We start from the raw sequence: 132,410 nt of genomic DNA, 5'->3' as shown, positions 1-132,410 counted from the left end.
CTACATTATCTACCTAGTTGTAGTAGGTGAGGCATACGTATAGCTGCGACAACTTTTAAAATATAGGCATTTGCAGGTCTCTGACAGTGTAATTGTAGTTAACAATGAGGCTTGTTCTGCTAGTTTTTTTTCTATGCTCAGATTGAGGCAGCTATCGACTAACTTGCTTTATACCTTACTATATAGTTATTGTGATTCATTTAGGAAAATAATTATATAGGTTATGATTAAAATATCGGTCAGTATAAGGATATTTTTCTTACACTCCGAGTAGGTACCCCGATCGGTCAGAATGTACCTAGGGACACCAAAATTACAAGAAATAATGAAAATATGTATTGGTAAATGTAAAAATCATTAGATAGGTACCTAGTTTTTAATAAGGGTAAACCAATATATTAAGTAAGTACCTACATTGAGACATCACTTCATGTATCCTTCCTTTCTAATTCTACTAAACGCGAAAAGCGGATACTTACATACATTGTAAGTACGACACATACTTACATGGTGCAATCGTGCAATTATCATACCTAAGTACTAATTAATTCAAATGATATCATTAAACCTAATAGCGGATTATATAGCTAGTGTATTATTACCACTATACGTTTGTTATGCTTGTGGCGCAGTTTTTGCACATAGGAATAAGTACTTCTTATACTTATCATAATTATTATTATCATGCATAACGTAAGAAGGTAACTATAACTACTTACCTCATAGAATTGGTAAATGTTTACGTCTAGTAGGTAACATACTTACTTGCATTTCTACGCAAAATTTGCGATGATCTGATGAATGATAAACGATGGACAGCAGATATAGTTGGTAGGTATGTATGTTCAGTACGTTGGTATACTCATAGGTACTTATTCTACCGTTGGTAGCTCTCTATTAAGTTTACCTACATAGGTTAGGTTACCTACCTTATACCTAGTTAGCTACAATTGCGTTTTATATTCAAGTCATTTCATTCGATCAAGTTATGTGATACAAAATCAATCATCAAGAATCGTGATATTTTAAATCAACATGAATCTAAAGTCTAGGTAGTTAGCTAGGTATTTCATTTATTTACCTTACTGGGAATATAATTTCAAATCTAGAGTAGGTACGAGTACCTACGCAACTAAGAAGGAGGTACCCTACCTACTAACTACCTACATATTATAGTTAAGTAATTAATCAAAATACCCAGTCTCTCTGAAATTCTCACTTCGCAGATAGCCATCCTTCCAAGATATTTAGTTATAACTAACTATGTATACATCTTTACTAGTAGGTATAGTACTAAGTAAGTGTTAGTTCTTTGGCATCGTGCCAGACTGCAGCAAAACGTTAGTGAGGTAGGTAGATTAGGTACTAACTGCAGAGACATTCCTGAAACCGAGTCGAGCCCCTAAAAGAGACTACTTTAGATTCAACATTCCCATAATCTTTACGACCTAGCTAAAAGCAGACATAAAACTGTTTGGCTATAGCCGGTTGTAAAACATCACTCTATAGCTATACATACGTGTAGATCCATTGTGTTAGTGGCACAAAAACGAGGAGCGAATGCGAGGGTCATGGTCGCAGCCGCGTCCCTAACCACGGTCAATGGCTTCAGTTTTGAAGGTGACTTTCAAATTTTAGTCCTGCCTGCCTGCTCTGGCTGGGGGCGTTCGGAAACCAATACATGTTTCCCATTGTTATAAAACTAAGATACAGTGCAACTAAAAAGTCCTGACAATAAAGAGTGCGATTTTGCGAAGACTTTTTAGCATTGTCAGTTATTTACTTACATTTACAGTTACTTATTTTTTTATTTACTTTACCTGCATAAAAAAAAAAAAATACCGATTGATAAAGGCTTTTTAACGAATTTGTCCTTAAATAAATAGGTAGGTATAAGTAATAGATGGATTAACTACGGTATTTAACAATAGGTATTAGGTAGTAAGGTAGGATCCACTTCCGTTTTCGGGACTTTATAGTTGAACTGTAGTTCGGTTTGTGTTTATTCTGGTTTACTTTACACCCGGCTTTTAACTACTTATTGTAGGTAGGTACTATCTTTAAACGTTTCATAACAAGGGGGAAGTTTAGGAATCTGTGCATAGGTATTTGTATGAGGCGGTTAAGCACTCGTTTAGAGTAAATTACCTTACCCACACTATTTCGTAGTACACCCTGCCAATCCTGCCATACCATGTAGTGCCTCGTTATAAATGCTAATGTAGACAAACAGTAGTTATGCACTCTGCACTAAGGAAGGAAAATTCCTACTTTAGATCACAAGTACCTACCTACCTAGATCTTTAGCTGGCTGGACTGTGCCATATTATATTTATTTGATAGCAGACTATCTTATTACATAATACCTAACTACACATAGCATTAGGTACTAACTCATTAGTTATCTCTTATAGCCTAGAGTGCCTACGTGCCTAGCCTAGCTCGTGGTGAATGCGATATCAAACTGGAATTTAGGACGCACCCAATTCTATTGCACTTACGAGTACTAATCGCCAATGTCCTAATTTGAGAGCAGTCAGTACAGTAGTAGTAGAGTAGTCCTAGTCAAAGGCCGTAAGTAGGTATACAGAAAGCTGGAAACTTGTAACCGAAAATTAGCAATTAACAATCCATAAGCAGTGTTGCTCACTAGTCAAACATATGACAATGACAATCCCACAATTTCCACAGGGCGGGCAAAATATCCATAGCAATTAAAATAAGAGCTTATTAAATACGATTCCAGCTTTCTTTTTGTATTTCTATTTTGTCGAATTTCGAGTACCTACCTAGGTAACTTACTTAGTACTTAGTTGACTTACCCATCACGCTGAAGCCTGCCCTGCTGCACTGCAAGCCTCTAGTAAACTTACAGTACGTTCTATGAAATTCCTGGGTTATTATGTATTTTGCTGCAGTAAATAAACCGCTTTCTATGCCTATAGTATGTAAGTAATTATGTATAAATAAGTAATGTACTGTTAAGTAAAAAATAGGGATTTCATACACTTTCATACTTTTCATAAGTACCAAGATTAACACTATGAAAATCAGACGTAGTGTTAGATTCAGAACGCTATCGAAGGGGGCCCGGAATCGCTATCTCGCTCCTGCAAAATTGGCAGGATTTCATAAAATACACACACACATGTATATAAGTACTTTATTATATGCGTTGTGTATTATTTTATTGCCTAGGGTTAGGGTTACCTACCCTTTACATATTTTTTTCAGTCATCAGACGTAACTTATATTTATTATGTACCAAGTACCAACACTACCAACGCAGCGATGCTCGCTGATGTGCCGGTGGTGGCGATACGGTAGCTGGACAGTCGGACACCGGACACACGATACGATACAGTCTTTATATCTACATATTGGGTAAGTGAGTAAGTACATAATATAACTAAACTACCTACATCTACACTACCACTAACCGTTTGCTAAGTAGGTAGGTAGTCAATACCTAGTATTTAGCACATAAATGTTTCATTATGCTATCTTGCCGTGTCATCGAGGTAGGTAGGTTATGTAACAAGCGTTGTTTGTACCTAACAACCACTACCTAGTTACCTTGGCAGTGGACAGTCAGCCACTGATGATAAATCAGCCGGCGAAAGGTGAAAATTGGCGGCAAATGATATGAGTGAGGACAAAGATTGGATACCTACTTATAGTTGTTAAAATGTTCAAGCTGAAGTGGCAGTGGGCTTGCCATATCTGCCGAAGAACTGATAACCGTTGGGGTAGACGAGTTCTAGAGTGGAGACCACGAACAGGCAAACGCAGCGTGAGACGCTAGCCGGTAGTGGCTGAATGAAGAAGGCCGAGGACCGAGTGTTGTGGCGCTCCTTGGGAGAGGCCTTTGTCCAACAGTGGACGATTATTGGCGCGTGTTTTGAAACTATACAAGGCCAGAACGCACCCATAGTGTACTAGCACTGTATAGTTTCAAGTGAAAAAAAATATAATTTTACTTGAAAATATACACGATTTGTGCGTACTAATCGCGTATACTTTCAAGTTGGGATTTACTGAATCGTTCTTGAAAATATACATTGCTATTACGCACATTGCTTGATTGGCGTACTTGTCGCATATAATTTATACCTACAGGCTGATTCTGATTAACTTAACTATTTCGATAAATGTACATGACTACAATATACATGTTCTGCCTGTCATACCTATAGAATTTTAATAAATAAAGATGACTAAACTCTAATTTGATTGATAAATTGATATTACTGGCAATCATCCAAACTTGCAAGTAAGAATACTAATATCTTATTATTTAAGTAAGCATATGATTTAAGAGTAATACCTACTACACTCACGAGCAATGAAAAAGTTCCAGTGACGATAGCTCTTGAACGGAAAAAACTAGCTTAATGACGCCGTCGGCAATATTAAAGTAGGTACCTACATTTAACAGCGCATCAAAATATTATTATAACCAACTAAAAACGTAAATTTTAATTCTAAATTAAATGGTTTAAAAAATTGGGGTCATTTGGTGTTGACTTTTTGCTACTTAGACTTATTCATGTAGCTATTACCCTATAGACCTATTACTGACATATTTTTCATCAAGTTTTGAATTCACCGTAATTGTCTTTTATGAATTGTGGTACACCCTCTTCTGAGATATTTTTTACTATTTACAACAGTTCTACAGTTTAATTTAAATGAATTTACATTTTAACTGTACGATGTAAACAAAAACAATGCCAAGTGCGGAATGATGATGCAATGTTTAGAAAGCAATAGACTTATTACTATTTCACATAAAAGAAAGAGAGAGCAAAAATTCAAAAGGGCTACCTGGTAACTAATCACGTATAGTTTCAAGTGCTCGCATTGCCGCTTGGCACTTGAAAATATACACGATTAGTACGCAGTGGTAACTGCTGCAGTATATTTTCAAGCCATAATTTTGGCCAAACTTACTTGAAAATATACGCGATTAGTGCGTAATGGCCTTGTATACTTTCAAGTAAATCATGGCACCATTTTAATTTGAAAATATACGCGAGCAGTTCCAACCTCTGCGTTCTGGCCTTGTATAGTTTCAAAACACGCATTATTGGCTGATGATGATATGAGTGACGCAACTTCACACACAACACAACAATACACATTCATGGATTCGTTCATAGAATTCAGTAAATAGTAGTAAATACTTATAAAGTAGTGAATGTGAGTTTTGTTGCGACATGTCGTCTACAGACAGACTCTACAGCAACCTCATGTGGTTGGCGGCGGCGGTCAATTGGCAGTTGGCACCCTGTTGGCACCCTGATTCTTTCACCACACGGTGACAATCCCTGTGTCGTAGGTCGTACGTAACGTAACTCTAGAATCTAGATTACTTATACCTATGTCAGGCATGTCAGCGTTACTTATAGTGCCACAATCTTATCTGTTCCGGTGGTCAAAATGTGCAACTAACGAGACGTCATTGTCAAACGTCATTTCATACTCTGTGCGTTATTTGCGTTGTCAATTTCTGCGAAGAGGCTGACGCTACGTTATTTAATTTGTTTTGTGATTTTCTGGGTGAAATAATGCCAAAAGCGCTGTAATGTGATGCAAGAAAAGTAGTACTAAGTATATATATTGGCTTTTATGCAGGAAGAATAACATATTCAGGCGCCTTTAATTCCGTTTGAAAAATTGGAAGAACGAGTTGAAGCGGCTAGTTAGTGTTGCCAAATATGACGAATAATTTTACCCATATACTCCATGTAATTTTATTAAATATTTTCCCGAGAGCGGAGAGGCCCGTGCCCCAGCAGTGGGGACGGAATGGGTCGTGAATAGTCGTGATACTCGTGATGAAAAGTATATAATCTTTATTTTTCTTTGATTACAGGTGTGAGGACATGACATGATACTTTAAATCTTATGCAGTATACCAAGAAGAATTTCAGGCACCTGCAGCGATTTTAGACGAAATAATGATGATTTATGACATGTCATTGTTTTCCCAACCTATCAAGAGTTGGCTGAAAGAAATTGCTTTTTGGCAATTAGCCTTTGGAAGGAGACCCGTGCCCCAGCAGTGGGGACGTGATGGGTCGTGATGATGATGATGATGAATTAACCTTTGCACACTGTCTGAATTTCTTTTAATTGTATGCTCTAGTTTCTATTTACTTTAAAAATGTTAAATAAAGTGTTCAAATAATTAATAGTTTTTTTTTAATTCGTATCTCGTTATTCCCACGACCCACATATATTACCTATACCATTGTAATCTAGATTTAATCTCCTATATCAGAACATAATCAGAACTAATTTTATTTCTGTTCGCCGTGGACAAATTTTCCATACAACAAATGTCGTTTGATATATTATATCCTCTTTCATTTACTATCGACCCTATATTATGATTTATCTATACTTATGAATGTACCTAATTATAACAATAGGTAATAGCAGAAATGCATTGTCGTTTAAACCAGAAATAGGCAAAAATTAATCGATGGCATCACTGGATTCGATCACAGCGAAGTCGCCACCGGAACAGATAAGATTGTGGCACTATACCTACGGCAAAGTAGCATAATATTAGACCACAGCTTAGGTTTGTAAGTAGCATAGATTAACAAATACAGTAGGTAAGTAGGCACATAGGCACATATGGGACGGTGTAATTTTATAGAGTAGACTAACTCTTAATTATGAATTAAAAGAAAGTAGGTAAGTACTTACATTATAAAACCAATCTGAAAAAAAATCTTATAAGTACTTACTTACAGCATTTTAGATAAGTATAAATAAGCACATACTTAAGTATTATTATTTATTTGTTATTTAATATAATATTTCACTTCAATAATAATTTTAATACCTACCTACCTACTTAGTTACCTATTGCATAGTCGTCGCATCGTATATTCTAGCTATCCACTTACTAGGAATTCGCTGAGTGCGCTGACTGCTGAGTGACTACCTATTTTCGTTGTTGTTTTGTTGCACAACTGCAATAACAATTTAAGATAATAAGTAGGTAGGTATAAGTTGGTATGGTACCTAGGTAGCGTCCTCTTAAAAACACAATAAATACTTACTAACCAACCTTCAACCAACTGTGGAGGCCCTATGCTCCTCGTGGAGTTAGAGGAATTAATCATCAACCAAACTTCGAGTACGCTACCTAATCTACAAATACTTACCTACCTACGATAGACGTGCACCGGGGCAAACATACCTACATGTATGCCACAGTAGCTTGATTATCTCCTTACTCTCTAACTCTCTACAGCTAAAGATACGGAAAGTTAGCACGGATAGATAATATTATTTACAACACTTCATACTAAAGGTGACATTGGCAGTTCATCGACCCATTGTCGTGACCTTGCTTCTTTATCGCTGGCCGTCTGTGTGTTAGTAGGATACCCCTCCCCGCGCCGCCGCCTCGCCCCCTGTGACGCCCAAACTGCAGTCGGTACAGTCTGAGTCAGAAATATCTGACCACTGCCGCGTAATTCTGAGAAGCGCCTACGTTCACGTCCACGGATTTAGGTAGAGGACAGACAAAATGGTAGAGGTGGCCTTAAAGAGATTATTTTAACCCTTATGGAAAAATAGGGGTGTTATAAGATCTGACTGAATACAATCTGCGTGAGTGTATCGGCCTGTGGCGGCGTAGCGCCCAAACGGCTGAATTGATTTTCGTACTTATTGTTTTTTGGGTCGTTGTGGGTGTTGGGGGTAGCGTTTGTTGTTAAGTTAGGTTATTCAGAGATAATTATGGCCGCTTATTGTACTATTTTAACTTCTTGTCAGTTACATATTGTAAAATTCGTCAACAAGCTCAGATGTTCCTTTGTCAGGTAGTACCTAACTACTTTGTAATGTTTTATGTGCTAACAACGACTTAGGACTATCATGTTACATAGATAGTTTAATGCACACAAAGTTACTAAATAGACGCGACAATGTAGGGGTGTTTAAGTTTATTGTTTTAGTAGGTAGGTACCTAATAGTATCTATGTGGTATTACAACTACATAGCTACTATATAACTACTAACTCATATGCATAACTATATCAGTAGTTGTCAGGTCTCTCCCTCCAGGTAAGATCATCAGGTTTATAAAAGACCTGGGCCTGGATAGTGAGATTTGACTCGGCAAGGGGAGTCACAATAGATCTTTTAGGTCGCAGTGGCGAATGGGCACTGGTTGCCCTCCCCTTTTCTATAATTATAACTATAACTATATATCAGTAGTTCAGATTTCCTCCTTTCTCTAGGTCTATCCACGCTCACGATGAAGTGGCAATGGGCTGGCCACGTAGCCCGCAGAGCCGACGACCGCTTGAGTAGAAAGGTTCTGGAGTGGAGACCCCGTGTCGGAAAACGGCATGTCGGTCGCCTCCCAACCCGTTGGTCTGATGATCTGCGGAAGGTAGCGGGAAGCCGCTGGATGCAGATGGCGGGTGACCGTTAGGAGAGGCCTATGTCCAACAGTGGACTATAGAAGGCTGAGAGATAGATCTATTCTATTATTTGCGGGGGTTGATGGATGGATAGCAAATAAAAATAAAGGGTTTTAGTTTAGGCACCAGTACCTACCACAAAAACTAGTAAGGTGCAGGTGGGTTATTCCGAAAGGTTTTTGGGTGAGTTGGATACATGTTCATATTATGTCAACTTATGAGGTTTGGTTGGGTCATTTTGATTCATGTAAGTACGCTTTTTATACTTGAATATACTACCTAAAACTCTGTTTAACAGACTTCTCTAAATATATAAATATAACATTTTAGTTTCAAAAGCTGATATTTTTTTCTTTTCACGAGGGTAATTCCGAATTATTGCGGGTTATTCCGAATATCATTAAAAATTAGTTTTAGGTAATTTAAGCTAAAGGAACATAATATGTATTTTTCGATCAGCTATAACCTCGCAAAAACTCATTTCAAAATATTGCCTAGAACTGCCCGTAAGTACTTGTACACATTTATATTATATTTATATTTCGGAATTAACCACAATATTTCGGAAATACTCCACAGAATTTCATAGTAAAATGTTCTAACATTCGGAATTACCCTAGTCGGCTAATTCCGGAAAATACAAAAAAAATAGAGCTAGGGTTTTTAAAGTCTGAACGTAGTGAACAAAAACATTACCCTCCTCCTTCGGTAGTCGAGTAAAAACGACAATGTTTCGGATGAAAAAACAATCAGTTAAATAACTTAACTGATTTCTTAATTACCGATGTGCGGGTAATTCCGAAAATTCAAAAATGTGGAAATTTGCACTTTTTTACCAATTTTACGTTTTAACAGGCGTACTCGGTCCTAGCGCCCTGAGTCAACCCAAGCGAGGTAGAAGATTAAGTTGCCGTCAAGGTGAATGGTTCCACGGTTCAAAATATGGCTGCGTTTGGAAGAAATCGGCAAAAATCGGAATTACCCGAAATTCGGAATAACCCACCTGCACTACTTAGTCGAAATCCCATTTTAGACGCGCAATTTATATTTTATTTAGGTATTTGGGGTGGAAAGATTACAATTCCTTCTTAGATAAGTTTCGCGAAAATAAAATAAAACTATTTATCAAATCATCCTACGACATACTTATTATTATTATACAGCAGAACATGGAATACTTATCAGCAGTTTTAGCAGTAGGTAAGTAGGTATATTTTTATTTCCCGGTCCTATAATTTTTTAATTATATCACTGAATAAAATCATGTAGGTAGGTACTTAACCGATACTGTTGTGTTAAATAGGTATTCTACCGTTAGTGGTTAGAAGGGAGGTTTAGGATTGTGCTACGTCCTAACGTCCTACCAAAAAAAAACAATTACTTACCTACCTAATAAAAATAAAGTTACACTGTCTTTTATGTCATACCTAACACCTGCATTGTAGGTATTAGGATTTGAATTAGGCTAGGATATTTTTTATAAACTTAATTATTATTAACCAATCACTATTGAGAAATTGGGACGTCTAGTTTCTATACTGACTATTACTGACACAGTGAGGTAGGTCAGTGCGATCAAGTTTGAATATTGTTAGGAAATAATTGTCTCATAATTTGTATCGTAGACTGATCACAAGACAAGATAATAATTTCGCAAGAATCATCGGAATCTGCACATTAAATTTATTACAAATTGCATTATAAACCTACATCATATATTTAATTATAAATGATACCAGCTTGATTTCGTTTTTATTGTGCCTGTTAAATTTTATCGTAGCTCTTAAAAAGCCTACATTAACGGTATGCTCTTCCTCACCTCTCATAGAAGTAGAGGTATAAATCGAATAACTCAATTTATTTTTTATTTTTTTACTCCTCGATGCACTTTTTATAGTTAATCGTAGCAAAGCACATTGTAAAAAAAAATACAATTATCATAGAATTAAGAGCTACTGGACCATATTGGGTTATAATAAAATGCTACAATACCCAGATATCCCAGACTACACTAACGAAACCGAACAAGATCTGTGCAAACATATCATAATCGTCTAACTAGTTCTCACTGACCTGCCTCACTATCGAAATTCGAGACCCCATTGCACAACGAACGAGCGGCCGAAATGAATACATGATAGGTAGGTACAGCCGGCAAAAGAGACAAGTTCACCCCTAGTTTACCCTTCATCTTATTCTTCTAGTGCCGTCTCCTAGCGAAGGTTGGCAATCATCCAGCTGATTTCCGTCTTGGAGGCCGCCGCACGGAACAATTCTCCAGTGCTCAGCTGGAACCACTAGTTTGACCACTTAAGAAAATTTTTACTTTAGATTTTTCCAATTATTAGTTATTAAAACTTATTGACACGAAATTTATTTTTTCAAATAGATCTTCTGTGTGTGTAACTATGTCATAATTCTTCAATACCTTACAGATTGACAGGATCTCTTTTGCTGACAGTACTTACCACTTATCGTCACGAAAGTAGTTATAATTGCACGAAAAGTAATGATTTATTATGCGTTAAAATGGAAGCAACTATTAATGTTTAGGAATAAGTACTTGCAATAAAATTGTACTTGTACTCATGGCAATTTTTTATCTAAATTCGTTGAGCACTAATTTTTTTAGATCTGTTCGATAAGATGCATGCATTTCTTTCTTTCTTTCTTTCATTTAATTTAACTTCAGATAGATTATTGGCTCTTTCAATAATATTGCCAATCATCATCATCATCGTAATCAGCCAATAATCATCCACTGCTGGACATATGGCTCTCCCAAGAAATGCGACAACACTCGGTCTTCGGTCTTCCTCATCCAACCACTACCGGCTACCCGCCTAAAGTCGTCAGTCCAGCGGGCAGGAGGGCGTCCCACGATGCGTTTGCCTGTTTGTGGTCTCCACTCGAGAACTCGTCTACTCCAACGGTTAACATTTCTCGGCAGATATGACAGCCCACTGCCACTTTAGCTTGCATATTTTGTCAGCTATGTTGGGTACCTTAGTCCTCTGACGGATAACCTCATTTCTGATACCATCCATCAGAGAAACCCCAAGCATAGCTCTCTTCATAGCACGCTGAGCGACTTTAAATCGGTGGACCAGTCCTACCGTCAGTGTCCACTGTGCACCATACATCATCACTGGCAAGACGCACTGGTTGAAGACTTTTGTCTTCAGGATCTGAGGAAGGGCCGAGGGGAATATGTGACGAAGTTTCCCGAATGTAGCCCAACTCGGGAATGACTTTCGTCTTTTAGACTTACAAAAAATGGCTGAAACTTACAAAAAACCTTAGAGACGAATTAAAAATAAAATAATTTAGTTTTTGACAGCACTAAATTAGAATTTCACTATGGACATGATTTCATTTGCACTTTTTTTTTGTTTGCATTTTTTCAATGTTCTAATTTCCAGCCACTTACATCAGTAAGCAGCTAATTTATGTAAGAGCTGACAGTGCACAAACAACAACAATAGCAAAAATCGATAAGTTGTCATTTTTATTTGTCCTCTGAACTAATGTCAAGTACAAATCATGTACAATACAATGTGCATTAATACATAAGTACCTAATAATAATAAAATATAATAATTGTATCATTTGGCCCAGTTTCAGAATTTATACTTTGAAAAGGTACAAAAGAGTTGATTTTAGTGGATGTTGTGTTTAAAAAACATATCTTGTAACTAGGTACTTACGTTGATCATGATATTCATGATCATAACAAATTATTATAATATGGAAAATGAAATGAAATTGAAATATTTGAAATAAAATACCTAATAAGCAATGCAATAAGCCATAGATTTTATGAATACCTTTGATTTTAAAATGACGCACGACATTATTGAATAGAAAACTAAATTGAATTAGTTTACTTATGAAAAACTATAATTTTCCAATTTATTCAAGTTTTCTAAGCAAGACACTTTTCATTAGAGCGCTTGTTTTCAATAGATTTCTATTCCTTTGAGTATTGAGCTATCAAGTTGTTATAAGCATTTAAGGTAAAGTAACGAGTAGGTGGGGTAACGTAACGTACCTAGGGACATTTTCGACTACCCCAACTTTGAATGAAGCTATCGCAGCGTACAACTAAGATATTAATGTGAAATTTTCTTTATTCGGTAGGATATATAATCTATTATCACTAGTATTTGTGCTAAAGCTTTCGTGTGGCCAGATTTTATTAAATTAAGATAAAAGTAAAAATGCTTGTTTTGACCCAAGGTACGTTACACGTTTGTACCTTGGGACACTGTTTCCTATAGCTTTGTACTATGGAAAATGCAATCAATGTCCCGAGGTACAAGCGTCCCAAGGTACGTTACGTTACCCTAATTCCTATAGCACAGATAAATAATTCTGCCAGAGTTATACAAGGTGTTGCAAAATGGGTATAGGTACCTACTAGACGAAAGGGGTGACTCAGAGGATCATTCTGAACAACTCTGCCCTACGAGTTTGAGAAATTAGCGAGATATTTCATTGGTACTATGTTTAATTTTAAAACCGAGTTTTTAAGTAGGCAAATCAAAAACAAAGACACACTAAGATTGTCAATTGTTTTCACCTTTTATTCCAAGATAAATGCAGTTCACCTATTATTCCCTGAAAACAAGAGCATAAAATTGAAACATTGTGAAACGAACAACAGGTAACACGATACTTGAGAGAGTGCTCCTCTAACCTCATTGTTCATTAGACAGATAGACAGCTCCGCCACATCATATTGAATTTAACATCGAACAACAAAGTAATCTGCCCTGATATGTGTGGTGAAACACGAGTCTCTTGTTTACAATATGCAACCGGCCCCGCTGCCCGGGAAAACGAACCTTACCTCTGCGTAACAACATTGATTTTCCCTGGCGGGCTAAGAATATCCCGAGCTAGCTGTAATGCCAAACCACCGCTGTGATAGTTTCAGTCTTACAGTTAAGATATAAGGTGGGTTTTGGAGTGGAGTTTGGCAGTGCAGCGGGGCGGGCGGTCGGCGCCCGGGTGGTTGCTAGGCAACGCCCCGCGCCCCGCGCCCCGCCCGCCCCGCCACGCGCGCCCTACGCCCTTCCCTGACATAGCCTGACCTCTAGGCAAAGTTCCAAATGACCAAGAAATATGTAGGTATGTATATTGCTCTGTGTACAGGGTAAATTTGCTTAAATATGTTTTTTATAAATCAGGGTAAATATAAGTAGGTACTTAATATACTTATTCAAATACCTATTTCATAGAGGGAAATTATAAAAACTGCTTCGCATGACGTTTTCCGTATATTCATCATGGTTTTACTTGTTGCGAGTTTTGACCGTTGCATGTTTTGGTGTGTTCTCGTGTTTTGTATACCTTACCTACTTTTGTTCGCTAACTAAGCAATCAAACCATTATAATGATCAGGGAAATGAAATGAAATTATTATTCTTTTCAGGCTTGATGTGGTAAGTAGTAAGTAAATACATTTACTGAAGTACAGTCTTAGAACAGTACTTGATATACAAAGTAGGTAAAAGGCTAATCTTGGAAACAGCTCACGACTTATAATTAATTATGTGTCATTTTAATTGGCGACCTAACTAAACAACTTCAGCAATACAACATTCCGTAGCTCTGAACTTTAGAATTGAAGATAAGAGTTGAATTTGAAATGCGCAGTATGTGTTGTTTGGGCCGTGAGGGGTTTTTATTATTTATTTGTATAAGCAACAACAACAAACAAAGCTTAGGAAGGCAGTTTAGATCTTGGGGATATGCACAACGGTTCTATTCGAGAGAGCCAGGTGCAGGTACTTACCCCACAGAGAATAGAATATGATTGTATAAGCAACTTCATTTATTTTTCTTATGTAAAGACAACGTAAAGATAACAAGAAAAGTACTTTACTAAACCACTGGATCTATAATTTTCTACTACTAGTGTGGGACGCCGTCCGGCTAGATGGGATGAAAACTTGCGGAAGGTGGCTGGTAGGTAATGATTAAGTAGATTCGGAAAATTATAGATCACATCCAGTGCCGTGTTTTGGGAGAGGCCTACGTCTAGCAGTGGACTGCTATAGGCTGATGCTGATGATGATGAAAGCTCTACTAATTATGAAGTCAAGTCCAGCCATTAACTAGGACTACTTATTAAGTTATAAGTATACTTATAACTATTAAGTTACATTAACTAGGAATCTTTGTGTAATATTGACTTCTCTTTTAACGTTTGGTGCCGTTGTTGGTCCCGGATTCGTATCCAGCACCTTAGGAAAGGCAAATACACTCAGTCACGACCAATGAAAAAGTTCCAGTGACTTGTGAAACGTCTATGGCTGTTGGAACGTTTTCATTGCCTGTGAGTGTGTTTTGTTTTCGTTGGTGAAACAGGTGGCAGTGAGTGTGCAGCCAGCCTTATCTAATGTTATGATTGAGCTCTATGACGGGTCAAAGTGTTCGAGATAACCACAGACTTAATAAGTACCCACTGCAGTATAATAAAGTTGTGTCATAAATGCAACACTGTATTTGCAATGTTGAGCAATATGAAGGTGTCTCAGTACAAAGTTCAAAGCCAGTTCTATTTCCACATCGAGAAATACAAACAGAACCTGTTGGCTATGTATTAAGTGGTATTATTATTATTATTTTTTTTTTTTTTTTTCAAATACATACATACATTACACAATATAAATCCGCCAAACTATAGACACATAGTTTGTTGGCGGAGAGAGCTCTCTTAAACATAAACATTAAATATCTACATTACCTGCTATATCTACCCATGTTAGTGACTCGACTTTATGGTGATAAATTCGCGACACTACATATAATATATAGTTACTTTAATTTAGTTAAGCTATGCAACATATTAATGACTACATTATATCTAAACAGTTTGAATTCATAATATACCTACATCATTCAGTTCTTTCTTAAACAAATCCAACATAATAGTTTTTAATTTTTGCTTTATGACAAATTTACTTAACTTTTTGGTTTCTTTTAACAATGGTATACTGTTAAATATTTTAGGCACTAAGTATTTTCGAATTCTTTGACCATAGTAGTTCTTATGTTTTGGTTGATAAAGTTTACCTTTTTGTCGGGAAAAATAATTTTGTACAACAAGTGTTTTATAATCATTACAATAATATTGTTCAATAGCTATACAGTAATTTACTTTGCTATGTACTGGTAATATTTTACAAAGAAGAAAGAGTTTTTCATATTCATTATTACAATTATTTTTAGTTCTTTTGTCTACTAAGTATTTTAACAGTCTAATTTGTAGTTCTTTAATTTGATCGAGATAGGTTTTAAATGTTCGGCCGTATGTACTTAATCCATAGTTCATTGGAGATGAAATTTTGTAGATTAGATATATTTTGGATACTTACTACCTAACTACATACTTTTAAAAATCCACGTAAGTATGCAAATTCAGAAGGTTGTTCTACTCAACGTTTGTTCTACCAGTTTGTATGCGTTACGTGACTTTACTATAGGGAGATGGCATATTTTCATGAATTTCCGAAACTTGTAGAACAAAAGTTGTTTAGAATCATTCTCTGAACATTGATGAACGTTTCACCCACAATTTCCTGCATCGTGTGTGGGCCAAATGTTCGTTGGACCATACAGCTAACAGTTCATGGGGCGAACTTGTTTCGAAGGCGTTTTCGACCTTGAACTAATCACTGAATATCAATAAGTGATATAATAAGACCTTTGGACCTCATCCGACGACATATTTCGCTCTCATCTTCGATCCTATTTTTGCCCGACGCAAAACTAGCTATCTCTGGCTAGTCTGACTCTGTGGAGGTGTGAAGAGTAGGAGGTATCCAGCTACATCCTAACTTAATATTATAAATGCGAAAGTAACTGTGTCTGTCTGTCTGTCTGTTATTCTTTCACGCCAAAACTACTGAACGGATTTGAATGAAATTTGATATACATACGGTCTAGACCCTGGGAAAGAACATAGGCTACTTTTTATCCCGGAATTTCCACGTGAAAACTTTTTAAGGCGAAGCGAAGCGCGCGGGAAGAGCTAGTTATATTATATGACGTGGCATTAGACAATGCGACTGCACCACAGTACCTACATGTTACGATTGCGAATGTCCGTCGCAATCGCACTGCAGACAGGAAACTAGCTTCAATGTCAAGTTGGGTTAGGTCGAGAATCGGGGGCCGCCGCGTCAACTCACTCGAGGGTCACTCTGTCTTACGAAAAACTAAGTTTCTGAGTTACTTTGCGAGCCCCGACTATATATTGTCTTATTAAACATTCTTACACTGTACGCGCTATCACTTTGTGGAATGATCTTCCTTCAAAAATCCGACAAGCACCAACTCTGTAAACCTTTAAGAGAATGGTGAAGGAACACTACCTTAAATCAACTGTTTAGCTGTTATCAGATCATTAAATATGTATTATAAAATCATGTATGTAGGTATAATATGTATGATATGTATGTGTATGTATATGATGTATGTATGTATATGTATATATGTGTTTGTATATATTTATATATGTATTATATTGTATATAATTGTGTATTATAATACATGTAGTAGGCGTATGTACTTGTGTGTATTTTTTATTTATTTTTTGCTTATATTTAGTGTGTAGTTAGATAATAATAACTTAAATTATACTATATTCCTTGAGTAAGTACACTGTACCCCTTTTATATCTCTAGTCCATCCATCCAAAGGTTGTCTGGAAGAGATCGCTATAAGCGATAAGACCGCCTTTTGTACCCTAGTTAAGTGTCTATGTAAAATTGTTAATCATTTCTTGGTGTACAAATAAAGAGTACTCTCTCTATTAAACGTGTCGATTCACGACAGCTCGTTCTTTCGTTTTCATCAGTATAGAGTGGCCCTACTGATTTATCTGATACAGAAACAGTCGTGTGATGTAACTAGCGTCAACTACAATAGATAATAGCCACCTGAAGTGCTATATGTAGTGCGGTTGTTGTGTAGTTGTCTATCCAAGGGCACGGCCGTTTGCTTTGAGAGTTTATAAAGTAGTAGATGTTTGATAAAAAACAATTGTACGAAAATACCGCAGTGAATCAGCGTGGTGGAAATGGTCCAAGCTTATGAATAAAGTTAATTTATGTACAACAAAGATCTTAAGATGATCAAAGGCTGAATACATAATGCATCCATTACTTTATCTGCTATCGCCATCACTTAAAATGTAATCCGCTATTAGAAAACTCCATGCCACCTTTCAAGTTAAATATCAATTATATCAAAGTTGTTCCATAAACAATATTATGTGGATATGACCTGCACGTGGCTTTCTCGTAAACCTATGTGCATATCTCTAGCAGTTGTTGAATACGGGCTGATGATCATAATGATGATGATGACTAATATAAATTACCTTTACCTACCCAATTTAGTAACTAAACGTGTCTTTAGTCGATAGAAAGTTTAGTGATTTAGGTAGTCACTAAATTACTTTAATTACTATACTTATAGCCTAGTGCGAACAAGGTTTAAGGCATTGCAATCAAATCTTTTCGTAAAGATACCAGAGCCGCGAGCACAGGATTCGAAACCTCCGTTTACGTTGCGTATCGTCCAATGTCACTGTCAAAATGTAAGGCAAATTTATTAGTTCCAAAAGTGGCATTTGTTATTTCCATATGTTTGTGTAGATTCGAAAATAGTGACAGTTGACGATACCGTTATTTTTCCATATGTTTGTGTAGATTCGAAAATAGTATCGAATCCTGTGCTCGCGGCTCAGAACAAACGGCCCGAGTGGTAGGTAATGTTTTTTCTCTTGTGTTCCAAACTGCATCCCAGCACAGCCAAGTCATTCCCGCCCGCCATCACTGCCAAATGGCCAGCTATGCCTACAATGCATTATTGACTTGGCTGCAATAGCATAGTCAAATACATAAGAAGTACACACGGCAACGTTAAATGGTTGGCAGGGCACACTAACGTAGGTAGTGTATGTGTGTGTCAGCGACGTCGACGTAATTATTTAGTTCTGGGCAACCCACACACGGATATTGTAAGCATGTAGTTGTGCCAGTGACAATGATTCATTGTTTTTATGATATGAAGCAAAATTTTGCAAGGCATTGTAATAGATTGAATGGCTCAGTTGGTATGATATAAGACTTACAATAATCGATATGGTGGTTCAAATCCCACTGAACTTTACAATATTCCTTTTTTGATTTTTTTTTATAGATTTAATTTATTTTTAAGATGGTTAATAATAGTATTGTAGTATATACGAATAAAAGCAACACAGAAAGTAAATGAAACAAGTTATTAAGTGTTAAAATTACCAAATTTATTCTTGCCGTAACATAAACATTAAGGATGTTACGTTTTAGTTGTTTTTCGTTTTAAAACATAGTTGTAGTTTATATTAATAAGGAACATTTTTTAATTAGCAGTTTTAAATCATAATAAACATCAGAAAAGGATGGACTGGCTGTTTTATTAAAGTAAATAGGCAAGTCATTAGTTATATGAATCAACATGTTAATTAGCTAGAAATAAGATAACTTATTCCAACCTCAGTAACAATAACATCATTAACACATTGGCTTACCCATAATTGTAAATAATAATAAGTCTTTAACAAAATAACTAAAATCTTATACAAATGGAAAAATAAAAATTACTGAGCTAACCCCAATAATTATAATTTTCACCACTTTTTCACCATAATGTCTTACGTCCATCCTTGTCTGACTTAAAGGACTTTTCATCACTAAATATCACCACATTGTTGCACCAATCAAAGTTTAAAATAGTCAGTCGCAAAACGCACTCTGTTTCGACATCGTCGGATCTGATCGGTTAGAGCAATTTTCTTCGTCGGCTTCCGACACCGCAACCCAGCAGCACGCAAGTGAACCCGTACGGTTTGTAGGGATAGATTATGTGTTGTGGCCGTAGAACGGGTGCTGCAGAACGGATCAGCGCTATGTGCAGCTACGATATCTCGATGGCGTGGTGATGCATCCGTATAGACGACTACTGTCTACATGTCCCGAATCTGCGTATCGGTGAACCCATAATTGAACAGTTCTCCTCTGCAAACAAAAAAAAACAAATACTTAGCTTATACAAATACAAATATTCTAACAGTCAAATAAAATATTTACAATTCTATGTTACTTACCGTTAAACGTCTTGCGATTTCACTAATTGTAATGTTTTGTTCATATAAATACGATTATCTCCGCCTTTTTGAACATGGTTAAGTGACTACTGTCCATACTGACTGCGAAGAGTAATTAATTAAATTGACAAATCACAAAGTGAATCACTTTGCAGACGCAGAGGTGAATTGTCACTAAAACTAAAAACAAATTTCGTTTATTCATATTGTATGAGGGTAGAATGGTTTTAATTCTCAAATGAAGAACGAATCATATATTTTTGGCGAAGAGAAATAGTCGACAGCTATGCAGCTTGTAGTCATTTGTCAGTTTCAAATATATTAATTTTATACTCAACAGCGTTTAAATGAACGCAAAATTTGAATTAAGTTAAATAAAAATAACCATCCGTGGACTCGAACTCACGACCTATGTTTCATTAGACTAACATTCTACCAATGAGCTACGAAGTGTATAGACACAGGTAGTGAAATTTTGCTTCACATCAATTTTATAACTATTTCACTAACACTACCGGTTGATATTTTTATGTCACAGCTGGTATGCGGGCGTTTGCCTACGCGCAAACTCGTTTGTGCTGTTGTGTGTGTGTGTGTGTGTGGTTTGTTACTGGTGTGTAAACCGATTTCTGCGTTTATGCACACATAGACAACGTTAGTGTGCACACATACACTACGTTAGTGTGCCCTGCCGACCATTTGATGTTGCCGTGTGTACATAACGAGATAAAAATCTGAGTACCGATGTAGGGAGACGTTGCTTCATAAAATCCTAATCCTAACTAATATTATAAATGCGAAAGTAACTGTGTCTGTCTGTCTGTCTGTTACTCTTTCACGCCAAAACTACTGAACGAATTTGAAAGACCAAGTCGCTGTTGTCGGATACGACGACGAAGAAGACATCATCATCATCATCAAACTGTGTTTAAAGTTTTTTGTGGTAGCACAGATTGCTTCCAGTCCTATGACAGATGTCAAATCTGGATACATTTTATATTTGTCACTAGCTGTTCCCGCGAGCTTCGCTTCGCCTTAAAAAGTTTTCCCGTGGGAATTCCGCGATAAAAAGTAGCGTAGATGTTCTTTCTCAAGGTCTAGACTAGACCATTGGTATACCAAATTTCAAATCCGTTCAGTAGTTTTGGCGTGAAAGAGTAACAGACAGACAGACAGACACAGTTACTTTCGCATTTATAATATTAGTTAAAATTAGGATTAGGATAGGTTAGGATTAGGATTTCTTAGTTTTCCCGAAAACGAACTTTATTTACCAGGCACGTGTAAGATTATTCTCTATATATTAAGCTATATACTGTAAAATTTATAAGGGTACCTAATAATCTATAGGGACAGGTAGTTTTGGTCAACAAAAAGAAATCATAGTTCATAAAAACAATAACTGATTTTATTTCACATTTATTCAACACTGCAACAGTATGAGGAAGGTTACATAAGCTAACTTAATAAATAAAGGCACAAGTACTTATCTTTTATTGTTTCACAATTATTTTCACCAACACCATCACTAATTTATGTATCACTGCAGTGGAGATCTGATCCGTTCAAAGTTCATTTGAAAAATCAACCCGCTTCGCTTTGCAGCGAAGCTATTTAAAGGCAGATTCCCCACCGCAATGACACTACTACACAACAACAAGTTATTCAAAAGGGAAGTATCGAGACACTACAGTTACTGTTTATAGTTAAAATTAGGATATGGATTAACATCCCTGATAATAATTCTTATAATTAATTATTATATTCTAAACTTTATTTTAAAACAATTATTTGTAATTAATAAATTAAATTTAAACACATTGTCATGGTAATGTCATGATACCGTCATGATACCTTATTATTACGGATGTCACGACACCAGTTGTCGATGTAATTATACTGTCATGGTACCTTGTTGCTGCGGATGTCATGATACTACACAATCTTTATAAATAAATTTAGTATTCATCTGATTATTGCTATTGTTCACATGTATATTATTAATACATAATTAAATGATTTTTAGAAAACATAAAGGTATTTTTCAATTGCACTTTAAAATCTAACACGGCCATACTGATAGTTACTTCGCTCTCGAAGTATTAACAATAGATCTACATTCATCATAATAGTCGAATATTATTACTTGTTTAATTCTAACTGTTACAATAATTCGTTATCATCTTTTTCTTTGTCGTGAGGAGTAACAATTTATACATGATATTCTTAGATTCATCTTTGTGAGTCTAGGACTTAAAAAGAAAGTAAGTAAAATAAAGTGTGAACAAAAAATAATATTCTCAGTTTCATCTTTGTGAAATCAAAATCAGCGTATAAGAAAAATAATAAATATATATAGTAGGTATAGGATAGATATGATATACACATCATAAATATTACTTAAATAAATACCATTCTCAGTTTCATCTTGCGAAACTAGAATGAAATATTCTCAATTTCATCTTTGTGAAATCAGAATCAGCGTATAAGATAAATTTTATGTACCATTCTCAGTTTCATCTTGCGAAACTAGAAATCAAGATTCCCAATTTCATCTTTGTGAAATCAGAATCATTTGTGACCAATACAGTGTGTGTATATATAAATGTATAATATAAAAATAAGTCATAATAATATCTTAAATCATCACTAAAACAATGTAAATTTTACATATTTTAAAATATTATACAATCAAGATCGATCAATTATACCATATACAATATATCTAACACGGTTATCACAAGCTTAATCACAAAATATCAAATTAATCACTATTATCTAATTCACTCTCAATTAAAACGTTTTGATCCACCCACTCGCCTGACCATTTTCTTAGCTTTTCTTTAGCAATTATTATATCACGTAAATTTCCTTTACCTTTCAAGGAATATCGATCATTGTCCAATATGTTTATTATTTCATATGGGCCTTTAAATTTTGGACTTAATTTATCATGTCTTCTATGATCTTGGTTAACATACACCAAATCACCAATATTGTATTCAATATTATCGCGCCTTGTTGAATCAAAACGTTATAACATAAACATAAGCAATAAGCATCTTTAAATCAAACGTCACAGGACTCATGCCATATTTTACCAAGTATACGTAGCTAAGTACTTTTAATTAGTTTCTTCACGAGTCTTCCTTGGGATTTTACTTACAACTCTTACATAAATAATGATATAAAGTTGGAAGTGCTTCCTCTACTATAAATTTATTATTATTTATTATTATGAGGCAAGTAAAATATTTATTATCATTTCATTACACAAATACTTGTGTTCCGTGCCAAGATTCTTGAAACTTTGTACCTACCAAAATAGTATTTAGTAGACATCATATTTTACAAATAATATGTACTTATGTAGCTTATGTACTTATAAACTCTTCCTTCTATCGCCATCTTTCGGCGTCATCCATATCAAAGACCGGGAACCCTATCGCGAAGTCAAAACGAAATAACATTTACCAAATGCTGCGATTGTTGACTGCTAATGTGTCGGTGGTGATACGGTAGCAGCTCTATGAATATGGCCCATGTTGAATATGACACGAGCTTTGGTGTTCAGTCTAGCGGGAAATCAAGCCGATGTTTTCCTCTCTTTTTCCTGAAAAAATTGCGTCGTTGCAAAAGCTAGAGTTTGCATAATAACATAAACATGAACAAGCTTTGTACAGTCAGCTGCATAGACTTGTATACAGGATGTTGCAAAAAGGATGGGTGACATTCTCGAAAAAAATATGAGCCTTTGTATAGAAACTATCCTACAACTCTCTCTATTCTATCTCTACTCTTGGTCACGTAACTTTTACAGTACAAACCATAGAACTGTGAGACTCCTGAGTTACCCCCTTATGGCCCGAAACCTACATGTGCAGCATGGTATATCTAAGCCCGAAACTGAAATCAAAACATTAAATTTCGCGACAAAAAAGCATTCTGATTTCAGTTTCGGGCTTAGATATACCATGCTGCACATGTAGGTTTCGGCTTAGTATACCCGTTTTGCAACACCTGTATAAGACCACTTTTGCAAAACCTGTGTATATGTTACTGTAAAAGTCCGAACAACGGTAAATCCTAGGATTTACCAGTAAATCTTAGGATTTACCAACATGAGTTGGTAAATGTAAGGATTTGTGAAAATGGGTCATTTTTTTCGGGCTTTTACCATTAGAATTTGCTAAATGCTAGGTTTTACCACTGACACCTAGTAAAAGTTGGTTTTGGGAATAAAACAAAGATTAATTATTACCTACCTATTCATTTATTTCAATCAAAAACTTAAATTATTTTCTTTCAGAATTTATATTATTTTTTATGAACAGTCATTTTAAAACCTTTAAATCAACATAATTATTTTAACAATGTGTAATAATCATATATTTTTTTCATTTTGTAATTATTATCCACCTCTAAATTATTTCCTAAATAGTTAAAATTAAAACTATTAAAATGTTTTCTCAAAAATATAACAGAATCGATATTATAACTATAGCTGAACACAAAAGAGTAGAGATTAATGTTTTTGGAACTAAACAGATTTAAACCTGGCAATAAAAAAAAACTTGTGATTTGTGGTCTGTTTCTATGGTTTGAATGTCAAACTCGCCCTGTTCCTGTATAAACAAATCGAATTTTGCTTAATTTTGGAGTTTTGTGGATTGTTGAGTTTGTTCACGAAGTGAAAATGAATAAAACCATTCGCAGCGAAGCTAGACAGATGATTTACAGCGTTTACCTACGATGTTTGGCGGAGAATGAGGCTGGAGAAGTATTAGTCAATATATACGATGTTTATGAAAGAGCAGCGTTTTATACTGGTGAGTAGGTACTTAATTTCTAACCATTAACATACATTGCTTATATTTCTTGTAAAAAAGTATCATTTTGATGTAATAGAATGCCTTTCAATGTGTATTTGTTATTCTTATAGAGGTTAGAAAATACTAGTGTCAAACATTACATGACATCAGGGTCTGGATGCTAATGTTGTTAAAACATCAGGTCTAGATACAAAATACAAAAAATACAAAATACAAAAATTGTTTATTGTCTTAACAAAGATTTCTTAATAACTAGTAATTTGAAGCCTCCTTTTAGGCGTTGGAAAAGATACTTTTTTAGTAACCCCCGACTCAAAAAGGGTAAGGCGATAAGTTTTACAGCTGTAGGTGTCTATGTGTGTCGGTCTCTCCGTGTTAGAGTACCTATTGTAAAAATATGTGTAAGAATCCTTTGTTCCCAGCCAGTCACACCTCAACCAGTCACACTGTTACTCGTTGGGAATTTTATGTTCAAAATTCCCATCAGTCCACACTCTGTTACTCGTTGAAACACCCTTTTCCTTCATTCCCAACGTGTCACATACAACTGTAACACTGTAACTAGTTGGGACTATGAAAATAAAAATTCCCAACAAGTCACAGTAACTTGTTGGGATTTTCAATGAAGAATTTTCCACCATAGACAAAAACCGATTATAGAATAGAATACACTTTATTTGTACACCCCAAAAGAATAATAAAATATACAAGTTGTAACTTAATTTGGATGCGGAAAGCTAAAGATCACATCCAGTGGCGTGCTTTGGGAGAGGCCTACGTCCAGCAGTGGATTGCTATAGGCTAAAGATGACGAACCTAATAAGGGTACAAAAGGCGGTCTTATCACTAAAAGCGATCTCTGCCAGACAACCTTTGGATGGAGGGAATAAGAAAGGTAGATGGCGCTAGTGAAACCTCATCAAGTCTTTTGAGCCAATACAAGAGTCCAATGGATCTGAATTCCACCATATGCGATAACTATAACTAGGTACTACATGGCTGTTATGCAAATTAGTAATTTATTAAGTTTTAACTAGTTTAAGTTTTCCGAATAAAATAAATAAATAAGTACGTAAGTACTAGATCGGTGTTGGTCCCCATAATTTTCGCCATTATTTTGAGATCATCTGCATCTTCCGTCTATGTCCGAGGCGCGCCCGCGGTGTAAGCGCCAAATCATCATTAATCTGAGGTAGGAACTTCGGAAGTACCTAATTATTTCTTCATGGTGAAGCAGAGCAGATATGAGTCGATAAGTAAATATCAAACTGCCATAAAGTCACCTCCACGCAAAATTTGGGAAATAAAAGTTTTCATTTTCTCTATTATTTTGTGGCTACTGCTGTACTACCCACCCAGTATCTATCTATCATTCATAGGAAAAAAATGATTGGATTTTACAATTCGGTTTTGATTTTATAATTTTATTGTTAACTAGTTTAATAAAACTTATTTGATTGTTCGGAATAATTATTTCTATTTTCATACTTTTTCAAGAAACGAAAATAAAAAAAAACGTAATAATAAATACTTATACAGTGTGTTGTTTTTCGGACCCGACAAACTTAAAGGGTTTCTACGAGTAATATCATCGAGAAAAAACCCCCATCGGGTCGAAAAACAACACACTGTATAAGTCACAGTACCTATCACTGGTTAGGCATCATCATCATTCATCATCACTGAACAAATCTTAACGAGTAACGGGAGAACAGTTGGGAATTTTCTAGTTTATGTTCCCATCCAGTTACAGCGGCTGGTTTGGAATTCAGAAATAAATCATTCCCAACGAGTAACACTCCCATCGAGTAACACTGTGACTAGATGGCACACTTTTCATGAAGAATTCCCAACTGTATACAGTGTGACAGGTTTGATGTGTGACTCGATGGGAACAAAGGGTAAGAACCTTTATGAGTCGGTATAAATTCCCCAGACATAATAATTTGCAAGTCACTGCTTTTCTGACCAATTAAATAATTTGTTGCAGGAAAATCGGTAAACACAGTTTTAGAAGAATTGCCGGGGCACATTTGAACTTTTTCCTGAGCAAGAAAAAACTGTAATAAAATATCGATGTGTGATACTATCACTTTTCTCCTATAGTAATTACATAATGGGATAACCAACACGTGTTTCAGTGCAAAAAAACATTATGAAATACACAATGAAATAAAAGTTACAGTTGATTTGATTTAATGAAATTCATTCAAGACTGCCCCCCTCTCCCCTACTAATTTCTTCTCTTAACATAAACCTCCCCAAAAAGTGGCATTTTATAATTAGTAAATATTTGAAACATTTCTCGTTTTGATTTTTTCTGCTAAAGTATCATGATACTTTTGTCCGTTTTCTATACTATAATAGTGTGGCCACTTTCTTAGATTGCCACGCCCTCAATTATTCTCTACTCTTTTATGTTCAGCTATAATAAACGAATAGACTAATAAACACGGAAACCGGAAGTAAAATAATTTTCACGTATTATTATTGTTGACGTCGAGTAAAGTAGATTGCAATAATAAATATTTCTTAAGTTCGGTTAGTTATAAGTTATCATCATCATCACGACTCATTACGTCCCAACTGCTGGGGCACGGGTCTCCTTCCAATGAAGGAAGGGTTTCGATCTAGTCCACCACGCTGGCCTAGTGCGGGTTGGTGGACCCCAACACAAGCAAGCTTGTGCTGAGCGAGTTGTCGGGTAAGTGGGCAACCCGAATGTCAGACGTTTTCAAGCCGCCCGAAGGCCTCTGACTAGGCTTAACGACTGCTGCCGAAGCAGCAACCGGGACCCACGGCTTAACGTGCCGTCCGAAGCACGAAAGCATCCAGAAAAGAACCACTTGAAATCGGTCACCCATCCAATGGCTGACCATGCTGGTTGTTGCTAAACCTCAGTGATCAGTTACGATCACTGAAGCCCGCTCGACTACGGACGCTTTGTTCGACTACGGAGGTTATAAGTTACAACCTGGCTTTTTCAACATTTACCGTGCCTTAATGTAAATTCTAAGATTTACCAAGTGAATAGTGGTAAAAGTGCGAATCGCAAAATCTTTCGGGCTTTTACCATTAAGAGTTGGTAAATCTTAGGTTTTACGCGTAAATCTTAGGATTTACCGTTGTTCGGGCTTTTACAGTAACATATATAATGGTCAAAAATATAATACTAATAAAATTAAACCTTCAAAATCAAGGTTTTAAATTCAATTCAACTGAAACATAATTGTGATATTTTCATAAGCCTCAGTGGCCTTCAGTTTCTGTGAACGTACGCACAGTGTGGTTGCCTTATCACTAACGTGGGTTGTACAATTAAACCTCGTAGATTGTACTTAGTTTGTAGTAATAGTACGGTCAACTTCGTTACTAGCTAGGTATACACTTTTTTACCTTACCAAATAATTACTATACATAATTATATGTATATCTAGTAAGTACAGATTTAATCGAACAAATAAAATCAACTCCTACGTCCGGCTTTGAAGTCATGAAAATAAAGAGTGCGATTTTTTAAAGTATTTTTATCATTGTCAATAATAAAAAATACCGATTGATAATCTCTTTTCACAGATTTATCTTCATTAAAGGTGAACATCGAATAAATACCGAGGATCCATTAATTTCCGTTTTTATAACTTTACTAGCTGCTCCCGCAAGCTTCGCTTTGCCTTAAAAAGTTTACCCGTGGGAATTACGGGATAAAAAGTAGCCCATGTTCTTTCTCAGGGTCTAGACCATATGTATATACCAAATTTCATTCAAATCCGTTGAGTAGTTTTGGCGTGAAAGAGTAACAGACAGACAGACAGACAGACAGACACAGTTACTTTCGCATTTATAATATTAATATATATATAATATATATATATATATATATGTTAGGATTCGGATTAGGATTAGGATACATGTACTGTACTCATGCAAACATTGCCGGATTCTGATCAAGATACACAAAAGTGTATACTTAGCAACCTAAAAATGAAGCTGACCTTACCTACACGACAATATACGTACTCATATGTTTTACTAGTACTATGCTGGCTACACGTAGTACTGAGTTAGTACCAGAAAGAATCGATCTTATCGTAAAATTTTACTTACGTCAAACCGTCAAACTTTTTGATTCGTTTCGGAGTAAGTAGGTACCTATATCGTTGTAGTTGAGAGACTTTACGATAATAACAACAATAATGTGAAAAATATCATGCCAATAATAGTGTGTAATCTGTATCTAAAGGTTAACTGGTAGAAAATGTTGCTAGCATTAAGTTCGCCATTTTAGGTACCAATTTACTTTGTGCAATAAAGAATTTAATAATAATAATAATAAGTAGCAATCTACATCAATTCATCATTCATAGGCTGTTTTTAAAGTCGGACGGTACAAGAGTGGTGTTATAAGTTGGTTAATATGATATAGTATATCTGCTTAATTAATATTATTATTTCCTATTCATCATCTTCTATTCTACCTACGTCATTCCTCCAGCCAAAGGTTGCCTGGAAGTGATCGCTTTTTGACATAAGGCCGCCTATTGTGTTAAATCCACTGAGTAAATTAGAATTATATTTTCTGCGTTTTTGGTATATTAATAAAGTAATATTATGTATATTCTACGACGACCGAATGGCGTAGCGGTTAGTGACACTGACTACTGAGCCGATGGTCCCGGGTTCGATTCCCGGCTGGGGCAGATATTTGTTTTCGGGTCTTGGATGTGCCCGTAAAATGGCAAAAGGCCCGCCCCCTATGTAGGGACTAACATAACACTCTGGCGAAAAGTGGGTGCAGAAATGCACCTCTGCCTACCCCGCAAGGGAGTACATTAGTACAAGGCGTGAGTGCGTGTTTTTATTTTTGATTTTTAAGTATATTCTAATTTTCTAATACAATGTGCACGTCATGAGATTTCTTAATAGGTAAATGCTCCCTTACACTTATATGAATTGGTTTTTTTTCAGTACCATGTAATTTACTATCTAAGTATCTAAGTAGGTATGTATTATAAATACCTACATACACTATTATTACACTTTACTAAATACCCTACAGTATTATACTTTGCGTGTCAACTTAATCCTTTTCTATTCTATTGCTGAAGAAAAGAAATAATTACAATAGTTAACTGCATTATGTAAACAGTTAAGTAAGTACAATGCTGATTTATAATAGCCTTTTCAAATGGTTGACAACTTATAATTATGACCAAGCACATAGAAATATCGCATAAAAACTATTTTTGAAACAAACCATATTTCTTGAAAAACAGTTAATACTTTCCTACTGGACACCCTGTACAACGCCTTAAATTATTTTTGATCGTAGGTAATTAGGTATATACCGACTTTTTCTTTTGATTAAATCTATTACATGAAACGGCCCGAGTCCTTAATAAAGAATATCATAAGCATACCTAACTAATTATATCTATGAATAAAAACTAAATGTAAATAATGAGACATACATATTTAATTTTATCGCCAGTCATATACCTAATTATCAAAGGTCAAGGAAGTAGGTAAGTTATAATATTCACTTCCTTATTCTGAGACAGACCTTACCCTAGGTCGAAGTATTTCATATAATACCCTAGGTCGAAGTACTTATTTCATAACAGAGGCAATAAAGTTTATAGCTAGATTTAATTGTTCATTGTGAGATTCGTCAGCGGCTTGACTTCTATGTATACAAACGTGGTGAATGTTACTACTTATATGAAAATATTATTGTTTTATCAATATTTCCCCAAATATCGGACGTATCACACCAAACGGATTGTCATAAATATATGGAGAAACAGCGTTGGCAATGCCGATGAAGTGGACGCACTTGTGTAAATTTCTATACAAATAATCCTGAATGCGATGCGTCCGTTGCGTCCGATGACTACGATGCCGACAGGTGGGCGCTTACCTTTACCATAGACTAATTTAGTCTATACCTTTACTATACTCACGTTTTATTAACATTTGAGGGTAGTCGCTTCTGTTTAGTACCTACTACTACCTACCGTCCATTTGAACCTCGTGTTTAGTGCGTTCAGTAAAGCTACAGTTTCCGACATAAAATAGTGTTAAATAATATTCAACTATGGATACTCTGGTTGCTAAGAAATACTCATCTGTGGATAACCTAACAACACTGTTCAAGGACACACTGTCAACGCCACTAAAGGTAAATTAATCTTACTTTATACCAAAACAAAAAGCCATCTATCCACCTGAGATATTTGACATTAGTTTAACCTTTAGGACATTTTTCCTGCCAACTTGGCACTTTAAAATACATTGTGTTGTGATGTGATAAAGACATCTAGGGCCTGTTTCACAATGTCTGGATAAGGGCTACCTGTGGGATAAAAGACATGCCGTCAAAACATAATTACAGACTTAGCCCCCACAGGCAGTCACTATATCCAGATATTGTGAAACAGGGCCTAAGATTATGTTTCTTAATGTTCAGTTTGACATCATAACAGTACTATATTCACTATTAACAAACACATCCAATGCACACATTTATATCCCTACCATATACTTAGTTCAGTGCTTCTAGTTTAATGAATTTGAATCCCTACAGCCGCTGGGCATTTATTTATAAACCAATCAATGCTATTGAGATGTGCAGAGTGCAAATACTGACATACCTATACCTAAGTACAGTCAACAAAAGAGACAACTGTTCACCCACAGCGCAAACTCTTGTCCGTGACACGCAGCAGTGAAATAAGTTTTTTTTGTAAGTTGATAATGAAAATGTGACCTGTTCCTTTCAGAAAACGCTGAACTGCAGTGTGAGTGTGACGGATGTTTTGCGTCTCAAAACCAACATTGAAGCAGGTAGGTACGGCAGCGAGTTGTTCTAGGCTGAAGCTGCGTTCCCAGTTGGCAAACTGTTCGCCCGTTACGAGACGCGCGTAAAGTCCTCTCAACTTAATCTGAGAATTGTATTGACACAGTTTTAATTTATTTATCAATATGGTATACAAAACAGCAGTTAATAAAAACATGGTTCATAGTTTTAAAGTTTCTAAATACAATCTAGATCGACTACCAAGGTACACATCATGCAAAGCGTTAGTAAACAAAAGTAATTTAATATCCTGGGTAAACTTAATACCACAGAATCAGCCTTTGAATCGCTCATAGATAATAAAGTATATTTTAGATGTTTTTGATTCAGAATTGATTGAATACTTATTTCACAATTTACCGCATTGCTGAAAACCTACAGTACTTAAGTGTACTTATATTATTTTATGTACACTGTGCCTTCTCAAGGAAAGATAATAAATGTGTACATAGCTGTTGTGCGTGCCCTTACCTATATACCAATTCATTACAGCAGTTGTCCATACAACTGTTCAAGGGCCCTAAAGCCCTAACGCGAAGTCAAAACGAAATAAATATCACTTACAAAGTACTTAATTAGTGTAAAATTCAATACATTTTGAATCCGAAAATCTTTGTCACATTTATTTATTTCAATTGTCAGTGCTGTGCATTCAAAGTATTCAAACCCTAAAATTGCGCGTAATGAGCTTGCCATTTTTAGGTTAGCGAGTCATGCTTAGCAACATATTCAACACAATCAACACAAGCTGTTGTTTAAAAGTTGTCCCGTGGGAATTCCGGAATAAAAAGTAGCTTATGTTCTTTCTCAGGGTCTAGACCATATGTATACCAAATTTCATTCAAATCTGTTCAGTATTTTTGGCGTGAAAGAGTAACAAGACAGACAGACAGACACAGTTACTTTCGCATTTATAATATCAGTTAGGATTTCAAACCAAAATCTATAATTTATATTAGTCAAACTTCTTTAGATACACTAAGTGACAAATTACAAAATAGAAAATATCCTTTATTATCATATTACCTACATTAGTATTTTAAAGTGGCTGATTAGTTTTTGTAATTAAAAACTAATTTTAATTTACTATCTATAAGCTCTCAGAATAGGATTCGGTAGATATCCGATAAAAACGCTTCTAGATGTTGATTTATATTCTAGATATACCTAATTCGCCCTGAAGATAATATTTTGAAATAAGGGCAGTCGCCTAAAATATGTGATTGAAAATGTATTAAATTAAAATAAATTACATTATGCAACAACTATAGTTGAAATAATCATGTTAGTATAGAGTATGTTCTTATCTTATGCAAAATTCAAAAATCTGGTTACATGCAAATTGCATGGATAAATTTAATGCAATTATTATTTTTCATGTTTTTCGAATGATATAAGAATAAGTAGGTACAGTGAGAAACAATATAATAAACTAGGTTTTGTCATCGATCGTCACAAATATTTTAGGGGATTAAAATGCAACAGTCATAACATTCAGAAAGAAGAATTTAGGTTCATTATTATCATACTATAAAATTCTATAAATAAAACCGATTATGAATGCGAATCTTTAAAATAATCGATACTAATATTATACTTAGGTATATTATTATAATAGAAAGTGGAAGATAAATGTTTTCATTTTCGGTTTTCCGCTCAGAGGCCTTTTAGTTTACGATGTTTTATTTAAATTTCAGTAAAAGTTTCTTGTCCATAGACCATTTTAATTGAAATTTATCGTGCTTATTTATTCTGAACACGGAAAGACATGCTTAAGTATTATAATTTTGAACGTAAAAAATAGAAAGGACTGTTATTTTAGTTGTTAGGTTCCATTTATTTTAGTATTGATAGCGCACACTAACATGTCTAGAATTAATTTCGCATCAGTTTAGCTCAGCCCACATACCGCCAGGGGGGCGATTCTGAGTTCATTAGAAAATTCCTACATATTTAAAATTAAATAATAATAAGTACTCGTCAATGGGCGTAGAAAAAAAGAAAAGCGTAAAATGAAACATTGTAAAGCAGTGGAAAAAATTATCTTCATAAAAAAACCTCTTCGAAGGAGTAGCTATTTGTTTTCAGGTATGTTTTTCAACGTCCAACATGCCTACCAAGCGTCAAGATTATGTAGAATAGCACTGTAGTATTGAAAAAGGCAGCTTGGAAAACATCTGACAGTAGGGTTGCCCACTTATCCGACAACTCTCTTAGCACAAGCTTGCTTGTGTTGGGGTCCACCAACCCGCACTTGGCCAGCGTGGTGGACTAGGCCTAAAACCCTTCCTTCATTGTAGGGAGACGTGCCCCAGCAGTGGGGACGTGAAAAAAAAAATCCCCCCGCAAAAATTGGCAGACATTTTTGTATCAAGAAAGATCGCTATGGCGCTTCCCGAGGGTACTCCCGAGTCCGCGTTGTTCTATGGCAATTATACATAGAATATATCAACATAGGTACTTGATACGTTTGATAATAATTATTAGAATTATGATTTTGATCAACATAATATTATTATTCTAATTGTAAATGAACTGTAGGTATGTACCTACATACCATACAAAGGGCTTGGAATAGGGATCCAGTTACATTCTTAATGGCGTCCGTGACCTTTGCATTTTACATGATGGCAACACCACAGCGACTATCTGTCCAATATCGATCGAATATTGAAAATGTATGGAATTCTTATCGTATGTCCGGCCGTGTGTTCATTTTCTCACATTATGTATGTGTACCTTATGTCTATTATTCTAATAGGTCAGCTATAATAATACCGAAGTATAGTAGTTCACTGCACCGTTCATAGCAATCAGTAGGTACCTATGTACCTACCTATGTTCATTGCAATCAGTAGGATATACTTTACCTACCTACACTGAATGAAGTTGTTATGGAAGTTGTTGTGGATAGACCCAGGTTTGATTCCTGGCGGGCAGGTGTTGAAATTTCACCCTGAGCTATTAGTGACTGAACACTTATCTGGCTTGTCAGCCATTTCACCGCGGTGTTGCTACACCCAAACCTAATAAGTACCATGCTGCACAAAACACACATAAGTTTCCTACCTTCTTTTTTGCAACTCCCTGTATCTACGAGTTAAGAACCAAATACTTATCGGTCATCCAATTAATTTAAGTGGAAAACTATTGCCTTTCATTTGTGTATGTGTCACTATGTGTGCCTGTATAGGTATTTACCACCAGCGAGCCCCAGTGGTCTCCGGCTACCGACTACGTCACGCGCCGCGCGTGATCATTCCGGGGCAGCGCCAACGAGGCGGAGGAGTGGGTTTTTACATCCGCGAGGGTGTAAATGTCCGGGTTCGTTCTCATCCCGTGGCCGCTGGTATTGAACAGATGTGGCTCACATGCACCGTGAACTCTTTTAAGCTACTCGTGGGTACTGCGTACCGTCCACAGTGGCAAGACCTGAACTCATTTCTTGACGCCATCACTGACACAGTAACTTGTTTAGCCGGTTACGATAAAATTATACTTGTAGGAGATTTTAATGTTGATCTACTGAAACATGATAGCTACACACAAACCGTAAATGACTTTGTATCAAGCCTCACTCTGAATCAGTTGGTCTCTGAGCCAACTCATTTTGCTAACGACGACAGTGAGACCCTGATTGATATCGTCTGCACGGATATTGAGACCCGCCGAACCACTGTTGATTACATTCCTTCTCTTGGTAGACATGCTTTTATATGTGTAGAACTTAATCTTAAAAAAATCAAGCCTAAACCGCGTTGGATTGTTTATCGCCCACTTCAGGATATAAATATAACACAATTTAACTCGGATCTGAATAGCATTCACTGGGAGAATATCAAAACACTTGGCAATCTGAATTCTATGATTGACACATTTAATGATTATGTTATTAGACTCTTTGACTTACATGCACCGGAGAAACGCATTCTTATAAAACATAACAGCCACCCATGGATAACAGAGACTGTAAAACTTATGATGGAGCTAAGAGACACTGCACACAAGAAGTACCGTATTTCTAAATCAGATACTCATAGACAATGCTACTTGGATCTGAAAAAACTGGTGAATTGTGCAATTTTTAACGAGAAGCGAGCCTATTTTGAGCAAAATATTAATAAAAACATTAAAAACGCTGCCACCCTCTGGAAAAACTTAAAGAATACCGCGCTCCGCAGTCACACAGAACCATGCCTTCCTAACCATCTACAGAATCCGGATAAAATCAACCAGCATTTTTTGGATCTTCCTGGAAATAGCTCTGTCAGTAAAACCGATATCGAATACTATGAGTCGCATAAATTTGACACATCATGTTCTTTTAACCTTTTTACCATCCATGAGGAAACAGTGGTCAAAATCATAAATGGCCTTAAGTCAAACGCTCGAGGTGTCGATAATATCGCTTTAAATATGATAGTGTTGACTTTACCGCGCACGTTAGAAATAATCACTTTCATGGTCAATTATTCCATCAAAACTAGTTGTTTCCCAGATCTATGGAAGATTGCTCTAATTAGGCCTATTCCAAAAAGTGTAAATCCAGTATCCGAAAAAGAACTAAGACCGATCAGTTTACTAACATGTTTTTCTAAAATACTTGAAAAAGCTGTTAGCAACCAACTAACACAGTACTTAGAAATAAATAAAATCCTTCCTACAGTTCAGTCCGGATTTAGAAAGGGAAGAAGCACGGCAACGGCATTACTTAACGTAGTGGATGACATAATTTCCTCCCAGGATAAGGGCAAGGGCACACTGCTGACGCTGCTTGATTTCTCCCGCGCTTTCGACACCATAAATATTCCCCTATTATTAGCGAAATTATCCTACTATGGATTTGAAAAATCTACAGTTAGCTGGTTCAGGAGTTACCTCTCAGATCGGACGCAAAGGGTAATGTTTACAGGCACTGACGGGAAAACTCTTTCCTCGTCATTACTACCTGTGACTAGAGGAGTCCCTCAAGGCTCAATCCTTGGACCTATCTTGTTTATTTTATATTCTTCGGATATTACCAATTGTATCAAGCACTGTAACTTCCACATTTATGCTGATGACCTTCAATTATATCTTGCCTGTTTGCCAGGGGATTCTGGGCCAACGGTGAACAAAATTAATGAGGACTTGGAGCGGATAGTAGATTGGTCCAATAAAAACTGCTTGCTTCTTAATCCGACTAAATCTAAATTTATGATATTAGGCTCAAAAAAACAAATACTGGGAATAAAAAATTACGATCCTAACATAAAAGTTAACGGCACAAGTGTTGAAGAAGTTACTGAGGCCCGTAATCTTGGCGTACTCTTTGATCAAAACCTTCGCTTTGAGAAACACATTCTCAACGTTGTTAGAAGCTGTTTTTACAAACTCAAAGTGCTATACAAAATAAGACCGTACATTAGTGAAAAACTGCGTATTCAGCTGTGTGAAGCACTAGTTTTATCAAAGTTAAACTACGCAGACACTGTCTACGGACCCTGTCTGTATGTTAAAACGCAGAACCTCATTCAAAGAGTCCAAAATGCTTGTGCACGTTTTTGTTTTAATATACCTCCTCGTGCTCATGTGACCCCATTTTTGAACAGTTCAAATTTATTAAAATTATCAAGTAGAAGAAAGCTTCATTTCGCTACCCTATTATTTGGGGTTGTTAGAGGTGAAACCCCTGAGTACCTTTACAAGAAACTTACATGGTCACATCAGTTTAATAAGCATAACACTAGGGCCTCCTCCTATCTACTCATTACCCCTGACTTCAGAAGCGCAGCATTTAGATGTAGTTTCCGATACGCAGCCTGTAAATGTTGGAATAATCTCCCCCCTCCCATTCGCGACCTAAAAGGACAAAGCACCTTTAAGCACAGACTCAAAACACACCTGATCTTGTTACAAAAGTTGCAGTCATGAAGTATTCCATGAGTACCTACATCTTTTTGAGTTTGGTTAATGCCTATATAATATGTATGTGCCTACACAAAATGTTAGACCTACCCTTAAATCTAAATGTATAATTGTTGTTTCACTGTCTATAAGTTAGTGGTGCGGTACGTGTTTTACTGTCTGACTCTTCTTTGGCGGATGATAGCGATGCTACGATAGAGGCACTTCGGCTTAAGCACCCGATACCGAGTAGGGACTTACAGTTTCCACCTGAACCGAACCTTTCTAGTGTATTTCTGACTGTGGAGGTGAAAGACGTTGCGCAGGCGATTGAATCGTTCAATAGTGGTTCGGCAGGCGGCTTGGACGGTATTCGCCCCGGTCATCTCAAGGAATTGACTTCATCTGCGGCTGGTGATGCTGGTGCGATTCTTTTACGCTCGTTATGCTCATTGGCGAATTTTATGCTGAAGGGAATGGTCAATAGAGAGGTATGCCCTTTTTTATATGGAGCCTCGCTATGCGCCTTAAATAAAAAGGATGGTGGTATCCGACCCATCGCCGTAGGTAGTGTGTTTCGCCGTCTCGTGGCCAAGCTCGGCTGCAGCGCTGTCAGAGAAGAAATGTCTGAATACCTGCAGCCTTTGCAGTTGGGGTTTGGAGTGCCTTTAGGGTGCGAGGCGGCCATTCACGCCGCTCGGTCTTTTGCCTATTTAAGGGATGGATCGGATAGCATCATTTTCAAGGTTGATTTAGAAAATGCGTTTAACATGGTGGAGCGGGACGTATTTTTAAAAAGGGTTTTAGAGCGCGTTCCGTCTCTCTTCCCGTTTCTCCACCAATGTTACGCAAGGCCCTCAAACTTATTCCTTGGAACTATCCCTGTCGAGTCTCAAGTAGGGGCGCAGCAGGGTGACCCTTTAGGCCCCCTAATTTTTAGCCTGGCCATACATGACGTGGTGTCTTCCCTCCGGTCGCCGTTGAACCTATGGTACTTAGACGATGGCACCGTGGGGGGTGACGCAGATGAGGTTTTGAGCGACATTGAATCTCTGGTTCAGGGCTTGGCTGCATTGGGCTTGCGAATTAATCCACGGAAGTCAGAGGTGTTTGCGTGTGCTGGTCAGTTGTCGCCGGCTACCCAGGAACGGCTGGACGTGTTGGTGCCAGGTGCTAAGCTCTTGGACAGGACAACATTCATGCTTTTGGGTGCGCCAATTTTTCCCGAAGGAGTGCCAGCTCTGGTTCTGTCCAAGATGCGTACGTTGGCTGAAACCAAGTCGCACCTCTGCCAGCTTTCAGCACACGTGGCGCTTTCCATCTTGCGGGGCTGTTTGTCCATACCGAGGCTGACATATTCGCTGCGTACAGCCCCAGTTTGGCTGCATAGAGAGGAGTCCAAGCAGTACGATGAGGTGTTGAAGGACCTCCTGGAGGCTATTGTCAACATCAGCATGTCCAATGAGCAGTGGTCTCAAGCGGCGCTTCCTGTGAGGTATGGTGGGCTGGGTTTAAGGCGCTTGGAGGACACTCAACTGCCGGCTTTTCTGGCGTCGTCTTGTGGGGTGCTGCGGCTTGTCACTCGCATTTTACATGTTAATGGTGATGAGTTCAGTATTCCCCACGCGGCAGAGGCCCTGGAGTTATGGCAGTCTGTGTGTCCTGAGAGTGCTGTGCCGGTGCAGCCTGAGCGTCAGCGTGCTTGGGACGAGGAGCAGTGTCGCTTGCAGTTGAACATGCTGATGCTGCGCAATGCCGGGGCTGAGTTGGCGCGTTTGCGGGCGGTCTCTCAGCCAGAGTCAGGGTTGTGGCTGCATGCTTTGCCATCGCCACAGTTGGGAACGTTGTTAGACAACGATTCCTTGCGGGTGGCAGTGGCTCTGCGTCTCGGCTGCACTGTGGTGGAACCCCATGTTTGTGTCTGCGGCGCGCGGGTGGATCAATCGGGACGTCACGGGTTACACTGTGTGCGTAGTGCGGGCAGGTTCTCACGGCACCATGCTATCAATGACATCGTCCGGAGAGCTCTTGTTTCTGCGGATGTCCCGGCGGTACTGGAGCCACCAGGGTTGTCCCGGGCTGATGGCAAGCGTCCGGATGGACTCACCATGGTGCCGTGGGAGAAGGGCCGCAGTTTACTCTGGGACGCGACGTGCGTCTGCACCCTCGCGCCGTCTCACGTGCAGTCTACAGCGGCCAATGCGGGTGCCGCTGCTGAAGCCGCGGCTCGGCTTAAAAAACTTAAATATAGCCAGCTAATGCAGCGGTATCTGTTTGTGCCCTTGGCTGTGGAGACGATGGGGGTGTGGGGAGAAGAGGGCAGGGCCTTCTTAAGGGAAATCACCAGACGCTTGAGGAGTCGTGGTCTGGGATCTTCTTCCGGGGCACACCTGATGCAGAGGCTATCCCTGGCTGTGCAGCGTGGTAACGCTGCCAGTGTCATGGGTACCTTTGGGTCGGGTGTGGCTCGGAGGGGTATTTTTGATTAGTTAGTTATATAAGTAAGTAGTAAGTATATTTGTAGGTATATTATAATTATTATTAATTTTTTTGACGAAACTTCTAGTGGATATAATGCATGTTTGTGACTTATATGTTTTTATGAATAAATTATCACTAACTACGTAAAAAAAAAAAAAAAAAAAAAAAAAAAAAAATATCTTTTATTGTAGTACCTAACTAACACTTGTTTGTTCACTTACTTGTTTGTTTATGTTTTGTTGTATGCTTTGAAATTGGTTAATTCAAACGATCGCACTCCTAATCTACGGCGTTCCGTTCGCAAAGGATCCAGCTGAAAACCAGCGCTATAGTCCCCGGGATTATAGCACATGCTGAGTCTGGAGTCCTTTTCGACACTGAGCAGCAACTAGCACCTAGTGTACCCTACCTACTAATTTATTAATATTTATTTTTCTAGTAATTAAGTTTTTTTGTTACCTGTTTTACTGTCCATGTTGTTGTTTTTGTGTCGAATAAAGTTTTTCTATTCTATTCTATTCTATTCTATTTTGGCAAATAGGTACGGAAGCCAAAAGAACGCGCTAATATCAGCAAAAACCTTGACTTTAACAATACCGTCCTATTCACGTAAGTTGACTTAAATGGTGTTCGTCTTGTCTACGCATTTAACAAACAATTATCATCGAATTATAAAGTGAATATCGACAGAACGATAACGCAAAGTATTATATTTCCCCTAACCCTGCATTTCGAAGGTAAATAATGTAAAAGACTTTCTTCAAGAGGTCATCCTGCGTGAATTGAACTGTATTAATCCAAGTACGCAATAATTGTAGTACGGCTGAAATAATCTGAGCATGCCTAAGCTGCGAATGTTTACCGCCATAAAAATTCTGTCTAAAATCTGCCAATAATTATAGTGTATTCATCTTTGAAGGTTAATTGTGAACTTTAAGTTTTGCTAATCGACAGTTCAATATTGTTTTGAAATCTAGCAATCAGGGATTTGCCTTGGTATTTGGTTTGGAACCGACATCTGCCTATGGGGTTCCACCAGAGATGTTCTATGTTTACTTCGTAAAATCCTAACTAATATTATAAATGCGAAAGTAACTGTGTCTGTCTGTCTGTCTGTTACTCTTTCACGCCAAAACTACTGAACGGATTTGAATGAAATTTGGTATACATACGGTCTAGACCCTGGGAAAGAACATATGCTACTTTTTATCCCGGAATTCCCACGGGAAAACTTTTTAAGGCGAAGCGAAGCGCGCGGGAACAGCTAGTATGCTATATTTTTGTAAAATATACAATGAGTTCTATGACAGCAGTCAAATTAATACATTTTATTTGTCATTTGTGAGTAGGTATTTAAGGCAAAACCAACCTAACACCTGTAAAACTTATGGATGCAATAAATAATTGAGTATTGAGCATACTATACTTACATATCCACAATGCGTTCCCTAAAGTCTAGAGAGCCGAGCAAACCAATACCTATACGTAGTTTAATTAAAACCGTACAATTACCTAAATGAAAAATGGCAATGAAAAGGTTCCACTGAGAAAAGCACCAAATTATGTACTCCTAAACGGAAAAGGCAAGCTTAATGTCGACTTCTGCAACATTGAAGGCGTGTTTTGAAACTATACAAGGCCAGAACGCACCCATAGTGTACTAGCACTGTATACTTTCAAGTGAAATTTTTTTTTATCTTACTTGAAAATATACACGATTTGTGCGTACTAATCGCGTATACTTTCAAGTTGGGATTTACTGAATCGTTCTTGAAAATATACATTGCTATTACGCACATTGCTTGATTGGCGTACTTGTCGCATAAAATTTATACCTACATGCTGATTTTGATTTACTTAACTATTTCGGTAAATGTACATGACTACAATTTACTTGTTATGCCTGTCATAGACCTATAGAATGTTAATAAATAAAGATGAACAAGCTCTAATTTGATTGATAAATTGATAATTATAGCAATAATACTTGCAAGTAAGAATACTAATATATTATTATTTATATGAATTAAGAGTAATACCTACTACACTCACGAGCAATGAAAAAGTTCCAGTGACGATAGCTCCTGAACGTAAAAGACTAGCTTCTAATGACGCCGTCGCCATCGGCAATATATTAAAGTAAATTTAACAGCGCATCGAAATATTATAGGTAACCAACTAAAGACGAAAATTTTGATCAAATCCTAAATTAAATGTTTAAAAAAAAATGTGGTCATTTGGTGTTGAGTATTTACTACTTGGACTTATTCATTGCTCGTAAGTGTAGAAGGAGTAGGTATTACCCTATAGACCTATTACATTCATATGTTTCATCAAGTTTTGAATTGACCGTAATTGTATTTTATGAATTGTTCTACACCCTCTATTCTATTCTATTCTATTCTACACCCTCTTCTGAGATAATTTTTACTATTAAGAAACGTTCTACAGTTTAATTTAAATCAATTTACTTTTTAACTGTACGATGTAAACAAAAAACACGTTACGAAAACAATGCCAAGTGCGGAATGATCATACAATGTTTAGAAAGCAATAGACTTATTACTACTTCGCATGAAAGAAAGAGAGAGCAACAATTCAAAAGGGCTACCTGGTAACTAATCACGTATAGTTTCAAGTGATCGCATTGCCGCTTGGCACTTGAAAATATACACGATTAGTACGCAGTGGTAACTGCTGCAGTATATTTTCAAGCCATAATTTTGGCCCAACTTACTTGAAAATATACGCGATTAGTGCGTAATGGCCTTGTATACTTTCAAGTAAATCATGGCGCTATTTTAATTTGAAAATATACGCGAGCAGTCCCAACCTCTGCGTTCTGGCCTTGTATAGTTTCAAAACACGCAACATTGAAGTACATTTAACAGAGCATCAGGATATTACCAACTACAAACGGTAAAATTCTGTTTAAATTTTAAATTAAATCTTTGAAAAATTGGGGTTGTTTGGTGTCGGCGTTTTGTGAGTGGAAGTTTTTCATTGCACGTGAGTGTATAACGTAGCACTTTGTTGAGGCACCTTAATCTTGCCACCGCGATAAAAACCCTAGTCGTTGTTACGGTAAGAAAAGCAATTAAGTATTGTTGTTTTCTATGCATGGCGAGATATTGTTAATATTACCGTGTCTAAAAATGAGTTAAGTAATATACCGTGACTAAATAGATAATTAACTATTAAATTAAATAGTTACTAACTGCCGACGAACTAGCGTTATCGTGTTAGCTTCCTGCTGTCTACATTTTAGACTTAGGCCCTGTTCCACAATGTCTGGTTAGTGGCTACTTGTCAGATAAAACACATGCTGTCACCCTCTGTTATTATTTTTTTGACAGTGACAGCATGTATTTTATCTGACAAGTAGGCACTAACCAGACATTGTGGAACAGGGCCTTAATCAAATTATTTTAAAGTTACAGTTATTTTAGGATCAGTTCCGTTTCAAAACGACCCAAAATGCCAAATTCAATGGATTATGGCCTCTTTTATTAACCGACTTCAAAAAAAGGAGGAGGTTCTCAATTCGTCGGGATCTTTTTTTTTTTTTATGTATGTTCTAGTGCATGCAATACCGTAATACCGGTATTCGTAATACCGGTATCAGGGACAAAATTCACGCTTTTTTCAATACCGGTATTGAAAGTTAATACCAGTATTGAAGTAATACCGGAATCGGACTTTTTTAGGCTATAATAAAGCGATTAAAATATAGTATTCCTATTTCCTATGTACTGTGAAAGCGCACTTGTTTCCAACCGTTTGATGCAGTTTTCGGCCGTTTGATATCTACTGTTGTCCATGCGTAAACGGACACTGGATGTAAAAATAATAATTTATTGTAAAATTTAAACTCTAATACTCAATTCTCGTAAAAATCTATTACAAAATACTGAATTTGATTGCTTTTTCTCGTTTTATTTTGACCTATACGACTTTAATCACAATATATGCCATTAATTACAAGGAAATCTAATACCGGTATTAATACCGGGATCCCGGTATTGAGTTGCAATACCGGAACTCAATACCGGTATTAAAAATAGTTCCGGTATTGCATGCCCTAGTATGTTCACCGATTACTCCGCCGTTTATGGACCGATTTTGAAAATTATTTTTACAGAGGGTGTTGCAAAAGAAGTATAGTAAGCCGAAAGGGGGAGACAGAAGTCATTCTGAGCGACTTTTGTTTGTGAAACGATGGCAAGACTAGATTAGATGATTACTAGATATTGTAGACTGTGCTAGGACGACCGAATGGCGTAGTGGTTAGTGACCCTGACTACTGAGCCGATGGTCCCGGGTTCGAGTCCCGGCTGGGGCAGATATTTGTTTAAACACAGATATTTGTTCTCGGGTCTTAGATGTGCCCGTAAAATGGCAATAGGCCCGCCCCCTATTACATTGGGACTTACATTTACTTATTACAATAAAGATATGTTTATGTTTTTATGTTTATGTTTATAACACTCTGGTGAAAAGTGGGTGCAGCAATGCACCTCTGCCTACTCCGCAAGGGAGTACATTAGTACAAGGCGTGAGTGCGTGTTTGTTTGTTTGTTTTTTGTAGACTGTGCCACTATGGGACTCATCGGACTCAAAGTCGATTTCAAATGAGTTAATAAATATACAGGTGGATATTTTACTTATTAGGTACCTACTACAAACCAATGCTGTACAGTGATGCCGATTCTGAAAGCGCAAAATTAAATTTTAGTAAGTACCTAAAACATTTTAAAATATGGAATATTATAAAGTTACAAAGCCTCGTATAGTGAATAATTGTACGTCTTGATGTTGCTTTTAAAGATGCCTTCAGAATCGGCTTCAATAATATTTGCCAAACAAAAAGAGGCATTATGGAACACATAAAGTAATTAATTGTTCATTCACTTTATCAAAAAAACACAAGGTCGTTGAGGTAGGTAACTAGGTAGTATGTTTATTTTATGCTGATTTTAAATAGTGAGTATAGTTGTAATATTAGTCCAATGGTATTACCTTATTTAAATAGCAAATTTATCTTTTTAGCGGATTTTGCTCAGTACATTCACTAATAGAAAAAAAATACCACCTTGTTTTGTAGTAATGTATAGGAGTTGAAAAATTATAGTAAGCCAAAAGCGTCTCACTGGATTACTGTACTGGAAGTCAATCTGGACAACTATTGTGCTAAGTCTTTTAAAAATTGAAAGAAAGAAAGAAAGAAAACATTTATTTGACACACTGAACAATAAAAAACAGAAACAAAAAGAAAAAGAATACTACAAAAAATTTATATGAAAAAAAAAATTGCGGAAAACATAGACACTTTGTTGGCTACGCGAAATATTAGGTACTATGGGGACTTGATTTTTTAACACTGTATGTTTAACTTTGCATGTCGCGGCAAATAAATAATATAGCCATAAACTTTTAACCTTGATCGTTTGTTTTCATTAATAGACTAGTAAGTAAACTAGTTATGCAGCAGGTAGTATAGAAAAAACCATAAATATTTCTTTTTATTAGAGCTATTAGAATAAGCTGAATGGACTGGCATAAAATGCGAAACTTAGGTTTTGGAATGTGAAGGCCAAATATACATTTATGGCTATAAATTTGAATTTTAGTATTCAGGAGGTAATGCACAACAACAAAAAACAGGTGTTATAAAGCTCAGAAAAAAAAGAGTTGAGCTGAAGATGAGCTATAACGATTTATTTAGTTGACAGGTCATTTACACTCACGTCCAAAGAAACAGTTCCACTTACAATATGCAAGACTCCAAATTTCCTAATTTTTTTACACTTAATATGAAATACCTATGAACAAAATATGTAAGTACATTTTTATTGGTAATATTCTGAGGCTCCGATAAATGTTCTTAAGTATTACAGACCATTTAGGAGTAATTTTATGATTTTCTTAATGGAACTTTTTCATTGCCCATGAGTGTATTTTCAACGATCGTGAATTATGAAGAAAGTTATGAAGTGTTATAACAAAAGTTAATAGTACCAAGAATTTGTTAAAAAGTGATTTCACTTCCACAACTTCCAGATGCCCTGCAAGCGGTGAAGCTGGACCCGGCCGTGCTGGAGGCTCAGGTTACGGTGGACGGCGCCCCGCGGCCGGCGGCGGCGGTGCCTGTGCTGAGCCGCGCCACCAGCGTAACTGGAGCCTCCAGCTGCAGTGGCAAAGGTAAGGTTGTTTGGGATAGTAAAATAAGGGAAAGCTAAGACTGCATGTAACCAAGGCATGTTCTTTGAGGTTGATTTGCAGTTGGTTATCTTACCCCCTTATTCATAGAAAAGTTATGAAACGATTTAGCTATTGAACTGTTGTCCCTCTCGAACTATATGTTCTGAGTTTGAGAGGGACAAAACAGTTCAATAGCAAAAACTTCCTATAACTTTTTTATGAATAAGGGGGTAAGATTCAATGTAATCTACTTATTTCCGAATTGCTAAGAGGCCCACAACCACGATCACGACCAGAAAATATTACGATAACATAAAGCTACAAATAATTTCAGATTTCACAGCATTGCTTAATTAAATGCTACTTATGGATTGTTGATTGCCAATGAGTGGAGGAGGCAGAGCACGCGACCAAACTTCTGAATTACCACTTAGCGTTGCTTATTAATGCTTATTAAAGCATTGTCTCTTCCAGGATCCTCCTCCTCATCAGCGTCCATGAGCTCCTCGTCCTCCACCGACATGTTCCGCCGCATGCAGTCGCTGCAGCACGAGGCGCTCCGGTCCATCTCACCGGAGCAGCTGGCCCTGCTGCTGAGATATGTGGCCACGCTGCGCCGGCAACGGAAGGCGGCTCAGAGGAATCTTGTACGTATTGTCTAGTAGCTGAGGGGTTATAACTGCATAACAGCTCATGCTGCATGTGAGAGCGCGTCGGTCCCGCATTAGACGAATAGCGACCAAGCTGCATAGCGCTGACCAATGGCGTCGCGCGGTTTTGACAAATTCCGCCCCGCACCTCACGCCGCACCTCCAAGGTTCCTTCTGCTGCTGAGATACGTCACCACGCTGCGCCGGCAGCGGAAGGCGGCGCAGAGGAATCTCGTAAGTATTGTGCGGTAGCTGTGGGTTTATAACTGATTGGGATTGGGATCATGTGAAAGGGTATGCTGCATTTATGAACGAATGATAAGAGAGGATTCGCAGCACGTTATTTACGCAGACGAATAGTGACCAAGCGGCAAAACGCGGACCAACAGCGTTGCGCGGTTTTGTCAAATTCCGCCCCTCAGCTCATGCCGCTACTCCAAGGGACCTTCTGCTACTGAGACACGTGGCTAGAGAAATCTTCCATCAGCTTCCTCCGGCAGAGGAAAGCTGTCAATTTTGCCAATTCTACATACAGTCAGGGCCAGTGACGACACTGTTCACTACAGAAAAGCTTTTTTCTTGCACCTCTTTCTTATACCTATAGATATTATATTAAACTTTTATTACTTTCTCTCTTCCCAGGAGTGCGCATTCTGCAAGAACAACGGCGAGTCCCCGCCGTGGTACTCGTCGCACGGGCTGAAGGACTGGCGCGGGCGAGTCTTGTGCCCCGTGCTGCGCGCCTTCCACTGCCCTCGATGTGGAGCTACCGGCGACAGGGCTCATACTATCAAGTACTGCCCGGAGATGAAGGTAAAGCTTATGAATCACATGGGCCTTGTCGAATCATGAATCTTGGCATCGTCGACTTAAGTTCATAGTAATTCGATAGGGTCACTGGAGTTTGTTTTGTTAGTTTCTAACGTTACCGACACCCCTGTCGCTGATGAAGGTGTCATTCAAATTCCTATCGAATTACTCTACCGACTTGAGTCGACAATAGTTATTCGTGATTCACACACGGAGATCTTCACGTAATATACAGCTCATACTTTAGTCTCTTAGTGATCTGCTGTGCTTATGAGGATATGAATGTATTATACTTCGATCATGTATTATACATTGTATTATACAAAATAAACTACTCTGTTGCCATGCCAGTCAGGCGCACTAATATTGTAGGTAAAATATTTATGCTCGTAATTAACACACATATGTTTATGATTTTAATCGTTAAAAAAACCACAGTTAATAGTTAGACTTCAACAGAGAATAACTATGTTATAAACCGTAGAGTTTTTATGATAAGAAGGGCTAGTACGGGGCGCATTTAAGACGTGACAAAAGTTTCCGTTGCGCTTGATCATGACTATCATGATGCTGCCCGATGTGAGAGATGCAAATCTTAAATGCCACCGAGTGGGTGCCCAGTGATGGACGTCGGCGTCGCAGAAGACCCAGACGGAGATGGCGGGACGACCTCGTCAGGTTTTTGCCTCAATGGCCGAAAGAAGCACATGATCGGGAACGGTGGTCAGTTCATAAGGAGGCCTTTGGCCAGTGGGACACTATACAAGCTGCATTAAAAAAAAAATGCGCCTTGTGCTACTAGCCACGGTCTGACATTGTGGTCTAGGTCTAGTACTTAGGTACTAATATAAATTTTACATTATTTATAGTTACTGACGATCCGAATGACATTATATCCTATTCAAAATGGACTTGAGAGGTAAATAGGATAGATAAAAAATAAGTTTGTACTTACCTACAATTACCTTCATTTGCTTCAATAGAAGGAGAAGTGCATTCAATCAAACTAGCAGAAACCTGAATAATACAGCCTGATTGTAAATTACTCTAGATTATAATTTTCCTAAGAAAATATTATGTACTAGGTACCTAACCAATATCTAATACAATTATCTTCAATTCCTTCAATAGCAGTAGAAGTGCATTCAATCAAACTAGCAGGAACCTGAATAATACAGCCTGATTGTAAATTACTCTAGATTTGCAATAATTTGCTTAAGAAAATATGTACCTAGTCCAATATCTAATACTAACTCCCCACGACTTTCTAAAAACAAACCCGCAACCGTATTCAGAGATCTTATGTGGTTCCAACGCGGTAGTGACTTGAATAGAATTAATTATTGCTGAAAGGGTAGGTAGGTAGTAGAGTAGGGGTAGGGAAATATACTTGCTAGAGAACTGTCATGCAATCGGTACTTTAAATACAAGGAGATACCTAGATTTGTGGTTAACGCAGCTTACCTCCAAAACTATGGTATAATTTTCACCGAGGTACTTTTTCTGTATCCTGAAACTTTTAACCATTTACTGCACGACCACAAGTCATTCGTCAATTTAGAGCTAGAAATAGACCTACAAATCGGGCGTCAATATTCCTATTCACTATCGCTTTAGAATCGCTGCAATTCCGTGAATAGAGCCTCAGTTACAAATTACAAACGCATGTCGTATGCATCCCCACAGCCCATACTCTTGCCTTCCCCCCGGGAGCCACGAGCAAACTAGCTGACTTATTCTGTAGAATAATACGATTATAAAGCGATCAGGCGAATATACTTAAATAATATCGTCACCTTAAATCGTAAACCGCCCAACTCCACGCGAGCAAATTTTACAGGAGACAAAAAAAACTGTTTATTTTGTACTTCTACTTAGGATACCCCCTAATATTTTTTTGATACTAGACTAAAAAAGTGGTTGCGCATTCAATGGCGTTATTAAAAATTAGTAATTTTTATCGCTTTATACATAAAATGGACTTACGATCTTTTCCCGATCTCTATGTGAATACTATTATTGGAGATAAGTGTTTTTCCTGGAAATACGAGTTTTTCGGACTTTGATTATGAAAAATATTGATCTCTTTGATGGACTTACGCTGTTCAAATATAGATAAATCTACTTACCTTTTCCTTTTACTTGAAATTTATAGTATTATTGATGTACTTAATAAAATGATTATATAATCAGCAGTCATCGTTATAAGCAGTAGAAAACATAAATCAGTACTAGGAGGCCATGGTCCCGCCGTTGCCGTTGAATCCCTGGTAAGCACGCTGTTTCCCAGGGACTAGGAACATCATCACGTTTTCTTTAATGGTGAAAAATAAAGAGTATTCTATTCTATTCTATCATCTGACGAGCAAGGAGTGACGGATCTAGAGTTGGAACAGAGCGCAAAAGACTGTTCCTAGCCCCGATGGAATACCAGACCGCGTGTGAGTGCTGGCACTCAAAGCTGGTTTGTACAGAAAGTTTATCTGTCTGTTGAACAGCAGCCAGAGTGCCATTGAGGTGTCCACTGACTGAAACAAGGCCACGTTAAAGATCCTGAAGAAAGAAAGCAGTCCTGCAGATTCTTTTTCTATGTACAGACCCATCTGTCGGCTGTAAGAGGCTGACAAGCTTTTTAAATTGGTGACACCCCTGGATGAACGGTCATTACCTTTCAGATTGTCAAATTGGCTTACGAAATGTACAATCAATAGTGGATACATTACGTATTAGTAGAAGTACTTCTATGTTCGTTCACTGTCGGAGCAGGATGTGAACCGCGGGGATAGTTGCGCTGGGTGTTAGATTAGACCAAGGATTAGACATGGTGTACCCGTTCAACTCTATCCCTTGAGGAACCTTCAGGGCCTCTCTTGAATACCATCGGCCGATCCTACCTCCAGCAAATAGTCAGAGGTCCAACTGGTACAATAATTACCCGATAAGAGAGGGTTAATTTTCGCAGAAGGGGGTCAGTTGTGGAGTTCCACAGGGGTCGGTCTTGAACACCTCTGCAATATAACTTGGCATACAATACTGTCCTGCAAATGAAGCTCGCAAAAGGCGTTAGCACAATTCATTCTGCTGATCTCCATCTTCAATGTGTGTCACATTGAAGATGGCTGAGAGAGCGTTCATCGAGGATGATTTATCAAAGACGATAGTGGCATGATCCACCGCCTAGGCCTTAAAACAGCGCCCCTCCTGATATCCTACAAACTCCTAATGAGCAGGGAGCCAACAGATCTGTCAGTGCGGGTCAGTGAGGTTCATATTGCTATAGAACGGCACATGTGCTACCTCAGCCTAGTCGTAGATAGTTGCTGGTCATTCAAGGAGCATTGCAAGATGTTAGTTCCCCAGAATCAAAGAGTAGCTGGTGCTCTACACGCCATGCAGTGCACGGGCTACTTTCAAATCTGAGGGCCCTCGCAAATGAGTCCATCGCATCTATACGGGTGCCGTGCAATCTACTGCCCTTCAAGGAGCACCTATCTTGTCAAGTCGAAGAGAATGACTGTGATGAGATCGGTTAGAGGATGGATGGATTCGTCAGCAACGGGTTGCAGCATCCGTCCTGCCTTGTTTGCAAAAAACCTATATTAGTATGTAGTAAAGTGCTGATTCCAACCAAAATATACAAAATATTTTGTTTGTGATATACGCGTAACTTTTAATTTAAGAGCATAATATTGCTAAAAAATAGCAAAATTTAACTATAAATTGATCAATAAGAGTGTTAAGTTCAATAATTTATTTATGTAGTAATAAAAACAAAGCCAAACACATAGTTTTATTGCAAAAATGTACGTTCACTCCCGCCTACATCGCTCGTTGTATGGGAGTAGGAGGAGTTACGAGGTTTTATTGTTTAAAAATCACGACTTAGAGTTAGGAGGATAACGAAAACTAAATTTTCTCAGAATTCAGATTTTTTATCGATTTACGAGTAATACGAGTAGATGCGCCTTGAAAAAACGCTTCTATTGATACCAAAAAGTCATTTTCGCCAAAAAGTGGAGTTAGGCGGTTTACGATTTAAGGTGACGATATCTAGTTGTAGTAACAGTAGTCTACAAGTAGATCATAGAAAAATGGCGTATATTGGTAGATTTGAGGTACTTTTGTTTCCTTACTGCTAGTTGGGTCGTCACAATCAGTCCAAAACTTATGGGCTCGTTAGTGATCATTGTTGGAGCTCTAAGTAGCTTGGTTTGATGTTTTTAACAACTATGTATGAGGTTTGTAAAGGAGAAAGAAGGTTTTCCCTCAATACCTATTTACATTACAATCTTATCATAGATTTTGTAACCCCATGTTCACTATCGAGTTAAAAATGTTTAATTTAACAGAATATTCCTGTAACTAGAAATACTTTAATGAAGTCTTTTCATCATGTTTCAGATCGTTACAGTCGGCTCTTCAGCGTTTGATATTAGACACTTGAAGTAATGTTTATTAGTTGGTAAATATGTTTTATTTTTATATTAAATGTTACCGAAAACATCAAAAACCTTTTATTTAGCTCGACCTTTTTTTAACTAAGTAATTGGGTAGACTTGAGTAAATTGCGAAATGGAAAGAAGTTGTATTTTATATAATAATAAGTATTAATTAACAAAACTCCTGAATGTTACGACTGTTTAATTATAATCATTAATTGCTTAGTAACCCAGTCACCCTTTTGTTAGCCAAATATTGCTGCTAGATACGGATAAATTACCGTTGAAAATATCGGGTTATTTTACGTAGATTTCCGAGAATTGGGGAGGTTATGGGAGGAAAGGGAGGGAGGTAGGGAGGGATCTTTCCACGTGGAGACGGCCGGGCAAGTTGTATAGGAGGTGCCTACCTACGCATCTTTGAAAATAAAACAAATTGAAAGCAAAAATGATGCTGGAAAAACTAGCCCATATTTTCTTTATAGGTTGCTAGCTTCGTTGATAGGAACCGTGATATTGAAAGGATTTGTGAGCGTCACTTTATTTACTGAAACCGTGATTTTAAGATGATGTTGACGATAGTTTCATAAAACGACCTTTACCTCTTACTTTTAGCATTTACCTACCTGCCAACCAATTTATTATGAATATAATAAATAGATTTAAATTACTTACTTATAATTGATTTATGAAAATCCTTCTTCTTGGTGTCATATGACCCCCTAGTGAGGCAGAAGGCAGACGCACCAGCTTTACACGGGACCAAACCTATTCCAGAGCCTGTCTCACAAATTACAAACACACTAATAATTCCATCTTCCTTTTTGAAAGCAAGGATCCGACACGGGCTATATCTAGCTAAAAGCCCTTGGGGCAATGCCCTATTTAAATGTTGCCCTAATTCGTTCATTACTGATTGATAAATAGAACAGCCACGAGGAGTGAAAAAGGTCCAGTGACATGGAATGAGGTAGAGCTTCATTGTATATTATACACTCACGAGCAATGAAAACGTTCCACTCACAAAATTCCATCACCAAACAAACATTTTTTTTAAATAGGTATTATCGTTTTTTGTTGGTAATATCCTGAAGCTCCATTAAATTTACTTCAATGTTGCAGAAGGCGTCATTAAGCTAGCATTTTCCGTTTAGGAGTAATTTTGTACTTTTCTCAGTGGAACCTTTTCATTGCCCGTGAGTGTAGTAGTTACTTACTTAGCTCGGATTAAGGTACCCGTACTAAGCACCATAGATTTTTTGCGAATTTGAAATTTTGTTTTAGCTGATGTTGTTGATCGAAAATATCAGGTTTATTAGCTTTTGAAAAAAAAACTAGTCCTACGGAATTTTATCTACTCGTATCAAGAAAAAGCCTCTTGGCAACACAGCCGTCATTGTATTTTAATCCTTAGGCAGTTTAAATATAATACAATATCAAGATAAAGCGTTATCATTGAATTTTATAACAAAAGTTGCGATAAAAAAGATTCGGCTTCAACAAGGTCAATGCTTTGCTGAACGTAGTGGAATTTGTATAAAATTAAGTAGGCATAGGCAGGTAGGTAGGTAGGTATATGTATAAGGAAATTAGAAAAATAAAATAAAAAATCTAGATTGCTTCCGTTATTTTTGGAATGTCTAGGACAGGTGTGATCAAGGTAGGTGGACCCGTTTTGTGACCTAAGCTTATTTTGACGAATATTTCAATATTCGTACGGCAGGCTGTGAGTCCGAAACGGAAAGACCGATTTTTATGCGGGATTTCAAAGGAAAGTCGAGTTTTTACTTATATTTTATTCATTCAGCGACTGGTTAGGGCTCCAAATGAACCCGAGATCAATGGGGAGATTTCTCACGGCTCATAAAATCAAGTTTCTTTGAATGAACCAATCTACCGTGTGTTGTGTGCGTCACACAATATTCTACTGATATTTTTATGTTCCTTGATTCTATTATATCGCCACCAGACCATGCATTACCATTACCATCACCACTACCACGCCATCTATGATTTACTTATAAGTAGTTCTTAAGAAAAAATCTCATTCTACCTTGCCTGGCATCCGAAATACTGGATCATGTATGGTGGACTGGTGGTGGAGCCCTTAATCTGACTCCTTTCACCGCGGTTACAAACCTCTACCTAACTCTTGAGTTTGTTGACACTAACTCACTCACGAAGTCACGATTTGATGAATATCATGTCGGGTACACCTGAGTTCATGGTATTCTATGTTCTCGAGGAGTTTTGTAATAAGGTAGCAGAAAGTACCTACGCTATATTCTTCTAATATGGTTAAAAACGATGTTGGAATGGAGAACGTATGGCGAGACACGCCCTCGTGGACGACCGACGATATAAGGAGAACACTTGGTTAGAAGTGCATAGAGATGGCCTATCCAGATCGTAATGAGTGGCATAGACTAAGGAGGCCTACACCTTTGAGGTAGCTAATGGCTTATAAGAAGAAGAAGATTCTTCTAAAAGACATCAACAGCCGTTCTCTAGTGACGAGGTAATCCGCAATCTACAAGTTCTGTAATTAGACCGAGAGCAATAACGCGAGCATTGAACCTCTCATGTGAACACGGTAACAGTGGAGGTATAAATAATACACTCCCGAGCAATGAAAAAGTTCCAGTGACATAACACCAAAATAAGACCTCCTAAATGGAAAGGACTGCCTTAAATTCTGTGCCAAGTACTTTTAACAGGGCATCAGAATATTGTCAACTAATTAAGTAAATAATATTGTTCAAATATAAATTAAAATTTGCATTTTGTGGGTGGAACTTTTTCATTGCTCGCGAGTGTATTAAGTACATACATACAGACAGATACCTAGATAGTTATTTGTAGTACGCAAGGTACGTGTGGTTCGGACTTATAATTTTAAATTAGAGTAGGTAGTTACAGGAAAACGGATAAAAAATATTTATTACTCGAATAATTTGGACACATAATAATAAATTTATCACTTAATGTTTAACTGATTATTATAATCTACAAAAAAACTACGCTAGGTATACTATCTGAGTATCTAATCTAGTCAATTTAGTAGTTTTTTTATCATTATGTAAGTACCTAAACTACACTACATGTAGATTACTAATCAAATCAATCATAAATTGATTGATATAACTACTTACTTACATTATATCTGAAATATCCAATTATGTACTTATTTACCTAATTATCTAATTAGGTAAATTAGTTACATAACATACAATCCTTATGAGATTTAATCATCATTTAATAATAAATTGTAAAGGGAAAAGTATTTGAGCTACTCTCTGTAGTACTCTGGACCTACGGCATCAAACTCTGGGGATCTGCAAACAACATCAATTTAGAAATCATAATTATTATCATAAAAATTACAAATTCTAAATTATGAATCAGGAAGTAATTTCAGGAATCTAATCTATTAATGCGATCTGTGCACAAAATTATAGATAATTTTATTTTTATAAAACAAGTTTTGAATGTACGAGTGAACCTATCCACGGTGGATGTGCCACATTTCTGTGTGATGAAGGAAAAAATAGTGAAAAAACCGGCATATTATTTAAATTCAGATCTATCATATCTACATATGTATAGGTAAATGTGTGAACCCACCAACCCACAGTGGACCAACGTGGTGCATGGGAAATGATCCAAACTTAGGACGAAAGTTAGACCAGGGGATATGCACGAAGGTTTAATTTGAGAGAGGCAGGTGCTATGCTATCCTCAGGCACCCCCGCAGAGAATAGAATAAAATAGCTATAAGTGTATAATCGCATATTAGTGTTGAATCATAGAGTGGCATGACATGCAATGCAAGTACTTAAGACCAAAGACCTTGAATACTAAGCTTCAGCCTTGGCCGTGCAAGGCTAACACTAAGACCTTCTATCTCTAAAGGGCACATACATGTAGGTACTTTCATGCCATAATTATTATGTAGTAGGTAGGTAAGTACTACTCAACTTACTCTTGAACCAAAAATACCACAATGTATGTTGTACTAATGTACTGTAAGGAGGCGAGCAATCAAGAACACGGTTGATGTGCGAATGGTCTTTATTATTAATATGAAGTACGTATTAGGTACCTATGTATGGAGGGAAGGTGTTGCCACACTACACCTTCCCCCTTTTCGAATAAAAAAATGTTACATAATTACATTTTTTCAATTTTTAATATGAGTCGGTAATTGTTAAAATAGATTTTTACAAGTAATTACAGATACAGAATAATCAGACATTTAAATTTCGTTCTTCTCCAAGGTTACTAATATGTTACTACTTAAGTTCACAAAATTACTTAAAATTGGTTGCTTTTAAACAAACAAAAAAAAATACATTTTGAATCTTTTTATATACAGGAAAATCCTAATTTAAAAAAATATGAAAACTCGGGTATGTTATTAGTTACGTACAAACTCTATATAAATGTATAAACATTAAAATTTAAATTGATTTTATAGAAATAAGTTATTGCAAGTGTTTTTGTACTGAACACAAAAATTAAACCACATAGTTGACATCAAAGCTTTTTTTTTTTTTCATTGATTACATGGTTAAACACGTAAAGTTAACATTAAGAATTTAAGTGTGCACTTTATATCCAACAAAGAATAATATAATTTACGGACTATTAATATTTTAGTTTTATTTATTTTTTTATACAATTTTAGTTATGGATATCTTAATGTATACCAAGTACACATAATATACATAATATATTACGTATTAATTTACATTACATAATATATTACGTATTAATTTCCTATTGCAAATTCTGATTCTGAAAAGATTTATTATTATGATAGTGCACACATTAATACAATATAAAATGAAACAATAAGTACAATTATAAGTTTCCTCAAAACTTAACATATATTTTATCTTAACATAAAGTAATGTTGACCAATAAATGAAAAAATATTTAACATTATGTATGTTATTCCTGTTATTATTATTTGATATTCATCATGTTGAATGAAGGGAGTAATAATCAGAAGCAAGCACAGGTTGAAATATCATATTCTTAAAAATACACGAATGATTATACTTTTGTTTAACTTAAAACTACTTAAAACGTACTGTTGACGCATTGTTGACGACTATAAATACTCGCTTGTTCATAATTTTACTACCCAAAATTAAATGTATATAGGTATTATTTAAAATTATTTATTTTTATTACACCTGTATAGCTGTATAGGTACCCTTAAAATGTATACTCCAAACATATTTTTAGATTTAATATAAAAATTTCAATAAGTATTTATATTAATTATTTCAAGTTATTTACTTTCAATATTATTAAAACTCCGTATATAATTGTTCTACAAGAAACTCATTTAACACAAGTTGTGTCCAACTAAAATTCAAAATTATCTAATGATTATAGAAGGATTTGTCCTTGATTGTACTTGTAAATATATTTAAATGTAAATTATAAGTTTATTTCATTTATTTACTACATTATGATTAAAACTTTCTCTTGCCTTCTTTTGTTTTATACCAAACTGACGTTAGTTATTAATTAAACCATTATAATTTTTCTTTCTATACATATTTCCTTTTTTAAATATTAATTTAGACATTTACTATATTTTATTTATTTTGCGTATATTTATCATCATTCATATTCTTTTATATTCAAAATTACCTTTATTCATTTATTTATACCTACTTTATTTCATTTATTTTGCGTATATATTTCATCATTCATATTCTTTTATTTTCAAAGTCATCTTTTATTATTATTTTATTTATACTTATTCATTTCATACTTCATTACACATTTACGAAAGGTACATATAATTATTTCCACTCTTTGGTGGGCCAGCGCTGGTCTTCATTATTTATTTATATATTTATCTGTAGGGTACGCAAAACAACGAGAGTCGACTCTATAATAATTATAATATAAAACACATATTCCATAAATATTACAAGGGCACATTTAAACTAGCTCTACTCTTAGGCAATTCCAAAATTCTTCACGGAGGGTTCTCGACCGCACTATGATCAGAAATAAGGACGTGACACCTTGTTGTACCCTACCATATGTACCTTCGATGACTTTGCTATTTACTTTTTATTTATATAAGTCCTCTGACCATACGTAATCGCTAATTATCTAAGTAATTGCGCTCTGTATGTCCCTTACTCGTATTACCTTCTTTATATTACTCATATCCTTTAGAATCCTTCGGCCAATAAAATATTGTTAACGCTTGGGTGATCAGTCCAATTGTTTATCAACGTCTTAGAGACCAAAGTATCCTCAACCATAAATTTCTCACGTGCACATGAGCTACTGAACCTTCATACATTACCTAATATTCTTTATCATTGCTTACTCATAATCATTTTCACTATAATACATACATCTTCATTCCATTAACAAAACTAATCAATCCCTAGACTCAAAAGAGTACTAAACAATCTTTATACTTGTACATCGATACCTAAACCCTTTGCTTATCTACATACGACGACGACAAGACGATTCGTACCTAATCATCATTTCTTGGAACGACAAAAAGATCTTTAATACTACATCCAGCCGTGTCTTTGCTCGCAAAATAAACTTTATACTTTATAATATAATAGTATTTCCTTTATTTTCTTTCTTCTATTATGATTTAAACCAATTATAACAATTTTTAAACCTGTATGTTAACGTTAGCATATCAAATATTTATTTTCTATAATTTTTATTCTTTACACTCCAACTTTATAATTTTTATTTATGGGTACCTATGTTTAAAATCAGTAACCATTTTTCGAAATCATATTTCCTAATATAATTCTGGTACGTAGTTATAATGTTTTTATTAGTTTACTCAATTTATTTATTATTTATTTGTCTATATTCTGTAGTGACGTACGTGTTTTTCCGAGATACTGTACATTTCGAATAATTTGTATTGAAAGTTATGTTAATACTGGAACTTCGTTATACTATCGGGATATTTAATAGAAAAAATACCAATGCCAAATCCTTAAGTTATTTTAATATGGTGAAATTTGTACTGGTGGTCAGGTTTCTCTGAATCTAACTGTACGTAAGTATTTATTTTTATAATGTATTTAATTATCTAACGCGTTGAATTTTTGACTACTGCTTATTTCCGTTTTGTGATTCTATTTCATATTGCCAATGAATGATATTCTAAACGTAGTTACATCTAAAAATAATAACTTTATTTTAGACCTGTTATAACTTTAGCTTAAATGTAGCATCGAGACATGACATGATTTCCCAATATGCATGATCATCAGATTCCTCACTGCATGCGCGGCGGATCGAAATACGATATCTGTTGAGCGTGTGACCTTTTTTGTGAGAAGTATGTTTTTGTTATATGGATTCAAAGAATAATGCTATGCATCGCTCCAAATATGTAATTGAACTTTGATACGTGTTTATAAGAATAGGTATAATAGACTTATTGCTAGGTTTAATATGGGATTTTAGTATAAGATAATGGGATAAATGGGAAAAATATTATCGGTTTTAGCGTTACAAAACTATGACATATTACAAGATAAATACCATATTACGGTTATTTTTTTTTTCTCTAATTACCTACTGATAAAATACTGCAGTTTTTTATTATGGTTAAACATACTCGTAGGTATGAAATAAGTATAAACGCGGTATTAACTTTATTACTAAAATTAAAATATTAGGATTTGTATTTATTGAATTGCATATTTACGTACTATTAATTTCATTTGACCAATATCTCATAGTGGATTATTTAATTAATTTAATTTTGATTTTACTTCTTTCTTTGATTATTTTATAATTGTAAATGAATTTCAATAAAATATTTTATTTACTATTTCTAATATGTATTTTTAGCTATTTATGGATTAAAATTTAAATTTTTGATATTAATTTGAAAGAATTCAGACAGTTTAGAATGAAAAAATTCAAACAAATTTAAAATATTAAGGTTATATTTTCTATGATTAATATTTTAATTATCTATTAATTTTATGACGTTCATTATTTATCGGTATAAATATGTTTATCTTTTAGAAATCAAAATATTTTTTATGAGATTTAAACGAAAGTATTTTTTTTGTTTTGAAAAAATGAAATTTTGCATATAGGTACTTTAAACCTGTAAAATAAAATATCCTGAAATGAAATATAATATTATGTGATATAACAATTGACAATAAGTATCGACACGTACGATAAGTATTTGATTTTCTTATAATTTTTACTAGATTTACTTGATGAAATTACCTAGTCGTCAACAAGCGTCAATAACTAATTACATATATCTTTTCCCAAAGAAAATAAACATGCAACAATTTATAACTGAATTACTAATATTAATACTTTGGAACTGAATTACTATTTAAGCATTCGAATACTATTTATTCTTACTGAAATATTTATGTATTCATCTTCTACATAAAATTACAAAAATACTTTACTTATATTTTGACAACAATAACTTTACGAATTTAACGAATTTAACTGAAAAAATGTAAATCAACTCAAAAAAAAGAATTTAAATAATTTGCAAACCTGAATTTCTAAGTAATGTTCCGAAAGAATATAAATTTCTCATCTGGGTGGCGCGGCGGTAGAACATGCGGGGGTCCAACTGTGGGCGCGTCCAGCTCCTCGCGTCCCTCTGGGCAGCATCAGGCAGCAGCATCCTCCTCCAGCCTCGCAGCTGTAGCTCGGAGGACATCCTCTGCTACCCGACTCGCACACTCCCAGCGCCTTCTCCTCAACAGCCAATTTGTCTCCCGGCGCCATCCATGTTTTTGTAGAATTTTATTGTATTTTGTCCACTTGATTGTCATGTTTATTTTCTTCAAGTTTCTTATATTTAATTAATTATTATTATTTATTGGAATTTTAATCCTATAGATTATATGAATCGTCCATTTTCATTTTATTTTTACTAACATTATCACTCACTTTTATTTTTATGTAAAAGTCCTTTGTTTTTTTATTTAATTTATTATTCGGTCCGCCGGCACTGCCACGGAGGCAGGCCGGCTGGCACGGTCGCCATGTAAGGAGGCGAGCAATCAAGAACACGGTTGATGTGCGAATGGTCTTTATTATTAATATGAAGTACGTATTAGGTACCTATGTATGGAGGGAAGGTGTTGCCACACTACAGTACAATTGTAGAGCAGCCGCCCACGGGTTTTTTATCGGCATCGATAAACTATTGCGCTTTCCACGAATCGCGATATATAGGTAGTGCCGTTTATCTACATAGATAACCAACCCGTGTAGCGGCAGCTCGTACTGATGGTTACCACAAAGCTTGTCGTAAAGCTTTCAGTCTAATTTGGTGTTAATACCAATACCCATTAACACCATCCGATAGCCGTATCGTGGTCACGGCCGGTACGTGTATAATGTAGTCATTAGTTCAATGAACCAGCAGTGTACTGCGTGTGAGGCGTCAGTGCCGAACCTACATCATGAGCCGCGCTTGAGGTAGGTCGGCGGAGGGGAAACGCTCAGGCTTGGGGATGCCAGTGTAGGGAGAAACACCCTGTTTACAGGTGGTTTTATTAAAACTTGAGAGGAAATTTCGTGACAAAAAAGTTTTGGAGATACTAAGCGTCTAATAAAAGATAAGCCTTAACCCCTTATTTATAAAAAGTTATTGAAGGCTTTGACAGAGAGGGACAAAATGGTTCAATAGCTAAAGCGTCTACAAACTTTTTTATGAATAAGGGGGTTAAACTTTGAAGGGTTCACTATGAAAAAAGTTCAACGGCGAAACGAAATGTTAGAAATGTGGTATAAAAATTGTTTTTGTAGGCATAGAACACATGGACCGATGCCGTGGTGCAGTTAAATTATCTTGAACTTTACTTATGGTGAGAACGAGAAAAGTGGCGTTTTCGGCATCCTGCTGCCTGAAACCTGCTGACTGTAGGTACCACGCGCCAAAATCAAGGTCTGCAAATATTTTCTAAAATATACTTAAAGTTCAGTAGAACTTTTACTGTACATTCCTGCTTGGAGTACCTACTGTGATTGGCCGAATAAGCATTGAGCAGGATTTAGGCCAAGCACGGATTTAATCCTACCTAAAAGTACCCTTCGTTGAGCCCAAAAAGTGTCCAAAACCAATCCCCCAAATCTGGCAACACAGCAACCGAGGAATCTGTCTGGTGTTGAGCAAGCGGCGCGGCGCATTGGGTTACGTAAGTATAAGTATAGCCCCGAATCTGTACCGGTGACATTGACCCGAGACGAGAGCTGGGAGGGGAGAGTGAGATATGCTATACATGCAACACCCACAGTTGTGTAGGTGAGGTACTCTGCGTCTGTTGAACAGTTTACGACTTTGTAGATGTTTGTAGACTTTAGAGACATCTCCAACGAAAGAGGTTTATTGCGCTCAGTGGTGAAACGTAGTTTATTGATAAGGGTTTCAAGTTTCAAGCTCAACAGAAAAAGGGGTGGCCTACATTACTTACAGTACAATGTATGAATAAGGTATCTATGTCTGTGACATCAAAAAGACATGGGTCTTTGATAAGAACGAGTCTGATATGAATTAGACAGACCGGACGAATTACATTCTTCTAGCTAGGTTTTAATGAATAGGAATACCAAGATTTCGTAGAAGTTCTGCGATTTTACAGAACAGCTCATTTTGATCAGAGACAATAGTCTCTTATTCGCATGCTTGCCTAGCTTAGGCCAACCTTACCCAACCTAGGTAACCAAGAAAAGACTCCAATATCCAAGAGTACCTAATGATTGGTTTGCTTGAGTTGGCAAGCTGAGATCAGTCTTAGCTTGTCGGTCACAAACACTAGAACAATAAATGACTAGGACAATACATAGAAAAAAAATAAAAAAATCGCGAATTTCCAAATTCTGATTTCAGTTTCGGGCTTAGATATACCATGCTGCACATGTAGGTTTCGGCTTAGTATACCAATTTTGCAACAGCCTGTATAGCATAATAATATATCGCTGACTGCCCAGGGTGCGCCGGTCGTACTTATTCATACACTCGATTTGCAAGTACTTAAGTACTGAAAAAGTTCCAGTGACATATGGAACGACAATGGAAAGTGGAACTACTTATATCATTGCTCGCGAATATTTAAAAAATCTGGTCATAAAGTCACTCGAGAAGGTTTTTTTATTACACACCAGTAAGTATACAATTAATACAGTCTACTTGTTATGGATAAAGTATCTAGTTACGTAATCAAGTGGCTCCATCACCATCTTACCTGACGACTAGAACAAACGTTATCAGGAGCTAGTCAGTTAGAGTGCTAGCCGGAACCTCCTATTAATTTTCTATTTATCTTATCTTGCTAATCCCCTAGTTTTCAATAGGTTTTACTATTCATAAATTTATATTAGTTAAGTACTTACTTACAATGTTACTGCCAATGCAATACTTAGTTCATATTATAACAACGGCCAAAGGACTACTATACTACGTACTTACTGGCATTGTTTTTAGCCACGGTCGAAAAATTATTAGTCTATGTTATAGCCAATCAATTTAGAAATCCTACAGTTAATTTGTAAAGGGAAATGAAATATTATCGCCAATCATGCAACATTAGCAACCTAACTAATCAATTAAAGGTACATTTAAGTATGTAAGTAATATAATTGATAAGTACATAAGTAGATGCTAACTACATAAAGGTTAGTTAGTACTTTAGAATACGGTACGGCCTACCGAGTCTAGGTATTGTAGAAATGTAGATATTCGGCTAGGTATACATATAGTAGGCGACATACTACCTATAATAGAATACGACCTTTTTACTTACTTACTTACCGATTTATTTATTAAATGAACAATTCAACAGTGAAGAGAAGGCTATTTTTGGAACGGCTCGGCCGAGCAGATACTTCAATAGCAATTACTTAGCTAAGTTAAGAACAATGCAGACTAGGTAGCTAGAACGACTACGTAATATTATTTAACAAAAAAAGCATTGAAATCGGAAGATCGGCCTACAGACAATACAATAGGCACACAACACAGAGAGGAAATACGAATAATTTTTACGTAGTTGATTACAGTGACATCTATAGTCAAAGTTCTGCAACGACTAATCCCTTTGAAGACTAAAATTTTGTCTGAAAGAAGTTTAGTTCCTCGTAAACTAGCATATTTCGTAGTTCATAAACATATCTGTAGATGTCACTGATTCGTATATATTTTTAAACTACACGGAATGATACAGTACCTTTATTTAAAACTTCCCACACATTCCACCATTCTTAAAAAAACTAAAATATGGAATGTCAACAAAAAAAATAGTTTTTAAAATTCGCTTTGTCTTTCATTGCTGGCCCGGTGCTTATCAGCTGGGGCGAGCGTGGTCTGCCGCAGCAATGGACATTGATCTTGGATCTGTCATGGAAGTCACTCAGCCACACGCCAGTCATTCGAGTATTCGATGTAACCACGTGCAGTCGCGTCTATAGGGCTCATTGTAGTTCCCACGAAAGCCCTACTCAAGTGTATACTCAAATGTAGTCCGATAGTTGTGATCGCCAAACTGGTTAAAGATAATTCGAGAGGAAAATCGATGAGAACGTAAGTGGCTTTTTTGTTACTAGCTTTAGTAGAAAACTGAAAATTCCCCGTTATCAGAGAAGCGTGTTGCACAATTTTACCTCACGCACTTGGTGTGGCCTCAAAACGTCTAACTTGAGGTAAAGGACCCCGGTAGAGGCTGTTTATACTAAGACTTACTCTCCTCTTGGAACTATAATCATAAGCGTGCAACTTTCTCTTTGAGATTATAAACTACTAACCAACTCTTAACTTAGCCAATGCTCGCGTTAGACAATGCCAAACGTTCCGTCGTGGGATGCATTCACTTTACTCGACTTCTTGTTGATTTCTTGTAATTTTTCGTTCAATGACATATACCGGACTTATCTACCTAGGTACCCTGTTAACGTCGTAATTAGCTAATTAATGCTCTATATTTAAGACTTAATTACCTAGTTGTTAATGAGTTCAATGCTGTAAGTATCGATAAGAAAACAATGGCTTTAGTACAGTATATTACGACAATGAAGAGTTTTAATTTCAAGTCGGACAGTCTATTAAAAACCCAGGCGATGACCCCAATTTATGTGATCGAGACGATGCGATGCGCCCGCGCACGCCCTGCGCATCCGTGCGACAAGGGCCTATAATATGAGGAATCGATAAAATGACAACCCAATCTATCACAATCCTACTAATATAATAAAGGCAAAAGTTTGTAAGTATTTGTGTGTTTGTAAGTATGTATGTTTGTTACTTCTTCACGTCAAAACGGCTAAACCGAATTTAATGAAATTTTGTATGGAGTTAGCTGTCAACCTGGATTAACACATAGGCTACTTTTTATCGCGGAATTTCCACAGAAAAACTTTTTAAGGCGAAGCGAATTCGCGGGAAAAACTAGTATCACAATAAATTAGATTTTTTTGTGATCGAGAAAGCGTAGCTACACCATTAGTAGTATTACTAAATATAGAGTCGCCGAAATCATTCCTGGCCAAGTTTGTTTGAGATAAATGTGTGACTTCCTCACGTAATGTTTCCTAAACTGTGCGTCACTGTTGGACAGAATGATAACATTTTGTACCTAAATACATAACAAACTTTACAAGCAATACTGTCATTGTATGAGTAATACAATAAGAATAGCGAAAAGCATTGAAAAAATGCCCTTGGTTTGTGCGATGTGGAGACAACGGCTGACAACCCTGAAGGGTTAATCTGGCTTGACAAAACACAGATGATGCAAAGCTATCATACACGCCCGCATACTTGTATGATAGCTTTGAAAAAAGACGATTTGTCAAAAAGCAACGAGATAGATTCTTGATTAGAGATGCTAGATTGACCTGTGGATATTTCGGATACATTAACTTAGGTTGCCTTGAATCGTTAAGACTTCCTTTATCTTCTTATAAATTCCACTGCAACTTGTTTCAACTAATACAAGTAACATGATTGATTACTCTCTGGAAATAGCCATTATAGGTACCAGTAGTTATGCGTTTATGACGTACAGTCACAGCTAGACCAATGATGATGGATAAATGGACTGACGTACATACATATTGTATACTTTTACATGCGTCTCAATAATACATACTTATTATATTATATCTGTGGTCAGTAGAATATTCATATTCTATGTTTTTTTTTTCATTTCGTAAGGCTTCTAACAAGCAGATTTTATAGATCACTTTATCTAATGAGGAATCTATTGGATAGCATCCGAAAAGAAAATACTTACATTATACTTGGCCAATATCGATAAGAAATAAGTGCTGAATGATCAAACTCCCATCCTGTTGTCACTGCAAGACACTCAGGGAAATATTCTAGAAATGAGTGATATGACAAATCTGATAATAATAATATGAGACATGACAAGATAAACGATAAAGAAAAAGTTGTAATACACCTACCAAGTGCGATTAAATTTTTCCTACTAATCTATCACGTCTATCATAGGTACTTAATACCTTTTTGAGTGCGATCGAATCTTCTAATGATAAGATAGTTATTAACATGGCAACAGTCATGTTTATAACCGAATTATTATGTCCTGTAACTAATAGTATTGTATATTGCAGTCACGTATATCTGAGATATATTTATTTATTTATTTATTTGATTCTTTATTGCACAAATATGAAATATAAGTGTACAAAAGGTGGACTTAATGCTAAAAGCATTTTCTACCAGCCAACCTACAGGAGGTACAGAAAAACTAGTAGAAAGGTGCAACAAAAAAAAAAAAAAAGTAGTTACTAAATTGAAAAAGCAAAAACAAAATAAAGTCACTTGATAATTAACTTAATAGATATACATAAAATATACATACTATAAATTACTAATAATACTATAAAATAAATATATATATACAATAATACATACAAAATAATAATATTCAAAGAGGTACAAGAAAATGCTACTTATCTAACTTGCTGAGATAATGAGCACGGGTTAGTCGCTTGAAGACATTGCGGGAAGGAGCTTTCCTAATGTTCTCGGGAAGATTATTCCATAGGCGCACAGCGGTGACAGCGAAAGAGTCTGACATGAAACCAGAATGGAAAGAGGGTAGTGCTAATAGATGATTATGGGAGGAACGGAGATGACGAGTGTGAGTGTCAGAAAGAAAGTTGAACATGGACTTAAGGTAAGGGGGAGTATTTGGCTCGTGGAGGACAGAAAAGAGGAGACATAGAATCCGTAGATTTCTACGATCTCGGATGGGGAGCCATTTTAGCTGTGCGCGGTACTGGGACACGTGATCATATTTACGTAGCCCAAAAACGAAACGGATACAGGTGTTCAATAAGCGTTCAAGCTTATTGAGAAGTGCCTCGGTCAAATCCAAATAACACACATCCGCGTAGTCCAGGATCGGTAGGAGCAGTGAGTTGACTAATGCTAATTTCGTGTGTTGAGGAAGAAAGTTTTTAAGGCGAAGCATGGAGTGGAGAGAAGCATACACTTTGCGAGACACCTTGTCCAACTGTTGCTCCCAACTCAGGTGTTGATCGATAGTCAGTCCTAGGTCAATAACAGTTGGTGAGTAAGGTACCACACGCCCGTCAAATTTAACTGGAGGTACAGTGGTATAGTCCAGACAGGATAAAAGTCTAGAACTACCTACAATTATGGACTGACACTTTTTGGGGTTGACGGAAATGCCAAAGTTCTGTGACCACCTAAGTATCTCGTCGAGATCACCATTCACCCCAGCAATGCCAGCATCTAATTCGTCAATTTTAACATGGCTGTAAATTTGCAAGTCATCGGCATACAAGTGATAGGAGCAGTGAAGATTGGACGTGACGGAGTTTATAAAAGTAGAAAAAAGCAAAGGAGAGAGAATACCGCCTTGAGGAACACCAGCAGTCAAGTCGGCCCAATCTGATAGAACAGAAGGACCACTGCGAATTGCCTGCTGGCGACCTCGAAGATAAGAAGAGAACCAGCTCATTGCAGGAGCGGAGATCTTGTGACATTCGAGTACGGCGAGCAACAGATCGTGGTCGACAGCGTTAAAAGCGTTACTAAAGTCGATCAGCACCAGAATTGTCACCCGCCGATCCTCCATGGCACACCTGATGTCTTCTGTCACTTTAAGCAAAGCTGTGGTGGTACTATGGCCCGAACGAAAACCAGACTGGAGAGGGTTGAGGAGGCTGCCTTTGGTGAGAAATAAGGTGAGTTGGCGATGCACGAGTGATTCTAATATTTTGGATAGGAAGGGAAGTATGGAAATGGGACGATATTCATTAGGAGCGGAGGGGGTTGGAACTTTAGGAAGAGGAAGGACGTAAGCTTTAAGCCAAAGGTTAGGAAATTGTCCTGAGGAAAGTGAATGGTTAACTATGTGGGTTATTGCAGGGAGAAGAATGTCGAGGAGGGTTGTGATCATTACGCGCCCTATACTATCGTGACCCACAGCTTTGGATTTAAGTGAGAGAATTATCTTTTTGATCTCGTCCCGCGAAGCTGGTGAAAAATTAAAAGAATCGATATCTGGCGTGGGAGTTATGGTACTCTTGATGAGATTTAAGGATGCCGACTTAGTGAAAGGGTCAAGTGAAGGAGCTGTGGTAAAGTAACGGTTAAGATCGTTAATATCTAACGGTATTTGACCCTCCTGATTTGGAGGTTTTCCCACGCCAAGACTCCTGAGGAATTTCCAAATCCCTGCAGGAGAGGAGAGTTCAATTTGTTCAAGAATATATCGGCGTTTAGCGCTCCTACACAGCTTGTTACACCGATTCCTTGCAACTTTACAGGCAGACCAATTCTCATCGGATCGGTGTTTTTTGAAACGACGAAATAGACGGTCGCGATAGGCCATAGCCTTGCGAATGGTGTCGGTGATCCATGGCGTAGGACGATGTCTTAATTTCACTGGTCGAACTGGGGCATGTTTGTCGAATATACCTATTATGCGAGAGCATAAGAAAGCAACCTTATCGTCGACACTAGGTAAGTCCTGCATATCGCTCCATTGAATTAGCGAAGCATCGTGTTTGAGCTTCTCCACATCCATCCTATAGGTAGAGAGCTACATTGATTCATGAACATATTCTTGTATGTTCATGAATCACAATTTACACTCATGAGCAATGAAAAAATTCCACCTGCCATTGACGTTCCATATGTCACTGGAACTTTGTCATTGCTCGTGAGCGTATAAATGCATCTTATGCCCAAGCAGCTTTTTAAATTTTAGTATTCTTAGGATAGGAACACCTTATTTATAGGAAATCATAGCATTTACTGCCTTTCCTGGTTAAAGTTTGAGTTGCTAATCATCTTGTTATTTTGTGTAAACTATCTTTATTTAGCAATAATCTGTACCTTAGCACTTATAAATGATGTTATGAAGGAGTGGATCACCTGGCCCAGGCATTTCATGCTTAAAAGGTGATTCCATTTATTACTGATTAATTTGGCCAAACATTGTTAAAGAAATAAAGTTTTTTTTTTTAATCATGTCTAAAGTTAGCCGCAACACATATAGGTACGACATTGCCTGCCTGATGAGGAGGAGGGCATAGAGTATACATAATATACATTAAATTACACATAATTATGTCCTGTGTTACACGAAGTGAAATATGGAGAGGGAAACAGAGCGACCGTCACGTGGCTGAAACATATGCCTTGATATGAATACCATATTATGGTTAGGTACATTAATTTTCCTCCTCTGCGTTGATATAACGTTGCTTTGTTAATAGGTACCCACCTATAGTTATTATGTAAGTGCGTAGGTATTATAGCTTTTCCCGATAGCTTTCCCGTAGTAGTAGGATTTTCAGGATAAAAATAGCAAAATTTCATAAAATACACATAATTTTTTAGTAGGATTTTGTGGATAAACTCTATCCATGTCTATGATTTCTCACAGGTGGAGTGGGAGGTGGCCTGGAAGCATCAGTTTTGCACTATTTAGCTTAGCGACTTAGGTATCTACTGGTTATCTTGTGTCTGTCTAGGATGTGCAATATGCACTCATCACATGATCAACTCACTCTAGCTCTAAAAGAAAAGAATAACAGAAAGTCATGCAATAGAAACACAAAATGTGCTCAGAGACTTGTTTTTCGTAAACTAGACTGATCCCGGAGATGTTGCTCTATGAATATGAATAGGCTGGCCAAAACTCACAGATTGACATGAAATAATTCCACGGTGAGGAGTTAGGAGGAGTCATTGCCATGACTTCTGTGACGTAGCTCGAGGCCAAACGTTATCGATATTTACCTAGAGCCGAATTGTGACGCTGTTGCTTATTGCTTTGTACACATTACATAGCTGAAATACTTACTTACTAATGTGATAAAGTCCCTGCCTTGTCAAATGATATTAATTTTGTGTGTGCACGGGCTGAAAACGGGAAAACCCCGATGTTTTGAGCAATAAGTTTTTCAAAATTGTCGAGATGAGAGATTTATGAAAGCAAAGTCGCTTTTCGCGTCTGTCTATAACCCAATGATGATGTACCAACTATTATATGTATATCATTACTAGCTGTTACCGCGCGCTTCGCTTCGCCTTAAAAAGTTTTCCCGTGGGAATTCCGGGATAAAAAGTAGCCTATGTTCTTTCTCAGGGTCTAGACCATATGTATACCAAATTTCATTCAAATCCGTTCAGTAGTTTTGGCGTGAAAGAGTAACAGACAGCCAGACAGACAGACAGACACAGTTACTTTCGCATTTATAATATTAGTTAGGATAAAGCTCAAATTATCAATTGAAACCTCAGACACATCTTACCGGGTGTTTATATTAGTTGTCTAGGACCTAAGTAGGTACCTACCCCACTTGTAAACGATCGAGAGTCAGATAGCAATCGCCATGGACGACCAATTATCCAAGCAACCAGACGGCCATTTGTGACTCTTATGTGTCTGGCTATTCGATACCTGCTCTGGGGGGTCACTCTTACGAAAAACTATGTTTAGTTTACTAACTACGACTCTATATCGTTGTATGAAACGTACCGAAGGCACGTCAGCTATCCTTAGGTGGGTTTTTCGTTAAGTTAGAGTAACCTTAAGCCTCTTTAGGGTTACCCGCCGCGTGGCATGGCAACTGATTATCAAAAGTATCAGAACTCGTCTCTGCAGGTGGTCGGAGGACAATGGGACTTTTTATGGACTTTGTGAAGAGTTGGTTAGGTACAATACTTCTTCTTAGCGCTTGGAAGGTTAGATTGTGTATGTCCCTATCTGCTAAGGGTGCGTCGGACATATTATACAAATTACACTCACAGGCCAGGCCATAAGTTAACTAAAGCTGGCAAGTACAACACATTACTAATACAGGTTGTGTAAATTTTTGACGGGCTATACACTTAGCAGATTCGCTCGAAGAGGCTGCTTTCATGAACCCCATACTACTTCTCTATTAGTAATAGTAATGGCCAGCGCTGTGGCCTAATTGTCCACAGCACATAGCGAGCTGATAACCTTTTTGATGCTCTAGACAGCAAATTTTGATAGTTTTTTACTGTACGAGTATTTTGTTGTTGTCAATATGTGAAATAAACGTTTGTTTCTTTATTTCTAATGAATGTAATGTTTTTGTTCCAGATCTGGCCTGCTGCAGGTCCTCGCGTGAACCCCCGCAGCCGTAGCTCGGTCACCGATGGGTTGAGGACGCCACGACTCGTGTGTGTGGCCACAACACCACCAACGCTGTGAGTGCACCTTTTATATGACTTTCATTCAAAGGGTTCAAATTTGCCGGGATAATACCCTGGGCAACCCTGTATGTACAGCAATTTAATGACTTTAATTTAAAGATTAACCCATAATTCATAAAAAAAACTCTTGTGACTCTTCTATGAATAAGGGGGTGAGAGTTCAAAATTTGCTGCGATAATAACACGGCGCGTGGTTTGTGAAATCTTTGATGAGCAGCTAAGCATTTCAGTTTTTTTGTCTTAGGAGGTCAAAAGATGAAAGTTATTGAAAGTACCGCTAGGCGCTAGGGTTTTATAGGGTATGCTAATCAAACAATGATGGCTGTCAATTATAATTCCCTTTACAATAAAATAAAATAGAATTCCCTTTAACTGTGGACACAGTTGGTATTTAGGTACCTGCTAGTACCTAATTACTTTGTTAAACAACGAAATATTTATAGTTCTAGAAAATTCAAACAAACCACGTGTAATAAAGGACATAAGCAGAAGCAACTCCTGTCGGAAACTACTTAAAAAAACTAATCAACAATCACAACTTTACACTGTGTTCACAATCAATACAATACACAGTCCCCAGACATGACCCTTATTGTATAGTATTGAAACTCATAATTCCGCAGCACTGGTGACATCTTATAGGGTGAATGGACGGTCTATCTAAGGTAGACAAGACAACTATGCCGCTGTAAATAACCGGATTTGTTTGTCTTTGTCCCCAACCGGACATGCCGAGAACCGGATCGGATCGGCACGGGATATACCGGACCGGTTTCTGAGCAATTGTTCAAACAAGCCTTCGGAGATTCCCTCTCGTCTCGTGTGTCAATAGGGCAATGCCTTTATTTTAAAAGTACATAGGTAAAGACGAATTGAGGATCTCCCTTTTTTCGAAGTCCGTTAAAAAGACTCTGTAGTTGCTTCATAACACAACAACAACACTATACCTACTTACTTAAATGGTTTGTGAAATTAATGTACCTAAGTACACTTGTGTTGTGTAAATTATAAATTAAAAAGTGCTAACTTGAAATGATAATATATAGTTTTCAAAGCGTATCTCTCTGCGGTTAAAGGAATTAGATCATTATATCTAACTATTGAACTTTATATTTATACCTACTAGCTGTGCCCGCGAGCTTCGCTTCGCCTTAAAAAAAATTCCCGTGAGAATTCCGGGATAAAAAGTAGGCTATGTTCTTTCCCAGGGTCTATACCATATGTATACCAAACATTCAAATCCGTTCAGTAGTTTTGGCGTTAAAGAGTAACAGACAGACAGACAGACACAGTTACTTTCGCATTTATAATATTAGTTAGGATAATAGATAGGTAGGTACTTAAGTTTATTATTAGATATTGATATTAAAATATACCTACCATCAAATAGTTTTTTTATATTGATTAATTGATTCATGATCAATCATAATACTTACATAATTAATGGAATAACCTACTGCAATATCAGATTAAATATAATCTACTTAAGTCATTCATCATCATAGATCAGTCAGCATAATTCAAACCCTTATGTATGAGCCTATACTAGAAATCTGAGTGCATTGACGTCATTATCATAACTTTATTAGGCAGCAGCAGATTTACGCATGCTTGTACTTTTTAGAAAAATACACTATACGCCCTACTTAGTTTATTGCTGATTTCTTATTTAACAGATAGATATTACGTAATAAAATAAAGTCATTCATATAATACTTATACCTACATCATACCTACATATTGTATCATAAATTTTATTCAGACAAATATTTTACAAAAGTTATGATCAGAATGACGAGTAATGTTAGCCCCCTTAGCGTATAGCTATTTTAGAAATAGGCTCTATATTTATATATTTTTACATGCAGATAGAAAGGTCGCGTGTAGAGTAACATAATTATATTGTATGCCCTTAGATTAACAATATATGAACCTATTTTTATTCTAAGTTTATGCCCAAATTCCCACGGGTTCACGAGAAAATCTGAGCCTGGTAGCTACATACCTACCTCTTGAAAATGGTAGCATAACCTTCAATGACTTCTCCGTAAACGTAAAAATAAGTGTAGGTGAAACCCACAGAGCATCATCGTAAAACTCATATCTTGAATGTAATCTGGCTTCAGAAAGTAATTGATTTCCCTCTGAAATGTTTACTCTAACAGTTGCCCACTGACGCAGTTATGATATTTCTAATGTTTATGTAAAAATGTGGTAAAAATATTTTTGTTTTTGGTGTCCGAATATTAATTACAGACATCCCGTGTTTGCCATGGATTTGGTAAGTAGAGTTCAAATTAACGGGAAAAGAGGGCTGTTAAGACTAATTACCTACATTTTCACCAAAGTTTCAGGTTATTGTACTGGAAAAATCGGTTGCTTTCACACCGTTCTTAATTCATTGGCTGCTTATTATAAATGATCGCCTAAGCTAACTACCTATTAATATAGGTACTAACTTATCTTAATGTAATTCTCAGTGAAAATACCTAAATTAAACATTATTTCCATGAGAATATCCTTACCTTGTAACAGTAAACCTTATAGGAAGTGTAATTTATGTGATGATCGCAGTGGGAAATTGTAATCACACACTTTTGTGATAGCTGATTAGTTGGGATTGCCTACTGTTGCCAAGGAAGAGATTTATGTGTAGTAGGAAACTATGTATCACTTTACTTTTACTGTGAAAATCGGGCTTTCAAAAAATAGAGCGTTGGGCTCAGTCGGGTAAGCGCCCACTTTTCACGCCTGAGTTGTGGGTTCGAATCCCGGCGTTGACATGTGCCAATGAGTTTTTTTATACCATCGCTAAGGAAAACATCGTGAGGAAACCTGCATATCTAGATCTAGCATATCTAGATATGTGAAGCCACCAACCCACAGTGGACCATCGTGGTGGAAAATGGCCCAAGCTTAGGAAGGCAGTTTAGATCTTTGGGATATGCCCAAAGGTTCTGGATAAGCCAGAGGTACTTACAGTTACACCCCCGAGAAAAGAATAGAATAGAATATGTGAATTGGAACGCGAGTATATTGTTATCACTTGGAGACAATTTTCTGCGACTCTGCCAATTAATTATATTGAGACGGAATATATTATGTGACGACAACAAACAAATTAGATGCACATCAACATCATACACATACATTTCCCACTCTAGCACAAGAGAAAACGATTCACTCAGTTGTTATATTAATTTAAATTTAATAAAAAATAGTTTTAATCTAGGATTTATCAGTGAAAACATCAACTCTCATCATGGGATAAATAAGATTTTTAAAGTGTCCGTATTCAGTATCAAACTAACCGAATCCAAGAGTAGGTATTCCAGACGTATGTAAGTACTTATATCCATTCCCAATATTGATCATGATCACTTGGACTCGATAGTTGGATACCGAAGCCCAGTTTCTCATTTGACCAAATCTATCAATTCTCGTAATTAATAATAACTCTAGGTTGCGTTGATGCGTAAGTACATGTATTAATTAAAGATAGTGCACATTTTGTCATCTCTAACCATTCTATCTAGAAATTACCTAGAATCATGAATTATCTTTGCCTAGGAAGTAGTGTAGGCTTATCGGCCCTAGCCAACAAGCGCTGCATAGAAACAGCGAGATATTGTGCCTACATGACGCCTGAACAGCTATTATTAGGTGAAACTCTAGTGTTTGGAAGTTAGCACGTGTAATACATGGTTTCAAGTGACCAGAGACCATTATAGCAAGCACTATCATAATCGGATGCACCAAGCGCCATACCGTTTGACCAACAGTTCCTCACTGCAGTGTGGCACGTAGATGGCGCCAGTTGCCTCACGGTACTAGAAGGCAATGCTGTCCAGTTTCAGTTCTGTCTGTGCTTTCATTGGTCGGAGTATAGTCCGATGAATCTCTGCTCATTCACACTCATTGGCCAGTTCTTACGGTGCCGAATTTTCTGACGGGTTCATTTCTACTTCTCCGTACTGCTGACAAACACTACCAGCAGTGAACCGTACCCGATTGGCCAGACAGTCGCTGAGTGCCCAGGGTGCGCTGGATGCAGGAAGGAACAGGTGATACGTCACTCAAGGAGGCTCTAGGAACTTTCGATGGAAAAAGTGTGTGTTAAAAGTTTGTACTGTGTGCTTTTGTGTTTGTGTGTCTGTTTGTAGCAACGTAGAGCCTCCTCTTTTCATAAAGAAAACTACTCCGACCGGGTTGCATAGGATATTTATCTTCGTAGATAAAGGTGTTAAGTCCTACCACATATCTAGTTACGTTTAAAGGTGCCGTGCCGATCATAGTTTTTTTATTTGTTCGTGAATGATACAAAATAAGACAGACTTAATGTAAATTATGGTATAGTTAGATATGTAGTTAAGTAATTATTGCATAAATTCCGATTTATTTATAAACGCCTTCTGTTATTTGTTAATGTCTTACTAGTTAATATGTTTATTTATTTCACGTTTATGATAGGAAAGATAACGATGCCTCCGACTAAACACCGCTGTATCTTCTATTGATATTTTGATAAAGAAATTTTAAACCCGTAGCATCGGCGTTTTCCAGCTCTTTGAGACTTTAGTTCAATATCTAGCCCTCATAGAGCAGACATCATAATTAGCAACTAGACCTAGACTGTTCAAACATCGAAATAAATTCCACTTCGATTGGCCAAACAATATCCAAGTGTCTATGTTTTTATCAGTAATGTTAGTGCTCAAGTTGCTCAACAAAGGATTCTGCCAAACCAAGACACTTTTATACCCGGCTTCTTGACGATAACCCTATAAGGTATGTCTTTGTATTCGCTGAACGTATTTCTGTTTGTTGCAGGGTACTTCGATAAGTGATACGAAATAAGGTGCACAGTCCACCTGGCGATAAAGGCTACATTGCTTTGCCAATGAGCCGAAGGTTGCAGACCGTATCGCCCGCGCTGCCATAACCATCCACATCTTCGATGGTCCCTACTCTCCTAGAGAAGATCGTCTACACGCTCCGTCACTTCATTATTATTAAATTCCTCAATATCTTCTACATTTTATAGTCTAGTACTTCTTGTTTTTATTATTGTCTGTTTAGTGGAGCCTTCCTATCCAAATGAGCAAAATGTTGAAAGTCGTGGGTGCTTCCTGGCTTCAGACGAAGATCAGCTCTTACATCCTGGGCTTCCTCGGCGCCCTGGCCATCCTGGCGCTGTTCCTGGGGCAAATGGAAAGGTTAGTACCATTTTTATTCTCAATATTTTTCGTATCCCACTTCTAAGCAATGGTGTCCCCTTTTATCTTCCGGACTTCTCGATTCTTGATCCTGTCCAATTCTCCAATTATTTGTCAAGGTATCCATCTTGGCCTGGCATTAATGGAGCTCTATCATTATTACCCCCGACCCAACTGTAAATAGGGAATAAAGGGACGGCTGGAGAAAGTAACGGACCGATTAAAATGCGGTTTTTTGTTTGAGAGGAATAAAGTTAAAAAAAGGAGGACTCCTGGGCTCTACGCCTCATCATTGTGAGAGGTTTTTAAGTGTGTATAAGTATAAAAATCTTTTGTTATTTCATGTTTTGTGTAGGTGTAGTGGAGAATAGAAATCCTAATGTAAAGCGTTTTATCTAAACTATTATTATTGTAAAGACGATGCTCTTACGCAGGTACACTTGGCAGTGTTTCAAGAGGGCTTTTAAGATAATATTGATATTTGCATAAATTGGGGGATTCGCTCACATAAACACGAGTTAGATAAAACCACTTAGGTACCCATAAAATAATCTTACATATCTACCGCATACATAACCAATAAAACCCTTTTTCAGAATCCAAGAAGATGGAACGTATGCCGCCACAGTTTTCTACTCTGAGAAAACTGGTTACCGCATCGAATACTGGGGACAAAGCAACGAACTGTCTGAGATAGAACGCGGCGTCGCCAGAGCTTACTTCCGCATGGACATGGAGACTGATGGGTAAGACCCTTGCATAATTATCTAGAATCTAGACTTAGGTCTAGATCTTTACAGCACGTTTAGTCATGATGAGCCTCCTCCCTGGAAGATGGGATGGCGTTGTGATTAGTACTTAACTATTATTCTAACGTGCTAAAGGCACCAGATTCTATTCGCTGTAGAGGCAAAATGTTATCGGTAGGATGGCTATTGGCTCGCTCCCATCACTCTCATCAGGGGCGTATTTACCCTAGGGCTAAAAGGGCTACAGCCCGGGGCGGCAGGCGGCGAGGGGCGCCCCAGGGGCGGCCGTCAGGCCGCCCTTTGGCTTTAGGTTGGAGGATTAAAAAAGTACAGAACAATATTTAAGGACGTAAGCCTGAACGGCCCTGAGCCATCTTTCGTGATCTTTCCACATGTTGATATCATGTCTTAAGAAATTTGATTATAGCATTTTTACTATGAAAGCCGCGGCGTTTGTTCTTTTCTGAACCGGTGGAATAGTAAATTGTTTTTCCGCCTCTGTATTTTTTTAAAGGAAATCTCTAGCCTCACTCAGTTGGCCTGCACAATTTTATTTAAAATGTACTCGACTATCCAGAAAATTTTTTTTTTGTTCGGATGATATCATTATCTATGCAAATCTATCACCACTTTTGTGTAACTGGACAAGGCCCATTTTACCCTTTTGGGTGCACCTGTGTTCCCAGAGGGGGTGCCGAGTGTCCTATTGTCCAAAATGAGGGCACTGGCGGACACTAAACTGCTCCTTGGTCAGCTCTCGGCGCATGTGGCTCTGACGATTCTGCGGTTGTGTTTGTCCATTCCACGGCTAACTTATACTCTCCGAATATCACCTGTATGGCTATGTGGCGTGGAGACACTGATGTATGATGAGGCCCTGAAGGATCTCTTGGGGGGTATCATTAATAGCAATATGACAGAGGTCCAGTGGTCTCAGGCAGCGCTTCCTATTAGGCACGGTGGTCTGGGCATCCGTCGTTTGCAGGACACTAAGTTGCCGGCTTTTTTGGCCTCTTCGTCGGAAGTGTTACAGCTAGTCACTCGTATCCTACCATTTTATTGTGACGAGATGTACATTCCTTACACAGACGGGGCCTTGGAATAGTGACGGACACGGTGTCCTAGCGGCACGATGCTGGAGCAGCCGCCACGCCAACGGATTGGGATGAGGAGATGTGCTGGGTCACGGTACCTAGATGCGCTTCTGGCACAGACCACAGGCGCGGAGCTCGCACGTCTGCGAGCGGTGTCGCAGCCGGAGTCGGGTCTTTGGCTGCACGCATTGCCATCGCCGCAAATGGGGACGTTGCTGGATGACGATTCTCTGCGTGTGGCGGTGGCGCTGCGCTGCTATATTTGTGAGCCACACTCGTGGGTTTGTGGATAAGCTAGGCCGGCATGGCCTCCATTGTGTTCGCAGTTATTGACATCGTCCGTAGAGCTCTCGTCACGGCTGGCCTTCCAGTGGTTTTGGAACCGCCGGGTTTATGCCGTAGTGACAGGAAGCGCCCGGACGGTCTCACTTTGATTCTGTGGGAGCGGTGCCGGTCCGTGCTATGGGATGCGACGTGCGTTTGCACATTTGAACCATCCTATTTAGGCCTAACTGCAGTAACCACTGGTTCCGCTGCAGAGGCGGCTGCAAGGCAGAAATGCAATAAGTATGGGCAGTTGATGGCCAGCACCTACAGCTTTGTCCCGTTGGCGTTGGAGACTGCGGGTCTGGGGTGAACGGGGAAGGGACTTCGCTAACGGACTGCCCTAAGGCGATCGGTCGCCGCTTGAGGAGCTAGGCTATGACAACTCTGGGGGCATACCTGATGCAGAGGATCTCCCTGGCTGTGCAGTGTGCAGTGAGGTAGTTAATGCCGCTAGCATCATTGGCACATTTTCGCCGGTTATGTCTCAGGCGGTTTATTAACTTAGTATCTAAGCTTAGTTACTTTTATTTTGTTAAGTATTTATTAAATTATATTTATCACCGCGATGTTCCTATACATTATGTAGGTCGGTAGGTACTCTACACTGACTGCTATAGGCAGGCTCTGGGGCGGCGAAGTAGTGGAACAGAAGTCGCGGCGCAGAGCTTTCGAGGTGTATGTCTTGGAACTAGTAACTACAATACAATAAAATACAAATATTCTTTATTGCACACCAAGAAACCTACCTAACTAACTAAAACCTATCTCTATCTCCGTCCGGATCATATTGAACATTAAAGCTGATTTAACTAATAAGATTGATTATGATTATGTAATAAACTAGTTTGTTATTAATTTCGTTCTCAGAAAAAAAAGTAAAATATATAAAAAAAAAATCATTCCTCGATGGGGCGGAAAACTACAGGAGCCCAGGGCGCACAATCTTTAAATACGCCCCTGACTCTCATGGTTATACATAGCCAACACTGACAAAATTGTGGTACTGTAGTGCATTGCAACCTGCTAGACTCTTTCGTTTATGTTACTAACCACTTCCCCCCAAGGATTCATGACTAACACGAACCTCTAAAGCACGGTACACTAGCGCGAATGTAGATAGGATGGCAACACTGGCAAAATTGGGGTCCTGCAGTGAACCTCCTTCCTCAAGACAGAAGTTCTCACAAATCCCAAAGCATGATAATTACTAATAAACTATGCCTAAATACCACAACGTCCTCCCCACAGTTGGTCAACCCTGGAGGTAGAAACAAACGGCTCATACCCAGACGAGATCCAAGCGTACGCAGCCGGCATAGTCGAGGGGGCACTGACCTGGTCTCTCATCCACACGCACCTGGACAACACGGTGCGAGCCACCTGTGAGGGTCAGAGGGAGAAGCAGTGCGACCGACTCCGGGACGCCCTGGAGCAGTCAGCCAACACCTGGAAGACGTATGCCTCTGAAAGGGAGGATGAAGACCCTTTCTGGCATCAAGTAAGTATAGTGATAACTTAGATAACTATATGTGTAGTGATTAGTAACAAAATAAGGCAGTAGGAAATATACCTAGGTGTTTGAAGAGCTACATATCATGTAAAGACTATGTAAAGATTTAAGTTTAGACTTTTTTAAAGTAATATTTTCAGATTCAGGCCCATCATCGTTTTGAGTTGTCGACAGGCCTCCAGAGTCGTTACACCTACCTACCTACCGTTACCTATATAGTGCCAATATTATTAAAGGAATCTTGAACTAGCATTCTATAGCAGTATTAAAACATAATACTATCTCCTTTCCAGGTAACTCTGTACTACACCCAAATCCGCGGTATAAAGACTGGTTGGGAGCACGGGGTGGAGCGTAGCCAGAATGAGTTCGAAACAGACATCTCGGACCTGTACTGGCTGAATGCCATCGCGGAAGTAGCTGAACTGCAGAAGAAGCTCAACTTCGTGGTTCAAGACGCAGATATTGACCAGTTGCCGGGCCTTGCCAGCGCTTTCGTCAGGGTTGTCAACGAAACTGCTGAGAACGGGAGCTCTGAACGGAAACTTTTCGTCGCGCAAAATGCTGCTGGAAGGTATGTCTATTTTTAAATGAATGAATCAGTCGTTCCCCTTATTTGTTATGTAGTAATTTGAAACTGTTACAATCGACGCCTTAGTTAGACATCCTCTTACAAACCGTAATTTATACTTATGTATTTATTTTTAAGGCCGTGATGACGTAGGGTGATGCTTAATTGAATCACATTTTAATAGGTCATTAACAAATACTCATACCAGTATCTTATATCTTGTAATCTTCCGTTACAGCTACTCCTCAATGATGAGGATCTTGAAGCGGTACAAGCTCAACTACCATCTGACGGCAGCTGAATACTCGTCTCCAGCTCCCGGCGTCTCTGTTGACTTCTCGGGCTACCCTGGCTCGGTGACCAGCCAGGACGAGTTCTATGTGCTGTCAGGGGAAAACCATCGCCTGGCTGTGACTGGCACTACTCTGAGGAACTATAATAGTCGGCTGTGGAAGGAGGTCAACATTACTGAGCAGGTTTGTTTCAATCATTGGTCTCACCTTTTCCGAAATATCCTCTCTGCAATAGCTGACTTAGCGTTGTGGGGTGTCGTCGCCAAACTATTGCTCTACATACACGTTCCCCTAGTGTGGGTATGTACAGTTGTGTAAACCAGTGTAATTATTACTTTTTCTTCTACCAAAGCATATTGATACGTTTATATCCTCATTTTGAGCATGCCCATACTTACTAACCTCGTAAAATTCCTAACCTAAACCCTCATCCACAGGTGCCAATAGGCCCCCGAGTGACAGCAGCGAACCACCTGGCGACCAACGCGAGCTCGTGGGGCCACGCGCTGGCTCGCAGTAACTCCGGCACTGGCTGCAAGCAGTGGATGATCGTGGACTTCCTCCGGTTCCAGCAGATGAACTACTCTGTACAGACCAGCAGTCAGCGCTGGAACGATGTCGTCACTGACTTCCCGTTGAGCGGGAAGAACAAGTAAGTTGGGGGAAATTATGGGGGTAATCCATTAGGTGCGATAGATAGATACGATAGAAATGTCATTACAAGTTTCGCTTAGGCAAGCAACATAACGTGATGGGAAGGCATTTATGGATACGGCACGAAATATTATAAGCCTGCCTCGGTATACCTATATTTGTTAGTAACCCCGACCAATATTGCCAATAATGTAGTAAATAGACTAGGGTACCTGACTAGGTTACCTGACAACGAGTGAGGCGCATTAAATCCTCTTATACCTGAACCATGTGCCCTCCTCGGGGTCCTCCTGGCTCGAAATCTGCATCCCGTTAGCATCGCTAAAGAACTCACCATAAACCTCATTTTAACCATCCAACAAAACCCTCTCTTAATACCAACCACCTTCCCACTCCACAGAGACACAAAGCACACGGTGGTGCACCGCAGCGGGCCGGGGCGCGCGCGCGGCGTGCTCTGGCTGCTGGAGCAGGTGCCGGCACGGACGCACTCTGCTGACCTGTCTGACGCGCTGCTTGAGCTCGGCTATTGGGCCACGAGTGGGCTGCCGTTCTTTAAGGTATTTATTCTTTATTGCACAATTTACAATAGTAATAATGTACAATCAGGTGGACTTAATGCTAAAAGCATTTTCTGCCAGTCAACCTGCAGGAGGTACAAAGGGCAAAAAGTACGGGTGTGCAAGATAGGTGTTTACTTTACTCTAAGGTTTGACGATCAGACCGTGCATGGGTGAACTGACTGATATTTCGAAGGTGCGTTCGATTCCCATCATTATTGGAATCCTCCGCCAATAATCGTCTATTGCTAGACTACCGTCTATCCCAAAGGGCACTGAAACCTTTACCTGAAATATTGTTAAGTATAGTAAGGTGGGGTAAGACAGTCACCGGGGGAAGACTATGAATGTGTAATAACTAGTTATAGGCAGCTTCATTCTCTAGATTGTCACGCTGGTAAAGTGGTCCACTGGTGCCATTATTTACCACACTATACGTCAACAGTAGAACAGGCCTCCAATGAGCGTTAATAGCAGAAAATTTCGCATTGTTTGTAACAGTGTAGCACTGTTGTAACAGTAACTTTACTTCCCACAGGACATCGCAGAGAGCACAAACACGACCAGAATGCAGGAACTATACGGAGACATCTTCTCTTCCAACGAATCACCCCGAACTCTGATGTTCAAACGCGGGTACAAGAACGCCACAACCCTAGAATCCATCCTGAAGCTCATGAGAGGAACCAACATGACTCTCGTCAATGCAGCGAGGAACAAGACCTCCTCGTGTCAAGAAGATCCAGATTGCATCTACGGGGAAGAAGGATATCTGTCAGTGTTGGGAGTAAGAGGAGATATTGTCACAAAGTATAAGAAAGCGTATGGAGTCATTGATACGAAGATTGTTTTCGGTAAGGATCTTTCACAATATTATTTGTTTTTCACAATAAAAATATGATGTGCAGGAGGCTGTATAGGTTAACAACCTACCGCGACACTAGGTACCACGTAGGCAACTTCAGCAATGCGCTGAATAATAAGACACTTTTTTGGTCATTTTGGGTTGTACGAGTATCATACTCCCATGACGTTTTTGTATGTGCAGCTCAGCCGCTATTCGTCAATTTTTTCCTCCTATAATTCGTTCAACAAACGAACGGAACATGGCAGATGCAACGTCATAACAATGACATGATCCAATGTGTCCACTCCAGTTCACGCTGCAGTATTGTAACTACCTAACTAATAGTACAATCTCTTCTTTCCAGGCGACACAACCAGCAAAGAGCTTCAATTCCTGGCTTTATCCGGCCCACCGTACACCAGGTCAACAAACAGTAGCCAAGTCCCCGTGAACAAGGGCAACGTGGCTTCCATCTACACCGACCAGTTCGATGACGAGCCCAGCATCGACGGGCTCGAGATCAGAGACCTGGTAAAACACCAGCAAGAAGAAGCTGAACAAGAATCCCTCGAGTTCAGAAACAGAAATATCATCAAACCCTTCCAATGGTCAGAGAGCGATTACAAAGACAGCACGCCCAAACTCTTCCCAGACTCCTGGGCTTTTGATCTGTTTAAACCCCATTTTTCGTGGTAACCTTAAGGTTAAGCTCTATATAAACCGGCATAATAACTACATTATAATACCCTAGCGTAAGACTAAATGGACGATTTCAACATTTTGCGATTGGCTACAAATACTGTACCTTCTTAATTCCGTCCCCTATATAGGTATTGAGCTTCCTCTAATCTAATGGATAGTTAAGGTTCACAACCAAAATGTTTTGGATGAATTTTGCGCTTAGATTAATTTGTATCAACAACTGTTTTTTAAGTATTCAATTTTATTTATTTGATTTTTATGTTGGTCTTGTTTTGTAACTAGTACTTGTCTCTTTTTAAAGCTGCTTAAATAATTATGTAATTTTTAAATAATAATCATTTATAAGTTGTACTGTACCTGCCTACGATACCTTCTTGTAAATGTGGGTTTCTATAGGTACCTCATGTAGAAAATCTAGATGTTCGTTTCAGATGTTCAATTTATATAGAATTTGTAGTCTTAAATGTATTTTTGTGTCTAAAATTTTATACGACTGTTCCTTTTTACAGTTTTACTAGTACGTACCTACTTACCGATATTGGTAGGTAGAGGTACGTAGGTACTTAGATCAGAAGATAAATTTAATAAAAATGAAGTGACATAAATAGATAAATATTTTTTTGCTCAAGTGCTTATTGTCTTGAAAATAAAGATATTAAACTATCAAATTCAGTCCTTATTATTACCAACCCTAACAACTTTTGAATAAGTACCTAACATCACACGACCCATCACGTCCCTACTGCTGGGGCACGGGTCTCCTTCCAATGAAGGAAGGGTTTTTAGGCCTAGTCCACCACGCTGACCTAGCGGGTTGGTGGACCCCAACAACACAAGCTAGCTTGTGCTGAGAGAGTTGTCGGATAAGTGGGCAAGCGATCAGTTACGATCACTGAAGCTAGCTCGAATACGGACGCTTCGAACTACCGCTAAGTAAGTAAGTACCTATGCTAGAATATTATTTGCCTGCGGTGCCTACATAAGGAACTAACTTTTTTTGTCTGGCTAGTGGCTACTCACGCTCACGCCTAAACCATCCGAGTCCGCGTTGTTCTATGTTGGTATACCAGGATTACCAGGTCATGGTATCCCTATCCCTACACCATGGTATGGACATTGTTTATAATTACGTACTTACTTACCCTTTCTTGCTAGACTTCATGTTGTGATCTAAATGTAGTCAGTGGGGGAATAAAATGTAGTTAGTTAGGTACTTAAAACTGCTATTATTTACTTTCAGCAAAGCATGCTTAGCATCAACTATCTATTCGTAGTGTGTGTGTGAGATTTCCCCACATAATAATATTATTATTATTGGGTATTGTATAATATCACTCGTACCGTGGATATCCAATCCATATCGAATGAGCCCCGATTAAGTCTTTATTCTGAGTCTCACATATACCACAGAGCATTTTTAGATCACTGACAGAATACTGACAGATTTATTTCTTAGTTCACCTGTGTGTGTTGTGTAGTGATGTGTAACAATCTAACGATCTTTTTAAAAATAATAATGGTGAAATATTCTGTAAAAAAGTTATTGTTTAAACAAGTATTTTTTGGTTAATCATTAATGAATTAGATAATAATTTTGTTAATTCTAATAAATATAAGTAAGGCAAAGGGTTACGACTTAAGTTTAAAATATACCTGTACCAAGAGGTGTCAGGTATCGCACTCAATAAAAAAAAACACAATAAATACACAGGTTAAAAAACTCCGGCAAGATATCGGATGCGGTGGGGGATATCGATAAACAGGGCCGCGTGTACATCACTAGCCTTTGAATGCACATCGCAAATGTCAATGTCAATGTCAGTTGTCAGCGATGCAGAAGTAAAGGAAGGAAATTTCAAATTTGCTAAAGTTTGATTTTAAGTTTAGATGGTTTTGAGCTTAATAAAATTACATTACGTCATGATTAGAACAGGAAAATCATTCATGTAAACACATAAACAATATCTAAAGTGTGCCTAAGTATTTTATGAAGTGAACTTGCGTGTTAGTGATGTTGGCTAAATCTCTGTTAGTTGTTTATTATTTATTTCAACTATCTTTTTGTAAATATGGTGAGTCATTGAACTTATTCAAGTCCAGCAAATCCAGTCGTATCATAACTGTAAAGTGCATGGGTTCCAAAGGTCAACACTTTGGTTCATTGACCAAAAGGATACAATTCCATACTTAAACTTTATCTTGTTTATAATAATTTAGTTATTAAACTTTATCCTCTTTATAAGTACCTATTTAATTTATTATTTATCTTTAAGTACATAACTTTTTTATCAAGAGAAAAGTGATGGTCTCTAAATGTTCATAATAGCATTTTGTTAATTTTGAGTGTTATTTAAATTTTGCTGCTTCTAATGGGAAGGAAGTATTAATAATATAGGTACCTAATATTTTATGAAACCAATTACTGGATGGACATGTAATACTTCCAGTTGGAGACTCATGCCGGCCGAGCGCCGACACCGTGGAGGGGACATGCAACCTCGTCACTGATTGTGAAGTGGCACTGAGGTAAGCTGTCTCGGAAAACAAATAACTTAAAAAACTCTTACATAGTTCCAATAAACATATTACTATTACTATAACCTCAAACTGATAAATAAGTATGCTTTTTTATACTTAAGATAAAAGATAAAGGCAATGCCAAAGTTTTTGTTTGGTTTATGCGGGGAATCCCTCATATGGTTAAAAATATAATGATGATGTCTATTTGAAATCTTCTACTGTGGAGATGTTAATATACTTAAACCATGCCCTTCGGGCCCTTAGGGCCACTTGCACAATCATTTAAAACTGGATTTAGTGTTAAATCTCGATTTAAGCCATAAATTTATATGGATTGACGTTTCTTAAATCTAAATTTAATACTATATTGAATTGAGTACCCACAGGCAACTAAGAACTTATTTGAGAACCACTGATAAAATAAATATAATAACTTAATTGATTTCAGTTTAATAAGGAAAACCGGCAGACATAACTACAACCGATGTGGATTCGCTGGTGGCACTGAGATTGTATGTTGCCCGAAGACTACAGAAAGATTTGGAGGTATGCTTGATTGTGTGTTTGTAAAGTAACAATATGGAATGTATTATTGACATCATATATTTTTTTAAATATTTGTTATACTATTTACTGACATTCAGTTGGAACATTACAATTTACAAGACTGATTGCATGTTAAAGTGACTAAGTACAAAACATTATTAACAGTTTGCAATATTAAAGAAACTAATTCCTACTTTCACTATTCATCATGACTCATCTCTACTCCTTTTTTCTGAGTAAAAAGGGAGTATGGTCCACTAGAAACTCCTTAGCCAAATTCTCAAAATAGTAAGAGGAACTGACCATGCCTTTTCGGTTGCACATGTTGTATTTATGCTGGGTTGAAGAAAGGAACTTTAAGCTAAAATCAACCTTAAATGTATTGCTGCCTTGCTTTGACAATATACGGACAGAAAGAGACAGACATAGAATTAATGTCCACAATAGCTTAATGTTCCTTTATGCAACTCAGAATTAAGTAGATAATTGATTAAATGTTAAAGTAAAATCTCAAATTTAGGTATTACAGAAACCTCGTCAGGGCCGACTCGCATGGCTCAGAGGGTGGCAGATAGAGGTAAGTTTTTTCAATTTATATTTAAATACTAACTAACTTACTATTAAAAGCGGCATGATATAATTTCAAATTTCATTCTAAATCCCTAACACAGGGCGCAAGACGCGCACGCCAAGACGTCACAATAGTTTTGCGTCGCGCTCGCTTTCATCGCATCGCGAGGCTTCCAGAGCGAGTGCGACGGAAATCTTTTGTCACGTCTTGCGCCCCGTGCTAGGCCTTCTGGTCTCTTCATTGATCCTTCGATCCTGCAATAACAAACCCTTCAATTAATTAATACTATTGTACATTCCAGAATGCAAGAAAATAGTGGAAAACAGCATACCACCCTTGGGCCAATACATCATCGGTGGGGAAGTGGCTGCTCTTGGGGAATTCCCTCACATGGTAATATTTTAATTTTTTATGCATAGGTAAGTATATTTAAGTTGTTTTATATTATACTGCGATTCACGAAATATGACCAAAAATTACGACTCTACGGCGCATATAAAAGTACCTCGTGAGACAAAAATAGTAAATGTTTGGAGCTTAGCATAGCATAGAGTGGCATTGCATTTATTAATGTATCTTCTTCTTCTTTCCCGTTATTACTTTGAGGAGTCAGGGGCTGACACCAGGCACTTCCATATTTCTATGTCGGTGGTCAGCACCTTAAGCTACTAAAAATAAAATCTAGGTAGAGAAAAAATACCCTCCAAAATTGGTCATGTTATGTGAATCGATCGAACTCTATACACAATTTGTAATGTTTGTTCAAGCGATACTGGAAACGTTAACAGGAAAACTACATCATTAGATAGCTATTGTATGTACTTACGTACCTACTATCAAAGACATATCAATTTATAAGAACAGGTTTTTAACGACTGACCGTGTATGTTTGTAGTTTTTTTTGCTTCCTTTACCTAAGTAAAACAAAGCGAGTTTTTGTATGATTGCGGTGTTAGGTATCGAATTAATTCCTGACTACTGTTAAAAGGTCAAGTGATCTATTTATCTTACTCGTATGCCTCGAATGATACCTACCATGTCGCATTTACGCAGATTGCTTCTAGCTAAATATATGACAGATATCGTAATCTTTATTATCTTATACAGAGTGTTGCAAAAAGGGTATACTAAGCCGAAAGGGGGTGACTCAGGGGGTCATTCTGAACAACTTTTATTCTACCAGTTTTGAAAATTCGCAAAACAAAATATTCTTTCTCCATAGTAAAAAAGTCACGTGACCAACAAAGTTTCTATGAAAAAATATTTTTTTTTCGTTTCCTTTCGGCTTAGCATACCCTTTTTGCAACACCCTGTATAGGGTGGACGTTTGCGAAAAACCCGACCTTACTCTATGAAATACTAAGCCTACTAACAATAATTATAATTCATTGAATTCCCAGGTGGGCATAGGCTTCGAGCGCGGCGACGGCATAGTGTTCGACTGCGGGGGCTCGCTGGTGGCGGCGCGCTGGGTGCTGACGGCGGCGCACTGCGTCGAGACACGAGACAGGTATAGAACAGCTGCCTCGCTCAGCACAATGCTATAGTGTTGTGTGAGCGCGGCGACGGCATAGTGTTCGACTGCGGGGGCTCGCTGGTGGCGGCGCGCTGGGTGCTGACGGCGGCGCACTGCGTCGAGACACGAGACAGGTATAGAACAGCTGCCTCGCTCAGCACAATGCTATAGTGTTGTGTGAGCGCGGCGACGGCATAGTGTTCGACTGCGGGGGCTCGCTGGTGGCGGCGCGCTGGGTGCTGACGGCGGCGCACTGCGTCGAGACACGAGACAGGTATAGAACAGCTGCCTCGCTCAGCGCAATGCTATAGTGTTGTGTGAGCGCGGCGACGGCATAGTGTTCGACTGCGGGGGCTCGCTGGTGGCGGCGCGCTGGGTGCTGACGGCGGCGCACTGCGTCGAGACACGAGACAGGTATAGAACAGCTGCCTCGCTCAGCACAATGCTATAGTGTTGTGTGAGCGCGGCGACGGCATAGTGTTCGACTGCGGGGGCTCGCTGGTGGCGGCGCGCTGGGTGCTGACGGCGGCGCACTGCGTCGAGACACGAGACAGGTATAGAACAGCTGCCTCGCTCAGCACAATGCTATAGTGTTGTGTGAGCGCGGCGACGGCATAGTGTTCGACTGCGGGGGCTCGCTGGTGGCGACATAGATTACTCACCCAGACAAAAGTATAATAATAACCTAAGAACTATTAACAATATGCCGCCTTATTGCTAAGAGTAATTGAAAGTAAAGAAATTAGGAGGTGGTTTACCGCTTTTACTGCAAATAAAAAACATTTCATTTGAATTTCCAGGATAGCGCCGACCGTGGTCCGGCTGGGCGTGGTGGAGATCGGCGACAAGACGTTCACGTCCGAGACGGACGTCCGGATAGCGGACATCCGCACGCACCCCAACTACACCGTGCAGGAGAAGTACCACGACCTGGCGCTGCTGCGGTGAGTATACACGCACGGAGATATAGCGGACGTCCGCACACATACGCACGTAGATATAGCGGACATCCGCGCACAAAAATAACTGTAAATTTGAACATACAATCGGTGGTGTTAATGACTTCTCGAGTGGGGAGTACTCGAACAGGCAAGCGTACCGATAAGCTATAGCGTGGGACAGCGTCTGGACTGCTAGATCGACGAGCTTAGACAGGTAGCCGGTATCGGCTGGATGAAGAAGCATCTTGCGAGAATCAAGTAGTGTAAAATTACGGGTTCATGATAGTGATGATGATACAAATATATACCTTTCACCTTGCATTCTTGTAGTTCAAACATTTTAGGCAACATCTACGGTTAATAAAAAGATGCTCATTCTAAAATTCCAGACTAGAGAAAGCAGTGGAGACGAGCGCGACTCTGAACCCGGCCTGTTTGTACACGCAGCCCGAGGACCCCTCCATAGCACTCACGGTGACGGGGTGGGGGCTAGTCAGCAACATGAGTGAGTACTATTATTATTACCGAGTCGTGATGGCGTAACGAATATGGTTTCAGCTCTCATTCGTGAGGTCTTGGGTTCGATTCCTGACTTTTGGGAAACCCTGTATAAAGTAGGTATATTTTATCAACCATTAATCTTCCTGTTGGGATGTTCCTTTCGTGCACGCCCGTAAAATGATATTGCGCCTGGCACTGACAGTTGACTGCAAGTAATATGTAATTACCATTATTTAAGTTCGTTTTAAGGGTCGGCAATAGGGAATCGAGGGTTGGCATTGTCATAGAATTATGTAGTAAATGATGCTCTACAGTCTTGAAAAAAATCACACAGGTAGCCGAAGAGTTTAGCTAGGTGCTAAATCATTCGAATTTAAGTAAATGCTTATGCATAACTGTAAATTAAATCTGAAAAACCAGTAAATCACACTCCCGTATTGTAACAACTGTGTCGTAATTATCAAGAATTTTCATATAATTCTTATCAAATTATAAAGATAAATGCTTGGACTAGGCGCTAAATACCTTGTTTTTTAATGAACACACACCTATTTTGTGTAAATTAATCCCAAACTTGAGCAATTTTTTGCCCTCAAATCTTCATACAAATATCTATGGCGGCTTTCTGTGTTATAAAATCATAAACACAAGCGACGTTTGACTCAGTCGGCCGGTGGCCTCCAAAGAAGGGTCACGTCGGTTTAGGCAGCACTGACAGCTCGCGATCTAATTGTGTACAGACACAAAATCACTGCACATTGGTTGTCATTGCACTTTTTCAACTTTTATGACACCAACATAATTTGATTTGAAATTGAGGAAGTATAATTCTTATAATATACTCAATACATTAAATGATAATGTTTTTTATTAGTTACATGGTACTTCTTGATTAAATTATAATTATTAATGCCTAACTAAAACTAACTAATATAAAATTAAAATTAAACTAAAAAGAAGATGCTGGCCAGATCGCTGCCACTGTCGGGTAGGGTACCCAAGACGCCCCGGCCGCGATACCCCGCTGTATAGCGATGCTTAGCCTTTGTGATAGGTAAGTGCCAGCCCTAGGGTCCCTTGAGACTTCTATTAGTCTGCTGCTGATGTCTTTAAAAAGCTGACGTGCCTCCGGTCCCCACGGCCCTGGGATGAGGAGCAGGAATATAGCGAATGGATCTAAGTGATGACAATACCTAGGAACATTAGGTAAGGATTCAAAAACACAGTTTTAATGGTGCTGGTTGAGGTATGGTCTCGTGAGGATCTGATGAGGGCAGTAACACGGTGGTGATTGAATTTTATTTCAAAGATGTTAATAGCTAAAAGCATCGAGTTTGGGCTATTAAGTATGTTTTTCAGAGAGAGAGAAAGATATTTTAGGTTTTCTCTGGATTATTTAGGTTTACTGGGTTTACTAAATTCAATGTTATTGCATCAATAATAAAAAAAATCAAGAAAATATTCAAAGTTTCCATCCTCGCTTTTCACGCACGTACACAAATCACAAACTCATGCATTGTTCTAGGAGCAGGGTCTACCCTGGTGCATTTCTATGACCACTTTTCACTAGCGTCCCACTGGTTTCGGTGCTTAGTGGAATAGCACCATTAACCATTATTATTCTGAGATATCATCACTTCTTATTCTGAGTTATCCAACATAAAATCACGCCATCTATTGAAATCATTTTTTAAATTAGGATTTGTCTATGGTGTGGTCCCCAAATTTAAGGGTAAAAGCAAAATAATTATATAACGAAGCAGGAGGGGGCCCGAGCGTTCGTTATCATCATCATCAGACATGGCACGTGGTGTACGAGTAGGTGGACACATAAAACACAGCGGTAGTTCACAATTAAGATTTAATCAAAATCACAATTAACAAAACATCAAAGTGGAATCAACTTAACGGCACAGATCAACTAAACTAACACTTCACATGTACAGCACTTCACAAATACCACACTTTCCAAGAAACGCACGATCAGTTCCCAACACGTCTACTCGGTAGCTTGCCTCCAGCACAAAGTGAGGGACCCACCGTCCCGGTCTTCATAAACGGTTGGACTCTGACAAGGCGCGCCAACGGCACACTTCGCGTCCCTTCCGGTGTGATGTCGGTAAAGTAGTACATTCGCAGCAACTAGATATCATGACAGTTTCACGACATCCGCCACAACCAGGTATCATGACAGTACCATGACATCGACCACCTAGTATCATGACATCTCCGACACGGCCATCCTGCTAGCACACGTCCTCGTGTGTTGAATCTGCAACAAAACATACACCAACAGTTTTGGTCCGACTCGGCCATATCCTGACCATCATTTTTATGAGGCACTCTTAAATTTGTACCTCTGTAGGGTTACCAAACTCTATCTCATAATTCATCCATTACTTTACTGAATACGACAAAACAATTAAATCAATAACATCAACAATAAGAAGCAAGTAAAGCCATGTACCATTACTCTCATAATTATCCCCTTTGATCTCAACAAAAACCACAATATCTCGCGACTGTTTCGACTGACTTGAGTGCTAAAAACTTTAAGCTAATGTCCACATTAAAAGAATTGCTGCCTTACTTTATTAGTAATTATTATTCTTTAATCGTTATTGCTTTATTTCAAAAATAAGAACTACTTAAGGGCCTGTACAGGGTGACGTGCCGCGCCAAATTTGGGTTTTCAATGCTCTTCACACCGCACACGCAGTGACACGCGCACATGTAAGTTTGCACAGTGGTTCGATAAACTTTTACTCGCCAACTTTATTGACAATTATGTTCAAATATATTTTGGGTGATTTTAGGGTAAGTATAATTTTTAATTACACTGATAAGCACCAGGAAAGAGTAGAAATTAATAGGGGTGTCACTTTTCTCTATACTCGGAACCCGATTAGATTTCTAAACAAATGTGGTATTTACTTGTAGAAAGGTAACTACAGGTAGGTATTAAAGTATAGATAATAAGTTATACTAAACCGAAAGGGGATGACTCAAGGGGTCATTCTGAACAACTTTGGTTCTACGAGTTTTGCAAATTCGAGAAAAAAATAATCGTTTTCCATGGTAAAAAGTCACGTGTCCACAAAGTTTCTATTATTATTATTATTAAACATTTATTTCCAGATATATCATCCATAGTAAATTAGTAAAACATGTCAAAAAAATTGTTAGTCAAAATATAAAAATCATAAGTACATGCAAAAATTAAATTAAATCAGATCAGAAATAATAAATAAATATACTTCAATGTCATTTTAAATGTGAAATAAATTGGATTAAATAATATGAAATAATAAATTGAATAAATTAATTGAATTAACAAATAAATAGTTAAGTACATTCATTTCTTATTTCGGTCAAGGTGTACACCTACGCAATGCCTCACAATTGGACTATCCATCCTATCCGCCAACACACTGAGGATAGCATTCGAGCTGCTCCGCGTACGTGATAGTAAGGAGGCTGCTCGCTTACGCATGACGGCAAAGAAGTCATCCACTCTGGCTTCAGCGAACATACCTGATGCGGAGCAGAATCTCGGCAGCCCCAACACGATCCTCAGTGCGTTATTGTACTGGACGCGCAGCGCGCTGTAGGCCCGGCGCGTGTAGTTGACCCACAGGCTGCACGTGTAGAAGGACTGACAGTACGCTCGGAACAAGGTCAGCTTGACTTGTCGAGTACAGCGTGCAAACCGGCGAGCCAGCATGTTGCACCTGACCGCCAGCGCCCTGCGCTCCCGCTCCATGTCCAGGTCGTCTACGAGCGTCTCCGTGACCACGTGACCCAGGTACTTGAACTCGGTGACTCTGTTTAACTCTACTCCTCCTAAGTAGACTGAAGGAACCAGTCTCTTTTTTATATTTGGAGCCTGAAACACTAACAGTTCACTTGATTGTCATACCAGTAGCGAAAAACTGACACCAACTCCTGTGGCATTTCTTTCGCAAGCTTATCCCACAGAATGTCATAGGACACCCTATCGAACGCCTTTGAAAGGTCCAAAAAGCACGCATAGACCGAGCGTACTGTCAGTCCTTCTACACGTGCAGCCTGTGGGTCAACTACACGCGCCGGGCCTACAGCGCGCTGCGCGTCCAGTACAATAACGCACTGAGGATCGTGTTGGGGCTGCCGAGATTCTGCTCCGCATCAGGTATGTTCGCTGAAGCCAGAGTGGATGACTTCTTTGCCGTCATGCGTAAGCGAGCAGCCTCCTTACTATCACGTACGCGGAGCAGCTCGAATGCTATCCTCAGTGTGTTGGCGGATAGGATGGATAGTCCAATTGTGAGGCATTGCGTAGGTGTACACCTTGACCGAAATAAGAAATGAATGTACTTAACTATTTATTTGTTAATTCAATTAATTTATTCAATTTATTATTTCATATTATTTAATCCAATTTATTTCACATTTAAAATGACATTGAAGTATATTTATTTATTATTTCTGATCTGATTTAATTTAATTTTTGCATGTACTTATGATTTTTATATTTTGACTAACAATTTTTTTGACATGTTTTACTAATTTACTATGGATGATATATCTGGAAATAAATGTTTAATAATAATAATAATAGAAACTTTGTGGACACGTGACTTTTTACCATGGAAAACGATTATTTTTTTCTCGAATTTGCAAAACTCGTAGAACCAAAGTTGTTCAGAATGACCCCTTGAGTCATCCCCTTTCGGTTTAGTATAACTTATTATCTATACTTTAATACCTACCTGTAGTTACCTTTCTACAAGTAAATACCACATTTGTTTAGAAATCTAATCGGGTTCCGAGTATAGAGAAAAGTGACACCCCTATTAATTTCTACTCTTTCCTGGTGCTTATCAGTGTAATTAAAAATTATACTTACCCTAAAATCACCCAAAATATATTTGAACATAATTGTCAATAAAGTTGGCGAGTAAAAGTTTATCGAACCACTGTGCAAACTTACATGTGCGCGTGTCACTGCGTGTGCGGTGTGAAGAGCATTGAAAACCCAAATTTGGCGCGGCACGTCACCCTGTACAGGCCCTTAAGTAGTTCTTATTTTTGAAATAAAGCAATAACGATTAAAGAATAATAATTACTAATAAAGTAAGGCAGCAATTCTTTTAATGTGGACATTAGCTTAAAGTTTTCTGAAAATACTTTTAGAGTGGCTTGCACTAAAGTCTCTTGCTCTCACATTTCACCTACTGTCAAAGCAAGACAGCAATATTTATTGTTTTAATTGCGTTTTAATGTTTGGTGCAAGCCACCCTTAACTTTAGTCATAACACACACATCCACTCCTTTTTATTATTAAATTTCAATAACATATTTCTATCCTATTAATACATTTAACATTTAATTCCAGTGGACAAACGCAGCGCGGTTCTGCTAAAGGCTAACGTGACGACGGTGCCGCTCGCCTCCTGTTCCGAACACTACAGGTACTGCTTGAAAAATAGTGGAATATGGAAATAGTATTTAATCAATAGATGAATGAATGAAAAAGTTTCTCTTACAAAAGGTCGACACTAAATTACTTTTTTTTTTAAACACACACACACACGCACTTACGCCTTGTACTAATGTACTCCCTTGCGAGGTAGGCAGAGGTGCATTGCTGCACCCACTTTTCGCCAGAGTGTTATGTTAGTCCCAATGTAATAGGGGGCGGGCCTATTGCCATTTTACGGGCACATCCAAGACCCGAGAACAAATATCTGTGTTTAAACAAATATCTGCCCCAGCCGGGAATCGAATCCGGGACCATCGGCTCAGTAACCACTACGCCATTCGGTCGTCGAATTTTTTTAAAACATTTAATCTATAGTTTTATCAAAATGTTTACGTTTTTAGTTAGTATATAATATTCCTAGCCGTTTAAGAGTAAGCCCCTTCTCCCACTACGCGACTATCAAACGACGCAACCCTTGGTCGCATATATTTGACGGGTCAACGACGCGTTTATAGGTGATCATGGGTTGCTTCGCTTGAGATCGCGTAGTGGGAGAAGGGGCTACGTCAGCTACGTGATTTGCGGAGCTATAGCCAATGGAACTTTTTCATTGCTCGTGAGTGTATTTTACTTATAATTAGATTTGTATGCAACACAATACATCTAACCTCTTTTTCTGACTGCACAATAAACAAGTGTTAACAACAATTTCAGCACATATCTCTTTTTCTGACTACAATAAACACTAAAGTCTGTACCTCTTTTGTTGACTGTACAATAAACCCTAAACCCTTCCTCTCTCTCCCAGCACCCCGCAATGGAGGAAGCTGCCGCGCGGCATCGCTCCCGAGCAGCTGTGCGCCGGCGACCCGGAGGGCAAGCGCGACGCCTGCCAGGTACTGGGGGGCTACCACCACCGAACATTACACATATTATAAGCGTAGCGTCGACGGATCGCCTTTCTTTTCTTCTGTCATCCAGGCGACAGAAGAAGAAAGGCGGTCCGTTAACGTTACTTTTATAATTATAGTGCGACAAACTTATCTGTTCCGGTAAGAGCGAACTAAATTGATCCATATCTCATAACTTACCAATGAATTATACATTCATATAGATTAGATGGGTTCATTAAATCCGCAAGGGTGAATTACCACTACAGGCTAACTCAAAATCTTATAGAATCAAGAAATATTAGACATTTACGTGAGCTCTCACCGGAACAGGTAAGTTTGTGGCACTATATGTACTGTGACCTTTAACAACCCCTAATGTTAAGCTGCGTTGCTCGCTTGTCAAATGTGATTTTCAAGAGCAACCCACTTTGCGTGGTACATTTCTCTCGTGTCACTCACGTGTTAGGTCCCAAGCCGTTCTCAGACATTTTTCCTCATTATTCTTTCGTTTTTCGTCAGCCTATCCGTTACCGGCCAGTATTTACACATTTATGTTAAAAAAAACCTTTTTCTCTCCCCAGGGTGACTCTGGCGGGCCGCTGCAAGGTCTGACGTCACGCGACGGGCAGTACCGTATCGTCGGCATCACGTCTTTCGGACGCGGTTGCGGGTCCAAAGTACCAGGCATCTACACTCGAGTGTACAACTACGTGGATTGGATAGAGAGCGTCGTGTGGCCCAATCAGCGGTAGCCACGTCTGTGCGGCATGCACTCGGCCAATCACAGCCGTGCGGCGCGCGCTCGGCCAATCATAGCCGTGCGGCTCTCACGTTATGATAGGTGGTGCTAGGTTAATGATGCAGTAGGTTATTTTATTATTAAGGGTTTTTTATTGTTGTTGTATGGATATCTATTTATACCCTTATTTTAAAACGCAGACCAAACTAGACCGGTTATAGTCCAGAAAATTCATACAATCAGTAGTCTAAATCCGGGCTTAAACCTAAACTATGTTTAGTCTTAGTTTTGTAATAAGGATGTAAGAGTTTTATATATTTGTATGTCATTTAAGCCCCGCTCATGGGGAAAGTATGTGAAAAGTTACAATATCTCAGGGGCCTATGTGACGAAAAATCAAGTTTCGGAGCCAGGCCACGACTCTATCTCGTTGTATTAAAATAACCGATTGCACGACAGCTCTCGTTCGTTCCTTTTTCGTCAGTAACCCTCCAGTTACTCTTCTAGGGCAATCTAATTCCATGACAATATTCAAAATACTTCATTATTTAAATATTTTGTCACAAATAGCTGTTGTGGTTGTATATTTGAAATTAATTCTCGATTTTTTGCGAATTATGTAAGTACTTACTTAATAATTAATTTATAGAGAAAGCAAAATTTATAAAACCGAACTATGTCATTGTTTTGTGCCTGTTTCTTTGACTGAGCAACATCATGCTTAATCGTTGTAACTAATATAATACTCATTTATTTAAGTACTGATCAAAAGGGACTGACTTTACTGCTGCCAGATGTGCAAGCATAAAACAACATTGCATTGTCCAAAGGCCTAAAAGTCCGAAAGCAATACAAAAGGAAGAAATCATAAAAAAATTGTTTGGCTTAAAAAACAGTGAAAAGAAAGTTTGGGTTTTAAAGGATTTGTAACAGAATAACTGAATACTTATACTGAATTAAAGTAGGTACCTAGTTACTATTTGTGATCACAGGAATCTTCTTAAGCTGCGTACACACCGGGCCAACGAAGGCCAACGAACGGGTTACGTTGGCCTTCGTTGCTGCAATCTGCCCTGTATTATGTATGATAAATATCCATCGTTGGGATAACCGTTGGCGTTCGTTGGGCGTTCGTTGGCCCGGTGTGTACGCAGCTTTAGCTGAAACAAGTTATAATAATATGTATAGTATGTAGGTAGCTACTTTCTTATACATTGAAACCTAGGTAAGTGTAAATCAGCTTTTTTAATTTGGTGGTTATTTATTATCTTTAGTGCCAATTTCTTCATAGTCGGTTATCTAACCGACCAAAGAAGGTTTATCAATTATACGTTAGATGTGTCAAAAGTCAACCACTATAATACCTGGTTATGCTCTAACCGACTATGGAGAAATTGGCACTTATGGTACTTACCTACTGGATAACATTTTGAAATGAGTTTATAATATAATAATAAATATAAGTAGGTAAACCAAATCAATGTTTCTTATTTTCTTACCAACCCTACATGACTCGAGAGGAACGTTGTAAGTAACTTTATAAATAATATTATTTAGGTAAGTACATCTATAAAATCAATCAATCACCACACATGATATATTATTATTTTGTTATTGAAGATTTGATTTATTTGCCGAATACCAAAAATGTAGGCAAATTCCACACGTGGCAGTTTTGGTAAATATATGCCACAGAATAATAACTAGTATGCCATAACCAAGTTTATTTACTCTATGGTTCATTGATTCTTTGATGGCAGGTTATTCCCGCGATGACGTCACTCCAGTGTTGCAAGTATTTATTTTGTTATCTGGTTTCCTGGGCATAATATTTTAAAATTTCTAACAAATTATTATTGTACAATGACCAACTAATACATCGGAACAGATAGAACGTTTGTGAGTATGGATGTTTCTTTCACGGAAACCTGCTAACCATGCACATAAATTAATTTGTACATAGGCGAACTTAATGCTAAAAGCATTCTCTTCCAGTTAACCTTGGGCGTTGTGGAGAAAGTGATAGGTAGTGCGAAAGACAATGAGAACAGTTTAATTTACTTACTTTTACATCATATTATTAAATAAACGTAAAAAATATACTTATATATTATAGTTATTAATATGAGAAGCTGATGGTACCCTGGATTAAGACTACATAATACATATAAGCACATAAAATTTAAATTATTTTAGGAATAGCTAGTGAGAATCACATACAAAAGTAGCTCACTGAGTTCAAGTGGCAGTAGGAACACATTCGCCAGAGAACAATGTATTGGAGAACCGTTTCAGAATCGGACTGGCCACATCTGTCGAAGAACCGATAACGGATGGGGTAACCGTGTTCCGGAGTGGAGACCACGAATTGGCAAACGTATATAAATGTATAATGTAGTGTAGGACGCCCTCTGGATAGAATCAGATTCTTTTCAGTTTTTTTTTTTGCATCTCGCACTGTAAAAGCCATTCAAAGTAGCTAAAAACTTATTAGGTATTATCTGTAAATTTCAAAAGATTATAGCAACTTGGCATTAAAAAAAACTAAATCTTGCTATACACTATAAAGTAGCTAAGTTGGCAACACTGTGGTTATTCCCATGACGAAGACTAACCTGTGTTGCAAGCATACATACTTATTACTTGTTTCGTCGGTAAAAAACATACTGAATAGCTAATTATCAAATGCAAATTTAAATTGAAAATCACTACATAATACATAGTTAAGTACCTATTACTAAATTGCTAAGTTTGATTCATATTTTTAACATGAAACTGAAAAACCCATAGAAGTAAACCTACTACTTAACTAGAAAACCCAGATTTATAGGTATAGTTGGTAAATGCATTTTTTTACGTATATCAATATTGTGGGTATTTTTAGTTTTTTAAAGGCAACACACAATTTTTTTCTTTAATTCATTTCATTCATAGTCGAACGAGGGTTTGTCTTGTCGTTGAAAAACACTTGAAAACTTAATCCGTGTTGAATTGAGTGGTTTTAGTTTCTATAAATTATGTTCCTTGCATTGATCTGTTCATTGTAGGTATTCAGATTATTGTTTTTGTTGTGCGACCGTGCGTGATTTTAGGTTGTAACCTGATACCTACGAGCCACTGGGTAAGTGCTTATTTATGCTTATTCAAATCAAATAAAATTATTTATCATCAAGTGTAAGTAAAATCATTTTCGTTACAAAACAAATATATTACCTACGACCTACGTAACTACTTGTTTTGTACCTGGACAAAGTTACCGAGTCCCAAAAATCCTAATCCTAACTAATATTATAAATGCGAAAGTAACTGTGTCTGTCTGTCTGTCTGTCTGTCTGTCTGTCTGTTACTCTTTCACGCCAAAACTACTGAACGGATTTGAATGAAATTTGGTATACATACGGTCTAGACCCTGGGAAAGAACATAGGCTACTTTTTATCCCGGAATTCCCACGGGAAAACTTTTTAAGGCGAAGCGAAGCGCGCGGGAACAGCTAGTTATTTATAATTTTACCGGTAGAGAGCCTTGCATCAGCATCGCCATTTTGCATCTCCTCTGTAACTGTATTCGTAACTCTTCTATCAAGAGATGGTAACTAAGTAGTTTAAAAACGACACCTTGTGTGTGAGGATTTAACTGAAGGTTTATTAAAAGAAATTAAACGAATAGGTAGGTTAGGTATACTTAGAGTTAATTTAGAAAATGTTTTAAACTGAACTCTAAACTACTTACCACTTGTGACCACATAACACTTAGCTTGTGAATGTGAAGTGTTGTGAAGATACATTGTATGACAAAAAAAAACAACGCTATGATTTCAAACATACTTACTTACCTAGTTAAGTACTTAATTTTATTTTAGAAAAGTTAAAATGAGTTTTGTTTACCAGGCTTAGGGTAACTTTTACCAAACGCTAAATGTGTTTAAAATTGTAAAAGTGACCCCAAGAATCTGTCAATCAAATATTTTACAAAGAATAGTACATACCTATTATAATTATGTACATTATAGGTACATTATCGAAATCGCGGGTTGGTAGCGGTAGCAGGCACATGAGACCTATCGCGAAGTCATAACAAAGTTTAACAAAGTAGGTATAACATACGAAGTTATTCGTGTCAAATTGAACCAGAAAATCGTTGTCAAAACAAGTTAGCGATAGGTAACATTAACATTCAACATTCAGTGCAGCGAGCACCGGATTCGATACTATTTTCGAATCTACACGAAGGGTCACTTTTACTTATTTAAATCAAATTTTAAATACATTTTGTACTAACTGACAGACGTATGACAGGCTACTAAATACGTTTAGCATTTGGTGAAATTCCACCTAACATATGGAAAAACAAATGTCACTTTTGGAACTAACTTTGCCTTACATTTTGACAGTGACAGTTGACGATACGCAACGTAAACGGAGGTTTCGAATCCTGTGCTCGCGCGACTTAGACCGCACGTCGCGTCGCACGTCCATTTCTGTGATTGCCTTCGATGATATTTTTTAATTTACCTACCCATCTAATTTCAGGATGGATGAAGAAGACAATCAAATCCGACGTAAGTTTGAAGCTTATCTATTAAATTTATTAATGCAAACTGCCATCGTATTCTGTAAGTCAGGTGGTCTGAGGCTCTAGTACAGGCTTGTTAGATATAAAAGTTTTCGTTTTCTCGCATACAAAATGGCGCCTCTACCGGAAACTATCATGCAACTTTTGACAGATAATGTATGCAGATGACAGAAAAAAACGTAAACTTTTATAGTTTTTATAAATGGCAAAACGCGCATGCCAATGTGACAAAAAAATTGCGTCGCGCTCACTCACATCGCGCGCCTACGAGAAAGAGTGCGACGGAAAACGTTTGTCACTTTTTGACATGCGCATCTTGCGCCCTGTGCTTGGCTTTCTGAGGATCTCAAAAGAGATAAAATCCCCTTGATGGACCTCTTAGCTCCACGCCTTTGGCCTTTACATTGAACTAATATTACCTACTAGTTAGTTTTGGGTCTTTACCACATTTGCAATAATTACTTGATTAATATTAGTCAACACACACTCTGTAATAATTATCTTAGTCAGTTATAACAGTCCATTTCAGACCTTACTTTGCCATAGTTAGAACTGAAAGTCAAACTTACTTATACCTACAATACAATTACCGCCTACAGACGGCTCGGCGTGCGTTTTAATCGTTTATCAATAGTTTTTTTTTGTTTTTTATCATGAAGGGAAGGGTATTTCCTATTTTTTTAACTTTAGGTAAGTACTTAGCTAAGTAAAACATACATACTACATACTTGTAAAGTAAGTATCCGTTCGGTGAGAGCCCTCCATAGCGATCACGAGTGTAACTGATTTAAGTCGATAGTAATTAAATATTAGGCAAGTCACTGGAATTTTTAATCGTTTTATTAGTTTCTAACGTTACCGACAGGGGCGCTAATGAAGATTAGGTATTTCGCTAGCGACTTGAGTCGACAGTACTTGTGATCGCTATGCAGCACAGTGTAAAGAAACCAATATTTGTTTATGATTTTATAGGGAGGAGACCCCCTTTACTAGCAGGTCAAAACAATGGGGTCAACGTGAGACCCGCAGGGGATGCAGGTAATGCTCAAAACCGAAGACACCAAAATAATGGCGGACCTAATAATGCCCCAAATAATCGGAGGCCACAAAACAACCCGGGGAATAATAATAACATGGCACGAATTGCTGGGAACCGAAACATGAATCCCAACAATGCCGCACCTGGACCAAACCAGGGTAACCAGGGGAACAGACGTAACCATGTCCAGAATGACCAAAGACCTAATGGTGAACCAAACGTGTATCACAGAAGGAATCCCAACAATCCCGCAGCTGGACCAAACCAGGCTAACCAGGGGAACAGACGTAACCATGTCCAGAATGACCAAAGACCTAATGGTGAACCAAATGTGTATCACAGAAGGAATCCCAATAATCCCGCAGCTGAACCAAACCAGGCTAACCAGGGGAACAGACGTAACCATGTCCAGAATGACCAAAGACCTAATGGTGAAACAAATGTGTATCACAGAAGGAATCCCAATAATCCCGCAGCTGGACCAAACCAGGCTAACCAGGGGAACGAACGTAACCATAGAGGTGCGTGAATTAATTTGTTATTTAAACATTTAGTATCTAAAAACGTTAAAGTTAATTTAATTTTCACTGGAAACACTAGAACAGATAAGTACTTATTTTTGGTATCCTTCAGGATTTTCTTTTTAGTTTCCAAACTTTTTATTTTTCTAGACAACTTTTAGTAACTATCCTACAAATTTTAAGTTATGATTTTCAGCACGTAGGTACTATAAAATTTTATTCCCATTTAAAGTAGGTGAAATTATAATGCTCAATATTTTCACAGGTAACGATAGAAGAGATGCCGTGAATTTCAGAAACCAGAATCACAACCGCAACAGACAGCATCAAGATAATAACGGATCCAGTGATGAAGATGACGACAAGCAAAAAAACAAGACTAGGCCAATGGGTTTCCGACTGCTACAGGAGATAGCAAATACCGATACCGCTGATATTCTGCCCAAATTGAATGGAAAGGCCAACTCCTTCCAGGCTCTCCTAGACTCTGATATTGACAAGAATGATATGCTCGTGCTGATTATTAAAGTTATAGCAAAAGTTTGTCGATCACCCTTCGAAGAGTTGAAACTGAATGTTCTACTGAACGTATGCAATTCCAAGTACATTGCTCGTCTCTCTGGTTATTTAATGGACCTGCCGTACACGGCAGCAGGTAACAAGAGGACCAATTCGGTTTACTGGACAACGCCGAATGACTTTTGGGATAATTTCATTTGTTTCTGCGAATGCATAATTCTTCGCTCGCCGTCGACTGCTCTGCAGAGGTGCAGGGCCCTCATAGACGGAGCGTCGCGAGTCTGTCTCGACGGATTGAAAATGAGAGCCAACTTTCAACTGTCACCGGAAAGCGACGCAAAGCTGAACGAGCTCCGTGAAAAGCTAGTGATATGCGAAAAAGAAGAAGAAAAGAAGGTAATAATATTAAATGTATTAAAATAATAAATTGAACAAAAGATCCTATGGATCTACTAGTGGAAGTGAGACGTCGCCGTCGCAACACCGCATACTTTTCAAGCTCTACTTACCCTTGTTACAACTACCGAGTAGGATGTCTCGCCAGTGTCCTCCGCCGAACACTTGGCCAATTGCTAGTCGTTCATTGGTCTGCTGATACTGACTACCGAGATGTAATCAGGGTATAAGTAGTGAGCTGGGTAGCTAAAACAGCCAGAATCGGCTGAGGATACTGTCTACTGAGGTGTAATCAGGGTATAAGCAGGGAGCTAGGTAGCTAAAACAGCCAAAACCTTGTTCCAGGTAAAGCGAAGGGTGACCGTCCAAGCGGGTCAGAACGAGCAGCCCCCAGACGACTTCCGCGAGCTGAGCATCCTGCCGACGCGAGGGGACCTGCTGCATGGCCACCCCTTCCTCCGCCCCAACATCGTCGAGGGGCGGTACGACAGCCAGGACCACTACCTCGATGTGCAGTTCAGGCTGCTGCGAGAAGACTGCATCGGCCCTGTCAGAGCCGGGATCAGTGAGCGCTCTTTTTATTTATTTATTTTTTAGTCTCACTTTATTGTACGGTCACGCGTGTTTTGAAACTATACAATGCCAGAACGCAGAGGTTGGGACTGCTCGCGTATATTTTCAAATTAAAATGGTGCCATGATTTACTTGAAAGTATACAAGGCCATTACGCACTAATCGCGTATATTTTCAAGTAAGTTAGGCCAAAATTATGGCTTGAAAATATACTGCAGCAGTTACCACTGCGTACTAATCGTGTGTATTTTCAAGCGCCAAGCGGCAATGCGAGCACTTGAAACTATACGTGATTAGTTACCAGGTAGCCCTTTTGAATTGTTGCTCTCTCTTTCTTTCATGCGAAATAGTAATAAGTCTATTGCTTTCTAAACATTGCATCATCATAACGCACTTGGCATTAATTTCGTAACGTGTTTTTTGTTTACACCGTAAGTTAAAAAGTAAATTGATATTAAACTGTAGAACTGTTAATAATAAAAATTATCTCATAAGAGGATGTAGAACAATTCATAAAAGACAATTACGGTGAATTCAAAACTTGATGAAACACCGTCTACACTCACGAGCAATGAATAAGTCCAAGTAGCAAAAAGTCAACACCAAATGACCCTAATTTTTTTTAACCATTAAATTTAAAATTTGATCAAAATTTACTATTTTAGTTGGTTATAATAATATTTTGATGCGCTGTTAAATGCACTTTAATATCATTAAGCTAGTCTTATCCGTTCAGGAGTGTAGTAGGTATTACTCTTAATTCATTTAAATAATAAGATATTAGTAGGTATGCTTACTTGCAAGTATGATTGCTATAAATATCAATTTATCAATCAAATTAGAGCTTGTTCATCTTCATTTATTATCATTTTATAGGTATGACAGACAGAACAAGTCAATTGTAGTCATTTACATTTACCGAAATAGTTAAGTAAATTAGAATCAGCATGTAGGTATAAATTAAATGCGACAAGTACGCCAATCAAGCAATATGCGTAATAGCAATGTATATTTTCAAGTACGATTCAGTAAATCCCAACTTGAAAGTATACGCGATTAGTACGCACAAATCGTGTATATTTTCAAGTAAAATATAATTTTTTTTCACTTGAAACTATACAGTGCTATTACACTATGGGTGCGTTCTGGCCTTGTATAGTTTCAAAACACGCTACGGTCACGTGCAGAGAAACCTGACCCTCCTCTCATAATAACAATGCTTCTGAGAAGGGTCAGGTTTCTTTGCCGCTTACACAAAAAGACAAATTACACAACACAGACATACAAAGGCGGGCTTATTGCCGAAAAGCAATTTCTTCCAGCCAACCTTCGATTGGAGTACTTCCTCTTTCCGAAATTTTTTAACGTTTAGGAAAAATATAAGTGTTGCGTGACGATAAGCTGATCATCCGAAATTTATGTTTTGTGTTCTTTCATAGTAAGTGCTTATAGCACAGCACATAATTATTGCAGTAACCAAACTTCTGCCTAACTGCATAATGCTGTGTTTTTGCAAAAAAGCTACACACAACATACCACTTTTCTCAGAAGTTTATTTTATACGATACCATTATCTATGTGTTTGCAAACACTCGATTCTTATCAGGTTGCAGGAATAGTGACTGATTGTTCCACTTTTGTAATACAATGTTTATTAACTATAAGTATTTATTGTATGTCCTACTAGATGACTCACACCAGTTTTGCTTCGCTTTAAAATCTTTTCCTTTGACGAGTTCCCGTCCCACAGCATATTTAGGGTTCCATAGCTCAAAAGTTAAAAACGGAGCCTTTTTAGGATCACTTTGTTGTTGTCTGTCCATTGCTGAGTTGCAGAAAGGAACATTAAGCTAATGTCGGCATTAAATCTATATCTGTCTGAGTCAAAGCAAGGCACTAATAGATTGAATGCCGACATTAGCTTAAAGGTACCTACTAAAATAGTAAGTATCTTAAAGGTTCATTTTGTGAAACTTACACATAGTTATCTGTCTGTCAAGCAAGACCGTTTAGTGCCAATTTCACAATTCTCGGTTATCTAACCGACAGGGATTGACTTATAAATTTTATTAAACGTCATCTCCATATAAAATTTATGACAGATGTGTCAAAAGTTAACCATTACTCCCTGGTTATGCTCTAACAGAGAATGGTGAAATTGGCACTTAATCTTGCAAAATAATATTAGACATTCATACCTACGCTACGGTCAATTAAGGTGCATAAAAATAACTTCAATTTTGGCTTAGACAGCTTAGACTCCTGCTAGATGGTGTTTCAACCTTAAAATGCATAAGCAAAGCATGCTAGCTTTTAATTAAATGAAGGACCACTTAATATAGATAGATAGATAGAATATTCTTTATTTGTATTTTTATAATATTATGGTCAATGATAAGATATTAAAACTTAATTTATTTCATTTCAGTTCAATACATTCAAGATCCAAGGAAGAATCGGTATGATAATATACGGTACGTACTAACTTTTTAATCAATTTAAAAAATTGTGATGGTGATCGGCCCCCCTACTCTTGAAAGGCAATAGGTAAAAAATCATAACTTCTCTTCAAAAGCGTTTTTACAAAGACTGAAAATACTTATATAATCAGCTAGGTAATGCCTATTTTAAGACCATGAAACAAGAATATAAATGCATACAATTTAGAAGTTATTTTACAAAAACGCCAAAAAAGACTATTTCTGCTAAAATGTAAAATAAATTGTTCATTCTGGGTACTTGGTTCTTACTGCTAGGTTCTAAAAAAGGCTTGATCTTGATGAAAATGTATGTAAGTATTCTTACTTTTTGTAAAATCGATTTTGAAGAGAATTTATGATTTTTTTCATGATGACAACGCAAGACAGACGCAATACATTGCCTTTCAAGAGTTGGGGGAAACTATTTCGTTCGGCTCCTTCTGAGCAGATTGCGACTGTATTTTATCTGACTGGTCTTTATTATAAACCTCTCACCATCTTTTTGCATTCTTCTGAGAAGAATGGTCAGCATTCAGTATTGAAACGATAGCCACGACACGCGATGTCGGTTAGTCATAATATAATATGCAATGTGTAATGTTGTAAACAACGCTTAGGCTGCGTCCCTAGTGGGCAAAAACTACGCCGCAGACTGAGTAAAGCGCGCTCCAGACTCTCGATCAAACTACACGAGACACAGCGAATATAAGGGTGCTTACATAAAAAATCGGGTTCCCTGTATCTACCCGTACCGGTAACTTGATTAAGTATGCGAACTGAGAGATTTAAAACCAGGAAATGCTCTAGCGCACTCGCAGAAAGATAAACAGCAGGCTACCGGTACGGGTAGATAAAGGGAACCCAGTCTCTCTATGTAAGCACCCTTAGAGTGTAGAGGCCCTATTCGGTAGAGCCCGCCACGTCAGTACCAGTAGTTTCAATAGTGAATAGTTTTATCGAAACCCGAGACGAAACCTCTCGTAGAGAGCTAGAGAGTATGGAGCGGACTTAAGTGGCTCATCTGTTTTGTATTTCATCACGAGTATCACGACCCATTACGTCCCCACTGCTGGGACACGGGTCTACTTCCAATGAAGGAAGGGTTTAGGCCTAGTCCACCACACTGGCCAAGTGCGGGTTGGTGGACGGTTTGGAAAACCTAGTGTTTTTTAGCGGCATAGTATTCTTAAGACACCATCTTAGATTAAGTAACCATTTCGTTGTTTTCAGCGTACACAAGGGCGTTCAATTTGTCGAGCCATACGTATCTAAGGAGAAGGTTGGCGTTATCATAGGATTCGACGCCTATACTGTCAAAAAAATGAAGAAAATGCAATGGGAACACAGCAAAAGGTTCATGTTTGGTTCACTGTTGCTTTTCACCAAGGATGACTTCCAAACTGTGACGGTGGCCACGATCCTGGACCGAGACTTGAAACTACTCGCTCAGGGAAAGGTATGGATATGAATTTTAAAAACTATTTTTTGTATTATATTTATACTTACATAATTATTATCTCCACCAATTTTCGTGGCAATGGCGGAGAACGAGGACAGACAGACGGACAGACATGACGAAACTATAAGGGTTCCTAGTAGACTTACAGACCCCTAAAAAAATTACATTCGGTAATTATCGTCAACAGTCGATTGTCCCGCCAATAGAATAGAACCATATTATATACTTACTTTGTGATAGAATCATACTCGTACGTCACTTAATCGCGAGACAATCGACTGTTGACCGTCCCGAATCTGTGCAGCGTCGTGAGCACAAGTTTCGAACCTCCGTTAACGTTGCGTATCGTCAACTGTCACTGTCAAAATGTAAGGCAAAGTTAGTTCCAAAAGTGACATTTGTTTTTTCCATAATGTTAGGTGGAATTTCACCAAACTCGCTCCAGTGCTCGCTGTGTAGCGAGCACTGGATTCGATACTATTTTCGAATTTACACGAAGGGTTACTTTAACCAAACGCTGAACGTATTTAAATCAAATTTTAAATACATTTTGTACTAACTGACAGACGTATGACAGGCTACTAAATACGTTAAGCGTTTGGTAAAATTCCACCTAACATATGGAAAAAACAAATGTCACTTTTAGAACTAACTTTGCCTTACATTTTGACAGTGACAGTTGACGATACGCAACGTTAACGGAGGTTCGAAATTTGTGCTCGCGACTCTGAATCCTGAGTACAGGATTCGAAACCTATATTATTATTTATTATTATTTATTATTATAATAATTATGTGTAGGTACCTACAGTCAGCTGCATAAGTAGCTGTACACTTTTTTACCTTGTCAATCTCACAAAATGCCTATTAAAACATTGTCAGTTTGTTATGTAGCAAGTATGACAAGGTACAATAGTGTATAGGTAGCTACTTATACAGCTGACCGTACCATGTTTCATAATCAAAATAATATTGTGTTTTTTCAGATCCCAGTCTCCATTTTTGGTTGTGATGCAGCAAGTGGCTTTTCCACAAATGATTCCTATGTCATGATAGAAAGTGAAGTTTACTTTGAGCCGTACTATCATGTGTTGAGGGCTCTACAGGACCCTGAATTTATAAATGATGATAATATAGCGATGCAAAAATATATTGTAGAAGTCGATGTAAGTTTAAATTTAGCTAAGTACTTATCTTTGTATGTTTAAACTACATCATATCTACCTGTATGTTGTATATTTCGGCTGTCCCATTTCAAAACACAGTAACCGCCAACTTTAAAAAAAAACGGGTCTTTGATTTATATATTATTTTAGGCGATTCCGCACAAAACTGCATTGTCAGAATATCAAAAAACCGCTTAGAAACGAAAATAAAATTTCTAAAAACCTAGTAACTCCACCCTGCGAAATCAAAAATGCCACGAAAACCATTTCAAAACATAGTAAGAGCCACCAACCATTTTAAAACACAGTAAGTGAAAATGACTTACTAGGTTTTAAAATGGTCAATGGCGCTTACTAGGTTTTGAAATGGTCAGCAAAGGACAATTTTCGTCCGTTAATTTTAGTAAGTCACAAATGGCATACATTATTACTAACACTTTTTTCGAACAAAATATCAGACATTTCAGAACCTGTATCTTTGCACCAATGAGACCTAGAGAGTTGAATTAAAAGTAGAACATAAGTAAATTTTGTCTTCTTTATAAAAGCCATAGAGACCTTTCTCGTCAGAACCTTTCTACTAGCCCTATTTTGCATAAACCAAAAAAAAAACAAGTTATAAATAAGAGAAAACTGATTTTTAGATAGAAATTTAGGAAATATTGTCTAATTGAAGGCAGCCATAAATAATTTTCATGTTAGAGCCTTCTTAATATGGCTATTTAATTCATTTACATAAAACAAAAAAAAAACATAAAAATATGCCCGTATTTCAGCTATTACTTATAGTGCCGTCGTGTAAAAGTGCTGCAAAATTGGATTTATAATATGTGAAGGATCCCAAACATATAAAAAATGAAATTATTACGCAATTATTGCAATTTCAATATACTTAACTTGTCTTAAATTACACAATAATGGCTCTTACTAGGTTTTGAAATGGTCAGTGAGGGCGGTTTTAGGGTGAGAAAACCATATAAAACCTAGTAAGTGTTTTATTTTGTGCATTACAGCAACAATTTTAGTTATATTTAAATGAAATAGTATTGTATGTAAAGCCTAGGTTCTGCCGCTTCTTTTAAGCTTACATTTGTTCAGATATCTGTCATAGTTTTACCAGGGCATTGAAATGAAGGGACAAAAATGTTTTTTGGCTCTCCTGAACATTTTGTCTCATGGCTGTTACTGTGTTTTAAAATGGGACAGCCGATTTGTTTGTGTATTGTATATAGACCAGAGTGCTGGGCAACCAAAGTATGTGATGAGAAAAGGATGCATGTGGCAGAGATGAGAATGTTGAGAAGGATATGTGGTGTGACAAGAAAAGATTGAATACGAAATGAGTATACTTATAGTTAAGGGGAAGTATAAAAGTGGAAAAGATGGAAAGCCATCGCCTTTCTTGGTTTGGGCATTTCATGAAAAAACAAGATGATTATATTACAAAGAAAGTGTGGGAAATGAGACATGAAGACCAAGGGAGACGTGGCTTGATTACGTAAAAGAAAATATGAGCCAGTGTGGAGTGAATGGGGATATGACAAATGATAGGCTAAAATGGCGTGACATGACGCACAAAGCCAACTATAAGGAAATCAATAAATAAGAAAAAGCTAGGAAGTACTTAGAAAAAAAACAAATATTTTTTTTGCAGATTCATCCAGCAGTACCAGCATACTTAACTCAGGAGTTTACTGTGAAAATGGATCTAGCTCCTGGATATCCCAAACGAAAAATAAGAGTATTACACGATGAAGACTGGCCCACCTGCAAAGAGTTGGGTCTCAATGAAAGTCAGTTAGAAGCTTATAAATTAGCACTTACTCATGAATTTGCCCTCATCCAGGGGCCACCCGGCACGGGAAAAACATTCCTTGGCGTTAAAGTAGCAAAAACGATGATAGAAAATTTTGAAAAAATCAAGCTGCTGCTCATTTGCTTCACAAACCATGCCCTGGACCAATTTTTGGAAGCTATTTCAAACGTTACCGACTCAATTGTGAGGGTAGGGGGACAGTCCAAGTGTGAAAGCCTTGATAAATACAACTTGAGTAAGCTGAGGGGTGGTATGCGTTTGAGCCGTGACATTAATAATTTGTTCTTTGAAAAGAAGATTGCGCTCCAAAGAACTGTGACACAGCTAAAAATACTACAAGACATGCTGTACCAGATCAACAACGGAGTCTTGAAGTATAAAGTTGTGAAGGAAATCACAGAAGAATCGAGCATACTCGAGCAGTTCTATGGTAGGAGTGGAAAAGATCCTTTGAAGGAATGGCTTTTCGAAGAAACTGATTTGAATGCAGATTTAGACATCTATTTTGATGCAGAAGTAGAAGCAAATGAAGAGTATCAGGAAATAGATGTCGATGATGACCCGAATAGGATGCAATTAACTCTGGATGACTTGAACTTTGTTGAACTAACAGACGTCGACGATATCGATATGTCATCTTTCACATACAAAGAAGCTGTAACAGAGTTGCAACACACGATGTCTCAACTAAAGAAACCCAATAATGTCAATATCGCTAATAAGCTGAACCGTCGGGTAAATGATTTAAAGATGGAAATAAAGCGGTACAAAGTAAGTTATTTTCATTTTGAAAGTATTATGCTAACACAAGAAGTCCTTCATAAGGGGATTTAGTCCTTTATTGTCATTGATAGTACGGAATCTATACCTACTTTAGATATCTCACTTACCTACCTGAATGGTTAAAAAACCTTATGGTTTTAAAACTTTCATTTATTATTAGGTAATTTTTAAATACAGTTCAGAGCATTTAGATTTTACTTCACAATATTTTCATAACTCATACAAAAAACCATCATAATTATCTACTGTGTACCTACTACCTACTATGTATGTAAAGGTATAAGAAGTATTCTAAGTGCCAATTTCTCCATTCTCGGTTAGAGCATAACCAGGGAGTGGTGGTTAGCTTTTGAAACATCTGTCATGAATTTTATATGGAGATGACGTTTAATTTATAAATCAATCCCTGTCGGTTAGATAACCGACAATTGAGAAATTGGCACTAAATGTTCATGAACTGCAAAAGCTTATGATTTCAGGATTTGTCGGTACATATACACAACAACGCATTAAACATAAACATAACCAGCCGAGATCACCCTGGACAGTTCACTGTTGAAGAGCGCTGGCAAATTTACTACAAATGGGCTAGGAAACTTGCAGACTCTGCCAAGGAAAAAATGGTGCCGTTGCAGGTAAATTTTATATGAGTAAGGGTTTCACAATGTCTGAAGGGCTAGTACGGGGCATTTAAGACGTGACAAGAGTTTTGCATCGCGCTCACTCACATCGCGCAGCCTCAAGAGCGAGCGCGACGGAGAACTCTTGTCACGTCTTAATAGCGCCTGGATAATAGCTACCTGTGGGATAAAATACATACAGTCACTCTCCGTAACTAATGTTCAAGAAATTGCATTTTTTTAACATGACGATTAGTTTTAGTTAAAAAGCTGTTAAGTAATAGAAGTTATTCTTTTGTTTCAGGTTCTTCAGAAAAACGCTTACACTGCATATGAAGAATCCAGAATGATTATGGATCTTAAAGTATTAAAGAAGGCCAAGGTTTTTGGGATGACAACCACTGGTGCGGCAAAAAATCGCAAGTTGCTGCAGAGCCTAGCCCCAAATATAGGTAGGTCACTAAATACATTATTTTGTGGCGACATCTATCTTGCTTACGCTTACTATTAAAGATACATCAATCCTGCAATGAGATACCAAAGAAAGACTACCGATTAAGATCCTACATCGCGGTAGGTATTGAAGCATTGCAACTAGGTAGTTGTTATTATTGAGGAATAGAATCACATTAATCTTTCCTAATTGAATTCGCGACGAAATTATGCGCGCATAACCTGTGTAGCATAAAATTAAATAAACTATTTACAGTATATTTAACAGTAAATCCGTACTTCGGACGGCACGTTAAGCCGTGCGTTCCGGTTGCTGCTTCGGCAGTAGTCGTTAAGCCTAGTCAGAGGCCTTCGGGTGGCTTGAAAACATCTGACAGTTGGGTTGCCCACTTACCTGACAACTCTCTCAGCACAAGCTTGCTTATGTTGGGGTCCACCAACCCGCACTTGGCCAGCGTGGTGGACTAGGCCTAAACCCTTCCTTCATTGGAAGGAGACCCGTGCCCCAGCAGTGGGGACGTAATGGGTCGTGATGATGTAACAGTAAATTAAAGAGACTTCGATCCCAATACAGACAAACTGTATAGTTAGTTAAACCAGTGTTGCGAAAAATCAAAAAATGTAAAACCGTAATAAAAAAAGGATACTTAATAATGTCCGAGAGTATCATATAAAATAGTTACCTCAAAGCTGGTTCTGAACTTTTCTCTATTTTTCTTTATAGTTATTGTTGAAGAAGCGGCAGAGGTGTTGGAAAGTCACATAATAACAGCTCTAACAAGACACTGCCAGCATCTAATCCTCATTGGTAAGTACCTACCTACTTGACAACAGCATTACTATTTACTGCATATATAGGTATACTTAATAGATCTTTGCACCTTTCTAATTAGTTTCATCGTTCTTATGGAGTTTCTAGTCATGGTTCTTCTCCTAGAATATAATCCGAGCCCTTTTTCTTTCCGAATAGTGAGTAGGTAGATTTTTGTAAAGCTGGGTATCCACTGGAGGCAAACTCAGATCAAGCAGCCCCAACTTGAAGCAAACACCCTAAGTTTGAGGCTGCTCGCTCTGACAGAAAGCACGTTGTGATCAGCTCGAGGCATATCGCCTCAGTTTAAACGACCTTCTCCTTCAAATGCACGGTACATGAAAAAATTAGCCTCGTGTCGTGGCGAGCCCCAGGTTGAGCAAGCGTCCACTTGCGCGGACTCGGCCGAGGCAGGCGCTCGACCCGAGGCTGCCTCGGATCATCATGGCGGTCGAATGGCGTAGTGCTTAGTGGCCCTGACTGCTAAGCCGAAGGTCCCGGGTTCGATTCCCGGCTGGGGCAGATATTTGTTTAAAGACAGATATTTGTACTCGGGTCTTGGGTGTTGATATTTATATTTAATATCTATCTAGGTATCTATGTATTTGTGTAGATATATCAGCTGTCCGACACCCATAACACAGGTTCTGCCTAGCTTGGGGTCGGATGGCCGTGTGTGAGATGTCCCCACATATTTATTTATTTATTTTTATTTATCATCAATCAACAACCATCCACTGCTGGACATAGGCCTCTACCGAGGAGCCCCACAACACTCGGTCCTCGGCCTTCCTCATCCAGCCACTACCGGCTACCCTAGCCTAGCCCTTCGCTCCAGCGGGCAGGAGGGAGTCCCACGCTGCGTTTGCCTGTGGTCTCCACTCCAGAACTCGTCTACCCCAACCTCGGATTCCCAGCTTAAAATATTGTTTCAGGCGACCACCAACAGCTGCGGCCGTCGTGTGCGAACTACCGGCTGGAGCGCGAGTTCAACATGGGCGTGTCTCTGTTCGAGCGGATGGTCCGCAACGGCGTGCCCAGCGCGCAGCTCACCGTGCAGCACCGGATGCGACCCGAGATCGCCGCGCTGGTCAGTATGTCTATGAGCGAGGCCCCACTAGTGCGTTGCGTCGTCGCAGCGTCGTTACTGCCATATATTTTAGGGACGTTGAGATGATCGTACCTTTGGGGCGACGCAACGCAACGCAGTGCAACGCACTAATGGGGCCTCGCTCTATCGCGGGCTAAGAGCAAGAGCACACGATGCGTTGCGACGGCGGTGAGGCCGGGGGGGGGGGGGGGGGGGGGGGGGGGGCAGCTAGCTGTTGGCACTCAGCTGACAAGAGGGGCTCCCTGAGTCGATCCACTGGACCAGACGATTCCTCGTGAGCTGCTGTCGTCGGCAACCAGTCGATGCGGCGGCTCACTGAGACGAAGACAGCCAACAAGACGCCGCCTGCTGAACAGGCGGCCCCCCCCGGACCCAGGAGCTGGTTGGCCCTGGAGAAGAAGCCCGGGCAAGGAGGGCTCCCTCATAGGCCCGAAGCCTGCGCCCTGACGGGCGCAGAAGACAACCAACGACGACCCACTGACACGGCGAAACCTCCGCGGTGAGGCGCCGCAACGCACCGTGTGCACTTGCTCTACCGCCGCAATACGCTACCGTTGTACGATGCTACACTAACATATGATAAATATCTAGTTATCATGTGTATCTATTTTATGCAATATACTATTTTTTATGTATGTATTTAAGTATTTATTAATAAAATAAGTAGGTTTTAATATCTTTTGTCTTTACTGTTTATATTTTTGTACAACTTCCTCATTTATATTCAAAATTGTCTCTCTTAGCTCTTAGGGTTGCCTGGAAGAGATCGCTTTTAGCGATAAGGCCGCCCTTATTGTATTATAGATTTTAAGTATTAAATGTTATTTAAGTGTTTTATGTACAATAAAGTTATACTACTACTACTACTACTACATATGGAAAAAGAACCGCGCCAACGTAGTCACTTGTCATATAAATTGCTATCGAATTACGCTAGCGATACCTAGGTAACCTAGGTGTTCTTAGTGTAATGCTTAGCCAGTTTTACTAGCCTGAGAATTTTTTCAGTAACAACATGACAATCCTTTTACTTGGTTACATTAAAATTATGCTAAACATCATTAAAAAACTCCTCTTTACTGTAAAAGCACATTGTAAGTAAGTAATTGTTATACAGGTGGCGCCCGCCATCTACCCGCGCCTGCGCAACCACGAGTCCGTCGCAGCCTTCCCGCAGGTGCGCGGCCTCAGCCACAACCTGTTCTTCCTGACGCACAACTACAAGGAAACTGTGAGTGGCCCATTACTAGATAGCTCTTAAGCTACAGACCGGCCCAACATTATTTATTATTAAGTTATTTTATTATTTGTATGAAGATATTACCAATTATGTATAACAATACCTAAAACATATATGTAAGTATTTTGTGTAGTATAAAGAGACTCCGATCCCACAGGCAAACTGTATACAAACAGTTTTGTGGAACATACGGTAAAACTAGATTTAATATGTAAGCTTAATAAATACCTAAGTAATAAATAAATAAATAACTATCTTAAGCTGCGTACAGACCGGCCCAATGATCGCCCAACGAACGCCAGACGATGGATATTTATCATACATAATATCATACATATAAAACAGGGCAGATTGCAGCAACGAAGGTCAACGAAACCCGTTCGTTTGGCCGGTCTGTGCACAGCTTTAGCGGAGCGGGGTAGCGGAGCGGTAAGCAGGGCAAAAATCAACCAATGAGCGGAGCGCAAGTTGCGTTAGCGGAGATTTTATGCAATCTCATTGGTCTATTTCTCCGCTCCACTCCCTCACTCCGCACTGGTGGACAGGCAGCCTTAGAGCGGTTTCAGACTAGCGTATTTATACGGGCGAATAAGCTTGGATTTTTATGTGCTTTGACGCGCTTCTTTGAGTTCTGAGCTTGTATACCTATGCGCTGCTCTTACCACGGCACCACTGCGAACACGTCGTAATGTAGCACGCGTGTAAGCGCGTATGCTGAAGTGGTCGTACAGTTGCGCCAATAGAATTAGCTGGTTTAAAATCTCTCTTAAATTTTGCAAGTTGAAGTGGCGGTCGGCCGACCGTATGTCCTGATGAGCCGATGTCCTGTGGATTAGGTGAACGAGTTCTCGAGTGGATCTGTCATCATTCCGCTTGACCTACGACATTAGAAAGGCAGTCCGTAAGTGCCTGGATGAAGAATGCCCAGGACAAAGTGCTGTGGCATTGCGTGAGGCCTACGTCCAGCAACCGTACCACAACCGCCACATTTGCTATTAACAATCTTTAAGCAGCGTTGCTTGCCTGTCAAACATCTATTAGACACCCGAGTCCGCGTTGTTCTATGACTAGAACCATGGAAGTAATAAGTACTTATTACTTTCATGTTTAGAACCCATAAAAGGTAACTTATATCAGATTTGACGGATGCTGTTTAAGGATTGTTAATTGCTAATGTTCGGTGGTACCTAAGTGGTAACGACACATCAGTTGACGTTAACGGGCCGATGATGTTGGCTATCTTATGCATTATCTCACTGCAGGCGATCGAAGAAGACTCGGGCAAGTGCAACGAAGCTGAGGCGGACCTGACGCTGAGCCTCGCGAACTACCTGATGCAGCAGGACTATGCGCCGGAGGATGTCACCATACTGGCCACCTACAACGGACAGATGAAATACATGAGAATTGTAAGTGTTACCAGCTGCTATCACAAGATTCTCGAGTATCGTCAACTGTCACTGTTCGCAGAGATTCGAACGAAATTCCAACGCTAGCGTTAGATCTTGGTCTGTATTATAACTAACTGCCTATATAATATATTTTTTCGAGAGAGATAATAATAAATATGTATGTGGCATCTCACACACGGTCATCAGACCCCAGACTGAGCCCTAAGAATAAGTTAACTAAGAGATTTGTACTAACTTCGTTATTATTCATATTCCAGCAACGACCGAAGTATGCATTCCTATCAAAGGTGAAGATCACAGTGGTGGACAACTACCAGGGTGAAGAGTCAAAGATCATCTTGCTGTCTCTCGTGAGGAACAACGACGGGAACAGCATTGGGTTTCTGTCGACCGTCAACAGAGTTTGCGTGGCGCTGTCACGAGCAAAAGAAGGTACTTAAATGGAATCCATTATTATACCTATATTAGCTTTTAGTCAAAAGATTTTTAGTAACTCTAGCACTACGAGAAATGACGCAACTTCTCACTGATTCAATACCTAATCTCATAATAATAATAATAATAATGCGGCAGGGCAGCTTGTGGCGAGCTGTTGGGCATTAGCGACCCCACCCACCCGATGCCGGGGAGAACCCCTGTTCCTCATCTCTGGCTTGCCTTTATTGGTTGTCCAGAGTGAACACTTACGAGGAACAGGATCTCCCACCTCTTGCTTGCCTTCATTGGCTGGCTTGAGTGGTGTACCGCTAGAGCAGAAATACTCGAGGAAGGATGTATTACCCAGTAAGGTGCTTGTAGGGATCTTGACCGATAACGCGATTGTCCTGAGAGCCGTGGAATACCTCTGCTTCCTTAGCACCTCATGCCATGTTGCCCCCTTGTTGCTACGTCACTGTAATGTGCTAGCGACTGTTTTGGGGGGCCCATTTAATGTGTGTGCGAGTCACCCCCTGCCTTTTTATCCGTGTGTGAAATATATAGGTCAGGCAGGGGCCATAGTCCTTCCATAGTCCCAGTTACCCAGTCCATTTAGCACCCCATTCCATAACCCTGTATTAGTTTTCTCCATATCCTACAATAGTCCTGCACTAACCGGGGGTTTTCCTTGGGTTTACTTCTATAGTTTATGTACAGGGAAAATCGTCGGTTGGTGTCACATTACATATAGATTAATTTTGTCAAACGGGCCTCTACGTGTTGGTTTCGGCCCCATGCACGCCTTCCAAATGCCCGGAACCCCATGGTCCCGTGATGGTAACGACACAACATAATAATAATAATATGTGGGGACATCTCACACACGGCCATCCGACCCCAAGCTAGGTAGAACCTGTGTTATGGGTGTTGGACAGCTGATATATCTACACAAATACATATGTAGATAGATAGATACTAAATATAAATATCAACACCCCAGACCCGAGAACAAATATATGTGTTTAAACAAATACCTGCCCCAGCCGGGAATCGAACCCGGGACCTTCGGCTCAGTAGTCAGGGTCACTAACCACTACGCCATTCGGTCGTCGTCATCTGACGTCATTTTTCGGTATCGTCAATAGTTTTCTAGAGAAATTGGGCCACCAAATATTCATAGTTATCCTGTAAATATTTTAAATGTACCTATATCTTGTTTATAATCGGTAAATAGGCAGTTAAAACAAAATAGGTACCTACTTACAATGTTAAATTTTACAGGTTTTTACATACTGGGAAACTTTGACATTCTGAAGAGAAATGCGGAAATTTGGGCTCAAATTGGAACTGTGCTGGAACGTCAAGGTTCTCTAGGGTCCACTTTATTCCTTAAATGTGAAAATCACCCAGGACAGATAACAGAGGTAAGTTTGTATTTACTTCCATATTATTTTCCTGGCTGATGAATATCATCGCTCTTATGTTACTGGAAAACATCGTGAGGAAACCTCTACATCTAGACTCTAGATGTGTATCACAAGTGCAATGTACTAATTAAAAAAAGGCGACAAGACTCACGATCATCACGTGAGTACAAATGTACAGCGCTAAGCGGATGGCTCGCTTGCTAGTCACCTCTGACTACCCCTTCGGGGATTACAGTCGTGAGCGTATGTATTATTCTAATCCTCTTCTTCTTCTAACACTAAGCCATCAGGACTAGGGTTTGTCGCCCTGGTGAAAATATTGGCCAGTTAGGGTCTGCTCTGCTGACTGCCCAGGATAGGTCGGATGTAAACGTACCTATATAATAATATACCCATTTAACTGTGTAAATTACATACGTAATTATAGCACTTGCAGGTAAAGAAACCATATAACAATGGCGGACGGACTCGTATATTCGTATACTCGTATATCGCTATAGCACTCAAATCGTATACCTGTCAAATACTCCTACGCGCATAACTGTACTTAGCTGTAGAAAATAATAAGTCCACTTTTTAAGAAAAACTTTTGATTTTACTCTTTTGAGATCGCGCGAATGAGCCCTAACATACACACACACGTCAACATTACATGGACTTATTACTGTCTACCTCTGTGCTTTGATTGTATATGATCAAATCCTCTGTGGTACAAATCTAACAGCCTCTCTTCCCGCCTACATTACAGGTGTCGTCAGCGGAAGACTTCCAGAAGGTTCCCGAGGGCGGGTGCCTGTTGAAGTGCAGCGCGCGCCTGCCCTGCGGACACGACTGTCCGCTCATATGCCACGGCTACGACCGCGGCCACACGCAGATAAAATGCCCAAGGATGTGCGACAGGTAACTTGGGTTTGCCGAAGATTTGTAGCTCGGATTTGTATAGATTACATGGGTTCCGCTCATCTGGCATAATCTTTATTGACCAAAACTCATTTCGCATAACTCGTATGGTCTAAACTTTTTTGGCCGAACCATCACTTTGCCAAGACTTATGTGGCATAAGGCTCGTTTCGTCTAAAACTCTTTAGGCACAATCTTTAAACACCTAAATTTCGTTTGCTCAAATTTATGTTCGTCTATACCTATGTATAATCTTGTTTCTCCTAATGTTATCTTAATAAATAATATAATAAGTATGTAGTAAATGTACAAATTGTGGTATTTTTCTCCTACATCCCGATAATCACGATATTGTATGATCAAAAAATCGAAAGTTAACGACCAATATAATTATTACAAACCCCATGAGATCGAAACCTAAAAATAGGTGCGACGACGAGCAAAGCGAGGAGGAGCGTGTTAGGTGCACATGTTCATCAAAACCAAAGCGGAGCGCAGCGAAGCGGAGCGGAGCGTTTTCCAAACAGCGGAAACAATACAAGGCACCAGTTTGCGCTATGTAGGGAGACGCTCCGTCAAAATTAAAGCCAAACGAATATTATTACTTTATATAAACCTATGCCATAGCATTATTAGGCTATTCAAGATTTGGCCATACCATTATTAGGCTAAACAATGTTATGCGAAATAACTTTTTACTAAACGAGATTTATGCCATACGATTTTCGGCGTAACGAGACTTTGACCAAACGTTACTATGCAATACGAGATTAGGCAAAAAAATCTTATGCCAAAAAAGGTAGAACCAGATTACATACTATGATCCGGTGGATCGAGAATTTTTTTCATGTGGAAAAGTAGCTAGAAAGTAGCCAGTGGTTTTTGAGGTTATATGATGAATTGACTGCAAACTTACAGCTTGGTCAATAAAAGTTAAAACAAAAAGAGTACTTTTGTGTACTGTTACAGTCTTTTGCAGCTCGACCACTTCCGCAACCTTGCCGATGCCATTCGTACAATATATTTGTGCCTACGATGATAATTAAAATATACTCAATAATTTGATTGATCAATTTCTTCCAGGATAATCTGTGAACTGGGCCACACGTGTCCGCTAAAGTGCATCGCTGAGTGTCGCCCCTGCGTAGTTCCTGTGGAGAAGAAGCTCCCGTGTGGACACCTGATGATGATCCCGTGTCACCAGCAGCCGACCGACCCGGCCGTCCAGTGCCGCACCAGGGTCAAGGTCACCCTGCCCGATTGTAACCATGAGGTGAGAATTAGAGCCCTGCCGAGTCTTGGCCTGGCGACGTTGTCACATAGTCGCCCAGTGATGTTGGTAAACTAGCCTGCACAGAAACATGACAGTGCTAATGACAGTGGGTCAGGTTTCTTTGCAGTCTGATGTACTTACTATCGCATATTTTGCATAATACGTTGCTGTCACCAGGGCGTGTTAGCAAGGGTCTTACATAAGTACAATACATATATACAATAGTAAGTCATAGGTCCAACGGACCGGAGGAAGACCCAACGCTGCCTGTTCGTGGTCTCCAATCTTTTACCACACCGGTTTAAAAGAGCTGAGACCACTTCCTCATTCCTCGGAAGATTATCAATGGTCTGAAAAAATCTACTCTGTATATCTACTGTCTATCTACGTGTATTCCTCCTCCCTTAAAAAGTGACCACCCCCAGTAGGCGCGGCGATTTCCTTGATATGTACATGGTAACTCCTGGCTGGGTGTGGTGCATTCATTCATTCTGTATATCTACTGCCTTTGTGCGATATTTCCAGGCCACGAAGTCATGCTACAAGCCGGTAGAGGCAGTGAAGTGCGAAGTCCCGTGCGTGTATCGCGTGGACCCTTGCGGCCACCAGTGCCGGCTGAAATGCCACGTCAGAGATGACCCCAATCATGAAAGAGTAAGTCGACAAAACCACCAAATCGTGTAGTGAAGTACTGCTATGCCGAAGGTCCCGGGTTTGATCCCTGGGTAGACGTTTGTTTGAAGACTCGAGATATTTGTACTCGGGTCTTCTGTATACTTACTGTATTTTGTATATGTATCGATCTATGTACAATATGTGTTTAATGTTTTTTTCTTACTTGGCACAGATTTTTGGCAGTCGCGGAGTGCCTTTTTATTGATTTGATTTGATTTCGTAATTAAACCATTTATTTTGGCTGTAGTTTATTTGTTTAATAGTATTTGATTAAAAAGACACACAAAGATTGTTTACCTTTTGTGCCAAATAAGAATAAATACAGTATAGATATATCAGCTATCCGATACCCATTTTACAGGCTCTGCCTAGCTTAGGGTTGGATGGCAGTGTGTGAGATGCCCCCTCATATTATTATTTTTATCAGTCACCCAGGCTCCTTTCGTTTACAGTTTTAAAAACTTATTTTTAACCGAATTAAAAAAAAGGAGGAGGTTCTCAATTCGTCGGGATCTTTTTTTTATGTCAACGAGTTTTTATATCATTTCAGTACCTATGCGAGAAGCCGTGCGCGCGACTGAATGCCGGCTGTACGGGCGACCATCAGTGCAAGTTACGCTGCCACGAACCCTGCGGCGTATGCATAGTGAAAGTAAGTAGCTCTGCAATCAGAAACCACTGTTGTGCATCCGAAAAAGTTGCTGAAATTTTATGATTGTGTGATTTTCCATTTGTTATACTTTTATTAGATGAATAATCATCACAACCCATCACGTCCCCACTGATGGGGCACGGGTCTCCTTAAAATGAAGGAAGGGTTTAGGCCTAGTGCGTGTTGGTGGACCCCAACACAAGCAAACTTGTGCTGAGAGAGTTGTCGGATAAGTAATTTGATGCGAATTTATATCTCGTATGATCTATACAATGCCTTGACTCATACTTGAGTAAATCTATCTAACCTGTGACGCGATTCGATAGGCAAGTCACAAAATTTGTACCTATGTGTTTTATTAGTTTCTAACGTTACCGACAGGGGCGCTGATCAAGATGTCCTACAAATAGTTTTCGCCCTGAGTAGACAGTACTCGTGACTCGCACACTGTATGTACAGTAAAACTATTAGGGCTTTACCACAAAAACTTAGACAGTATTTAACAAGTGTTTAGCGCTGTCAAACGCCTACAAAATCTGTCAAATTTCGTATGACCGTATTTAATAGATGCAATATATCCGTTAAAAAACTAAAACCATACGGTATTTTATTTTCAAAATGTATGTGAAAGTAAGTAAATAACTGACAATGATAAATATAAAGTCTTAGCAAAATCGCACTCTTTATTGTCACTGTATCTGAATGTATCGTTGTCTTCACCAGAAGGTCTAGCACGGGGCTCATTTAAGACGTGATAAAAAATCTCCGTCGCGTTCGCTCTTGAGGCTGCGCGATGTGAGTGAGTGCGATGCAAAACTTTTGTCACGTCTTAATTGCGCTCTGTGCTAGGTCTACAGGTTATCTTGTATTAGTTATAAGCAAAAAGTTGAAAAGATGCTCGAGGAGTTTCTTTCGCCATTTCTTTCCTCCTTATTGACGGGGCCTTTGTGAAATGGTGGTAGATTATGACTTTTGACAAGTAATTCTAATATTCTACATCGAAAAATAAACGATTTCATTTTCATTTCAGGTGGCGAAGAAGCGGCCCACATGCAAGCACGCCGTGACCGTGGAATGTTCCGTGGCGGAGGCGGACCTGCCTCCGTGTGGACAGAAATGCGCCAGGAGCCTGAGTTGCGGACACTTCTGCAAGCTCAAGTGCTCTGAGCCGTGCGGCGATTGCAGAGTCAAGGTAATCCTTAAAGCTAAGTTTCATCATACTCTGAGATAACAAGGGATTAGTTGTTGGCTTTTGACGCTGAATATGGAAATGTCGTATAATTAAAGTAACAGGGGTGTTAACTATCTAACAGACTATGGTGAAACTAGGCATAAAGCTAGTGATGGATGCTTGATGATGATGTCTTCCACGGAAAACAGCTGAATGAATTTGGATTTAAGAGTCCTGGTGGCGTAACGGATAACGTCTCGGCTCTCATTTGTGAGGCCGTGTGTTCGGATCCTGCCAGGTAGCAAATAATTCTTCTCTTTCGGTGAAGGAAAACACTGTGATGAAACCTGCACATCTAGATCATAGATGTGTACCCTAAGTGCAAATTGTACCTACTACACTCACAGGCAATGAAAAAGTTCCAACTAACAAAATGCCGACTCATCACGACACCAATATTTACCGCGTCATTAACCTAGTCTTTTCCGTTTACGAGTAATTGGGGGCTTTTCTCAATGGAACCTTTTCATTGCCCGGGAGCGTAATTCAAAAACGGTGATACGGCTCGCGACCTATTACCTGACCACAAATGTTGCTTGCAAGTCACCTCGGACTTTGTGTGAATTTGGATGCAAAGTAACAGGCCAGAATCTGCAACTTAAAACCTAAGTCATTATTTCTCCCTGACAGGTGGAGAAAACGATCCCAGACTGCGGTCACAAGCTAACACTGGAGTGTAAGGACGCGGCCACACAAGACAAGTGCCGTGCGCCGTGTGCTAGGAAACTGCCGTGTGGCCACGATTGCCGCCGGCGCTGCCAGCAGCCGTGTGATCAGCGGACATGCACGCAACTTGTGGACCGACCTAAGGTCATGGCGCCCTGCGGTCATGCAGTCAGGCTGCCTTGTAACCGCTACCAGTTGTTTGTTGAAGGTTGGTACATAGAGTTATTCAAACTGTGGATAACACATATAAAAAATATTAAAATACTTACGGAACAATACAAAACTATAGAAAAAAAACGTCTTTTCAAAAGCAAAGAGTAAAATTTTGTAAACTAGCCTTTTAAATACAAATTTAAATGGTTTTGGCGTTGTAAAATTGGTATGTATTTGTACATTTATGAAGGGTTTAACTCAGCGGCTCATTGTGAGCAACTTTTGCAATGCCGCCAATATTTTGCAAACCAGTTTCCGATCGGGAAAGGGCCTTTGTATTAATAGCTCCTAATCTACTCTCCTCCCAATCACTCTTGTGTCCACTGTAGGCGCGATAGATCCAGACGATCTGCTCTCACACACCTACTTACACAGGATGTTTTTTTTGCGAATTTCCAGAACTCGGCTTAGTATACCATTTTTGCAATACCCTGTATTTATATTTACAAAGCGGACTAAATAATACAATTTAAGAAGCTACTCTATATAGCCTATGTATTACACTCACTCTTGGCGGTATTTTTCCACTCTAGGCGCGCTAGACGCAGACGATCTGCTCTCACACTGCGCGGCGCCGTGCGGGGTCACTCTAGCGTGCGGGCACCGCTGCCGCGGCGACTGCGGCGCGTGCCTGCAGCGCCGGGTCCACGCCCCCTGCACCCAGCCGTGTATGAAGACCATCATCTGTGGACACCTGTGAGTTGTTGTTGAATGATTTCGAAAAAGAAGGTTCCACGGACGGACGTAGGTATACGTCTGTAACAATATTTTTTGTATGTCCCTCGATATTGGAGGTTCTCAATCCATAGATATTTTTGCAAAAGCTTGTTTTTTTATCACAGATAGGTATTAAATTGACAGATTCCGAACGGTTCATCAACAGTCGATTGTCCCGTCAATAGAACGATACGTCTCTTAATCGCGGGACAATCATTTGTTGATGAAACGTTCAGAATATGTCAATTTAGATCTGAGATTAAAACACTTTTTTTAAATGATTTTATATTGACTAGGTTCGGATGGACGTGTGTGATATGTCCCTCCATATTTAAAAACATATTATTCATTCAATCAGATGCAAGGAGCCGTGCAACCAGGTGTGCCCGCCGTGCAGACAACGCTGCGAGGTGGCTTGTGCACACACCAAGTGCAACAAGACTTGCGGCAGCCCCTGCACACCGTGCACCGTGAGTGTACCTACACCCTACACTACCACCTACACCCTACACTACCACCTACACTCTACACTACCACCTACACCCTACACTACCACCTACACACTACACTACCACCTACACCCTACACTACCACCTACACCCTACACTACCACCTACACCCTACACTACCACCTACACCCTACACTACCACCTACACCCTACATACCATCTGCACCCTACACTACCACCTACACCCTACACTACCACCTACACCCTACACTACCACCTACACCCTACAATACCACCTACACCCTACACTACCACCTACACCCTACACTACCACCTACACCCTACACTACCACCTACAGCCTACACTACCACCTACACCCTACACTACCACCTACATCCTACACTACCACCTACACCCTAAACTACCACTTTATTTAATTTAAGCCAGTCTCCTAGAGTACTGCGGCCTTCAGCGGCTAGATCCACTGCTCCATAGATCCCTGATGGCAGACTTTTGTCTAGCTGACGGTATAGTGCCTGTAATGTATCACCAACATACGAGTATACCTATGTCGGAGATTGCATGTCACTATAAATATATCACGTAGTTTTCTAAGCGGGCTGTTTGCTTTAGGTACAGCCCAATACCTCCACTTCGCTTGTCGAGTGCGGAGCAATATTTACGGCAATAACCCTCCAGTCCTATAACCCTGTTTTTTCACAACACATTTCCCTTCTCCCCTTCTTAGGAGAATTGCACCCGCCGGTGCGTCCACGGCGCGTGCGACCGCAAATGTGGGGAGCCCTGCTCGCGGCCGCCGTGCGACCAGCCCTGCCCCAAGAAACTGCCTTGTGAACACCCCTGCCGAGGCCTCTGCGGGGAGCCTTGTCCAGACATCTGCAAGACATGCCGTCCAGAGGAGTTCCCCACCGACTTTCTGGGCGAAGACTTTGAAGACGGAGCTAAGTATGTGCTCTTGTTAAATAGATGGTTTGGGATGGGATGAAACAAGCTTATTTAGTTCTTGATGCGCGGTTAGGCGCCTTAACTTAGCATAGCGAGGGCGCTAATATACCGAAAGTACCGTTGTGAAAGGGTAACAGACAGACAAACTCAGTTACTTTTGCATTTATAATATTAGTTATGATTAGGATTTATACATATTATACTTAATAATATGTTTTTTTCAGATTCGTGAAACTGCAAGACTGCACTCACATATTGGAGGTGGAAGACTTTGATAATCTGATGAAGGGCGATGAGAGCTCCATCACGATACGGTCATGTCCGTTCTGTCGGAAGGCCATCATCAACACGCATCGCTACAAGGACTTAGTAAACGCTGCCTACAAAAACGACATCAACCCAGTAAAGGAGAAAATATACGGCACAAAAGAACAGATTGAATTGAAAAAGAAGGAAATACTCGGAATCACGTTTCAATTTCCCAACTTGCATTCGACCATCATGGAGGGTAAGTCTCACTGTTTATCTACGAAGACGTATTTTCGATTTAAATTATAATGGATGAGTGTTCTAATTATAATTTAAATCGAAAAACACTCATCCCACCATTATACTTCTATTGTATAAATTCTTTACACAGTTTTTTCGTAACACAAATTTCGTAACACATATTATTATTTTACAACTTACAGACTCAAACGTAAAGGATTGGGCGCTAGCATTCACTAAAGTGTCATTAGAAATCGGACAAATTAATAAGCGACAAGCCAACATCTCACTCCCGCAGCTACAAATGTTTTCCATCTACCTGGACGTTCTAGACATGCTCTCCGAATCCTACACTAAATTCATGGACATCGGTATGACTTCGAAGAATCTGTCGTCAGCATTTTACTACCAAACGAATCTAATATGCGTCGTGTTAATGAAAAACACGGACAAAATCACACAGCAACACCAGCAAGACATCGGAAACGAAATGAAAAGAATCAACGGGATCATTCAACTGAACAAAATAACCGTCAACGGCGCTTATGCTGCTAAGAACAATCAGCCCAAAGTGAGGTCAGCGTATGATGCAGCCTTATCTGCTATCGTTTCAAAGACTCGCATTTACGATGAGAACACGGCCCACGAATGCTTGACCGCACTGCAGAAAGCCGTCAATCTATCAGGTATTATCACGAAGGAAGAGAGAGAACTGATAGTGAAAGCGGTTGGGCTGAAGTCAGGGCATTGGTTCAAGTGTCCCAATGGCCACATCTACTGCATTGGTGAATGCGGGGGCGCCATGGAGACCAGCAAATGCAATGAATGCGGCGCTCTGATTGGCGGATCGCAGCACACTCTCTTGGCTGACAATGAGCTTGCGGAAGAAATGGACGGCGCCAGACACCCTGCCTGGTCCAACTTTAATAATGATATGCGTAACTTCGAATTGTGATTTAAGTTTATAGGTAGGTAGAGTATGTGCCAGATAAGTGTGTCTGAAGTTGGTTGCAACCAAGACGACAATGGCGCAATGAGATTCTCTGACTGTTTTACTGATTATTTTTTTTGTTTTATGCTCGACTTGTAGCTAGCTTCAGTTAAGCGCACTTATTTGGCGGTTTCAGAGTCCGGGACTCTAGTGTTGCGCTCCCAGTGGCCGTAATCTGACGTGGATGTAGCCATAGCAGTTATACGTCGTTGGCGACGATGTTAGCCAGTAGGTAAACAGTCGTAGAAGGACTTATTGTCAATCGTAAGAGTTAATCACATTTTTAAATACTACTCTAGTAACCACGTAACTTGCCCCACGCGGTTATCTACGGAGGTTTTACTTATGATTCGGATCGTAAGGAGCTGAGCTGATTGGTCAAGTTATAATGGTTCCTAGTGTAGGTACCTAGTACCTACATGCGTCACAGATGTGGTTTTGTCTTGTGTTAGTATTTCGAGCGCTGGAGATTAGCCTATAGCCGATCCGGTAGTCTGTTTTTTGTTTCCAAATTATATTTTTAACCGACTTCGAAAAAAGTCTGTAAGTATGTTTTTTTTTCAGTAAGTATAAGAATTTGCTAGATAATAAAATTATTTTAGTGGCGATATAGATTGTTTGTTTATGCATGCCTGTTTAGCGACCTTAATAGAAATAAGTACAGTCCAACTATAAAGTCGTGAAAACGGAAGTGGATCATAACTAATTGTTTAAGATCGTATTTAATCGATCTGTTATATTTATTAAAGGACAAATAAATCCGTTAAAATCCGTAAGTTATCTAAAAGTAAGTAAATAACTGATGATCATAAAAAGTCTTAGCAAAATCGCACTCTTTGATGTCAGGAGTTTATAGTTTGACTGTAATAAAGCATTCGATTTAAGTAACCATAAATTTTATTTGCCAAATATAACTTATAGGTATATTGTTCAAGTATTTTTTTATTAACAGGGTTATTTTTGCCGTTAATTAGTAAGTAGGTACAGATTTAGTGGCTGGATCACCCCTTTTGGCTTACCACCATTTAACCACTAACGTCTCGTCGATCCATTGGTTAACCATACACATTAGATTTTTAATTGTCTCTGATTTACCGACATGTGGTTTATTATACTACAATAATAAGCCGAAAGGGGGCGAGTCAGAGAGTCATTCTGAACAACATTTTGTGCAACATAAACAAGCAGCTTTAGTTTTACATAAATTATACTTATAAGTAGTCGTAAAAAAATATCATAATAATCAAACCATCTTTCCTAAACATTGCATTATTGTCGAAGGCTTTTTGCCTATTTACACACTAACTTCTAACGTGTCAGTTTCGTTTCCGAGAAATGTTTTAGTTAAAAGGTTCTCCAATAGATGGCGATGATTGTTCCATCAGAAAATAACCTCAACAACAGGCTGTTCAATCTGTTCATAGATGGCTCCTGTGCTGAATATAAATTGTACCTACTAGTTTTTTTGTTTTTTGATTGCTCGACCACATCAATGTTAAAAAAACGTCCATCTTTAAACAGTGCATCGTGGTTAATATGAGGACAAAGATTTCGTTATTAGTCTAGTAAAGGTATAGATCTAGTGTTTTCCCGACACGTAGTTACTGTGTTTTACAATGTTTTTTCATATTATTATTGAATTGCTTAATAGGTTATGTGTTATGTTGTTTTAGATATACAGTATGCACGTAGAAAGCTGGCTATAGTCGTCGAAATATAATAGGCCCGTTTGGACCGCTCCAAAATGTATGGCATAACAGCTGGTGTCAACCTAAATCATGAAAAATCTAAACAATAAGCAACTTTTGGTGCTTTAAAAGTTCTTTTTTTTATTTCGCCCGTTAAATAATAAGCCAGATTATGTGTCTATTTATGCATTTCATCAAGTAAATCAAGAGTAAATAGCAAATTGGTGTAGCTGTCCAAACGGGCCTATTATATTTCGACGACTTTAGCATCGCATTTTTGCCGAACCAGATTCACAGATTACTAAATCATTACTCAGAGGGTTCATACTAGATTATTTATATGAAAAGCTGTGTTTCGGAGGGTTGTCGCGTAAACCACGACTCTATCGTTGCATTCAACATACCGATTGCATGAGAGATCAGTGATCACTTTCATTCGTTTTTTGTAAAGCCTCCGGAACCAGTGTAAGGGATGGCTTAGGCGAGACAAGTGAAACACGCGACTCCAGTAAATACTCATTTATCCTAACTAATATTATAAATGCGAAAGTAACTGTGTCTGTCTGTCTGTCTGTCTGTTACGCTTTCACGCCAAAACTACTGAACGAATTTGAATGAAATTTGGTATACATACGGTCTAGACCCTGGGAAAGAACATAGGCTACTTTTTATCCCGGAATTCCCACGGGAAAACTTTATAAGGCGAAGCGAAGCGCGCGGGAACAGCTAGTTTAATAATAAGTTGAGACTTATACTAACTCTGTACCCTACGTCACTACCTGAGTACATACCATCCCTACACCAGCAATCAGCGCTGCTGGTAGATAACCTTCTACGTGCATACGGCCTTAGAGTCCGACAATGCTAACTTTGCAACGGGTATAAAATAAGTTTATTTAAAAGTCGTAGCTCTAAGCATTCAGTGTCAGAAATAA

The 132,410-nt window shown here is 38.5% G+C and overlaps 4 protein-coding genes across 6 annotated transcripts; all 4 read left to right on the top strand.

The window, feature by feature from the left end:
* The first annotated feature begins 30,455 nt into the window (after positions 1 to 30,455).
* LOC105380338 lies at positions 30,456 to 51,837 on the top strand. The gene is made up of 6 exons (XM_048622498.1): positions 30,456 to 30,630; positions 31,232 to 31,295; positions 45,736 to 45,876; positions 46,351 to 46,523; positions 47,169 to 47,339; positions 51,738 to 51,837. The coding sequence occupies exons 1-6, from the start codon at positions 30,547 to 30,549 to the stop codon at positions 51,783 to 51,785; spliced, it is 681 nt and encodes a 226-aa protein (XP_048478455.1). The 5' UTR covers positions 30,456 to 30,546; the 3' UTR covers positions 51,786 to 51,837.
* A 12,364-nt stretch (positions 51,838 to 64,201) lies between these two features.
* On the top strand, positions 64,202 to 84,734 carry LOC105380336 (putative phospholipase B-like lamina ancestor). The gene is made up of 11 exons (XM_011549862.3): positions 64,202 to 64,367; positions 71,422 to 71,528; positions 76,365 to 76,750; positions 77,347 to 77,496; positions 80,169 to 80,418; positions 80,724 to 81,004; positions 81,240 to 81,477; positions 81,732 to 81,946; positions 82,349 to 82,508; positions 83,047 to 83,362; positions 83,720 to 84,734. Exons 3-11 carry the CDS (start codon positions 76,632 to 76,634, stop codon positions 84,049 to 84,051), a joined length of 2,061 nt encoding a protein of 686 aa, XP_011548164.3. The 5' UTR covers positions 64,202 to 64,367; positions 71,422 to 71,528; positions 76,365 to 76,631; the 3' UTR covers positions 84,052 to 84,734.
* Positions 84,735 to 85,871: 1,137 nt separating this feature from the next.
* On the top strand, positions 85,872 to 98,600 carry LOC105380366 (serine protease persephone). Its single transcript, XM_048622501.1, has 11 exons — positions 85,872 to 86,129; positions 86,505 to 86,583; positions 87,026 to 87,123; positions 87,644 to 87,700; positions 87,996 to 88,087; positions 89,095 to 89,204; positions 90,011 to 90,154; positions 90,541 to 90,656; positions 96,030 to 96,105; positions 96,925 to 97,012; positions 97,591 to 98,600. Exons 1-11 carry the CDS (start codon positions 86,069 to 86,071, stop codon positions 97,759 to 97,761), a joined length of 1,092 nt encoding a protein of 363 aa, XP_048478458.1. The 5' UTR covers positions 85,872 to 86,068; the 3' UTR covers positions 97,762 to 98,600.
* Positions 98,601 to 100,673: 2,073 nt separating this feature from the next.
* LOC105380335 (NFX1-type zinc finger-containing protein 1) lies at positions 100,674 to 130,427 on the top strand. Of its 3 annotated transcripts, none has more exons than XM_048622381.1 (28): positions 100,674 to 100,869; positions 102,279 to 102,307; positions 103,294 to 103,655; positions 104,143 to 104,796; positions 105,142 to 105,361; positions 107,798 to 107,843; positions 109,080 to 109,305; positions 110,295 to 110,474; positions 112,129 to 113,061; positions 113,553 to 113,708; positions 113,998 to 114,145; positions 114,871 to 114,954; positions 115,893 to 116,047; positions 117,186 to 117,299; positions 118,571 to 118,717; positions 118,978 to 119,152; positions 120,419 to 120,561; positions 121,313 to 121,464; positions 122,548 to 122,737; positions 123,263 to 123,391; positions 123,963 to 124,064; positions 125,095 to 125,256; positions 125,926 to 126,169; positions 126,708 to 126,870; positions 127,250 to 127,361; positions 128,090 to 128,307; positions 128,532 to 128,815; positions 129,000 to 130,427. In XM_048622381.1, exons 2-28 carry the CDS (start codon positions 102,280 to 102,282, stop codon positions 129,749 to 129,751), a joined length of 6,279 nt encoding a protein of 2,092 aa, XP_048478338.1. In that variant the 5' UTR covers positions 100,674 to 100,869; position 102,279; the 3' UTR covers positions 129,752 to 130,427. The 3 variants fall into 3 exon arrangements, with proteins under 3 accessions (XP_048478338.1, XP_048478337.1, XP_011548162.3); XM_048622380.1 differs by having other exon boundaries at positions 103,294 to 103,766; XM_011549860.3 differs by having other exon boundaries at positions 103,294 to 103,881; positions 104,147 to 104,796.
* The last annotated feature ends 1,983 nt before the right edge of the window (positions 130,428 to 132,410 follow it).

The sequence above is a fragment of the Plutella xylostella genome, chromosome 8 (genome assembly GCF_932276165.1).
Source record: "Plutella xylostella chromosome 8, ilPluXylo3.1, whole genome shotgun sequence".
Taxonomy (NCBI): domain Eukaryota; kingdom Metazoa; phylum Arthropoda; class Insecta; order Lepidoptera; family Plutellidae; genus Plutella; species Plutella xylostella.
This window is presented reverse-complemented; position numbering and strand designations above follow the sequence as displayed.

What these genes read in the sequence shown, in the direction of transcription:
- LOC105380338 (XM_048622498.1), top strand. Translation starts at nt 30,547, where the DNA reads ATGGATACTCTGGTTGCTAAGAAATACTCATCTGTGGATAACCTAACA. An exon ending in AGGCGGCTCAGAGGAATCTT is followed by an intron (nt 46,524 to 47,168) that starts GTACGTATTGTC and finishes CTCTCTTCCCAG; the next exon opens with GAGTGCGCATTCTGCAAGAA. An exon ending in AGTACTGCCCGGAGATGAAG is followed by an intron (nt 47,340 to 51,737) that starts GTAAAGCTTATG and finishes ATCATGTTTCAG; the next exon opens with ATCGTTACAGTCGGCTCTTC.
- LOC105380336 (XM_011549862.3), top strand. Translation starts at nt 76,632, where the DNA reads ATGAGCAAAATGTTGAAAGTCGTGGGTGCTTCCTGGCTTCAGACGAAG. An exon ending in CCGTTGAGCGGGAAGAACAA is followed by an intron (nt 81,947 to 82,348) that starts GTAAGTTGGGGG and finishes CCCACTCCACAG; the next exon opens with AGACACAAAGCACACGGTGG. An exon ending in TGATACGAAGATTGTTTTCG is followed by an intron (nt 83,363 to 83,719) that starts GTAAGGATCTTT and finishes TCTTCTTTCCAG; the next exon opens with GCGACACAACCAGCAAAGAG.
- LOC105380366 (XM_048622501.1), top strand. Translation starts at nt 86,069, where the DNA reads ATGTTGGCTAAATCTCTGTTAGTTGTTTATTATTTATTTCAACTATCT. An exon ending in TTGGGGAATTCCCTCACATG is followed by an intron (nt 88,088 to 89,094) that starts GTAATATTTTAA and finishes TTGAATTCCCAG; the next exon opens with GTGGGCATAGGCTTCGAGCG. An exon ending in TGCGTCGAGACACGAGACAG is followed by an intron (nt 89,205 to 90,010) that starts GTATAGAACAGC and finishes TTGAATTTCCAG; the next exon opens with GATAGCGCCGACCGTGGTCC.
- LOC105380335 (XM_011549860.3), top strand. Translation starts at nt 102,280, where the DNA reads ATGGATGAAGAAGACAATCAAATCCGAC. An exon ending in GAGCCTAGCCCCAAATATAG is followed by an intron (nt 114,146 to 114,870) that starts GTAGGTCACTAA and finishes TTTTCTTTATAG; the next exon opens with TTATTGTTGAAGAAGCGGCA. An exon ending in ACCATCATCTGTGGACACCT is followed by an intron (nt 126,871 to 127,249) that starts GTGAGTTGTTGT and finishes TCATTCAATCAG; the next exon opens with ATGCAAGGAGCCGTGCAACC.